Source organism: Gorilla gorilla, chromosome 10, assembly GCF_029281585.2.
Source record: "Gorilla gorilla gorilla isolate KB3781 chromosome 10, NHGRI_mGorGor1-v2.1_pri, whole genome shotgun sequence".
NCBI lineage: Eukaryota > Metazoa > Chordata > Mammalia > Primates > Hominidae > Gorilla > Gorilla gorilla.
The window spans coordinates 67,702,965-67,847,143 of record NC_073234.2 but is presented as its reverse complement, the minus strand read 5'-3'; the positions used below and the strand labels follow the sequence as shown (position 1 = coordinate 67,847,143).

The window sequence follows — 144,179 nt, the reverse complement described above, 5'->3', positions numbered from 1 at the left end:
GCATCCCTGAACTCCTTCTCCCTTTTGCTCTGGGTTCACAGTCATTTTTTTGTGTCTATAAGACCCTCAATATGCTGGGTATAGCAGAAGAGAGACTGCAAGAATCCGAGAGGTTCCGATCATCAACATAAGAAATGGCAAAAAAAGACTTAGAATAGAGATTGGAAGAGTTTAGTCTGACAGGGGAAAGGGAAGTAAGAAGAAAGGAGTTCCATTAAATTTTGCAAATAGAAAGGTTTAAGAGATGTGGGTAGTTACTTTTGAAAGTGAAACTTTGAGGGAGTTTGGAAAGTTTTACTCTCTGACATGCAAATTAATTCTAATACATCTTTAGGTGAACCGCAATAAGTGCCAGCAATATTCTCATTGTTTTATGAAGCTGGAGTTCTACATTTTTTTTGACTGTAAGAAGTAGTACTAGTTTTACTAGATATACCTACTAAGCACGTATCAAATAACAGGCACTCAATTTGGAGAAGTAATGTTGAATAAAGCATATGTAACAGATGATGCTTGTGGAATGAATGAACAATGAATGCATAAATCAGCGATCATACTTGAAAAGTCAGAAAGTTTTTCTCCTCTGAACAGTCTGAGGGCAAGTGGCATACCTCAGCCCTTTATCCCTAAATATTGTAATGTGTATTTTTGTCACAGTAGAAAAATCACATAGTTTTAATTACTCTTTTAATCAATTTGATGGCTGTCTAGAGCGAATGTGGGGAGATTCAGAACGGGGTGGTTGCTATTGTTTTCCTGAGAGTTGTTTATTAATAATGTATTTTCTCCTACAGATATGACCAGAACAATACACTGGGCATATGCCTATGTGCCCCTTCCTTACCTCTCCGGAAATCACAATTTGCAAGAGATCAAGCTCTCACGTTCATCATATTGTTTCAAATGTGCTAGTGGTATGAGCAGACCATGAAACTAGTTCACAAAAATTTTTTCCTCATGTAACATTAATAATAATAGTGGTTCCCTTCAAATCTCAACTCCTTCTAGCAGAAATATGCTCTCATTAAGCTATTCTCCACAAGTTAAATACCTCCTGTATCCAGTTCCTCACAACTGCCACTCACTCCCATTAGAACCCCCTATTGTGTTCTCATGGGCCTGGGAATTCTCTTCTCTACCCTCTTCCCCTCTCTTATACATGGGTCACTAGGGTATTGCCTGAACATTTTTCTCCCTACATTTCTCATGTATTAACTTTAGTCACATTTTTACAGTTTCTATTTTCCTACTTTCCAACATTGTGTTAATTATGCCTTCACTTTCTTTTTTATCTCAGTTCTGATTTTGACTCTTGTTCATTCTCTTTTATTTTTCCTTGCTTATGCTTATGCAGTTTTCAAGAAGGGTGTTTAATATTAAATCTCTGAGGACACCAATGTATTGTTTACTGGCTCTTCTGAGGAGTTTTTCCAAATCTTAGAGGACTCCATTGGTGGTTCAGGAAAACAGGAGGAGGCCTGGAAGGATTGAAGTTTGTGTGAGCTTCCAAAGGTACCTTACGGGAGAATTTGCAAACTCATTACTGGCAGGTCAAATCTAAGCTGCAAGACTGACATTTCTTCTTTTATCTTTAAAAAAAATTGGCCCACACAGTAACTTAAACAATTTTCTATTAGTTTCCAGCATTTAACATAGAGATTTTGGCTTCTCTTTAAAATATGTGTCTGTAATCCTGCAGGGTAGCAATAAGTTGCAGCTGAGAAACTCCTGACCTCTTTAGATGGGGTGTATAATTCGGAGTTCGCCACAGTCTCCATCAGACCCATTTAAATCATTTCTATTCCCTTCCTGACCCCTGTAGTCAGTTGAGTTTTTCACATTTGTATTAAAGTCTTAGGAGCAGCCTGTTTCGAGAGGTAGAGAACAGGGCCCTATCAAGGCGATAATTGCCCTCCAAGGACACAAAGAACCCGGAGTATTTCCACTGCGCTCCTTTGCCTTGTTCCCTACTGTTTGGTGACATTTTGTTGAAAATGACTGACTGACTGAAATATCAAGAATCATGGTGATACCATAATTTTATAAACCTCTGAAAACTCAGCAGACTTAGTGTGGAATTTGCAATCCTTTCAGCCCTCGACATTAAGAGTTGTGAGGGAGGAAGCAGTGCTCTGGCTTAGGCACAGTATTCTCGCATGAGGCCAGGGCCAGACTCAAACATTTGACTTTACAATCTGGATTAAAACTCTTCTTGGACTCTGGTTGCATTTGAGGAATGTCACAACTCCTTGTTAGGTGCCCTCTGCCTCCTCACTTCCCCCATTGTAGCTCCAGGATAATCTCATACTCCTCTATCCCATGCACTTCACTTCACGCAGACCTCCAGGCTGCCTTCAGATTTTCAGCATCTATGTAAAATGCTTGGAAGCAGCCTGTTTGGGGAGGTGGAGAACAGGGTTATGTCAAGGTAATAATTTATCCTAAAAGGACATAGACCTCAGAGCAGGTTCTTCCAGGACATCAGTCTCTTCCCTGCCTCAGATACTGGCATTTGCTGTCTGTCTGCTTTCATTTTTTAGCTCATCTCTTGAATTGTTCTTCTCATCTTTTAGGTCTCAGCTTAAATGTGTGGTCCTCAAAAAGATATGCTCTGCTTATCTTATTCAAAACAGGCCCACTCGTTTACTCTTCATCAAATCACCTTATTTTCATCATAGCAGTTATCATGATCTTTTGTTATATTCTTTGTTTTTCTTCCTCAGACAGGAATATAAACTGACGACAGTGACCTTGTCTGCCCACTTACTCATCTATTTCTACCACCTAAGCAGTGTCTGGCTCATAGCAGTCATTTGACAAAGATAATAGAATAAATAAATGCGGACTGGCTGGGCATGGTGGCTTACACCTATAATCCCATCATTTGGTGATGCTAAGATGGAAGTATTGCTTAAGGTCAGGAGTTTGAGACCAGCCTGGGAAACATAGTGAGATGCCGCTCTCTACAAAAAACAAAATAGTTAACTGAGCATGGTGGCATGTGCCTATAGTCCTAGCTACTTTGGGGAATTGCTTGAATGCAGGAGTTTAAGGGTGCAATGAGGTATGGTCATGCCACTGCAGTCCAGCCTGGGTGACAGAACAAGATCCTGCCTCTTAACAACAAAAACAACAGCAATGATGACAACAAAAAGTGGACCACATGTTGAATCCCTTTTGTGCCTTTGATATTTCTGCTTCCAATAATATAGTTTCTAGAGACAAATGATACTATTGGAGTATATTAATTATTTTCACCGTACATATAAATTAACTTAAGAGTGCCAAAGCATCAAAGAAGACTATAATTTACTCTAATCAAATACTGATATACTTTTCTTAAAATATGAATCAACAGTGCCATCTATTCCAATTTCTAGTAACCTTCTCCCTTGAATCCTTTTGGAGGTGTTAATAAGTTTAAAAACAGGAGAGTACACCCCTCATGCTAAAAAAAGACCCAAAAAACTAGGTATTGATGGAACATATCTCAAAATAATAAGAGCTATTTATGACAAACCCACAGCAAATATCATACTGAATGGGCAAAAGCTGGAAGCATTCTCTTTGAAAACTGGCACAACACAAGGATGCCCTCTGTCACCACTCCTATTCAACATAGTACCGGAAGTTCTGGCCAGGGCAATCAGGCAAGAGAAAGAAATAAAGGGTATTCAAATAGGAAGAGAGGAAGTCAAATTGTCTCTGTTTGCAGATGACATGATTTTATATTTAGAAAACCCCATCATCTCAGTCCAAAAACTCCTTAAGCTGATAAACAACTTCAGCAAAGTCTCAGGATACAAAATCAACCTACAGAAATCACAAGCATTCCTATACATCAATAATAGACAAACAGAGAGCCAAATCATGAGCAAACTCCCATTCACAATTGCTACAAAGAGAATAAAATACCAAGGAATACAACTTACAAGGGATGTGAAGGACCTCTTCAAGAAGAACTACAAACCACTGCTCAAGGAAATAAGGGAGGACACAAACAAATGGAAAAACATTCCATGCTCATGGATAGGGAAGAAGCAATATTGTGAAAATGGCCATACTGCCCAAAGTAATTTATCGATTCAATGCCATCCCCATCAAGCTACCACTGACTTTCTTCACAGAATTGGAAAAAAATACTTTAAATTTCATATGGAACCAAAAGAGAGCCTGTATAGCCAAGACAATCCTAAGCAAAAAGAACAAAGCTGGAGGCATCACACTACCTGACTTCAAACTATACTACAAGGCTACAGTAACAAAAACACTGTGGTACTTGTACTAAAACATCTATATATATATTAATGGAACAGAACAGAGGCCTCAGAAGTAACATCACACATCTACAACCACCTGATCTTTAATAAACCTGACAAAAACAAGCAATGGGGAAAGGATTTCCTATTTAATAAATGGTGTTGGGAAAAACTGGCTAGCTATATGCAGAAAACTGAAACTGGACCCCTTCCTTACACCTTACACAAAAATTAACTCAAGATGGATTAAAGACTCAAATGTAAGACCTAAAACCATAAAAACCCTAGAAGAAAACCTAGGCAATATTCAGGACATTGGCATGGGCAAAGACTTCATGACTAAAACACCAAAAGCAATGGCAACAAAAGCAAAAATTGACAAATGGGATGTAATTAAACTAAAGAGCTTCTGCACAGCAAAACAAACTATCATCAGAGTGAACAGGCAACCTACAAAATGGGAGAAAATTTTTGCAATCTCTCCATCTGATAAAGGTCTAATATCTAGAATCTACAAGGAATTTAAACAAATTTACAAGAAAAACAAACAACCCCATCAAAAAGTAGGTGAAGGATATGAACAGACACTTCTCAAAAGAAGACATTTATGTGCCCAACAAACATATGAACAAAAGCTCATCATTACTGGTGATTAGAGAAATGCAAATCAAAACCACAATGAGATACAATCTCACACCAGTTAGAATGGTGATCATTAAAAAGTCAGGAAACAACAGATGCTGGAGAGGATGTGGAGAAATAGGAATGCTTTTACACTGTTGGTGGGAGTATAAATTAGTTCAACCATTGTTGAAGACTGTGGCGATTCCTCAAGGATCTAGAATTAGAAATACCACTTGATCCAGCAATCCCATTACTGGGTATATACCCAAAGGATTATAAATCATTTTACTATAAAGACACATGCGCATGTATGTTTATTGCAGCACTATTCACAGTAACAAAGACTTGGAACCAGTCCAAATGCCCATCAATGTTAGACTGGATAAAGAAAATGTGGCACATACACACCATGGGATACTACGCAGCCATAAAAAGAATGAGTTCATGTCGTTTTCAGGGACATGGATGAAGCTGGAAACCATCATTCTCAGCAAACTAACACAGGAACAGAAAACCAAACACTGCATGTTCTCACTCGTAAGTGGGAGTTGAAGAATGAGAATATATAGGGGCACAGAAAGGGGAACATCACACACCGGGACCTGTCAGAGGGTTGGGGGCAAGGGGAGGGATAGCATTAGGAGAAATACCTAATGTAGATGACGGGTTGATGGGTGCAGCAAACTACCATGGCAGATGTACACCCATGTATCAAACCTGAACATTCTGCACATGTATCCTAGAACTGAAAGTATAATTAAATAAAATAAAAAAAGAAAGAAGCTGGCTAAAACCCACAGAAACCAAGATGGTGATGAGAGTGACCTTTGGTCGTCGTCACTGCTACAGTCCTACCAATGCCATGACAGTTTACAAATGCCATTGCAATGTCAGGAAGTTACCCTATATGGTCTAAAAAGGGGAGGCATGAATAATCCACCCCTTGTTAGCATATAATCAAGAAATAACCATAAAAATGGGCAACCAACAGCTCTGTCTATGGAGTAGCCATTCTTTATTCCTTTACTTTCTTAATAAACTTGTTTTCACTTAAAATAAATAAATAAATAAATAAATAAATAAATAAATAAATAAATAAATATTGCCATCTTCCAAAGTTTTTGTCCCACTGAAAACACTTGAGAAAAAACTGTAAGAGTTGGGGATATTTTCATTTCAAAAATTTATCATTGGTTTTAAGTTTCTTCAAGGCATGTTTTCCCCTATTGTTTCTGCCTGAATTTGAATATTCCAGAATTCCTTAGAGAATTATATAGTTAGGAAAATCCATCAGTACTCTAAACTTAAAAGCAAAGTTGAAAAAATAATATATGCTGGCCATATATCCATATAAATGTATATATTTCAACTTATCTGTGATTTTTACTTCTTTGCCTTAATAATAGACATTGGTATAATTAAAAAAAACAGGAGAGTAAACTTTTTGGATAAGGTTATGTCAAGGCGATTTAATTTGAAGCATATTTGTTTGAGACATACGAGACTGTGTTCATCACATGAACTGTATGATTATCAAATAGGTTTTAATATCAAACTAAAATTATTTTAATGCAATGTACTCTTTGTGATGATAATAGCCTTATTTCCTTGTTGTCATAGGCATTTTTCACTCTATGATTCTCACTTATTTATTTATTTTAAAAAACTAGCCAATTTGACTTTCAGAGAATGTAGTGGCTCTTGGAATTTACATCTTTATATTTCTCCAAGCATAAAATCTGAAGTCATTCAATACCTGCTGGAGGTGTAGACATAGTCCAAATTTAAGTATAAATCCTAGCATAAGGCAAAAGAAATGTGGGAATCCATGTATATTAGGCCATTCTTGCATTGCTATAAAGAAATACCTGAGACTGAGTAATTTTTAAGAAGAGATTTAATTGGCTTAAGGTTCTGCAGGCTGTACAAGAAGCATAGTGCTGGCGTCTGTTTCTGGGGAGGCCTCAGGAAGCTTACAATCATGATGGAAGGTGAAAGGGGAGCAGGCATCTCACATGGCAGTAGTAGGAGCAAGGGGTGGGGGAGATGCCACACACTTTTAAACAACCAGATCTTCTGTGAACTCAAAGCGAGAACTCACTCATCACCAAAGGGATAGTGACAAGCCATTCATGAGGGATCTGCCCCCATGATTCAAACACCTCCCACTGAGGCACCACCTTTCAGTACTGAAGACCGCATTTCAACATAAGATTTGGAGAGGACACATATTCAAACCATATCGTCATGCCAGTTGCATATCCATTCAGTAGGCCCAGAGATTCCCAACCATAGTGATGAGCTTTGCTGCCCATGAGGCCATAGAGCACATCTGTAGTCAGTCAGGCTCTTACTGGCTGTTAGCCTTTTCTGACCCTCCATTTGTTGCTTTCCCCACCATTCTTCTAGATCTTGTCCTTTACTCTTGTTTATACTAATGTACAACTTATTCTATCCCCCTTTGGACATGCACCATGTATATGAGAAAGATTGGTTCTAAACACATTGGTCCTTTCATTGTGTTTCCTGTGATTTTAGTCACTGCATCATGCTTTGGATTACTTTTACAAATAAGCCCAAATGAAAAATACAGATATTATTGCATTTATATGATTCACTTTGATTTTTGAGTCTCATTTAGAAATAGAGCATTGACATTTTTAGGTGTTCTTATTTTGATGATAGTTCTCTTGGTGAGTTACTCCATAGTTACCTCACCTCTTATTGAGGAATCCTTCTCGTTTCTAATTTTCTTAGGCCCACAGAAATGTCATTAGTATCTTTATTTATACTCACAGCATTGTCCAGTACCAGTTCCACAGGGGATCTTATCTAAAGTCTAGCCAAACGCCAGTGATATCCTATCTCAAACTATCGATTTTCCCTCACTTCATTATGATTACCTTTGATTTCCAGTCTTAGCAAATCTCTATTCTCTGTGATAGTGCTGACTACCAAGCTGAGAGGGTTATTTCTGTGATTAAAATTTCATGGTTTCTTGCATCTGAATTCTTTGCTAAAGAGAACATTGAATATTCTCTGGAGGGGAAAAAAATACAGCATAACAATTTTTTGTTGCGGAAATTTACCATTACAAATTCTAGGGAGTGCCCTTTCATTAGTTCTCTCCAGGAGAAATCAAATAATGGTAATAAGCTGCACAGCAAGGTTTTGACAATTTATGTTTATAATAATGAAATAATACATTTTGCATATACAGAATAATATTTTATCCAGATTTTTATTTCCAGGACCAAATAGAAAATAAAACATTTGAAACAATTAAAACAAGAATATTCTATGAAAAATTGAGTCCTACATTGTGCTGCTATTTCTGGTCCCTCTATGGTTTATTGACCCTGCTAATATAATCATGTTTTTTTAGCATTTAAAAAATGAGCCATTTTTTGTGCAATTAAGAATTTAGAGGGATATTATAAATTGAACTAATAATCCTCAATTTTCTAATCAAAGCAATAATAATTTCTTATAATCCTGATGTGTGGCTAATTCTATGTTATATACTCTAAAGAAATACATGGTCTTTGTTGCTGCAAGTTTCATAACTTTGACAAGAAAGCAAGTAAAAAGAGAAGTCATACACACACACACATATATATATATAAAATAAAGTTCTTATTTTATAGCATAAAAACAGCAAAATTAAAAATATTCTGTATGCTGGAATCCTATAGAGGCATTAATGGAGGGGTGTGAGATTTTGATTGGCCTTAGAGTATAGGAGTTAAGTTAATGGGTGGGTGAAGAAGGAAGAGCAGAGGACACAGTAGAGGAGAGGTTAGTATCCATCAAAAGATATGCCAGCTCCTTTCATCTAGGACTGCAGATCTTTGTCTAACCCTCAAATTTTGTTGGACAAACTCTTTGTGATATGTATAGTGTTCTCTTGAGAGCTGTAGGATTTTAAGTTTCTTGTTTTTCTTAGAAATGGATGGGCTTGCTGAGGTGATTTATACCAAGTGAATTAGACCAAGTTCAGTGATGTTCAATTTTGCCACATGCGTGGACACAGCCATAGCTCTGGAAGTTATTTAGATTTTGTGTCAATAACAGGAGGTTAACTGGTAAGGTCGCTTTGTGATTCAGAATAGAAAGACAAAATGTTCTGAACTGGATAATAAAATACAGCTGGACATGTGACCAAGATTGTTCTCGGGTACTGATATCTGAAACATTTTTTGTAATGTTGGAGAAAAGCAACAACATAATATGGTGAAATATGACACAGATAAGATTTAACATCTGATGTTGCCATTGTCTGCTTATAGCACACATTTGACTTCAAGTAGCTGCAAACAAGAGGAGATTTTTGGAATTGAATAGAGATATTACAGATCCAGTGTCTTCTGGGTAGTCAGAAAACCAATATTTTAGGCTCTTGAATTTTGCTTTTTTTTTAACCAAAATTTCAGGAGCTAAAGACCCTTCGTGGTATTGTAGTGCAGCTAAGAAAGAAAATAAAAAATAGAAACGAAGAGATAAAAAGAGGATAGAGCTAGAGAGAGACAGAGATATAAAGACAGACAGAAACAGGGAGAATAAGACCACGGGAAAGACAGAGACTGGATGATACATATGTATGGGCTGTCAGCTCCCTTCCTGAACCTAAACCTAATACTCAGTTCTATGAACTAAATTGAGTTCCCTCTCCCCTAAATTCATATGTTGAGGCCCTAACCCCCATTGTGATTATAGTTGGAGATAGGGCCTTTAAGGAGGTAATTGAGGTTAAATGAAGTCTCAAGTTGGAGCACAAATCCATTAGAACTGATGTCCTTTGCCTATAAGAAGAGGAAGAGACACCAGGAGTCTATTTCTCTGCACAAGCACAGAGGAAAGGCCACGTGAGGACACAGGGAAGAGGCAGCAGTCTGAAAGCCAAGAGGAAAGGCCCACCCCGAAACCGACACTGCTGCTACCTTGCTCCTTGGACTTGTAGTCTCTAGAACTGCGAGAAAATAAATGTCTATTGTTTCAGCCATCCAGTTTGTGGTAAAGTATTTTGTCATGTCAGCCTAACCAGACTGATATACTCACTATGCCAATAAAGGAACAGTGCAACTACCTCATCCTTGAATAACCAAGCCATTTTCTCTGCCAAAAGGAGAATGAGGAGTACATTTTGGTTTGTGTCTAGGTGAGTTTGAGGGGACATCACACTGGAGTTGGCTCCAACTTTGCTAGCATAAAATAAATGTGTTAGATGATCCAGCAGCTCAGGAAGATCGTCAACTGCATCCCCATCCGAAATGAGTTACGGAGACTTTCCTTAACGTTAATTCTATTATGTGTCTAATATCAAAGACTGCAAGTCAGTTGGTGGTGGTTGGAATATATCAGTAGAGGTCCAAGCAGCAGTACAGGATAGGTAGAAACATTGCCTGTCGGGTGATGTGTAACTGTTTAGATTTGGCTGTGATCTAACGGAAGCCCTCTAATCAGCCTGAAGCTTAACTGCTGGGAATGGGTGATGGGCAGGACGCTTGGAAGAGTGGGAAGGGCAGACTTCCCCTACTGCCAGGTCCTTGGATAAAATGCTCCATCAGCAGGATCCTTTGCTTTATAATCCCTCATTCCTGACCATGTGATTTATTTGTGGCCAGCCTTCTAATCCTGCACTCAACTCCCCTACCACCCAATCTACAGAAACTTGTAGTCTCATAGGAATTGAAGTGCCATGAAGTTCTTCCTCGATTTGACTATGTCCTCTCCATGCCTCAATGAGCACAGCTTTTGAAACGAAAAGGCCAAGAAGAAACTCCTGTTTTCCTCTGTTATATTTCTCCCCTGAGAAAATAATCATGGAAAATCCAGCTGTTTTGACTATGGCAAGCAGAAGAAGAAAGGGATGGAGTTAACTCCAAGGAGGAAGAAAGAAAAAGGGATCATATTGGTAAATATCTAAAAATATTATTCTTTCATACTTGTTATGCCATCTGCTATACACATGCATGTAAATTGTTATAAGCTCCACTTTCTTGCTCCTTAAATAGGAATTTAGAGAACCAGTGTCCAATAGGTGCTACTACAGATATGTCACACAGACTTAAACCATGGAGAAAGAAGTAATGTCATTAGATCAGTGGTTACATATTTTCAGGTGTTAGAGTCCTGTCTCATTTAATGAGAAAGAATGAGGGATGCTAGATGTGTTGCAATATTTAGGGCAGTCTGCACAAGAAAGAATTGTTCAGCATCCTGCATGATTTTCGTATCTTAATAATTAAAAATTTAAAAAATTGTTCAAATAGACAAAAATTCTATTTGTGGTGTACAGCATAGTGTTCAGATATATGCACATATTGTGAAATGGCTAAATCAAGCTAATTAACATGCATTATCTCACATACTTATCTTTTTTGTGGTTAGAACACAAAAATGACTCCAGTAATTTTCAAGTACAAAATATATTGTCATTAACTATAGTTACCATAATGTACAATAGGTCTCTTGAATTTATTCCTCCCGTTTAAGTGAAAATTTGTGTCCTTTCACTAACATCTCCACCATTCCCCAAATCCCAGCCTCTGGTACGCATCATTCTACTCTCTACTTCTATGAGTTTGGCTATTTTGTATTCCACATACAGGTGAGATCATGCGGTCTTTGTCTTTCAGTGCCTGGCTTGTTTCACTCAACATAACGTCCTCTACATTCATCCATGTTGTCACAAATGACAGGATTTACTTTTTTTTTAAGGCTGGATAGTATTCCATTGTGAATATACGGCATTAAAAAAAATCTGTTTAATCATTGATGGCTACTTCAGTGGTTTCCATGTCTTTGCTATTGTGAATAATGCTACAATGAACATGGGAGTGCAGATATATCTTCAACATATCAATTCCAATTCTTTCATATATGTATACCAGAAGTGGGATTGCTGCATCACGTGGTAATTCTATTGTTAGTTTTTTGGGGGAACCTCCATACTGTTTTCCACAATGGTGGCACTAATTTACACTCTCACCGACAGGATACAAGAGTTCCTTTTTCTCCACATTTTTGTCAAAACTTCTCTTTAGTCTTTTTGATAATAGACGTTCTAACACGTGTTAAGTGATATCTCACTGTGGTTTTAATTTGCATTTCCCTGATTAGTGATGTTGAACATTTTTTTCATATATCTGTTGTCCATCTGCAAATCTTTTACAAATGTCTATTTAGGACCTTTGCCCATTTTTAAATTGGGTTTTTTGTTTTCTTGATATTGAATTACTGAATTCCTTATGTATTTTGGATATTAACCCTTTATCAGACGTACTGTTTGCAAATAGTTTCTCTCATTCAGTAGCTTGTGTCTTTACTCTGTTGATTATTTCCTTGGCTACGCAGAAGCTTTTTAGTTTGATGTAATCCAATTTGACTATTTTTGCTTTTGTTGTCTGTGCTTTTGGGGCCGTATACAAAATTATTGCCAAGACTAATGTCATAGAGCTTTCCCTCTATCTCTATATTTTCTTCTAGTAGTTTTACAGTTTCAGGTCTTAAGTCTTTAATTTATTTTGAGTTGACGTTTGTATATGCTGTGAGATAAGGCTCTAAATTGTCCCAAACTTTGGCTAAGGTATAAATGAGGCAGAGGTTTTGGGCAGAAGTTCAGTTAAGTAACAAACATCTGGCTGAAGTTTTTTTTTGTTGCTACCTCCCTTGAGAAGCTCAGAGCATAGCCTTTGTTTGGTACCCTCCACACGCAGGTTAGCAGTTATCTAACAGCCTAACTCATATAACTTTTCATATCCAGAGTGAAAAAAAATCACATTACATAAAGTGATTTTGAAGTGTTTAGTCATTGCTTTCATGATATAGGTACAATTTATGAGAGTACGCACATGATTCATTTAGCCAAAATGGATTGCACAAATTGACTTTTACCAAAAACAACTTACAATAAAAGAATTGGTTAATGGAAGACTGTGTGATACCTAAGCAGAAGAGTCTCCATTTATGGTGGAGGTACATACCACTTTATCCAAAGTTAAGTGAAATCAAGTAGCAGAAAATAAAAATTCATACTTTACACTGGAGAGTTTGTTTTTTAGATCTGCCCACAGGGCACAGGGGTGGTCCTTGGGGATGAAGTGACTCATGCTCCCAACCGTAACTAAAAGCTATTAATCTTTCTTCTTTTCCAGAAAACTGTTAACTTTTTTAGAGAATTAAAGGACAATTCAACTTGTTGGATAATGCAATTTAATACAATAAAAGCTTCCCAGAAGCTTCCCACAGCTGTCACACCAAGAGATCAAGAAAGCATGCTCCCTGCCGTATCGCAAAGAACCAAGCATCCTTTCCAGACTTCAGCAGCCCTGGGGAACTGAGAGCTCACCACCCTCCAGAGTCTACTGGGGTAAAAATCTGCTGCTTGGCATTCCTGCTATTCTCAGACCTATATTCATCCAACCACTCCCGAGTGTTTCTCATAATGCCCTGGGGCTCCTCTCCACTGATCTGGTTTCTTACTCCTCTTACACTTCCCTAAACCCTTTCACTGTGCTATTTGGTATTCCTGATCTATGATCAGGAAATTCTTACATAGTCTCAGCTTCTTCCACATATTTGCCTTAACCAGACCTCCTCCTGCAGCATTCTCAAGCAGAAGTTGCTCATTTACTCACCTCCAGGCCAGATCATGTGAACCATGCAGGCTATTAATGACTTGACCACTTGTCTCAAATGGTGTTCTCCCATCTACCTGACATTCTCACTTCCATGGGTGTGTCTTGTACCTTTTCTCATCCCCAACTGTTCCATTTTAAAATCCCCAATGCATTTCATTGAAAGGCCATAGCTGTCTATATTTCTTGTTGGCTTAAATAGCCTATTGGGATAATTGTTTTATTTTTATGCTGTAGCTCCTCAGCACCAGTCTTAACTCACGCAGCTTTCTCATAACTACTTCAGAATTGTACTCTTTATCCGCAAAGACCTAATCCCTTCTCTTCTTTCCCCCTTATTCTTAGCAAATGATTTGGACTTTGATATTCATCTACTTGACATAGACATTTAGATGTCTCAGTCACTTCAAACACAGTATGTAGAAAAGTACCTTTTGAACTCTTCTCCTCCATCAAAAGTACTCCTCCTATCCCTTGAGCCCAGGAGTTCAAGGCTGGCTGCAGTGAGCTATGATCATGCTACTGCCCTCCAGCCAGGGTGACAGAGTGAGACCTTGTCTCTATAAATAGATAAATAAATAAATACCCCTCTTTCAGTGTTCTCTGTCTCTCTGTCACTCTTGCACACCTCTGATCTAGTCACTCAAAACTTTAAAACTGTAAACTTGAAATGTTCCTGTCTGCAGGCATCTCACTGCCGCTATTGGAAAGGCCATCTTCTTAGTAGTCATATCACTACATGGGCTGGCTCCTACCTATTTCTCTTCAGCCTCATCTTGTGCTACCTGCTCCTCACTCTGTGAATCTTTTTATTCCACTCATAGTCACCAACTTTCATTTCTTCTAATGCACTCAGCGTCTTTGCATGGGCAGTTTTCTCTGTTTACCACTATACCAGCAACTAGCTTACCCTTTTCATTCTTCCTGGCCCCACTAAGATACCCTTTCCTCCAATGAAACCTCCACTGACCAAGCTCTCTACAAGACTAGGTTAAGTCCTCCTGTAATAGAATATAATAAAACGTTGCATATCTCGATTAGAATGATTGATTATTAATATTTATTTCCTACCCTCAAAGTAAGCTTCATAGTACCAGGGTCTGGGACCATTGGATTCACCTATATAGGTTTTCAATAACATCCATGGAAAACACAAACAGATGACTTTGAATCAGTCTGTTCACTGTATTTTACAAAGTGTAAGTGTGATGTCTTTATTGTGACTCACAGTGGTATGGTTTTCTCTCCTCATAGAAGATACGAATAAATGCAACCTCTCTATCATCTCAATTTAAAGCACTTTGCTCTTGGATCACTATCTCCTATCTTTCCAGCTCACTTCCTCTTTCTCTTCTATTCCAAAACTTTGTGCCAGTACCCCTGGAGCTGAGAATGACAGGAGAAAAACATAGAACAATACTGACTGTTCCCACTTTAAAGTCATTCCATAAGCCTAAAAAGAGACCCTTAGTTCTGCCTAGCAGGAGGAGTGCCTTCCCCTTGGATGGTCACCCTCTCATTTTCCTGGAAGATTTTCCTACCCCCTCCTTTCTTATCCTTGGAATCCTTCCCTTGCGACCTTCCTTCACAACTGGCATTCTTCCTTCTCCACTAAGAACACTGAAACATGCAGAAAGGGAGAAATTAGCATGGGAAAAGTAACATCATGCTTGTGTGGTGTTGGGAATAACAGTGAAATAAGGACAGTATAATGATACGAGAAAGGGGACAGAATTTCTGGAGCAATGTCTTTACATGGGTGAGCATAAAAGCACAATGTTATTTTTACCATCTTAATTTCTCTTAAAAATCTATAAAATAATATTCTGATACTATTATTTTCCGAAATGTGATTTTTAAAATGCAGTATGTCATAATTTATTTTGGCAAAGTCATATTGTTGAAAATATATACTGTGTATCTAATAGTATTTGCTATAAATATGTGGGGTTTTCTACTTGTTTATATTAACTAATATTTAATCCTATGTTATCTTTTTATATAATGTACTTTTTTAGTGGTTTCTTGTTGTTTTCCTTCTTTTTGTGTTTTTTTCTTTTTGCTGTCTAGACTACTTTGTTTTTAACCTCTATTAACTTAGTATATTCATTGTTTTCATTGTAGATATATGCTTGTAGGTAAATATAGTGTAACTATTATTTTTTAAAAATATTAGTGCCAATTAGCCACCCATGTATTATAATAAATTCAACCCCCTTTCTTTTCTTCCATCTCTTCACTCATTTCATATCTGCTTTTTTGGTGAGGAAATCTCAAATTTTAGTTCATGTTATCATTTCATACTTTTTATATTATGTTTTCTTTTTCAAGATTTTTCTACTATATTTTGTAGTAAATTAGTATTTATTCAAACAATTTCTATTTCAGTAGTTTTATTTCATAGAGACAGTTTCTTTATATGATGACTTTTCTATTATTAAAATCTTTGTTTTTTTATTCTTTTCTCATTTTGTTGAATTACTTCTTCAATTATCTTGCATTTAGTGTATGGGTATGCTATACTCTGAACACTTGCACATTTAAAAATATATTTTCTTATTCTTATAGTTGAATGCAAATTTAGCCTTGTGTAGAGTTATTTTGTTATAACTATTTTTTACAACACAATAACAACAAAAATAACATTGAAAAATTTCAGAATATATGACATTAAATACATTAGAAATTGATGTAATTAAGGACTGATTGCCAATTTCATGATAGAACTGTTACTAATAATTACAATTATATAATTACAATTAAAATGAAATTATCTAATCACTTACAACAGGTTAAACAAATAGAACACACCTGAAATTAATAGCAGACTATATTTATTCAGGCAACCATGTTTATATTTAAGAAAGATAGGCCAGATGTGGTGGCTCAAGCCTGTGATCTCAGCATTTTGGGAGGCCAACGCTGGGGGATTGCCTGAGCCCAGGAGTTTGAGGCCAGCCTGGGCAATATAGTAGGACCACATCGCTACAGTTCTTTTTTTTTTTTTTTTTTTTAATTAGTAAGGCATGATGGCACCTGCCTGAAGTCCCAGCTACTTGCGAGGTTGAGGCAGAAGTGAGCTGTGATTGTGTCACTGCACTCCAGCCTGAGCAACAGAACAAGACTCCGTCTCAAAAGAAAAAGAGAAAGATAGTGTATTTTATTGTGAATACCCTCCATAAAAGGAAAATTTTTTCAATGTATGAGTTGATAAGCCATTCCTACAAAATTGTGCAAATTTAAAATAGGATTATAAGGATTAGAATGCCGTATGACATTGGTAATTATATCCTTGTTGGCTTATTTAGTAGTTTATGATGGAAATATGGATGTACAAATAAATGACAGCTGTCAGTTCAGGTAAGACAGCTGAATATAAAAATTTATTTAAAAAGAGATTCTTAAATTTTATTGTTTTGAAAAGACAGCTGAAAACAGTATCAATGGTTTCTTAGAATGAGTCTTTAACAAATCAACATTCATTTGAAATAAAATCTGTGCTTATATTTAAGGCATTTACATAGGTTTGCATTTTAGTAGGGATGTAGAAAATACATGTTTTGGATTGAACAATGGTGAGGCTTCGTAAGGAGTAAAATAATTCCAAAATGTTCCAGACTTTACATTTTTTTTTTTTTTTTTGAAACAGAGTTTCACTCCTGTTGCCCAGGCTGGAGTGCATTGGTGCAATCTCGGCTCACTGCAGCCTCTGCCTCCCGGATTCAAGCGATTCTCCTGCCTCAGCCTCTCAAATAGCTGGGATTACAAGCATGCGCCACCACGTCCGGCTAATTTTGCATTTTTAGTAGAGACAGGGTTTCTCCTTTTATATAACACTATGCATCTGAGATATGGCAGGCATTTTGTTTCCCAAAATATTTGTGAAAAAGGCAAATGTGTACCATGTAGGAAATGACATTGTTTGTTGAAAACATATCGAATTGTATATCATTGTATATCGTGGATTACATAAAACAATGTTGCAAAAATGAAGCTTGGCTGACTATTCGAATGGTTTGCTGAAATTGGCTTTCAGATTTGAATTTCATGTTTTCCTTGAAACTTCTATATCACACGTGAAGGGTTTGGAATTTTGCCATAAAAGTTCCAAAGTAAAAGTAATGTCATTCCCTTCTTTCTTTCTAAAAGTAGAAGCATTAAAGAGAAGCAAACACACTTAGGAGAGTAAGGAGAAGTTTTGCAAAATCAAAAAACCAAAACCCAAACAACCCAAAAGGTAAACATAAAATTCTGATATTTCAAAGTTACAAGAATCATAAATAACAAAACAAAAATTTTAAAATTAAATATTTTGTGAGACTACTTATAAACAATGTTATGTAAAATAATAACACTCTTCTCAATCTCTACTCCGCTGCCAGTCTTTATGTGTCAGCTTTTGACCAACAATGTTTCTATCACCACTCTTTCTTTCCTTTCCCCATAGTCTATATCATTATAAAGACTGTAGTGGTAAATGAAAATGAACCAGGTAAATTTAAAAGGAAATATGAATATGGGGTAGATAGGAACAGTCAGGGAATTAACATGGATGCAGTTTGTCTTTATCTTGGGTGAGTGAGATTTTAGAGATCAATGCCTGTTCATTTTTGCATTTATCATTTTAAGTAGTAAAATTACATTTCTCTCTCTCTCCCTTTTTCTTTTTTTTGATGGAGTCTTGCTCTGTCAGCAGGCTGGAGTGCAGTGGCGTGATCTCGGCTCACTGCAACCTCCACCTCCTGGGTTCAAGCGATTCTCCTGCCTCAGCCTCCTGAGTAGCTAGGACTAGAGGTGCATGCCACCACGCCAGCTAATTTTTGTATTTTTAGTAGAGGCAGGGTTTCACCATGTTGGCCAGGATGGTCTTGATCTCTTGACCTTGTGATTCACCTGCCTTGGCCTCTCAAAGTGCTGGGATTACAGGAGTGAACAACCGCGCCCGGCCCATTTTTTCTCTTTTTAACAGAATTAATTAACTACATTTGATTCACTGATCTAGTTTTGTAAACTGAGATGTGATACATAAAATATAACAAGGTAGATGTTAATTATATTAAAAATGGACCTCAGTTTTATAGAATTGTGTTCATCATAATGTTTGGTTTGTAGACAAATTATTTTCATTTGTTAATGTAAAGAAAGTCCTCTTTTTGCTGGGCACGGTGGCTCACGCCCGTAATCCCAGCACTTTGGGAGGCTGAGGCGGGCGGATCACGAGGTCAGGAGATCGAGACCATCCTGGCTAACATGGTGAAACCCCGTCTCTACTAAAAATACAAAAAAAAAAAAAAAAAAAAAAAAAATTAGCCAGGCCTGGTGGTGGTGGGTGCCTGTAGTCCCAGCTACTCGGGAGGCTGAGTCAGGTGAATGGCATGAACCCGGGAGGCGGAGCTTGCAGTGAGCCAAGATCATGCCACTGCACTCCAGCCTGGGTGACAGAGCAAGACTCCGTCTCAAAAAAAAAAAAAAAAAAAAAAAAAAAGAAAGTCCTCTTTTATTTTATGTACGCAGATAAGAGTGTGTATGTATGTATTTGTTAATATAAAGAGCAACCATGAACTCAAACCTTAATAATTAACTATACTGTGGCACACGCCTGTAATCCCAGCTAATTGGGAGACTGAGGCACGAAGAATCGTTTAAACTTGGGAGGCGGAGGTTGCAGTGAGCCCATCGTGGCACTGCACTCCAGCCTGGGTGACAAAGCGAGAATCTGTCTCAAAATAATAATAATAAAAATCTAGACCATTCTAGTTATTTGTATGAATATATTTATTCATCTTCATTCTATCATTCCAGCTACCACCTCCAAATAAACTCTGTCCTTAATTTTATGTCCATCATTTTCTTGTTCTGTTTTTGATAACAGTATTATTCAAATATAATTTTTATAGCAAACAATTTACATATATATATAATTTGTGTTGTATTCACATGGTTATACAACTATCACCACAATCAATTTTAGAACATTTTTATCACCTCAAAAGTTAATGCTATATCCTTTGCAGTCATCCTCAATCTTCTCATCTACTGCAACCCCAGGCAACCACAAATTTACACCCTGTCTCAATGGATTTGCCTATTCTGTATATGGTATTTCATATAAATACAATCCTAAAAATATGTTGACTTTTGTAATCAGTTTCTTTCACTTAGCATAATATTTTCAAGCTTTGCATGTTGTGGCATGTCCCAGTATTTTATTCTAAATAATATATTCCATTGCATGAATATACCATATTTGAGTTATCCATTCACCAGTTGTTGGGCATTTAGATTGTTTCCTTTTTTTTTTGACTATTATCAATAATGAAGGTATGAACATTCATGTACACCAGGAGTCCCCAACCCCCAGGGTACAGACTGGTACCAATTCATGACCTATTAGGAACCAGGGTGCACAGCAAGAGGTGAGTAGCAGGCAAATGAGCATTGCTGCCTGAGCTCCACCTCCTGTCAGATCAGTGGCAGCATTAGAATCTCACAGGAGCTCAAACCTCATTGTTAACTGCACATGTGAGGGATCTAGGTTTCATCCTCCTTATGAGAGTCTAATGCCTGATGATTTGAGGTGAAACGGTTTCATCCTAAAACCATTCCCATCCCAGTCTGTGGAAAAATTGTTTTCCACGAAACCAGTCCCTGGTGCCAAAAAGATTAGGGAATGCTGATGTACACTTTATTTGGTGGACATATGTTTTTATTTCTCTAAGTTATATATTTAGGAGTGGAATTGCTGGTCATATGTAACTTTATGTGTAACATTCCTACCAACAATTTATGAGGTTTCAAATTTCCCCATATAGATGTCAATGCTTGTTATTATCTTTTTAATTATAGGCATTTTAGTGGTTGTGAAGTAGCTACTCATTGTGGTTTTGATTTCCCAGGTGACTAATAATGCTGAACATCTTTTCATGTGCTTATTAGTCTTTTGTATCTTTTTTGGAGAAATGTCTTTTCAGATCTCTTACCCATTTTAAAATTGGATTCTTTGTCTTTTTATTATTGAATTACAGAGGTTATTTGTATATTGAGACACAAGTCTCTAATAAGATATATGACTTACATATAATTTCTCCCATTTGGTGGGATGTCTTTTCACTTTCTTGATGGTGTCCTTTGAAGCACAAATGATTTTAATTTTAATGAAGTCCAATTTATCTATTATTTCTTTGAAATTATTGCCAAATTCAAGGTCATGAAGATTTACGCGTATGTATCCTTCTAAGAGTTTTATCATTTTAGTTTTTACATTTAGGTCTTTGATTCACTTTGAATGAATTATTGTTTATGGTGTGAGGTAGGGGTCGGACTTCATTTATTTGGATGTGAATATCTAATTATCCTAGCATCATTTGTTGAAAAGATTATTGTTTCCCTATTTAATTGTTTGATGCCCATGTTAAAAAATGATTGACCATAAATGTGAAAGTTTTTTCCTGAATTCTCAATTTTCTTCCATTGATTTATATGCCTATTCTTGTTCTATTATCAGTCTTTATTCTCTTGCTCTTTCAAATTAGTTTATGTGCAGTTTTGGTTTGCAGTGACACAATATTCTTTAGAGATTTAAAAAAAATTGTATAAAGGTATAACTACACATATTCTTTAGGGAGAGTGTTTTCAGTCAACATTTTCTAAGATTTATTAAGAGTTTAAATTAAGGCCAGGCATGGTGGCTCATGCCTGTAATCCCAGCACTTTGAAAGGCTGAGGTGGGCAGATAACTTGAGGTCAGGAGTTTGAGACCAGCCTGGTGAACATGGAGAAACCCCATCTCTACTAAAAATACAAAAAATTAGCCAGGTGTGGTGGTGGACACCTATAATCCCAGGTACTCGGGAGGCTGAGGCAGGTGAATTGCTTGAACCCAGAAGGTGGAGGTTGTGGTGAGCCGGAATCGCACCACTGCACTCCAGCCTGGGTGACAGAGTGAGACTCTGTTTAAAAAAAAGAAAAAAGAAAAAAAAAGAGTTTAAATTAAGATTTATCCATGTTGTAGGTAGAAATAATTGATTTCACTATTGTTTAATATTTTGTTGTTGAATATACCACACTTTCTTTATCCATCACTCTTTTTATTGGCATGTGAGTCATTTCTTCTCTCCCCTCCTTGATTTTGTGCAGTTTTCCTATTAAAATTTGGTATGTATCTCCTAATCCACATGGTTGAAGTTTTCTCCGGGTATAGACTTGGGAGTGGAATTGCTCTTTCCCATATATGTGAAAGTTCAATAGATACTTCCAAATTGTTTTCTTAATATCACTCTCCTAATAGAAATGTATTAGAAAGTCTATTGGTTTACCACCTTTTTGGAGTTAGTGTTGTGAGACTTTGTGACATTGTCAATTAATATTATGTATTGTTCTCATTATAACCCTGATTTGCATTTCCTTGATTCTTAATGAGATGGAGTACTTCTTGATGTATTTGCTGCCCATAAGCATTCCCTCCTCTGTTAAAACCTTTCATGTTTTTTGCTTACTTTATACAGGGTTACTTAAGCTCTTCTTATTGATTTGTAAGATTTGTTTACATAACATGCTATGGACTCTATATTAGTTATATGAGTTGTTAATATCTTATCCTCAATTTGTAGCTTGTTTTCATCCTTTTTTTGTTTTTAAATTTTTTTTAATTTTTAATTTTTTTAGAGATGGGGGTCTCAATCTGTTGCCCAGGCTGGAGTGCAGTGGCGTGATCATAGCTCATTGCATCCTTCAACTCCTGGGCTCAAGCAATCCTCTCCTTAGCCTCCTGAGTAGCTGGGACTACAGGCCTAAGCCACCACATCTGGCTGCTTTTTTACTCTAAATGTTTGTTTTGATGATAACAAGTTGTTTATTTAATGTAACAGTATTCATCGCCTTTTTCAATGTAGAACACATTTTGTGTCTTTAGAAACCATTTCCTCTTTCTAACTTATTTATACTTTACAATAGAATTTTGAAAAATTTAACTTGACATTTGAATACCACTCGAAGTTGAATTTAGTATGTAGACTGAAAAGAGGATCATGTTTATATTTTTCCCATTTTTAAAACCTGCAGTTATTAAATAGTTCCATTGTTTTCTCACAGCTTAATATGTCCCCTCTGTTATATATCTAATTTCCATATCTATGTGGCATGTTTTTACTCTGTTTGTCAATTTGCCTAACTTCATACTGTACCACACTGTTTTGATGACTGTAGCTTCAGGATAAGACGATTTTTTTTTCTTAGGTGAAATCTCAACTCCTCTTCTTCATTTTCAGCAGAATGTCTGCTCATAGACCTTGCTTTTCCATATGGATTTAAGAATCAGCTTGTTAGGTTCCATTAAAACAAAAACAAACAAACAGAAAACTTGTTGCAGTTTTGATTAAAGTTGCTTTGAAACTCTGAGTTGTTTTGCAGTCCATTTGGAGGAAATTTAAATCTTTACTTTTGTGTGTTTCTATAACTGTCTTTGGTCAGTTCTAAGAAATCAGAAAGTTTTGGCCAGGTGTGCCTACTCCAAGGTCACAAAGATATTTTGCTTTTTCATCCAGAAGATTTATAGGCTTAAGATATCCATTTAAGTGTGATGTAGATGAAGTTAATTTTTATGTATGATAAGAGGTAGGGGTCAAATTTTATTTTCTTATGGATTTCCAGTTGTTCCACTACCACTCCTTTTTCTTTTTAAGATCATGTAGGGTTTTTGAGTAAAAGTATGGGATGCTCAGAGATGCATTTTCTGGAGATGGAGCTGTATAGTGGAGAGTGAGTGGCCTTTAAGAGAATCTAGAGATTTGTAAACCAATTAGCAAGATTTATAAAATGCAGAAAATAGGTTTCATGGACTGAGCTATGGTAGTGGCAATGGTAGAGATTTTTTTTAATTGAATATGATTAACAGGAGTCTATAGAACTTGAGCCTATTGACTAGGCTCCTTCTCTACTCTTCATTGCTTTTTTTTTTTTTTTTCTGGTCAGGGTCAATTTGGCATTTATTCCCTTCTTAGTTACTTCATCTGCACAAACACCCATCTTATGGCTTTAAAAAATATCCCATCTATGGGTTCTTCCTATTAATGATGGGAATGAAGTCAGTACAAAAACTAGTACCAACTATAGTTTTGCAGAATATTTTACATATTACAAGATGGCACATACATTAAGTGGTAGGTCAGGCAGAAATAACTAATCTCAATTTATAGATGAGTAGATTAAGTGTTAATGAGGTTTATATAACTTTCATCTTAGTGATTTATCTAAAGAGGCAAATTACCTTTAAATCTTATTTTGTTTCATAGTTTGAAGGCAACTAAAAAGCAACAGGTCATAAAATGTGCATGTAGTTTGAGGGCCAAAGACCTAGATTTGAGGCCCAGCTCCATAGTCTACTACAAGACCTTGGGCTTTCATTTGATCTCTGTTAACCATGATTAGCTTATCTGTTAAATGGGTGTGATGAAATCCACATGCCTTGTGATAAGAATTAAGAAACAGTATATGCGAAAGTATTTTAAAATTGTATCAGTATGAGTTGTTATATTTCATGCCTTGTAGAGAATAAAAACCCTGATTTAGGAATGAGTTAGCCATATTTGCAAGGTTGTGCTCTGCCATTAACTACAGGTGTAGCCACTTAATCAATCTGAGCCTCAATTCCTCCATCTTTAAAATGTTCACAATAGGCCGGCGCAGTGGCTCACGCCTGTAATCCCAGCACTTTGGGGGGCCGAGGCGGGCAGATCACGAGGTCAGGAGATGGAGACCATCCTGGCTAACACTGTGAAACCCCGTCTCTACTAAAAATACAAAAAATTAGCCAGGCGTGGTGGCGGGCGCCTGTAGTCCCAGCTACCCGGGAGGCTGAGGCAGGAGAATGGCGTGAACCCGGTAGGCAGAGTTTGCAGTGAGCCGAGATCACACCACTGCACTCCAGCCTAGGCGATAGAGCGAGACTCCGTCTCAAAAAAAAATAGTCACAATAATACATCACAGACATTTTGTACACAGAGATTAGGAATATGAGAGGTAATGAGCACAGTGCTTGGTGCATAGCACGTATTCTGTATGTTTTAGGTGACATGTCCAATAAAAAACAATTTCTCCTTTAATTCTCAACTCTAGCTTTCGATTTTAACTTCTGGTTGAGTTAACTTTGTACCTATTAGTGCTACTTATGCCTTGTTATTTACTAATTAGAGGTTGTTAGAGTTGTGTTCCTGGAAGCACCATTTACATAGACCACAGGCTGTTCTATTCCTCCTGGAGTTTGTGGCCTGTTTGTGCCTTGTGTTCTCGGTGTGATTTTTATCTATTAGCTCCTTCACTTTTTGGGTTGAGTTTCTGTTATTGACTCAGGTCTAGCTTCCCATTTAAAGTAAGTTTTTTACACATGTATGTTCTAAAATTAATAAAAAAACACTTGCTCATAAAAATGCACACAACCTAATCAGACTCACTAAATGCATTCCTAGTGGGAATGAATTCATTTCTGTTCACATAATTTATACTCATAGTTGGAACTTGGATGATTTTTTTCCACTTTGAGAAATTTTTTAATTCTAACTATAGCATGAAAATGGAAACTGCTTGTCAAGTGTCCTATTCGTGGTTTCTGTTTAGATTTTTGGTTTTATTCTCTGTGGACATTACCGGATACAACTTTACTCCTTTCTGTGTCACTGTACAAGTGGATAGAATCAAAACTATTCAAATTTAGCACAACAAGGGATTTTTAAGCAACAGCATAAATAATGGGTTATCCATGAAAAGGATTTTTTTCTGCTTCTTTCAGACACACTGGTGGGTGACAGTCGAAATCATCCTGGAAATTGCCAGGATAAGAACTTGTGCTTTTCAGGGGAAGATAATTTTGTTTAAACTTTGCTTTACATTTCATCACACATATATTTCGATATGTACTTTTTACTTATATATATTGTATAAATGTCCTTTATAGATTATAACCTAATATTTTGACATCTGCTTTGAAGAATGATTAGTTTGAGATATGCGTATATGGAAAATTTATCTGCATTAAAAAACAAAATAAAAACCTCTAAAAATAAATAAGGAAGAAAATCCTAATGGAAGAATGGGAAAAGACTTAATGAAATCCAAATTGCCAATCATTATGTAAAATATGACCAATCCCTCTAGAAAAAAAGGAAATAGAAATTAAAACTTTTTTTCATGTTCAAATTGGCAGATTCAAATAATAATGGCAATTGTGGATGAGGGTACTTGGAAGCTCTCATATATTGTTAGTGGGAATATAAATTTTAAACCAGTGTGAATATGAACACTTCCTGGGGAGAAATTTGGGAATACTACTAAGAAAATTTTTAAAAGTGGCAATCTGGCTACTTTTTTAAAACAGCAACTTAGATTTCATTCAGGCTCGTCATACTGTTTGAATATAGGGATTTCAACAAGGCCAGACAGGTCAGGTCATTGAGTTTTTATCCTGCCTCATTCTGGGACGAGGCATATATATATATATGTATTTTTTGTTTGTTTGTTTCTTTTTTTGAGATGGAGTTTCACTCTTTGCTCTTGTTGCCCAGGCTGGAGTATAGTGGTGCAATCTTGGCTCACTGCAACCTCTGCCTCCTGGGTTCAAGTGATTCTCCTGCCTCAGCCTCCCAAGTAGCTGGGAATACAGGCATCCACCACCATACCTGGCTAATTTTTTGTAGTTTTAGTAGAGATGGGGTTTCACCATGTTGGCCAGGCTGGTCTTGAACTCCTGACCTCAGATGATCCACCTGCCTCAGCCTCCCAAAGTGCTGGGATTACAGGCATGAGCTACCACGCCTGGCCTTACATATATATATAATTTTAAATAAACAATGACTCTAGGTACAGAACATCTGATTTGCAAACAGTTATGATTTTCTTTGAGTCAGTGCCTTGTTTACTGTCTAAAACTAGTAGCTATGCCTGTACTCTTGACGAAAATATTTTGAAAATTGGCGGCAAAGCACAAGAAGACAAATGACCCAGCAAAATATCTGATACACCCCAACTGCTCAATCACCTGCTAAGGTATTTCTAGGGGCTTGGAATTTTTTTTGGGGGTAAAACAAATTTAGCTAATGTGTGTAAATGGCATTTGCCGCTTTTAACACTTGACTCATGATTATTTCATTGCTTCTTGTGGAAATAATCAAAAAATTTAAAGAATAATTTTGTGATAAAAATGGAATATGTTACAGAAGACCTTAATTCAGTGTCTGAATTATTGGATTATTGATAAATATGTCATTCTGCACTACTAATGAGTGCCACAAATAATGTCTATTAAAGAAAACCTTAATAATATAAAGGTCACAAAATTAAATCTGGAAAAGATATTTTCTATAAACACAGACAAAAATAATTTATAATCACTTTATTTCTTTTTCAAAGTACATATGAAACAGAGTAAAATTATATTTCAAATGCTTTCCATTTTCTTTTACAAAAGTAATCATAAACTGTATACTTCATAACAGCTTTGAGGTTTAATTGTTACATAATTCATCTGAACCTGACAAATATAGTCACACATTCTAAAGAAGACATTGTAAAAATACTGCATTGTGTAACATCTTTTAAAGGTGGTTGCAAAAACATTTGTTCTAAGTAATACAATTATATGCTGTCAAGTTTCACAAATGACTGTTTATCATGTACAAAAGCCAGAAACACGAATTTCAAAAGATTTTAAAATTTCTGTTCTATAATATGGAAATCAAAGATATTGATTTGAACAATGGCCAAGTATTAAATCACAAAATTCAGCTGAAAAGTCACCTTATGAACAAAGACTAAAGGTACAAACAAATCAGATATAATGGATCCAAATAATTTGATGTTGTATGTGAAATGATGAATTTTAGTGGTTCCTGGCAGTTTAGAATAATTGGCAACATCTTGGACTATTCGTTAGTGGACTCATCACATTTACAATGTGAGGCAGTTCTTTTCGACTTTGACTTCTTTTTCCTGAAATAAAGGTTTTGCTTAATTGTCCATAATTTCTCCATATTTTGCAGGTGAATCCAATCACTTCTTTCCGTTGGAAAGGTCAATAACAAGTTAATGTGAATGGCACCACTTGGGCTGGACTTTTTGTCTATAAAACAAACTATAAATGCAAATATTTTGTATATTAGAGTTGGTCTACCTGCTTCTTGTTTATACAGTGATAAAATTTATGAAGCTATTCACACTGGAGATTACTATGTTCTTTAAGTGGAAAGCTTCAAGGGTATTTTTAAAGAAAAACAAAAATTATAATGAAACTCACAAAATGATCTATATAAATATAAATAGAACAAATCATGCAATTTTTGTACAGAATAATTTAATGACCAGTTTGTATGTAACCTAGGGATTATAGGTTGTTTTGGGTCCACCAACCTTATTCCATGGAAAAATCATAGCCGAATATAATTCATATATTGATGCTCAGATTAGGACAATTAAAAAAAAACAATTTTGAAAGAGATGATGAAATAAACATCTGAAATGCATTAACCTTCCAACATTGAGATTTATTTCTCTTAACACTTTTGGCTTATATCTATAATATTCATTAATATCTAATAAATTATTTTTGAGGGAACAAAAACATGAAATTGAATAACTGAAATCCACCACACTGTGCAGTAAATAAGGGGATCTGTATACATACAACAGATTACTCTTACAGCAAAATTTCAGGAGAAAATGGCTTATTTTTACCCTATGCCTGACAAGATCAGGCATAACTTTGCTCTTTGGAAAGGGCTCTCATGGTACAGGTGAGTTTAGAAGAAATTATTGTCAGTTTGAGATAAAAATATTTCCATACAAATGTATCTATCAATAGCAAGTCATTTCTAGTGTCTCAGCATAGAATCATCCTAATAATTCCTCCTGGCAGGAATATGTTTAAATCATTTCAGGCATGAAAAAGGCTACCCTTTCTCTTAAACGTTGTCTACTTATTTTTCAATCACCACTTCTAGTATTCAAAATGTTTGCATTCAGTAAACTGTTAAGTCACACTTCCACTTCAGCCTTTAATTTAGTGCCTGATTTTTCTAAGTCTCTGTAGCATGATGTTGTTGTGCCACCGAATCATACCCTGCTTTCTTATGATGAACAGGATGAAAGTGAAAATAACCTTTTACTTTGATGAGAAGACACTTGAACTGAGTATTAATTAACTGCCACTGTTCAAATACACATCTTTTTGGTTAACTGTTAATGGTAGATGACAACTAATTACTAATACATCTTTTATTAAATTACCGTTCACTTTAATTAACAGAATATTGAGTAATAAAACATAAAATTCTTACCTAAAAGGGTGTCACTGAATAATGTATTGGAAACAACATTTAGTTTAATTAGCTGTTTCTCATATAAAATATAAACTCATTCTTTTCTTCGAAATAATGGGTCTTTACAGCAGGTTCAGATGAATCATATCCTGAGCCATGTCACTGAGTTAACGATTAAATGCTCTGTCATAGGTGTTTTGGGAACAATATTAAATCATATACATTTCTCTAAAAGTTAAAACACATGTCTTTTGATTTTGCATCTCAATATCATATTTCCATATGCTTTAACTTCTTTGCTCAACTGTCATTTAATTATTTTACTTTCATTCTTTGAATCATTTCTCATTGACACCAATACATTTTTAGCCTAAAGTTTATAAAAATTTAGATCAAGTAGTGTACCTCAAAACAACTAGAGTAGCTTCAAGAACAAGTGAAGAAAAGTCTGCATTTTCTTTTTATTTAGTAGAGGTCAAATGATGTTCTCAAATCCTTAACAACTCCAGGTGTTTTTTATTATCAGGCAATTAAATTACCTGGTAAGTATTACAACTAAGGTGGCAAAAAAAATCAGACTAAATTCTATAAAAATATACGTTCTTAAATAATTTCAAGTACTCTTTTTGAGGAGGTAAAGAAATTACCACACGTTCAATGTTAAGATTTAGTGTTCCTTTATTTGTAATAGTCTTTGGCTCTTTTGGTAACTGATCCTCAAATAAGTTACATATTTTTTTATGGATAGTAAAAGCCGACCACAGGTTTGGAAGTTTGGCTTTTTCAATTTTCCAGTAATTAATCTTTAAATGAATTCTTTAGGAGATTGATAGCTCTTTATTGAGTTGCAAAATTTTAAAATAATAAACATTAGAGGAGAATAAACACAGTTGGGAATGTCAGTTAAATATCACCACCAAATAGGTTCAAATATATTTGCTTTTATTTATCAAAAACCTGAGTCAGTATTGATCAGTTGTGATCTCCCTGCAGTAACTACAACGTGCACACACTTCCCAAAACTGCATAAGAAAGTGAGTGCTTGGCTCTGCTTTCCTGTCTTTATTCCCCTAGCACTAGTCCTCATGATATTTGTTGCTGAACTGTGAATATATTCAATATGGAAATTTTTACATGTTAAATGAAGTATCAGAAACACAGGGTTGGCCTGACAAAAACAATTGTTGGGAAAAATATTATTAGGAAACCAGTGTGAAAAAAACAATGTTCTGAGTTTTATGAAAAGATATACTCCACAAACATGAGTGTTCTTTTCATATTCAATTCCCTTATCGCCCGATTGCCTGGTTAATCAGTTAAAAACAACAACAAATCCCTCCCCTAAAACTAAAAAGAATATCAATGTTATTATGCTAATGAATCAACCCTTACTCTTTTTTTTCCTAGACTGATATTTGGTAAGTCCCTGAAGAAGTCCCTGAAATTAGATGTTCACTATATACCTGAACTGCAACTTCATAATGTGTCAGTACTGTCATTAAAATGTGATGTCCCACACAAATGAGAGGGGATTTGTAATATCAAACCTTATTTTAAATACTGAAACTGAAAATATTTCATCTTCAGTTACAAGCAGAAAGATGGTAAGTTATGTGTATATGAATGTGTGGGCTGTGTAGAGTGAGGGTGTGTTGTATTAAAAGTGTTAGGATTACATTTTAATAATATGAACTGTCATTTTTAACAATCATGCCTTATTAATCTGAGCATAAACCTACCTCCTGAATTACATGAAAGATGAGTTGTGGTGAATTTCCTCTCGCTGATCTCTTTCTCAGGATTAACACATATCCTTGCATGATGAGTTTATTCTAACTTCAAGGAAACATTTAAAAAATTCTTTTAAAACTTATTTTAATCTACAATTCCCATATTAGAGTCTTCTGATTGGCCAATGGTTCACATTTTTTCATCACAAGCATTGGCTTTTTCTCCTTAGGGAGTAAAGAAAAGCGAGTTTCTAAGAATCAACAAAAAGTCCTTAAAATGTGTTTTTGGGTGAAAATAATTATACTCACTTAGGAAATGTAATTGCTAATTTACTTTAAGCTGCAGTTATATCTACTAATAAAACAATTGTCTCCAAAAATGTCATTCTATTAATAGTATAACTTTTTGTCTTCCTATTTGAAAAGTTTTATTTCCCAATAAAACAAATAATTTCAAAATGCAAGTGTCATCTTTCATTTTACCTATAGCAAATAATTCTTTTAGGCTCGACAAGGTAGCCAAATGTTTCCAAACAGCTTTCTTCTATTATTTTCAATGAGAAAATGTTAGCTAGGAGTACCTGTTTTCCTTAGGGTGGTATAAGCATTTTTGAAAAATCTGAGGCAGAACTGTGTTTGCCTTTAAAATGGTAATGTGCAAAATATTTACCTCTTAATTAACAGTAATGCCATCACTATAAGAGATGTCAACAAAATTTCCAGGCTTTTAAAACTTTTTTTTAATATTTAGAAATAATGGGATTTTACAAAAATAAAAATTTCATAACCGCTGATAAAATTTTCTCATCCAGGTAAATACGTTTTTATTTTCTTGCCTCTTTTTTTAAAAAAACACCAATTTTGAAATAAGCTTGAAATATATACTATCTATACCACACATCTTAAAAGTAAAGTTGGGGTAATTCAGTATAGATACCTTCCAACAGGGCCTGAAAATGGGACAAAATATGTTGACCTGATTTAAAAGAAAGTTCTGTCTTGTAAAAACACTTGCATAGTTTTTACATGTAGTGGCCTGAACCTTGATCCTTATGAAGGCAAATCCCTTTCATGCAAGGACTGGAGGCCTGGGCCTTTAGAATTAATTTGTTTATTATTTTTTAAGCACTGAAGTTGTATTACTAATATTTATAGTATATTTCTATATGTTGCTGAAAATAAATCATCCTTTCTTTAAGAAAATACTGAATTCCAATGATTAGTTTCTGACTGGGTTTTAGAGTCACCATTACTGTGTACAATCTAAACGGTGATGAACACAGACAGTGTTGTTGTTCCTTTGGTGTCTGTTAGTATGGTCTATCAGAAATACAGGATCTATATGATAGCTTCAAGTCACAAAAAATACACGTCACAAAAAAATACATGTCACAGTACTTGAGAACCTTACAAACACTTAAAAAATTAACTTCTGATTCTGTTCACTTAGAAATACTAATGCTACATTTGAGATGAAGATTATTAGAATTTTAAAAATATCAGTTGAACAGTGCAACAGATATTTGAGCTAACGTTACAGTAAAACAGTATAAAATGGTAGCCACAATGGCTCAGCCTCCGTTTTTCAGCCAATAAGTATTACTTCTTAAATTTATATTCAAAATGATTCTTTAAATTTACAGCTTTGTCTGTGTATTTTAAAGAACAAGCTTGAGAGACAAGTTTTGAGTTTAGCGGAGCCAAACCTCACCAAGAAAGTAATTTTCTGAGAATGAAAGAAAAGTATTATCAGATAAGTAACATTAATTTGATTGCGCAAGGATTTAATGTTGTGTAAGTTAAGTTCAAAATCTCCTTTTAAGTTTATACAGAACCACGTGCACAACTAGAAATGAACACAGTATAACAAAATCAAACCCATACATATATGACATGTGCTACTTTATACAATAGCAGCATAAACTATATTTAATTTTAGGTAAGTATGAACTGTTTAAAAAAACATTTCATATGCAAAGAATTACAACATAGTAAAACACTCTTTGTGCTAACAGGCATTTGACACGAAGGATAAAATGCCTTATGCAACTAAGGACTATATGTATTCAAGTAAAATGTATTGATGTTCAAAGTTAAAAAATCAACAATAAAAGCAAATAAAAAAGTGCACATCAAGTTTGTTCATTAGTACGGATATATTTTAAATGAGGAAACCAAACCTTCCACTTTTTTTTTTTTCTGATTCAATGAGCACGTGATCCTAGATTCTTAATATCATGGTCTCATTTTGGAGGCATTATGGTGTGGAAGGTGGTTTGGGAGAAGGGCAGGATCCTTGACTGTCAAAACTGGTCGCCCGGCCAGGTAACTGAAAGACAAAAATTTCATAATGTATGATCTAGTACAGAAATAGAACACAGTGGTTAGTTGTTGCTCCCTTTTAATAGTGAATATTCAACCATAATATGCGAATCTCTGAAGAAAAGAAATACATAACTCCCTTTGCCCTTCAGAACTTACCTTCTCTGCTACTATGAAGGGACATGGATGTCTCATAGAATGTAGGCAGAGCATGGTACACAGATGTACATGGAGCAGCCCTGTGTAGACAACTATTTATGACTGCAGAATAATTTCAAATTTTACAACAGGGTTTTAGCTCTTTTCTATAAAAAATAAATGGTTTACTTTAGTAAACCATTCATCTCGGCTCACTGCAACCTCTGCCTCCTGGGTTTAAGCGATTCTCTTGCCTCAGCCTCCCGAGTAGCTTGGATTACAGGCGCCCGCCACCACGCCCGGCTAATTTTTGTATTTTTAGTAGAGATCGGGTTTCACCATGTTGGCCAGGCTGGTTTACTTTAGTGAGGGGCGATTTCTAGGAAAGAGCAGTAAGAGGTTCGAAACACAAGAGACTGCATTCCACTTGCTTTAAGGCAGGAGGTGATCATGGAGGCGGTTAATGAGATGAGAACTGCGTTTGGCAGATGGGAGCCCCAAGTGACAGAGATACTTTCTCACAATCCTTAAATGCCTGTATGTATTTAAAAAGTTTAATTACAACAAAACAAATGATTATCTAGATAAAAGGAACCTGATTTTCTTTTTCTTTTCTTTTTTTTTTTTTTTGAGATGGAGTCTCACTGTTGTTGCCCAGGCTGGAGTGTAGTGGTGAGATCTCAGCTCACTGCAACCTCCGCCTCCTGGATTTAAGCAATTCTCCTGCCTCAGCCTCCCAAGTAGCTTGGATTACAGGCGCCTGCCCCCAAGCCCGGCTAATTTTTGTATTTTTAGTAGAGACGGGGTTTCACCATGTTGGCCAGGCTGGTCTCGAACTCCTGACCTCAAGTGATCCATCCACCTCAGCCTCCCAAAGTGCTGGGATTACAGGCGTGAGCCACCACACCCGGTGGAGGAACCCGATTTTCTACATGATACTTTAGTCTTTGTTGTACCAATGGACACAACTCTCGAATAACTGTTCCCTTATCATATTTATGCTTTCTGTGACAATAACATATATAATTATATACTTATTTTTCCTATAATGCACAATCCAGCTAGTTCTTAGGTCCCTAGTCCGTATATTCTGTTTGACTAGTGAATGTAGAGCAGGGGTTAAAAGGAGCTATTTTGCTGGAGAATGTACATTTACACAATCTTGTTCTCCGTAACTATCTGGGATCTTTTTCTGATGACTATATTGTAGCTTATCTTCCTGTATATTCAGTTATGACAAAAAAGTGTCTACACATTCTCAAACACAAACATGTGCCTATTACATAATTCCCCTTCATCAGAGAAATGTAAAGCTGCTTACTAAGCACTAATAAATAATTAATATGCCTTGGGTCATAAAGCACCTTTCTCTCATTACTTGAGAGTTCTTGCTCACATTATCTCACTTCTCCCTGCATCATCCCTGTGAAGCCGGTAGAGGCATGCAGTTCTATTTTTGTTAAATATGGAGAAGTGTAGTTGGAGACGGAGTGAACAGGCTGCTCAGAAGTAGACAGCCAGAGAAACAAAATTAGAATCCACCTCTCCATTCAGAGTGAGTTCCTGCCCAACATGGCTTTACTCTCCTTTTTAGATTTTTAGAATTAATGTTCACTTTTCATACTTAAGAAAAGATCAGAACCAGGAAAAGAATACTAATTATACAATAAGCAGTAAAGTGTACTTTAGACAACATCCACTGTTGAAACAAATAATAACTTTCCAAGCCGTGAGCTACTCAGAGAATACACGTCTATACTCATAAAGTTCTAGGGGAAAACACCAAGTGACTGGGTATCTGTGTGTGTGTGTGTGTGTGTGTGTGTGTGTGTGTGTGTGTGTGTGTGTGTTTGTAGATGCATTTGTGTGTGTGTGTCTTTTATGATTTATACTAAATTATGAAGTCAGATAAAGACTTGACACATTCACATATAAACAGATATTGACGATGACAGTTCACCTGTGTGAGCATGCAATGCTCATTTGGTGTTCATCCTATTTCCCTTAACATGTCCTGAGTAACAAAGCCAAGGTCACTTTTTTTGTGACTAAACTGAGATTAGAACCTCGTCCCACTGATATTTAGTCAATTATACTGCACAGCCTCTCCCATTCAATCCAGTCCCTAGTGCCAGAACAAGAAGCACTAAGCACTTAATATTCATCATTTCTTTAGTTTTACTCTGAGCTTACCACTATTTCAGAGTCATAGCAGAAACACAGAGGGTAAAGTAACTTGCCCGAGGTTTCACAACAAGCAGTCACACAGCAGAGCCAGGCCTTGAACTCGACTAAACTGACACCTCAATATTTTAAAAACCTGTGGGCAGTTTTACTTCCTGACCAGAGCTGAGGGAGACATATCTTTCCCCTTACGCAGAAAAGTTATATTAGGTGACAGCACCTTTATTTAGGGATTGTGGAACACTTTAGGTAAGGTGGCTGTTTTTTACGGAAGAGAAGGACAAAAATGCAGTTTCCAGTTAGTAACAAACTTACTAGATTGCTCCAGCACTCACTGATGTAAGTTTTCAGGCTATGCAAAAAAAAAAAAAAAAAAAAAAAAAAAAGAGACTTGCAAATGGCTTACTGTCCAAAAGAATATGAAGCCCAGAAAATGTAGTGTTTTTTAAAATCCAGGAAGGCACACAGAACTTTGAATATTAAATGTTAGAGAATGTGGGACAAAAGCAAGAACAATCTTTTCTGTTTTTTTAACAAGGGCGAATACATAAAATATCAGATAAAGGTTAGCAAATAAATAATATTTAAGCAAAAGAGACAACAAAAAGAGCAGATGTAAGGAACTCACAAGCTTACCTCCAGCAACGGGTGCCAGTGCGTTATTGGTTTTCGATGATAGGCCAGCATTTCATTCCAGTGGTCTCGCCCAAGACCCTCAGCGTCCAGTCCTGTTCTGCACACTCCTATGACCTCATTGTGTCCTACCCTATGATTTGTGGGATATTATATTTTCATTTCCAACATTCAAAGATAAAGGGGTTTTCACAAATCTTAGTAGAATTTTAAAAATATGATTAAAACATTAGATTCTGTAATTTTGCAGATTATGCTACTTCAGACCGAATGAAATCTCTTAAGTAAATCAACATTTACTAAACAGTATCAACATTCAAAAAATGAATGTGTATAAGAGGCACACACAAACCATTTCAGTGCTTTGTAGTTTAAGCACATTTCATCATAATAAAAATGGCATGAATGAGAAATACCAGTAGGTCTTTACCTATATGATGAGTGTCTTTCTTGGAAGCAGTCTTATTTAATACAAGTGATGTAAAACAAATCTTGTTCTTTCCACAAAGCTTAATGTTTTATAACGATGTTTAGATTTCTCACCAAGAAATACAGTACCAATTTTCTTTAATTGACTCTAAATGATACCTCAGTGTGTTACCACTTGTATTACAATTAAATAGGGCAGGATTATGTTCAGTTGCATGGCATGTGATTTATTTTTGCATAACAGAAAACATGCTGGACAACATTTGTATTTTCTATTCAGGTCCTGCTTTCGTAGCAATGAATCAAGATGATAATAATAACAGTTAATATTTTTGAGAGCTTATTATGTGCCAGTGTTCTAGGTAGTTTAAATGTACTGACCCAATTAATTCTCCCACCATGACCATGAATATCATTATTATCATTCTCTCATTTTATGAATAAACTAAATGCCCAGAAGATTAGGAGCTGGCCTGACTTTACACACTTAGTAAGAGGCAGAGACAGGAGCTGAATCAAAGGAGTTGTTGGCTCAAGAGCACTTGTGGTTAAGTTGCTTCTCAAGAATGGAATGTCATTGAAAGGAGTTTCAATTTTGACAGACATCTCCAAAGATACTTTTGAGATGATTTTAGAACAATTTCATTACTTTTTTTCCCATCACTGATGTAGATATGTATATGTAGTATTATTTTCTTTAATATGAAATTTCCCAAACAAGCATGTTTTTAGGTACAAAAATTTTGTCTTCCTGTGTATATCTTGTTAGCATCCATTTCCCTAAAATTGCCTGAGTGACAAATGCTCAGTTGTATCTACCTGCACTTATTGCTGTGAGAAATCAATAGGGGTAATTGGCAAAGCAGAATAGGGCTCCTGATGAAAACATCTGCAACTTTTTTAGTTTGAAATTTCAATGGATTCAAGAGTTTGCTCTCTCTTTCTAAATAGTAGTCAGAAGTTAAAATTTTTTAAAAATTATAAATTCATGTCTAGTAGACAGTGCTTGCAAATGTTATTTTTCAGTGTTTTTCCCCCTAGCTCTAAGCCAGAGGAGAGCACATTAATATCTCTCAGTTATAGGGTCCTGGTGATGATACTATAAAATGGACACTTAGCGTGAGTTTGTGTGTTTTAGAACAAAATAAATATACTAAGGTACTGTTTATGTGCTGATAATTTTGTAGGTTAAAAACACAAGTATTCATTTCCAAAGATTTTATAAATATAAAGGGCAAAATAATGAGAGGAAGTATATAGTAAGGCCCAAATAAGAGACATAAACCATTGATGGGACAAGAGTTCAGAGGAAGAAGAGGATTGGTCAGCAAAGCAAGACTTACAGAGATGCTGAAATAAGCCAGGCTGTGGGGTGTTGGTGGGACATGATACACAAAGCTGGAGGACAGTCCAGGCAACGGGGAGAGTGGGAGGGCAAAGGTAAGAGCTGCAGAGGGAAGGATCTTCAGAGCTGCATACAGGAGGTTGCAATGTTTTCATGAAAGCAGGAGTGACTCAAAGAGTGTGATCTGGAAGAACTATCCATAAAGCAATGCTTTAAGATTGATGTGAAGGCATCAAAGCTGTATCCTTATGACTACTTATTCACTTTCCACTCTTACTCCTCGTTGTTCACAGTTCTATATGATGCTTAAGTTTTACAAATGGGAAAAGTGATTCTCAAAGTGATTATGTAACATGTCCTCTCATGCAGCTAGTTAATGATAGAACTCGGGTAAGCATCATGATATTCATATTCCAGCCTAGTTGGTAAAACAAATTCTGTTGATTATAATCTCTGTTGTTACTATAAAAAGACTCCACAATAGTGCTTTCTTGAATACGTTCTATACTACTTCTGGACCCATTCTTTCACCAGTCCCTGGTGAATTTTAATTTAAAGATGACTTCTTTTGGAAATGAAAATCCAGAACTATAACACAGAAAACAATGAATTTTCAAGGAATCATTATTCCCTCCTCCAATTTAAATTAAAACTGTTGTAGCAGTAAATGACCTGAAAAGCTGAGTTTGGCCTGCGCATGACTAGACATGGCTGCTCTTCAGTGAGAAGAGAGATACACATACCTATCGTAATCCATGACCGCAATGGAGAGGCTGACCTGGTCCACGTTCTCTGGAGGGATGTCAAAAATAATGGCCTCATTGTACACAGGGTTTAGAGTGTTTTTCTTTGTAGTTGTTTTCCTCTTTTTTAATCTTCGACCTTCACACATCAGGGACACTTTGACATAAGGATCTAGGAATAAGAAGATAACTTTATTAAAATAAAAGTAATAGTACAAAGCATAAATAAAACTGCAGTTTATTTTTACTAAATAAGACCTATAGTACTAAGGCCTATATTAAGACCTTTAGTATTACCAATTTTAAATTTGTCTCCAAAAAAAAGAGTAATTGTAGTAAGGTTAGTTTCTTTCAAAATGGTCTAGAGTAAGAAGATCAAAACTTGTGAAAGACTTAGCAACTCTGTACCTAGACAGATAGAGATGATCACAATAAGAAGAAATTAGAAAGCAAAAGCTATACTTGGAATTTTCTTCAATTACTGGAACAGGACCTAAAATTAAAAATAACATTTGCTTGATAAGGAACTTGGATGGAAAAAAATGATACTTACAAGTGATTTATTGCATGCACAACAGTAAATGATAAAAGGGGGGATATTTGGTTTAAAGATGGCCACACAAAAAGAAGCCTCCTGATATGACATTGTCTACATCATGCCAATTACAGGGGAAAAATTTAGTTGGGCTACATTTTTACAGGCCAAAGGGATCAGATAATTGTTGACAAGTTCTGCTACAGCTGACTTGACATCTATCCTATTACCCTTACCATCTTAAATTGTAAAACTGCTATAGTATTATAGAAAATTATATGATGGTTACACAAAATTTCCAACAAGCCTTACTTTTGTACCTTTTATTCAAAGCAGGCACGGTTTTGGGAGGTGATACTGACATTGGGTTGAGTACACTAGATAGTTAAACAATCAGTGTTTGCTATCTTAATTTTTTTTTCGTTCTGACCATCCTCTAACTGTAGCACCAATATTTCTTTTTTCCTATTTCCATAGTAATACATTTTATTTCCATAGAATAAACCAAAATGATGGCAATATTAATTTATTTGAGCATGTGAATGCTTCTTAAACTCTTGAAATATGTATCTGTATATTTCCAAAGTATTCCCATCAAGAAGCAAGGTATTCGTGGCTGGAAATAGGGTATGTAGAGGAAAACAAGATAACAGGGTCATGTTAATGTCTGTTTCCTATTTATTTTTAAATTTTTAAATAATACGAAGTATGTCCTAAGGAGAAGCTCATTTCTGTGATACAGCTTTGTGTTTGAGCCCACAGGCCTACGCCTTCTAATGAACAGTGAGAATGAGAGGCACAGATTACCCTTTGTAACTCCCGTCACGTCTCTGACTACATTTCTCTGCTTGTGACAAGGATAATTTACTGGCTCTTTAGTTGATTCACAACCCTGTTGTGAGGATTAATGAGGAGGTGCTCTCAAAGCATGCGCTCCTCCGATGAAAAGTTTCATATAAATAAAATGTAATCTTGCACTTAATTATAACTTTGATGTTGTTTTCTTGTCTCAAAATTTGATCTCTTTTCATACACAGTAAAAAGGAGTAGAATAAACAATTTGCAGAGTACACTGTTTATCTTAAATTCGTCAACATTTACTGACCCAAGACTTTTTCACCAAAATTAATGTAGCATTTACTTGTTCTACTTTCACATACACACTATGTATCGCAAATTTTAAAAAATGAACATCATGACATAGTTCAAAAATCCATGATAGACAGATATACAATAAGTAGTGTCTCTCCCATTTGTCTTCATCCCTCTCCATCCCTTAGTTTTTGTATATCACTTCAGTATTTTTAATACAAATATTAGCAATATGAATATGTATTCCAAATTTCCCCATTCTTACACAGAAGGGTGCATAATATTCATGTTAATTTTTTACCTCCTTTTTAAAATTCACTTGTACATCCTGGAGCTATTTCCACACCAGAACTTACAGTTCTCTTATTTTTTTTGTGATGCAAATTTAGGTTTTGTTGTTGTTCTGCAAAACCACAAATTATAGATCTTCCCCAAATGTCATCCTTTATTTCCACCACTATTTCTTATTTCTGTTTACTACAACAAATACCTACCAGTCTCCCTACTGTTCCCTTATCATTTTTCTTCCACAGAGCTGTGCCAGTGTTTATGTATTAAATTCTAAGTAATTACCCAGAACTGCAGTGAATTAAATAAAGGGATGAAGAAACATGATGTATCTTTATCTTTTTATCAAAGTTAGCATAAGACGAATTTCCTTCAAGAATTTCTTTCAGAATCTTCAAGAAGCATTACTTTATTTTATTATTTATTTCAGACCCTACAGATGCACAAATTTTTAGTTAGGTGGAAAAAATGCAAATGCAAATGGTAGTCGTGGAACATGGCTATTTCTCTGCAGATCAGGTGAGGGGAATAAATTCAGACTAAACATATCTTCACATGGCCTCACTCATCGCTTAAGCCTAAGAATCTTCCTTTATAAACAACTGACTAGCTGAAAGTAGGGGAGTAGATGGTAAATTATGTATTTTTGAGACAGTACTAAATTGGTAGTGGAAGAAATAGAAACAAGAACCCAAATTCAGATCTATTTGATAACACCTTTTAAAAATTTCATAATGATAACATATATAAAAGAGATGAATTGGAACATTTAAATTTTTAATCTTTTTTTTCTTTTGTAGTACACCCATTATAGACAAATAATTCAGTAGTCATGTATCATTTTTAGATACATGAACTATTTCATTTGAGATTGTGCCCTTGGTCCTATGGCCATTGTGTACATACCTGATGAGCCAGTAATATCCATCGCCTTCAGATTTCTGCACTTAATGACTGTCAATGTCATACGCCCAGCCGTCGGCAAGTAACAAAGGGAAAACATGATTTCACCCAGGTCTATACTTTCCTAGAAAGGCAATCGGCATGTTAGCAATTTCAAACATTGAAGGGTGAAAACCAAAAATAATGAAAGATGTTGAATACAAAATCATTTTAGTAGAATATTGGAATGTCATTTTAAATTGTTTTATTGAGGATAATACAGATAACATTGCAAGAAAGCTATTCTGAATGCAGTAAGCAAAAAGAGTGTATCCCAGTTGCTTATTTGCTATCTCCACTTGTATTTACAACAAGAATCTCAAACAACATAGTCAAAGCCAGACTATGATTCCACCCATGCCCCATTATCTTCCAAAACTGATTCTTCTGTCAGTGTTTCCGCAATCAACAAATGGCATCATAATTCACCCAAAGGCAGAAGCCAAAAACCCAGTAGTGACTATTATTCTTTTATCCTCACCCTATGAGCAACCCATGGGCAAGTCCTGTCTACACTATCTACAAAATATATCCCAAATCAGTGACTTTCTTTTCAGCTCTACTACTGCCATTCAAGCCACCATCACCACTTGCCAGGATTACTTTACTAGCCTCTAAAACAAAATTCTCATTCCAGAAGTTAATCTTCACACAGCAAGGTGATCATTTATGAAATGCAAATCTCTTGCTTAAAACTGTTTAAGGGATCACAACTGTAGTGGAATAAAATCCAAACTCCTTACCCTGGCATGTAAGTGGAATAACTTCAAGTCCTGGTGTGCCTGGGACATTCCTGGTTTGTACCTATTATTATGGTGTAATTATTAAAAACATCCCCGTCCACATTTGTTTTTTGAGACAGAGTCTCGCTCTGTTGCCCAGGCTGGAATGCAGTGGTATGACCTCGGCTCACTGCAGCCTCCACCTCTGTTCAAGCAATTCTCCTGTCTCAGCCACCTGAGTAGCTGGGATTACAGGCATGCAACACCACACCTGGCTAATTTTTGTATTTTTAGTTTCGACTGTTGGCCAGTCTGCTCTCAAACTCTTGACCTCAAGTGATGTGCCCACCTCAGCCTTCCAATCTGTCCACATTTAAATATGTCTTTGTTTGGCTAATACATTAGAACATCACACACATAAGGTTTATGTCATCTGGGCCCTACCTTTCTCTCTAACATTTTTTCATTCCTTTCCCCTCCAAGGTTTGATGCAGACACAAATGTCTTTCTGTGTGTGTGTGTGTTACTCAAACAAATGAAGTTTGTTCCTGCTTTGGGGCTTCTGTGTGTTTTTTTTCCCTTTGACTAGTACTTCTTTCTCTTAAATCTTTATATGGCTGACTTCTTACCATGAAGAACTCAACTCAAACAGCATCTCTGCAGTGGGGTCTTCTCCCATCATTCATTCTGAGACTGTACATCCTTCATATCCTATACTCACCTCACTCCCAGACCCTTCACATATTTTTGTAGTACTTATTGTCTGATATCATCTTTAAATTCTTTTTTGTTTGTTTCCCTGACTCCCAGATATAACACCTAGGAGAGCAGGGTTCTTGGCTGTCTTACTTTCTACAATGTACTGAAGTGCATGATGCATAGCTGATACACACCAGTTCATATTTTTTGAGGAACTGAATACATTATTTAATTAATCTGGATAAAACTTGACCTGTTTTGTTTCATTTTTATAAAGCAGAACTGTCCACACTACCCTGATATAGATTTATATGTGGTCTTTGAGTGCATAGATGGTGGACAAATGAAAATGAATGTGGACAATGGACAATTTAGGATGCTCCTTAAAGAGTTGTTTACAGGATTCAATGAAATCATGCCTGGTAAGAAATTTGTGGCAGGTTTACTTTTGGGGGAAATAACTCGCTGATTATGCACCCAGGTCCACAGAGCTGGGGTCTTAAACTTTTTTCATGATACACTATTAACAACTATTGGGCTTACTCATATAGCTCAGGTTCTGATTCACATGATTCTCATTTCTTTATTCATGGTCTAGAAGTTGTACAGACAAGTAATTCAGAGAAAAAACTAATTAAATTTGTGTTTGACCCCCAGTTTTCTACTTTCTAAAAGTGAGATCCTGGGAAATTCAATTAAGTTTTTAATCTCCAAAATTTCATTTTCAAATTGAGAATAACGCTCACTTCACAAGGGTTGTAAGCATTAAAGGAGATAATGTAAATAAAGCATAAGGCACTTTATACAGGGTTTGGCATGTGATAAGGAATGATGTTTTGTTTACTACTGTATTGCTGGCACATACAGCAGTGTCTTAGATATATCAGGCATTCAGTAAGTACTGGATACATGAAAAGCTTAATAATGGAAGTGATTAGTATTGCAAGACTATTAATAAACAAAAACTATTTTGAAAGAAAGGTATATCCAACTGGATATCCTTTGGGCTAGTGGATTGCTGTAGACCAAAAATAGTGAGCAAGATCCCATAGAAGAGGGTTGAGGAAAAACAGAAAGAGCACAGCCTACTGCTGAAGAAGGAACATCCTTCTCTTCCTTCTAACATTTTTTTTTTTTTTTTTTTTTGAGACAGGGACTCTCACTCTGTCACCCAGGCTGGAGGGCAGTAGTGCAACCATTGCTCATGGCAGGCTCAACCTCTCGGGCTCAGGCAATCCTCCCACCACAGCCTAGCTGGGATTATAGGCATGTACCACCAAGCCTGGTTAATTTTGGTATTTTTTGTAGAGACAGGGTTTCACCATGTTGGCCAGGCTGGTCTTGAACTCCTGGGCTTAAGCATCTACCTGCCTCGGCCTCCCAAAGTGCTGGGGTTACAGGCGGGTCCAATCTCACACACGCAATGTGGAGATGGGGAAATTAATAGCAGTAAGTCTAGTGAAGACAGCAAGTAAAAATAGCTATAAAGACACAAAACTGCTAAAAAAAGAAGCAAATATTCTAAAAAGAATAGCAAATTGGAATCATTTTGTATTAGGGGTATTAAACAATAATAATGCCTCAGTAACTTAAACTCAACATTTTATTACAGACTTGAACAGTAGTTAATATTTAAAGTAATGACCTTGAGTCATCAAGGTAAGGAAATATATCCTATATATTCTGTTCAAGAAAATAGAGACATGTACACTATTTTTCAGGATTATTTTTATCCAAAATGCTTAAAATGTTTAAAGTGGTATTATAATTTCAGCTTAAAATGAGTAAGGCTTTGAGTTTCTGAAAATTGCGTGTAGTCTCATTTTTCTACAATTTTATATAAACATGAGTTTCCCATATCAACCTCTGAAAAATTCTTGTATTTTGGGGCAAATAACCATTTGAAAGCCTGTTATAAAGTCTAGGATGCAGTATTCCATAAAATTTATTTCGGGTAAGAAGATTTTTATTCCATTCTCATACACACTAATTTATTTCACTGAACAATCACAATAATAATCTTCAGAGTTCCTACTTGGAAAAGGAGCATATGAAAAAAGGGTAACACTGAAGCTGGCTCAGAGGTTATAAATTTGATTTCTTCATGCTGGCTCCACCAGAATGGAGCTGGGTAGATAAAGACCACTTTTTGATGATTGGCTATAGTCAACCTCACAGACTGAGTCACAGTTATAAAGTTTTTTCCATGTAGTCTCTTTCCAAAATAAAAATAAAAGTCACTGGAAAGATAAATTGACATGCAAATATTTGCATTGCATATCCTGTTACAGGACTAATAGTAAAATCAAGCTGTAGCAATGGAGTGTAAGAGATGGAGAGAAGGCAGATTAAAGCCTCCATAACTAGAAGGTCTATGAACCAAGAGTAGTATTCCTGGAGGAAAATAATCATTAGGTTGGGCTTAAAGAATTAACCAGATGGGACTTCACAGGGTGATGAGGAATAATGCTGTATGTGAGTACTACGATTATAATCAGAAATAAAAATGGTCAGTACGCATTGAGAAATATGGAGTTTGGAAACATGTTAGAGGAGAGTTAGGCTTGTTGTAGTTGTTTGATGTCTTCTATGGGCAAGGTGTTGGTGACATGAAAGGGTGGGAGCTTGGCAGAGTGGAAATGGCGTAGGTTCCTGGGTCAAAAAAACGAGTTAAAATTACCAAATCTTCCACGTTCTATTCCCAAGCACAAGGCAAAAATACTTGACCTCTCTGAGCTTGAGTTTAATTGCAAATAAAATGGAGACTATAATAAGTAACTCGAAAGGTAGATATCAAACATGTAAAGTGCCTGGTGTAAACAGGCACTCAAAAACAATAATGATGTTAATGAAAATAATATTTGAAAAAAAATTTCTTTATCTTGAGTAGGCTAGATTAGGATGAAAAAAGACATAAGAGAGAGAGGCCACTGAAATAAAGTTGGTGTGGGAAGATGTTGGCTGAGGAAAAGTTTGAATTCAGTGATATATTAGGAAGTAAGAATCATTAACACGTATTGAAAAAAAAACTAAACAAACAATTGGTTGTTGTGGTGATAGCAGTCATCACATCAACTTAGCACCTTAAATGCAGCCTGTCTTCCACATTTCCTTGGTGGTAAGAAAACAGATGATTTTCTTCAGACTGTTAAAAGTGAGATGTAGAACTAGATCAAATGAGCTTCTTCATCAAGTTACTAGTCCTTCATCTCCACCTGCCCACACAATAAGCTACAACAAAATACAGACCCAGAGTGGGTCTATTGGATTCAAACCACTGTAAAATGTATTTCTCCCTGACCTACACTTCTCATTCACCTGGAATTTAACCTTGAACAAGCTGCTTAACCTCACTTGACCTCAGTTTCCTTGGTATAACATGAGGTGCTCAAAGAGATGAGCTAATTTATTTTCCAGCTCTAAAATTTTGTAATTTTAAGCACTGGTAAAAAATGAGAACTAAATAACTCATATAGTTTAGGCATGTTGGAGAATGTCTGGTCAAGCCCTTTCAGGCTTTTGTTTGCTATAGCCCTGGTGGAGCCTCCTTGAAAAGACCACAAACAATCACTGATGTGAACAGATAAATTTATAGGTCAAGAACAAGTAGTTATAATCAAATCACCTCTGACTGTCTCTGCAGTCAGAATGAGATCCATTTTTATGGCTAATAACAATTATGTGGAGGGGTTGTAGCTATATTTAAAAGGGATAATATACAAAGACAATATATGTCAGAGTGCAGTTTGCAGCCTGACACACAGTAGGTGCCAGAAAACATACTACTTTTCTTTTTTGCTCAAAACCATGTTTCTGAGGTCAGTGATTATCATAAGGTGAATGTTCATACAAAAGCTTACTAAATGAGTAAATAAATAATAAGGTATCAGGCCAGGTCATGACTTCCGTTAGTTGCTGGAGAGGCAGCTACTGTGTGAAGGAGTGAAAGCTACCAGCAACTAGAAAACAAGTGACAAAGACACTTTTTACGGGTGTTGTGGTTTGTGTGAATGAAATTTCCTAAAATTGTGCAAGTGCTTGCCCACATAAGATGACCTTGAGAATACAATAAACCAGTCATAATAGTTTTGAGCCATTTAAAGATACATGCAAGGTTTGGGGAGCTACAGTTAGAGGATACTTATCTATTAGTTTTATTGGAGCTTATTTCTCTATAGAGCTCTCTAGTCTTGTGTGATATGGGGTTATGTTTGCTGTAATTCTATAGCACACTAAAATTTCACAATCAAATGTATCCCTAAGGTCTGTAAATTGCTCTTTTTCCTTACATATCTGGTAATTTCCCCCAGCCAGCCAGCACATGCAGTCTGCTGACTCTAGATGGCAAATGGGAGGGAGGAAGAAGCAATTTGATGGAGTACAATTAGGAAATGTAATTAACATTGTAACCCTTTTCCAGTTTCTAGCCCACTTTCCCCTTTTCCTTCAAAGAACCACAATTTTTGCACAACACGCCCTCCCTGCCTTTCCTCTTCCTCCCAGTGATTCTGATTCAATCAGGTTTCATTGTGGTCCATAGAGGTCAGGGAAGAAACAGGAAAAGGAGGCTTCTATCACAAAACCTAGTGAGATTCCTGGATTTTTACATCATATTTTCATTATTCACTCTTTTCTGCCTTCTCTACTTGAAGATAAAGAAAATGCTCACCAGGTGCCTTTTAGCAGGACCTCCTTGTGTTTCTGCACGAAAGAAGGAATGAATTTTATACTAAGCACATAATCTTAAGCATTGTGCTTGGCCATGGCACTAAATCCAGGTGAAGCATAGCTGAGGTCAGGGCAGGAATGGGGCAAAGAACATGGCTGTGTTAGGGACAGGATAATTACAAAACCCCTCTGGGCATTAAGCGATTAACAGCAACCACCCAGAGCTACTATTGCCAGGACACTGTTTAAGAGTGCCCACATTTCTGCTCAATGGGAGATCCATTTTCAGTTCCCTTCCAAATGGGAAATAACTACTAGTTTGGTGCAAAAATAATTGTGGTTTTGCCATTAAAAAAAAAAAAAAAAATGCAAAAACCGCAATTACTTTTGCACCATCCTCATAGATGCCAGAATGGTTTAGCTCTTGTCCTATCCAACACAACCATGGACTTTAGCTATCAGGAGCCACAAAGTGACAGAGCTGAGGCCTTAAAACAATCCTTCCTTGATTTAACTAATCAAGTCTCAAAATTAGCTGTGTAATGAAGACAGTGAAGTAAGAGGGAATAGCCCAACATAGATACTGAGACAAGTGCAACTTGAGACACAAAAAAGGATACAAATTTCATAACAACTCTTCTCTTCCTCATACTGGTTAAGAGATAATCATAAGCTTCTGGATGCAAAAAACCAGAGACTTATTCTCAAACTTCCATCATCATTTACAGATAAGGGCATGAAAACCTGTGTAATAAACTATATACAACTCTCCTTAGACTGTTTGATGCTTTTAAATATCTCTACAAAATTCTTAATTAAAGGAGTCCCTGTAAGTATTGCTGTATATAGACACCTAGACTGGATGAACTTGGCTCCACTATTTTAGAGTCTATCTTAAATTGATTGACATTGTTCCACTTCTTGCTCTCAAAGTTTCTTCTCCACGTAATAGCCACAGATCTTATTGATTCTAAGGGAGTCTATGGCTCACTTCTCAACAAAAGCCATCAATAGCCTCATATGTCACTCAGAATAAAACCCAAAGCTCTTTCCATGGCCTGAAGACTCTAGATGACCTGACTCTTGGCTATCTCTCTGATTTCATCTCCCATCACTCTCATCAGAGAGTTCTTATCTGAGCACTCTATCTAGGGTGGCCCCCACTCCACTACAACTGCCTACTTCCTGCCCTGCCTCATGTTTCATATAGTACGTGCCTTCATTCATGTGCATATTGTATATTTCCTTCATTATTATCTGTCTTCTTTTCTAGAATGTTGGCCTTATAGAAAAGGAACACTTTATGTCCTAAGACGCTGGGAAGAGTGTCTGGTAAACAGGAGAACTAAATAAAAGTTTGCTGGGTTGATGGGTGTAAGATCCTTGCTCCTCCCTATATAAGTAGATTATACATTAGAACATTAGCAGTCTACTTGTTATGATAACAGTGTGTTTGGGCACAATTTTCTGTGTCCAGTTATCTACACTCTTCTGTAGACTGGTATTTGATAGGTGCCAGCTTCCTTTTACTTACCATGGGGTGTGAGATGATAGATATTGAAAAATCTAAAAGCACTGTAAAAGCATGAATAAAATGGGTATCCAGTCAGTAAGGTCTCTGGTTTACTGAATTAAATGTGCAGGACTTAATGCAATATGTCATGGCATAGTCTTGTATAATATTGCCACATTTTGTTCATTTTTTAAGATTTAGGAAAAGAGTTAAGGCATCAGTATCTCTCATTCATTTTTTCAAAATATGAGGGTAATACATTTAAGAAATCTAAATATTAGGGCAAGAACTTTAGGACATGGAAGTAGCTGGGATATTAGCAGTCGAGTGGATAACAAGAAGGTGTTTTCTCTATGTGCAACATGCTAGCATGTCAGGGATAACTGACAGAAACTTTCAATTTTACAAACATTTTACGTTTATTATCTAATTTTACTTTCAAAATATTCCTGTTGGGTTGATATTATTACAAATCTCTTTTTGTGGAAGAAGAAATAATTTCAGAAATGTTAAGCAACTTATTCTAAGTGATACAGCTAAAGGTAACCGTCCCAGGATTCTAATGAAAGGATACTCATTAGCATTTTAATTCCTGTACTTTCCTACTTTACTCTGTGGCTTTACCTAACAGAAATAGTGCTTACACAGGCACGGTGGCTCACGCCTGTAAACCCAGCACTTTGGGAGGCCAAGGCGGGCAGAACATGAGGTCAGGAGATCGAGACCATCCTGGCTAACATGGTGAAACCCCGTCTCTACTAAAAACACAAAAAAATTAGCCGGGCATGGTGGTGGGCGCCTGTAGTCCCAGGTACTCGGGAGGCTGAGGCAGGAGAACGGCGTGAAGCCAGGAGGTGGAGCTTGCAGTGAGCTGAGATCACGCCACTGCACTCCAGCCTGAGCGACAGAGCGAGACTCCGTCTCAAAACAAACAAACAAACAAACAAAACAAAACATAAAAAGAAATAGTGCCTACAATTTTAGTGGCCAGAAAAACAAAATTGTTTTTGTGGTCTTAGATTTCAAAGCCAGCAGATAAGGTACTATATTTCTTTGAAAAAGTTTTTTAGAAATTAGAAAATCAGATACTTGATTTATAGCAAACTGCTTAATGCAGCCTGTTACAGAGGAGGAGAAAAATCATTCTGAACATTTGCATTTAAAAAGCATCTGCATATTCTTGTTACTGTATGAGTGTGTTAATAACTAATAATAGTTATACTGGTTAAATGCAAGGAAGAAATAGAACCACTTTTAACAGTATCTTTGGACCCTCACTAAATTCCTAGAACTTACAATAGGCCCAGCTATGTTGCTGGAGCATTAGGGAGCTAAATAGCTTCTCTTTATCTCCTACAACCTTCAAGCATTAAAATACACCAGGACACAGCTGATAGAATAATAACCCAAATATGGATTTTTTGTTAATTCCATCTAAAAGAGAAAAATTGCCTGGACATTTTCTGAAATAACATTGACTCCAATTGATTTTTAAAACAAGGCAAAGAGAAGCGTTGCTTAGTTCTCTATGCATATCAGTCACAGTTTTACAAGACAGATTTCACAGGATTGTAAGTTTTAAAGGCCTTATGCATATGTTTTTGCCACAAGTATTATGTTACAAATTTCTGTAATTCAAATTATATTAGTTTTGACATTTCCAATTCTGTAAGCCAATAGTTGGACTTCCGTGTTTCACAAGAAAATTCATGTCTTTTCCTTTCTCTTTAGTATATTTCAAATATGGTAAAGCTCTAATATCATTCAGGGTGAACAACTGAACTAGGAATGAAAGATTTAAAACCTAGTTCTGGCTCTTCTACTAATCAGCTTTGTGAATTTTAATTATTTTCTTAACATCCTTGGGCTTCAGTTTTCTAAACTATAAAAAGAAAGGATTAAACTTGGACTCTTTACCAATTCTAAAATAATGATTATATGATCTAGACATGAGACTCTCAAAATCCTGCCCAGAATATGCCCATGAACTTTTAAGGTACTATGAAAAGACTTCTGACCTATTACAAATCTTATGCACTTTCTCTGAGAACAAGATCTCAGGTCATGATTTAAGATATTGATTTTATTTATATACAATTATGTAATTTGGGTATTTGATTATTCAACCTGAAAGCAACAAATTGGAGCAGTAAGGAATGCAGGAAGCATGCAAACTTATAACAGAGATGAGATATTTTAAATATAAGAGAACATCGGACAGAAATGAAAATCTGCTTTCTAAGTTTATATAATTAATGGTCACAAAGATCACTACTGTTAATAAAAGAGTAATTTACATTCAGAATACTCTAATTAAAAAGCAGAAACATCTGTGGCATTTTATAAGCATTTATATTTTAAATTTCTAAGGTAAGAAACTGGGAACATAAAAATATGTTTTGGAACCTGTAAAATTAACACAGAGAGTTATTTTTTCCAGGCTACTCTTAATAAATGACCTATAATCTGTGTCTGAAATCTTAATTTTAAGAGGCAGAAATTCTTACTTTTTCAATTGCAATGAAATGTGGAATTCCACTTTTTTTTTTTTTAAGATGGAGTCTCGCTCTGTCGCCAGGCTGGAGTGCAGTGGCGCGATCTTGGCTCACCGCAAGCTCCACCTCCTGGGTTGAAGCAATTCTCCTGCCTCAGCCTCCCAAATAGCTGGGACTAGCAGAGACGTGGTTTCACCATGTTGGCCAGGATGGTCTCAATCTCTTGACCTCGTGATCCACCCACCTCGGCCTCCCAAAGTGCTGGGATTACAGGCGTGAGCCACCGTGCTGGGCCCAGAATTCCACATTAAGGAGATCTTTTGAAGTTCTTTATGTAATAAAGTGTAGAGTGTTTTAGCAATGATCACGGCTCTTTCTAACTTTCTGTGGTTGAAGCCTTGTCTTATCATCAGCCTTTGAAGGACTAATTTGATTTCTCCTAAGGTAATGAGCACATAGATATACAGACAGATACACAGCATGGTCCAGAAAGGTTATAGGAAATTAACCAGTTTGTAATTAGGAAACATTTTTTTCTTTAGAGTATCAGTGAGGGATCCAGCAGGAAACAGATGGCACACACAAATCAGAGTAATTCCAGAGGGCTTCGTGAAGGGCTATTCACAGAGATGTGAGCTGGGAGGAGGAACCACAAGAGACAGTTACCCTGGAGTGGTAACAGCAGAGGCTGTCATGACCACTAGGACTTAAACAGCAAGTGGGGACAGTTACCTGGATTCAGAAAGAAAGTGGTCAGAAAAAAGGCCTGCTTTGAGAAAAACTGTACCCTCAGATGAAGGGCATAGACAACCTGAGGTTTTCTTGCAGGGGAAGAGAGCAATGGACAGAAATATATTTCCCAAGGTCATTCTTCTGCCCTTTCTGTCTTGCCTCAGGACACAAAGTCTGAACCAAACCGACCAGCCTTTTGAGGCACCAAACAGGGTGGAGAACAGCAGACACTGAACCTAAAGACACACCTAGGAGATATCCAGCATCTTCAGCTTCTGAGGTTTTATAAGATGCAGACTGGTGAGGGAACAGAGGGAACAAAGTGCCTAATGGAAAGGGAAGAGAGCCCTCTTCCCCTAGGAAGAAGCCCAAGGAGCCCCCTTCCTTGGGAGAAGTCTGACTCTCCCAAGGAAGAGAATATGAATCTGAGTTGAAAATAAAAAGATGAGTGAGGCTTCCCAGGCAGAAACAGGGACAATGGACATTTCAGGCAGAGGTATCAGTCAATAAGAAAGCTTGTGGGCCTGGAAACCTATTGCTTTGAGTGAGGTGAAATTGATGCAGAGAAGTCATATAGGAGAGTGGCGGAAATGAACAGGGAAAGTTAGAACTAACTGTCAGTTCATAAAGAATAGGTAGAGTCAGAAATCGGAAGGGATGGGAAGGATAGGCAGTGAAATAGGGTGTTTAGGAGGGTGATACCCAGAGTGGAAGTGGAGGGAAATGAAGATGCCAAAATCCTCAATGAATGTGTGAAAAATAATTGGGATACTGTCTCCAGGTAGGAGATGAGGTCCAGGCCAGACAGCATTATGAGTATACACATCATACATTATAAAAAGAAGCAATAGTATCAGGCCGGGCGCGGTGGCTCACGCCTGTAATCCCAGCACTTTGGGAGGCTGAGGCGGGCAGATCATGAGGTCAGGAGATCGAGACCATCCTGGCTAACACAGTGAAACCCCATCTCTACTAAAAATACAAAAAATTAGCCGAGCGTGGTGGTGGGCGCCTGTAGTCCCAGCTACTCGGGAGGCTGAGGCAGGAGAATGGCATGAACCTGGGAGGCGGAGGTTGCAATGAGCCGAGATCGTGCCACTGCACTCCAGCCTGGGCGACAGACCGAGACTCTGTCTCAAAACAAACAAACAAACAAAAAGCAATAATATCTACTCACTGAATCACAGCACACAGTAACTAAAAAGAATTAAAGGAACTCTGAAAACTTTCTGACTTGAATAGAAAAATGTAACACTTAAAATTATCCCTTATGATACTACTACTATGATATAATTTTTAGCATCAAGGTCTTTATTCCTATTTAATATGATAGCTATCTAAACAATAACCAAAAACCTACCATAAAATATATCCTATGGCATATATGGAACATTTACAAATATCCGACTGTGCTAATCACTTATGTTATTTAGTCCTAACAACAAACTATGGTTAGCCTTCTCATAATTCCCATTTTACGGATACTATAATTAACACTTAGAGAGATTTAGTAACTTGGTCAAGCCATACACAGATAAGTGACACAGCAGGAGTATAAAGAAATGTGGGTTTGTTACAGAGACTTCAGTGCTTCATTAAGCACTTACAGGCTACATTGCCTCCAACTACAGACACAGAGAAAGAGATAGTCTCAAGGATATAGTGGGGAAGCTAGATGGGAGTTATAATCTTTACCAGTACAACCATGTGGGAATTTAAATGGGAAATTATGTAGATGTGATGAATTTAGGCAAAAAATCATCCTTTTGCTTTTCAAACAACCCCAAATATTATGACTAAAATACAGTTGGGAGCTATTCCTTAAGTGGCTGATCGATACTCATTTTCAAATGACACCCTTCCAGTCTATCACTGGAAGCACATATCATACTGTGCTTACCCAGCAATTCTAGATTTATCTAAAAAGCATGGCATCAATGCTAAATTACATTTAAAACTGGTGGCACAAATTTAAGTTTCAGATTTTCATTAACTTTGACTTTTTTGTTTTGTAAAACAGAAGGCTGTAATCAATGTTACAGGAAGCTGCTCTTTAAACTGCTAATAAAAGGCTAATATAATAATTGTTGTGGGCTATTTTATAGCCGCTTACCTACAATCTTTCCCATGAAAGTAAAAGCAGTCAAAACACACTGATCAGACAACAAAACCTTGTTCTCTAAATGTGCATAGATGTGATCTAACCTGAAAATAACATAATAAATTATGATGATTTATTTAATATTATTCATGAGACAAAGCTCCTTTAAGTAGGCTGGCTGAGTCAGGCAGATGTTAAGGCCAAGAAAAATCATACTTTGGGAACTGAACTCTCATGGTCTTATGATAGTATATGAAGGACTCTACTATTTTTAAACTGAAGTTTAATTTTAAATTAACATAGATACTTCCCATCAATTCTCACAAAGTAAAAGACCTTACATACAGGTTCATGGAATTTACTTTCATCATTTGAGTTAATCTATCATCAGTTACTGGTGGCCCATAAGCAGATGTGTAATCTGTGACACACCAAGGCCAGGTTTATTGCAGAGATGAAACAGAAAACTAGGAATGTTCATAGAGGAGCAGATGTGGGTTCATTGTCCCAACCTGCAGGTCGATAGCTACAGTACTGACTGTTACACCCCAGGAGACCTGGTAAGACAGACAGCCCCTGACCAGAAAGGTTTGCTCCCTACTGCCCCACTTTCCATCATACTCTTTTCCTTAAAATAAAACTGGAATTTTGCCACTCTTTAAAATGTTATTAGCTGACACATATTTCATAGTTAATGAACTTTAGAAGATAATTCATTGATAGCTAAATGAGAAAAATATATAGTATTATTCTGATCCTATGATTGATCCAGGATGATTGGGGGTAGAATTAAAAAGACACCTCTAGATTAAAAAGAATTTTAAATATTAAAAAATTTTAGTAATGTGTAATAAAATATGTTATTTCAAACTGAAGCTCAGCAGGTGCATCCAATACTCTGAATTGCTGATACAATGAATACAACAGTTCCTTTGTACTTGTCCTGTCAAGGTGTAGTCTTTCAAACAATACCTGACAGATGCTTAGTTAGAATATAATAGATTCATTTTATAACTGTAACCAGGTCAATGTGATATACACAAGCAACTTCCTTACTTGCAAGAATTTTAAAGTGTGTAGAACACAGTTGGTGCAAAAAAAAATTTTCATTGAATAGGTAAGTAAATAAATACATATGCAAATGAAGGTAGTTCTGTTAAAAAAAAAGGAAATCTTTTCCTTGTCTACCTATATTTTCAATGGCTTCTTGAGTATGCATAGGAAAACTACATTTAAATATTGAAAATACATTAGTCTTGGTCAGGTGTGGTGGCTCACACCTGTAATGCCAACACTTTGGGAGGCCGAGGCAGGCAGATCACTTGAGGTCAGGAGTTCGAGACCAGCCTGGCCAACACGGTGAAACCCCATCTCCACTAAAAATACAAAAATTAGCTGGGCATGGTAGCATATGCTGTAATACCAGCTAATCAGGAGGCTGAGGCAGGAGAATTGCTAGAACCTGGGGAGGTGGAGGCTGCAGTGAGCCGAGACCACACCACTGAACTTCAGCCTGAGGGATAGAGTGAGATTCTGTCTCAAAAAAAAAAAAAAATTAGTCTTTATAGTGATTGACTTTCTAACAAAATTCAACATAATGTTATGCATAATAGCTTAAACATAAAATGTATATAAAGCCACATGCTGCAAATCATTCTTTTTCTATAGTCATTCATCCAGTTTCTACCATATATTCATTCTATCCAGTTGCCAATAGGTAACTCCTACTACTAAATTCCCGTGTGTCTTTACATAGACTTTTTTGTATATATAACTGAATATGAATATGTATTTCTCCTTTACATTTCAGAAATAGCAGCATAGGGTACACACTGTTTTTTAATATGATTATTCCCTATGCTGGAGATGTTTCTATGCTAGTATTAGAGGTGGTTGGCTTGCCAGATTTGTGATACATAGTAGGGTGATTGCTAAAGTGAAAACTAAATTTTTGCACAGAATGAAGATTCACCTTTACTGTTTCTTTTGTCAGTATCAAATTTCAAAACAATTGCTACTTCCTGAAAAATATTAATCCTTCATATATAATTTATTATTAATGAAATCATAAATACAAAATATATGCCTCTTGTTTCAACCTGATAACATTTTTCTTAATAAATTTAAAATGTTCCTGCTTGATTTCATGTATATATGGCTGCCATACCCTAAATATTAAAAAGAATTTGTCTACAAAAAGTAGCTAACATTAACAAAGTACACCTAAGCATATCCTTGTTTACTTGTAATCAATAGGGTACAACATCACATTGTTTTTTCCTCTGGTAGTGGTAGATCTGTATTTATACATCTCTACACTTAATCTCATATGAAAATTTGCCATGTAAAATGACATTCAAAAAGCATTTATTCATTAACCACTAAGCACTCATACTATGTAAGGGATGCAAGAGATATACAAGATGATTTCTGCTTTCCAGAAGCTCAGAGTCTAGTGGCAGACATAAGACAAATACCTGCAGAATGTTTAAATAAGTGCAGCAGACAATGCTTCCATTAGCATATATTAGCTTCTTTCCATTCTCATTGCTACCAGCCTCTATAGGCTTTGTCCATCTCATCTAGTCTGTGGTGTTAGATTCCTACCTGAGCACTACATTTCACAATCTCCCACTCTGATCCACTGTACACGTGGGTTGCCATATGAGATAATGGCTTCAGTGATTTCACTCTTCTAATAAAAAACAAAACAAATAGAAATTCCTATGACATTAAATGTCCTCTTGATAAATGATTAAATATAACATTCTGGTTTGGGTTCCCTTTAGTCTCTTCATTTCATATTCACACTTTACTTTTCTGCCCCCTGAAAACATGCTACAGTCTTGATTTATTTCCTTTTCCTCATGCTGTTTTTTCTTCAAGAATCATCCAACACTTTTCTTCAGAATTCTATCATCATGGAAAGGCAATCTGAAATATTTTCATATGGGATATAGTCTGTACCAAAATTGTGTGTGTAGACAAGACCACATTTGTGGAGGCTATCAGGAAACGATTATATAATAATTTACACTGAGGCATATACTTCATTTCTTTGTTATTTGTCTCGTTTGTTAAAGTCCTTGAGTAAAACTTGTATTTTACCAGTCTTTCTTTCAATTTTAGAACTAAACTTTGTTCACAGGAAGTTCTCAGTAAATATTTATGTAATCAAATTAAAGTTATTTGAATCAAATGCAGTAGAACAGAAAATTTTAGAGAATGAACTGTTCTAGGAAGATTTTTTTGGATAAGATCTTGCACAGGCCTTTGGACCTGTGGAAGAAAATATGACAGAGACTCTAATGAAAATCTGTAGGAATGAGACACTTAAGACCCTTAAAAACAACAATCACAAAAGCCGCTAGTCTGATTTTCATAGAGTCTTATTTTCAACAATTATGAGATACAATTATATAATTAGCATGAAGAAGAAAAAAGAGAGCCATGGCATTTACAACAATATGATAATAAAGCAAGTCTTAATGATTCTGAGAAGAATCATTAAAAATTAAAGATACACCAGCTAGTGCTTTTCAAACTGATAGCAAAATGGTATTTTTTTCCCCAGTAAATTTTGGTCTAAATTACATTGGAGATTTGCAATTATACAAAGGTACTCTACAAAAATCTCATAAATGATTATTTCAAATAAAAACTTTAGTTATAAGAGTTCTTAAAATTATAAAGTTATAAGAATTATAACAATATTTATATTTGTCATCATTGTCTCTTAATCTGATAGTCTTTTTTTTTTTTTTTTTTTTTGAGACAGAATCTCACTCTGTTGCCCAGGCTGGTGTGTAGTGGTGCCATCTTGGTTCATTGTAGCCTCCACCTCCCAGTTCAAGTGATTCTCCTGCCTCAGCCTCCCAAATAGCTGGGACTACAGCTGCTTGCCACCATGCCCAGCTAATTTTTTATTTTTAGTAGAGACAGGGCTTCACTCGCCATGTTAGCCAGGCTGGTCTCAAAATCCTGACCTCAGGTGATCCACCCACCTCGGCCTCCCAGAGTGCTGGGATTACAGGCATGAGCCACTGTGCCCAGCCGATATAGTCTTTTAATCCAGTATTTATTTGTTACATAAACTCTTTTATATCTGTGTCTGCATAGTTTGATTTGCCTCTGTAGGTTTCCACAGGACTTAAACAAGTGAGAGAATATACTACATTTCTTTTTATTTATTTCCTCTTATTCTCCATTTTTCTAGAAGACTCAATAATTTCTGCATGAAATTCTTAAAAATTAATGACTTGTGAATAGAAAAAGAAAGTTTCTTAACGAAATTTCCACCTACATCATTTTTTTTACATTTTCACTAATAAGAAGATGTAACATTGCTTAATGATTTTCAAAGGCTGAACAGAAATTTTAATTAAATACTACCCTAACCATAATATTTGGCCACATAGTCTAGAAATTTAGGTTTCATTATTATGTTCCCAAACAAAAACCCAGAAGCAATATTCTGAACAATGTGTGGTTCAATGTTCTAGTTAAAGGAGAATGCCCTTTTATTAGAATAATCTAAGAATACATTTTATTTTCTGCCTACTTCTTTTTATATTCAGAATTCTGAAATGAGAATGTCTGCAGATGTGGCAGGTGGAATAAAGGTAGCCCCAAAGATAGGCATGTCCTAATTCCTGGAATCTGTGAAGAATGTTACTTAAATGGCAAAAGGGGCTTTGTGGATGTGATTAAAATTATGGATTTTGAGATGGGGAGATTTTCCTAGATTAGCCACTGGGGCCCAATATAAGGCAAAGAATGCCTGTGGCCTCTAGAATCAGGAAAATGAAAGAAAATGGGTCTCCCCAAGAGCCTCCAGAAAAGAATGCAGCCCTGTCAACCACATTCATTTTATTTAAGTTAGTAAGATCCATGTCAGATTTTTATTTTTATATTTATTTTTATTTTTATTTTTTTTTGAGATGGAGTCTTGCTCTGTTGCCCAGGCTGGAGTGCAGTGGCTGCGATCTCGGCTCACTGTGACCTCCGCCTCCCGGGTTCAAGCAATTCTACTGCTTCAGCCTCCCAAGTAGCTGGGATTACAGGCATGTGACACCATGTCTGGCTAATTTTTTGTATTTTTAGTAGAGATGGGGTTTCACCATGCTGGGCAGGCTGGTCTTGAACTCTTGACCTCGTGATCCACCCACCTTGGCCTCCCAAAGTGTTGGGAATTACAGGCGTGAGCCACCACACCTGGCCCCATGTTAGGTTTCTAACCAAACTGTAAAATGTTTGTGTAAGACTAAATTTGTGGTAATTTCTAACCAAACTGTATTTCTAACCAAACTGTAAAAGATTTCTAACCAAACTGTAAAATGTTTGTGTAAGCTAAATTTGTGGTAATTTTTATAGCAGAAATAAAAACTAATATACAAGGCATATGGGAGAGTTGCAAATAAATTTAAGTAATTTATTAATATTTACCAAACAATGAATAAATATTATTAGCAATGAGAAACTAAAGTTTCCACAAGGAACTCCTACTTTTTTCTAAGTAGAACCAGTTTGGAAAACGTATGAATGTTTAAAAAAAAAAATCACAACCAATCTCCTAGTCGATTATACTAATTTTTTAGATTTCATTGGCAGATTATTTACCTCTGAGCCTGAATATATGTACATAACATACTTTACTTTTTTATAGAAATGTGTTTGTTGCAACCCTAGTACTTAGAGCATGCCAAACATATATACGTAAATATTTGTTGAATAAATATAAAGTAATAATAAGACTGAGGAATCAAGAGAAATAATCTAACAATTAATTGCCATCTGCATTTGTAGAATTCTAGAAGGTGTTATTTTTAAAAACAATAAAAATTAGTCTTCATCATGTTTTCCCCGTGGGAATATAGGTAATAAAATGAACACAAATGTGAAATCAAAAGAGCCCCACTGTGCATTTGAAATATGATCCCCTTTCAAAATTCCTTCTTTGTTCCTTAATAGACATTGCAATAGAGATTATGACACAAAAATCCACAACCAAAAATGTTATAATGCTGGAATACAATATTGAACTGGCAGTATAAATTTTTAAATTAATTTATCCACATAATTTACAACGACAATATAATTATCCCACATACGGATTGTAATTAGTAAAACATTCATAACTGGAAAAACACAAAAGGAGCTATTTTGAATTAAAAAATGCTTATATTTTAAATAATCCCTTGTCTCTGTTCAAAACTTCAACATTTTAAACTTGTAAGTTGCGATACAACTCAAACAAAAGACAGTAAATATGTAAAAACAACTTGATGGTAAAAAATTAAATGTCCCCATTTAAAAACTAATAAACTAAAGAAAACAATCTAACTTAAGAGATCACTTCTCTAATTCCACTTCTATAATTCTATACTGGACAAATAATCTTGAAAAAAAAACAGATTTACAAAAAAAGAACATAATTTTTCATATAACAAAATTTATCCCTAACTTGTGTCTAACAGTAAGAAAATGGTTAAATGGATCATGTATTTCAACATCATGCACTAAAACAAATATAGAATGAAAGAAAATTGGCTTGAAAAAATTAAACTTAGTATGGTCTTAATATTTTAAAATATGCATAGCAAAAAGTTGGAAAGCAATATGCCAAAATATTACATATAATTGGTAGCATTGTAGATTATTTTAATTTTATGCTACGTGTTTTTACTCTGTTTTTTAAATTTTCAGTACTAAAGTTGGTATTATTTTATAATCAGAAAAAGTATTTTGTAATGAAAAAGAAGTTTTAATGTAAACAATGATTACTTCTTGATCACTGATCATTTCATATATTGTAATTGTGTGTATTCCCTGAAAGCTTCTGAAGTAATGGGTTGTTTCAGATCAAACCAAGGACTTTTCCAAATAGCATCAAAGTACATTTTAGGTTTGATCTGATGAATTATCTTAAATAATGAAGTCATTATTCTTAAAGAGTGAAATAATTTCTAAAATAATGAAAATAACAAAATTACCTTAAATAATGAAAGTCAATACTAACTGTGAGGAAACTCGGTGCTGCAGATAGGATATTTATATTACAGATGAATATTTTAAAGGAGAAATAGCCTACCAGTTCTGCTAATTTATAAGAGCTATGTTTTTTTATTTACACGATCACTAGGGTTACCAGCATATTCAGCATTAGGTGCCTGAATTATTAGTAATGAAATCCTACCTTTGCAGGATCTTAGACATAAATTCCATAACTCTGCAAGGCTTATTCCGATAATTTGGGTAATAATTAGTCACATATCATTGTAAGTCAAATAAAAAACAATATATTGGTGGAATTACTACTTACTGTGGTAGCACAATGAATATCTTTCCATACTGTGGCTTCCCTGGAGAGATCAGAGACTTCAAACAAATTATCAAGAATCACTTCCCCAATCATGTCATGTCTAGAAAATCTGTCAAAATCATACACACTGAAATGTAGTTTTCGGTTGCTTAGTTGATCATATGCTACAGGAAATTGAAAAGTTTCATCAAATAGAGGATTTAAAGTCTTTCTGTGCACGCGGGTCTGAAATTTCTTTTTCCTATCTGGAAGAAGATACATCTTCACATAAGGGTCAGAAGTTCCTGTGAAGTCTTTAGCAGGGAGATCTAAAGCTTTGATAATTTTAACAACTAGAAGTTCATTTTCATAATCATACTGGAGGGTAAAGTTAAGTTTCCCACAGATTTTGACATCTTCGTTTTGGTTGCCCTCAGAGTCAACTGATTTCTGTTTGTAGAGTTCTGGCTTTATCCTCCCAATGCTGGTTGTTGTTTCTCCTCGTTGTAAAACAGGTTCTGTGCCCATGCTAAAATCAACACTGGAAACCTGCATTTGCCTCGGCAGGTGTCTTCGGAAGGAATTGTGGCTGAACACACACACATATACACAAAATCATTGAGGGAGATCATTTTGATGAGAATGTTATACAGTGACATATAAACTCTTCCCCACCCCCAGAATAGTGAAAAGATATCTATATCTACATAGATAGACACATACATATAATCAAAGAGGTACTTTTGAAAAAATAAAGAAGTACAATATTCAAAGAGAAGTCTCCTAAAATTCCAGAACATCTGAAACACTTAAATGTTCTTTTTGTTTGTTTTGTTTTGTTTTGCTTTTGTTTTTTGAGACAGGGTCTTGTTCTGTCACCCTAGCTGGAGTACAGTAGTGCTATTATAGCTCACTGTAGCTTAAAACTCCTGAGCTCAAGCCATCCTCTGGCCTCCGCCTCCTGAGTAGCTGGGACTACAGGCGTGTGCCACCACACCTGCCCAGTTAATTTTTAAATTTTTTGTAGAGACAGAGTCTTGCTATGTTGCCTAGGCTGGCCTTGAACTTCTGGGCTCACGCAATCCTCTCACCTCAGTCTCCCAAAGTGCTGGGATAACACAAGTGAGCCACAACACGTGGCTGGCCAATGTTAATTTTCATATGCTTTTGGAATTTTGTACTCTCAATCATAAGCACATAATTAAAAACAATTCTAAAGAAACATGATTAGCAAAAAAATTCAATATTCCACAGAAAATTGTGAATGTTATCAATCATCTGGGTCTATCTAGATGTAAGTATTATACAGACAAAATCATTCAGATGGCTGGTTTCTTTTCATCTGGATATTTGAGTCTCATGAATTTCACATTTTAGTGACTATAGTATTAAAATTAAAAACATGTTATAGGTCCACATTTTCTTATAATGAGTTGTTTCTAATTCTTAATCTAACTAAATACATATTTACTTTTAAAAAGAATATATAGTTGTGGCAGCCAAAAATGAGTACATTTTCTTTGTTTCAACATGCTGTGGTCTTCAGAAACTCTAAGGATAAAAACAAATGTAGAATTTTAGAATTTGAGCCCAACAAAACAAGTTTTTAAAAATTCAGACTGAATTTCCTATAGTCACTATTACTACTCATCTAGTCAACATTTCCAGAATATTAAATATATAAGCTTACTAATGTCTTCTACATGTGACTTGCATTAAAGACCTGCTGCTTTTTTATACTTACTCCATGCTTTCTGGCACGAACTGTGCCAAACTACCCATCTCCTCAAAGCTTAGTCCCACGTCTTTTGTTATATTTCTTGTCAGTCTGTCCATCAGACTAATCATCAGTTCTTGGACTATAATTATTGTCTTGAATCTGATGGTTTCTCAGATAAATCCCAGCTACATAAACTTCTAGTCCCGTATCTCTAAATTTCTAAGGAAGATTTCTAAACAGATGTCTTCATTTCTCCCCAAATGCAACCAAACTCATCATTTTCTCCCTTTTGCTTGCAAATCGGTTCTTTATCCCACAATCTCTGACAATAGCACTAACATTTTTTATCAGTCACTCATGCTTCCAAGAATGAAGTATGCTTTGAATCATTCTCCCTTTACCCATAGGATTTACTCAGTTTTCTAAATCCTGTTGCTTTTCCTTTGAAACATCTCATATAGTTGTTCATTCCACTCCTTTTCCATTGCTGTGGAGTCCAGATCCTTATCTCCATATATTTTGCTTTCTCTAGTCACCTTCAGCTGGCTTTTTTTTTTCCTTCCAGCTCTGTCTTATACTTAATACCCAGTCAGTGCACCCTCAGAACACTCATTTCAAAATACTTTATTCACTTCTGTTGTCTATCGCAGCAGGTCTACACACCTGTTACAGTACTAAGTAATATAGATGACATTGCATGATTAATATTTGATTCACTGATGCACACATGAAGCTCGATTTCTTTTTTTTCGAAATGGGTTCTCACTCTGTCACCCAGGCTGGAGTGCAGTGACACAATCTTGGCTTACTGCAACCTCAACCTCCCAGGTTGAGGCGATTCTCCTGCCTCAGGCTCCCAAGTAGCTGAGATTAGAGGCTCCCGCCACCGCACCTGGCTAATTTTTATATTTTTGGTAGAGATGGGGTTTCACCATGTTGGCCAGGCTGGTCTCAAACTCCTGACCTTAAGTGATCTGCCCACCTCCACCTCCCAAAGTGCTGGGATTACAGGCGTGAGAACATTGATTTCTTTTTTTTTTTTTTGAGACGGAGTCTCACTCTGCCGCCCAGGCTGGAGAGCAGTGGCGTGATCTCGGCTCACTGCAAACTCCGCCTCCCAGGTTCATGCCATTCTCCTCCCTCAGCCTTCCGAGTAGCTGGGACTACAGGCGCCCCCTACCACGCCCGGCTAATTTTTTGGTATTTTTAGTAGAGACTGGGGTTTCACCATGTTAGCCAGGATGGTCTCGATCTCCTGATCTCAAAGAAGAGTTTACAAATTAGTGACCATCCAGAAGTGAGATGCCTGGCCACAATACCATTTGAGAAGTAGTGACAGGAGCTGAGGATGTTGAACCTAGAAAGGAGAAGCAGTTGAAGAATAGGGTAAAGATGGATTAAGGCTAGCTGTCTTCTAATGCCCGAAGGACTGTCATGACAGCATTTAGGAATTTATGGAAGGTGCAGGAAGATAAACTTTAGCTTAATATAAAGGAACGTTTAAAATAATCTAGAGCTATCCAACACAGTGAAGTAGTGAACTTCCTCAAGCTGGAAATGTAGAACAAAGGTTAGATGCTGAAGAAAAATATTTCTGCCTCACGTAAGATTTTGGCAAGTCTAGCATCTCACTTGAGGCAGGAAACATTAAGTGTTTTCTAACCTTAAGTTTATTCTGTGATTCTCTGTCATTCTATAGTCCTTCAGTAATTTTACAGGCCTAAATGTTTACAACGCAGTATCAATATTATGTGCATTAATAAAATGGAATTTGTTAAAATCAGAATTATAATCTAAGGTGTTGCCAAGTTCATTCTCTTACATTTAATTTGCTTATTTACTTTAACTGGACTGAACTGTTGAGCAGTAATTCAAAAAACACCATAAGAAGTGCTTAGGGCTGTATTGAAACTAATGCAACCTCTCTCTATGGTCCCCTTTCATACAGATAAGGAAGACAAACTGAAATGAGCTGTGAGAGTATCAGTAACTCTGCTTGTTTCTACTGTACTATTCACAGACTTCTCAGACATTTGTTTAAAGGACCTGTGGTTCAATACATATATTGCAAATTAAAGATTCAGACTAGTAAAGTGGTGGAAGGGTGTCATAGGTGAAAGTAAACTGCAGTGTTTTTGGATCTCGTCCTCCACATTCTGCTCAGCTTCACCCGAAGAATGAGAAGCTTTAGTGCGCTGTCACAGAGAATTATATGGATAAAAGGAGAAAGCCTATGGAAAAATGATATTCTAATATCAGATTAGTGCTAAAGTATGCCAAGAATTAGAATATGAAAAAAAATGTCAAATACAATTTGGAAGAAAATAAAAAATAATAATAAAAGATGGGAAAAAATACAGAAATATACACTAAAACATTTTCACAATAAAAAGTTAGGATGCCTTTGCTCTTCAGATGTTGCCAGTAAAAGCTAACATAGGAGTACTTATGATGTTGCAGGTATGGGTATAAATTCTTTATCAATTCAACTGAGCCTCATGTAACCCAATCAGGTACTTACTATTATGTTCCCAAATGAGGACACTGAGGCACAGAGAAGTGAGTAATGCATTCAAAGTCTTGCTGGTAAGCAGGTGCTAAAATTAAAATTTAACTGAGGCAGTCTGGGTCTAGTGGCCACACCCTTAACCACCACGCTATATATACTGTCATATTAATGGTTATCCTATTTGATTAAATTACTTCAAAAATCAATTATTCTACTAAATAACCATATAAAATATTAAAGTATCATTTTATATGCTTTTATATGTTTTCCACTTAAATATTATATATAACATAATTATGTAATCCACTAAGATCTCAATTTATTTGGTTAAGATAGCTTGATATGTTTTTAGAGGTGCTTTTAACTTATTTGACTTGTTAACAAAAATTGGAAGGGAGCACAAATGTTTAATTTGTAAATGAAATTATGATCAGACCATTGTGTACAAAATTCTTATCGAGTTTATAGTTATGATACATTTTATTGGAAATGACATATTTTGAAAATAACAGTAAAATTTGTAAGGCGATTTGTGGTATATCATATATTAAAAATGACTATTTTAAAATTTGACTATAATTGAAAAACCGCTACTATATAGAGAAACATACTAGAACTACTTTATCTCAGGTGAGAGAATTAGCCCCTAATTGAAACTACACTGGCTTTATGACTCAATATTTTAGTTTCTGTATCTAAGTGAGTATACACGTAAAAAAGTCTTTGCTAACTTAAATCTTGAAGTGATTTGTTTCTTCAGATATATGCCACTCTAATGCATTAGGCATGACATGAAATGTATTTTGACCTCGAATCTACCCCAGATATGAAAGATCAGGAGCTTAAATTAGGGTTAGCAAAGGTCAGAGGGAATTTATGAAAATAAAAATAATATAAAAAGGAATATAAGTAGTACATATTACTGTGAAATATTAAAAGGGTCTAGTATAATCTAGTTTGCATATTCAATATTCTTAAGATATTTAGGATATTTTATTGAATAGAAAATCTAACATTCTTGCTAAAATCACTTTCAGTTATGCAACAAGCTTTTGATTTTTGGGAGCAAAACCCCTAAGAAGTTAATTTTTTTTATAGGTTTATTCCATCATTTCACACTCCCTTGGCTTTTCAATATTATAAAACTTCAATTTTCTATCCTCTGTGACAAAATTAGTAATTTCTTCTTTATGACTCTGATTATATTTTTGCAGCTGTAAAGTCCCTTATAAGAATAAAAAAGTAGTAACATTTTTGTTCTAGTAAGTCAGTGTCCTAATAATAGGGTAAATAGCACATATTCTAAGTCACAGTTTAGCTAGTCAGTTAAGACAAGCTTTAATTATTACAATGTTTAAACTATTGCCATGACAACACAGATCTTCTTTTTCTTCTGGCTTTTTTTTTCTCTTTTAGAATGACAGTGATTAGTGGCTATACAGTCTCACACAAATATCCAACCAATCACAGTGCAAGTCATTTGACTGTAACTAACGCCATTCTTATCCTTCAAACCTAGTATTAGGTTGGTGCAAAAGTAATTGTATTTTTTGCTGTTGAAAGTAATGGTAAAAACCGCAATTACTTTTGCACCAACCTGCAGCTGAGGGTCCTGACTGTTAGAAGGAAAACTAACAAACAGAAAGGACATCCACACCAAAACCCGATCTGTACGTCACCATCATCAAAGACCAAAGGTAGATAAAACCACAAAGATGGGGAAAAAACAGAGCAGAAAAGCTGAAAACTCTAAAAATCAGAGCACCTCTCCCACTCCAAAGAAATGCAGCTCCTCGCCAGCAACGGAACAAAGCTGGATGGAGAAAGATTTGGATGAATTGAGAGAAGAAGGCTTCAGAAAATCAAACTTCTCCTAGCTAAAGGAGGAAGTTCAAACCCATCCAAAAAAACTAAAAACCTTGAAAAAAGATTAGACGAATGGCTAACTAGAATAACCAGTGTAGAGAAGTCCTTAAATGATCTGATGGAGCTGAAAACCACGGCACGAGAACTATGTGATGAATGTACAAGCTTCAGTAGCCGATTTGATCAAGTGGAAGAAAGGGTATCAGTGATTGAAGATCAAATTAATGAAATGAAGCGAGAAGAGAAGTTTAGAGAAAAAAGAGTAAAAAGAAATGAACAAAGCCTTCAAGAAATATGGGACTATGTGAAAAGACCAAATCTACGTCTGATTGGTGTACCTGAATGTGACGGGGAGAATGGAACCAAGTTGGAAAACACTCTGCAGGATATTATCCAGAACTTCCCCAATCTAGCAAGGCAGGCCAAGATTCAAATTCAGGAAATACAGAGAATGCCACAAAGATACTCCTTGAGAAGAGCAACTCCAAGACACATAATTGTCAGATTCACCAAAATGGAAATGAAGGAAAAAATGCTAAGGGCAGCCAGAGAGAAAGGTCGGGTTACCCACAAAGGGAAGCCCATCAGACTAACAGCTGATCTCTCAGCAGAAACTCTACAAGCCAGAAGAGAGTGGGGGCCAATCTTCAACATTCTTAAAGAAAAGAATTTTCAACTCAGAATTTCATATCCAGCCAAACTAAGCTTCATAAGTGAAGGAGAAATAAAATCCTTTACAGACAAGTAAATGCTGAGAGATTTTGTCACCACCAGGCCTGCCCTACAAGAGGTCCTGAAGGAAGCACTAAACATGGAAAGGAACAACCGGTACCAGCCACTGCAAAAACATGCCAAATTGTAAAGACCTTCAAGGCTAGGAAGAAACTGCATTAACTAACGAGCAAAATAACCAGCTAACATCATAATGACAGGATCAAATTAACACATAACAATATTAATCTTAAATGTAAATGGGCTAAATGCTCCAGTTAAAAGACACAGACTGGCTAATTGGATAAAGAGTCAAGACCCATCAGTGTGCTGTATTCAGGAAACCCGTCTCACGTGCAGAGACACACATAGGCTCAAAGTAAAGGGATGGAGGAAGATCTACCAAGCAAATGGAAAACAAAAAAAGGCAGGGGTTGCAATCCTAGTCTCTGATAAAACAGACTTTAAACCAACAAAGATCAAAAGAGACAAAGAAGGCCATTACATAATGGTAAAGGGATCAATTCAACAAGAGCTAACTATCCTAAATATATATGCACCCAATACAGGAGCACCCAGATTCATAAAGTAAGTCCTTAGAAACATACAAAGAGACTTAGACTCCCACACAATAATAATGGGAGACTTTAACACCCCACTGTCAACATTAGACAGATCAAAGAGACAGAAAGTTAACAAGGATATTCAGGAATTGAACTCAGCTCTGCACCAAGCGGACCTAATAGACATCTACAGAACTCTCCACCCCAAATCAACAGAATATACATTCTTCTCAGCACCACATTGCACTTATTCCAGAAATGACCACATAGTTGGAAGTAAAGCACTCCTCAGCAAATGTAAAAGAACAGAAATTATCACAAACTGTCTCTCAGACCACAGTGCAATCAAACTAGAACTCAGGATTAAGAAACTCACTCAAAACCACTCAACTACATGGAATCTGAACAACCTGCTCCTGAATGACTACTGGGTGCATAACGAAATGAAGGCAGAAATAAAGAGGTTCTTTGAAACCAGTGAGAACAAAGCCACAACATACCAGAATCTCTGGGACACATTGAAAGCAGTGTGTAGAGGGAAATTTATAGCATTAAATGCCCACAAGAGAAAGCAGGGAAGATCTAAAATTGACACCCTAACATCACCATCTTATTCTTCAAATCTAGCACTGTCCAAGCACTCTACCAGAGAAAGAAAAACTTGCCCCATCTAACCTGGAACACTGAGGGTAGCTAGATATAGTCAACATTAGTTGATGGCACTGGAATATAATGTATTAATATGGTCACTTTCAAATATTTACTACAAATAGATCCTTTCCTTCCAATAAAATCTGAGGCCAGAAGTTGACTATGTAAAGACGGAGCTGCTCTGGTTGACATGTGGTTAGAGTCCTGGAAACTCACTGGAATACAAGCAAATTCTTCCCACCTATCAGAAGAAAGTGTTTAAAGACTTTTACAAAGAGACGAGATGGAAAAAGTGTTGGACTAGAGTCTGACTACAGTTTGGTTCCAGTTTCCCTATGTAGTGAGGGCAAATTTAGGCACATCACTTAACTTGTTTGAGCTTTATTTTTCTCATTTATAAAATGGTTCTTTTACAGTTTTTGAGAAGATTAAATGATATATTGTATATGACTTTCCCAACTATCACTTTTCATATTAACATTAGTTATTACTTTTATAATTCAGGATACAAGAAGCCAAAGTACATATGCCATAATGGTTTTGACAAGCTCAAATCTAGGCTTCCTGGGGATGCAGAGACAGCTCAAAGTCATTTCTATGTGAGCATGTCATGGACCACCTCCCTGGTCTAAAAAGACCCCCTGACTTCACATCTCAGCATCTAATGGGAAACCTATATCCTCTTGCTTTAATTTGCAATGTCTTTACTATCTATTAAATTAACCTTAGATATTACTTAAGAAATCACAGAAGAAAAGTAAAAATATCTTTAGCAGCTTTCTATTTAATAAATAATTAAATGTTTAAAAGAAATTTATCTCTATTTTAATATTAAAATCTGCATCAGAAACTCTCATCATATATTCAGTTAGATCACCATTTCATAAAGAGGCTTGAATAGCAAGACGAAATCAAGTTTCTGGTAAACAAAGTTTTTATTCTGTTTCCTATTTTCTCCTGTTCAATTTGAAACAAAGACAAGAGTGATTCATTACACAAATATCTGAGCATATACCATGCAAAAAACTATAGGGAGAGTAAACTGTATAAAATGCCACAGTGGATTTTTTAAAATAATCCATTGACCTCTATATCCTTAATCCCTTTTCGGAATGTTTCTCACCTTATTACCTGGTAGAAATCAGGCTCTTCCCCAAGGACATCATTTCGTATGTGTTCCTCTCACATGGTGGCTGTTATATCCCCATGGCCCTTATTCCACCAGCTTGCCAGTGAAGTAACAGTTTCCTCTTGACCCCCATTACCACTTCACACCATTCTCTTTTATTTGTTGTTGTTGAGACAGAGTCTCACTTTGTCATCCCGGCTGGAATGCAGTGGTGTGATCTCAGCTTACAGCAACCTCTGCCTCCCTGGTTCAAGCAATTCCCCTGCCTCAGCCTCCCGAGTAGCTGGGATAACAGGAGTGTGCCACCACGCCCCGCTAATTTTTTTGTATTTTTAGTAGAGACGGGGTTTCATTATGTTGGCCAAACTGGCCTCCAAATCCTGACCTTAGGCAATCCACCTGCCTCAGCCTCCCAAAGTGCTGGGATTACAAGTGTGAGCCACCACGCCCGGCCCACACCATTCTCTTTTAAGCTACCACACCCATCTCTGAAGCTCAAGTCAAGAAATCACACTTCCATTACCACTTACTGTTAGTGATCTATTGATATCGAAAACCCTTTCTATAAAGTCTTCATTATCTTAGTCTTCTGGTTCATGAACATTCTCTTTTACAACGTTTCTGCTCGAATTCTGACAATCTAAGTGTTTCTTCCAACCCTTTGGCCTCTAGGTTCAATGAACTCCTCTCTTCCAATGATGTTCTCTACTTAACCTCAGTCACTATCATGTAAATAGCCAGATTTAGTCATCATCAACAGCAAGCTCTTCACAACCACAATTTCAGGCATGCTTCCCTCTGATCAACACTTCCTACCTTTTCAGGTTCCTTTAAGATAGAAGAAATAATGGTATGCTCTTATGCTGAGGATACTAATAAAATAGAGAGGGAGAAATAATAATGCAAGCATCAGAGAGGAGGATTCTTAGAAGTGACAGGAGGTAAAATGGGATCTAACATGAAAGTGGAGGGATTCGTTATAGATAGGAGCATTGATAGTTAACGTACTATCCATCAGGAAGGCAAATATATGGGATAGATCCTGTTGAGAGGGTTGATGATGTGGTGGGAGCCTGTGGAAGGTTTCTGCCATTTGCTTCAATTTTCTCAGTAAAATGGGAAGTAAGGCCATTAATTAAAACTGAGAAGAGGAAGAAGGTGATAGAAGTTTGAAAAAAAGTGAGAAGGTATAAAATGGTGTGGTTTGAATGTCCCCTCCAAAACTCACATTGAAACTTAATCCCTGATGTGGCAGTATTGAGAGGCAGAGCCTGTACTGTAAGACATGACTAGGGCATAAGGGCTCTGCCTCATGAATGGATTAAATCCATTCATGAATCAATGGATTAATGAGTTAATAGATTTGTGGATGATCACGGGAGTGGAGCTGCTGGCTTTACAAGAAGAGGAAGAGAGAGCTGAGCTAGCATATTAGCATACTCTGCCCCTTTGCCTTGAGATGTTCTGCACCACCTTGGGACTCTGCAGAGTCCTCACCGGCAAGAAGACCCTTGCCAGATGTGGCCCCTCAACCAGGGACTTCAAAGCTTTTCTAACTGTAAGAAATAAATTCATTTTCTTTATAAATTATCCAGCTTCTGGTATTCTGCTATGAGCAACAGAAAATGTATCAACACAATAGTCTTGTGACTCTCAAAAGATTGAGAGGGAAAACAGATTGCTGTGCAGCATTAGCTAGCTAAATGAGGAATGTGGTCATGAATTTCAAGTGGATCCATGAGAGTTGTTTATATTTTTTCCAGTCATACTCATTTGCACATGTGCAAGTGTAGAGATGACAGAGCAATGAATTCAGCTAGGGCTGTGGTTTTGCCCAGCAAATACAAAAATAGAAAGCAACAAGAGAATTGAGGGTGTACACAAGAGAGTGGCTCTGACTGACCATGGAATTGAAACTGAGTAAAGAAGGAAAAAAATAATATCAAAGATATAGGAATTATGACATAGTGACAGAATCAATGGATTGGAGGTTTTGGTGAGTTGGAAGCGTTGTCTGAGTTGGGATGTAAAGTTAAAAGAACTTTCTATTCACCCTACTTTCTCTGTGCTGCTCTGTTTCTCTAACATATTTGCAGCAAAACTCTTTGAAAGAGTTGAGGACAGTATATTCACTGTTCAAATTCTATTTAAACTTACTCTAATCAGCTTTTCATATACTGTACCACAATCACTCTTGAAAATGTGAACAATGTCTCCCCAACATTGCTAAATTCAAACAGGTCCATTCACAATCCTCATCCCACCCGGCCTTAGCACACTCCTCTGACAGCTACTCCCTCCTGGGAGCTTACTTACTCTCCTCACTTGGCTTCCAGGTTCTGCCCTCCCAGCTTCCCTCCTACTTTACTAGCCTCTACTTCTCAGTCCACTTGGCTGTTCCTAACCTCTCAACGCTCAGAAATTTATCCTTTTTCTTCTTTTTCCCATCTATTCTCAACTATTTGATGATATCATCTCCTGGCTTAGGACATAATCTACATGCTGAGGACCCCAAATTTATATATGTATCACAGATTCACTTCAGAGTTCCAGAGTCATTACCTAGTTGCCCACTGAACTTGTCCACTTAGATTTCTAACAGAATCCTTAAATACCACAGGTCCAGATCTCCTCTTCTTGCCTCTTTAACTCACTCCATTCACAGTCTCATCTGTCTCAACTTGATTTTCCCAGACGCTCAGTCCAAAATCTTCAAGTCATTTTTTACTCTTCTTATTTCACTCACATGCCCCAGCTCATCTATCACGATGGTCTGTTTCTTACACCCTCAAAATATATCCAGTCAGTTCTCATGAACATTATTAACTACCACTTCCCTGGTCTGAAACACCATCACCTCTGGCCTGGATTAGAGCTTCCTTAGTGGACTTTCTGCTTCTATCCATGTGCCTTCCTCAATGTCTATTTTCAATACAGCAGGCAGAATCATCTTTTAAAAACAGGTCATGCTACTCTTTTGACTTAAAACCCTCTAGTGGCTTCCCATATTACTCAGAGTAAAAGTCAAAAATAATGTAGCCCCCTCTACCTCTGCTTTTTCTCCTGGATTTCTCTTGGTGGGAACATGTAGCACGGGTTCTAGCTTCAGGGCCTTTGCAGCGCCTGCCTCCTCTACATGAAAAGCCCTCCCAGACTCCTCAAGGCCCACCTGTCTACCACTTTTGAGTCTTTGCACAATTTACCTTCTCAGCAAGATCTGTCCTGGCTACAATGTTTAAAATTGCAACACTGCCTCCCATTCAGACTTTCCAATCCCTTTATTTTGTGCTATTATTTTCTGTAGGACTTATTACCTTGTAATACATCATATAACTTATAAGAATGTGTGTGTGTGGGGGGACTTTTGACAGTTTTGTGCCAAATGTGTGTCAAATTTCAAGAAAAATGTCTATGACATAAGTGTTCAATAAATATTGTTGAATAAAGAAAATATTTTCTCTGAAAAATTTAGCCATGTGACTAAATAGCAATTGAATAATAATAATAAAAGCTAGAGAAACAACTGGTTTTCTTCTCAATTATTTAAAGAGATGGCTAAAATCCATTCAGTAATTTACCTTTATTCTGTTCAAAGAATTTACAGGCAATTGGTTCTTTAATAAATTTAATGAAATAAATGTTCAGTTATTCTGAACTTAAAACCTTCAGATTAGGAGAATAACATACTGCCTACTGTGCTAAGGAGGCAATTCAGTTATTCTCAAAATACTTACCTTGACTTCTCTCCATGTTTAAAAAAATATATAAGATATAAACATCATAAAAAGATGATAAGCAATTGCTTTTGATCTAGCATATATTTAAATGAATGTATATGAAGTAATTAGCTTGGAAAATACTTCTTCATAGCTTTTGATCTACAGATAACGTTCTGAGAACATATTATATTACAAGAAAAGAAGTAAATATAGACTGAAGCCTTAAACATTAAAAAATTCTCAATAATAACTGGTCAAAATAATAAATACAAGAACTTATTTTTTAGTATTACTTGATTCCTAGAAGGTCATGTGACCATAATTCTAGCTCTGGATTTCTATGCTCAGTGTGCAATTTTATACCTTCCCTTACTTTGTAATATGTTTCTGACTCTCATGAGCTTACCTCCTGGTGAGCTCAGCTAGGTTTTGGAGAAAAATAGTGATAGCTCCACAACCAGGTTCATGTACCACTCTTGATGACACTTCATCTGTGTCTCCACATCTCCTCGACCTTACTGCAAATAGTGTATTGAAATTACCTGTTTTCAGATTTGTCTTTCAGTCTCCAAGACTTTCTTCTAAATTGTGGTCTTTATTATGGCAGAGAGTATTATTCATCTTTTAATTATTTCATCATAAACATTTGCTGGGAACTAAGAAAATGTCTGTTGGAGTTTGTATGAAAATAATTTACCCTAAGATTCCTGTGACTAATAAAATCAAACTTCCCAAGCATTTATTCATATTATGTAGAAGACTAGGAGGCTGAGGTGAGAGGATTGCTTGAGGCCAGGAATTCAAGACCAGCTTAGGCAACATTTTGAGACCTCATCTCCAGAAAAAAAATAAAAAATAATAAGCTGGGCCTGGTGGTGCGTGCCTGTAGTCCTGGCAACTTGGGAGGCTGAGGCAGGAGGACTGCTTGAACCTAGGAGCTCAAGGCTGCAGAGAGGTATGATCACGCCACTGCACTCCTGCCTGGGCAACAGAGTGAGACTCTGTATCAAAACAACAACAACAACAACAGCAAAAAAAAGAACCAAATCAGTGTTTGTGTATAAGACAATATTTATAACTACCAGAAAACAAACTTCAAATTTCAATCATTTTGTAAGGATGTGACTCTGGCCTTAGTTCAAAGAGTCATCTCTTTTCAGAAAAGAAGCAAGTGTGTACACCTAATACATTTCTTTCATGAAGGAAATTATTTAACCACCTCAAGTTCCTGCAAAGCATGTTTTATGAACTTCTATTTCAGGGAGACAGATCTCAGGTCTTTCCATTGATCTGGGCAAGTGTTGCTCCTTGATACCCTAGCTAGCCATATATCTTTTAAACTCCCCCTTTTTGTAATATCCCATTTTTCATTCCTTACAGTGTTTTAGCATAGATAATTTCAATTTTTGCTATCTTTTCAGAGAAATTTAAATTTTTAAAAACATTCTTACAGTAAAGTTAACTATGGAGTCTCATTTTATCTATTTTTACATAATTCTTAATTTTTCTTATAATAATGCACATTAAGCATTCTTTTGGATACTATGCATGATGATTTTAAGCACTACGCTTCTAATCAACTATAGCTAATTGTAAATATTGTAAATTCATCAGCACATATAAGTCAGTGATTTCTTCCCATGTACATTTTCCTGCTTTTGTTTCATGTTCAATTTGTTATGCGATTACAGTTCCTAATTATTTTCAATAGGTACTTAGAGTCCTAAAGGTGATAAATCTATATAATTCCTCATCCTCAACAAATTATTTTGCCAGTTACTATTCACCTTGTCTTTACGCCATTAATAAATTCAAAGAAAATTGGTTCTCATACTCATCTGTGAGAATACTATCATTAACCTCTTTCTAATAGGAACACAGTGTTATCTTACCACTCATCATCTCGTGTGGCTTTTAAAGATGATGTATTTAAAAAGGCAAAATGAAGTGGAGGATGATCAATCAATCAAAAGCATTCAATTGACACTTATGTGCCTACACAGTGGTGGAATAGGAGGGCATAAAAGTGGGTTGCACACGCTTAGATGCTGAAAATTTAGCATCTAGTTTGGAAACAGCTGGAGCTCAATATTAAGATACAAAATAATTGCTAGATTGTAATTACAGCTTTAAATAATAAAGGATAATAGTTAAAAATTGGGCAGAGAAAGTGGACTCTCAGATGCATTTTCCTTAAAGATCTTGTAGTACATAAAAACGAGGTTGTTATTCCACACAAGGAAAGCAGCATGAACAAAAGCACAGAGGCAAAGAGAGTCAGATCTTTAGGAGGATGGTAAAAAGACCAAGCGCCCTTCTAGTGAGCAACCATGGAAGATCAGTAAGATAAACAAGATGAGGTCATTGAATTCATTTATTGATTCTTTCAATTCAGTAAGTTCACTTTGAGTTCCTACAGTGCTTTGTTAAGGCATCAAAACTTAAAGTATTAAAAAAAGTTAAAAAAAAAGCAATATAGAAGTGAATACGGCTGATTTTCTGCCTAAGAAAGCAGCATAGAACTCTATATGTGGGGGTATATGGAACCAAAATGCTAATGGTAGCTTGGTATAATCATAGTATAACAGCTTTAATGACTTTTAAAAGATTTGGACTAGACATGGAATTACTGAAGTGCCACTTAATGATTTTTTACAAGGGATCTTAGATTTTCCTTTACACATTTTCATGTTTCTTTTTGTTGTTGTTTTCTATTTCCTGATTTTTATTACACTTGAACATAATAAAAATTACAAAGTAGATGTCTTCTCCTACAGTCTGTCTTGTAAAGTGTTGCCAAGTGAATTATCCTAAAACACAACACTTACCCACAGAACTCCTCTGCTACAAATATTTTTTTTTGACAAGAGAGACTCTGAACATGTTGGCCATGATTTCAAGGTTTCACTATACTTCAATTTCAGCTGATTTTATCTTCCATTATTCCTTCACTTTACTCTATTTTTTGATCACAGTACCTTATCTGCTGTTTTCTTAGCAAAATATCCTACTCTATGATTTTTCAAATAAAATATTTCCATCTAGAATGCACATCCTCTCCCAATTGCCACTTATCTGAATTTCCAGTTTCCTTCAACTCAGCTTAATGGCTCTTCTCCATGCCTTAGCTGGAAATAATGTCTCAATGTTCTGAATTCCACATTCTCCATCACATAGCTGGCACTTGTAATTCCTTATATTGGTATTACATGTATTGTCTCCACATTATATTATAAATTTACAGAAGCTGTCACAGATCCTTAGAGTTTTTGGAGTGGAAAGAGTGAAGGATACGTTGACTATACCCAGGATTAAATATATGTTGAATAAGGTTATTGGATGAATAAACAATCAAGATGACTCTTGAAGAATATTAGTAATGAAGAAATACACAAATGCCAGCTGGGTTGTTTGGTTGCCTGGCACGCTGATAGGGCAAAATGTCCACATACTTGAAAAAGGAGATGATAACTTGAAAAATGTGGGAGTTTCCAGCAATGCTGCTAACTTCTAGGCCCATCAGGATGCTATTTAAATACAGAGACAAGTAAAACTTGAAAGACTATGATGTCTGAGCCAAATTATAAAGGAGTCCCAACAGACTAGAGCTGGGGCATACTAATAAGGTGAGGAAACAAAGTATTAAAGTTAAATTCAGTGTGTGTGTGTGTGTGTGTGTGTGCATCTGTGTGTGTTATGTGTGTGTGTGTGCGTGCCTGTGCATGTAGGTTTGATTTTGCTACATTTCAGTGAAAAGTTGGCATTTGAGCAGAATAATTTGATTTATAATAATGTACCCTTGATCTCTGTGTTCATGTGGACTACATAATGAACTCAGCAATTTCCTCTTCCTCTCTCTATAAAGGTAATTTCTAGTATGATGAAGTAATTAATGTAGATAAGAGTTTTGAGAACTAGAAATAATCATGTTTTCTGCAAGGAATTCATCCCAAGGCTAAACAAGTTCAAATAATGACTCTAGTCATTCATGATATTCATATACAATTCCAGATTTTTAATTGAGTATGATGAACAGGAAGATGCTGTTATTCTCCAGCCTTCAAACTACCTGTCCTAAGCATACTTTGTAACCAACATATTTAATTGCAGGAAAACTACATCCCTTTGGCGTTTATGCTTAATATGTGTTCATCCATCTGGATAAATTTGAATTCTTACTCTTCCCAGCTGCATGACTTCAGGCAAATTTTTAAATCTCTCTGGGTTTCAGTTAGCTCACATGTCATGGGGATAATTAATAATACTTACTTCATGCAGGTTGGTGAAGGATTATCAGGAAGGGTGCCTTGGCATAGTGACAAAATTGCAAGTGCTCAAAATTCTTTTCTTCTTCTTTTTTCCCCAACCACTCATATAAACAATGAAAGTCAGAGGCAGGTGAAATGATTGATATCAAAGTTCTAGCAAAACTCTGAACGTGTGTTGCAGTTTTTCCTCTTACAAAATATCAGATATATACAATCTAATTTTTATGATTTTAAGGTTGAAATTTTTATGTTTTTCTGATTTGTTCAATTTCACATAATTACTGAGAAATTCATAGCTAGCAAAAAGAAGTCTTCGCTCACGTGTTTTCATTCTCCTCTAGCTAGGGATAATCAAATAAGTGGTCTCTTTATACTCAACAGATAATATTTTGGAGATAGTATTTTGTTTTTCTGAGGTTCCAAAAAAACACTGATTACCTGAATTTGTCTTCATTGAGTATCCACATATAATCTGTACATATCAACTAAAGAGTTGAATGATTCTGAATGCTAAGCTAATATACATTCACAGTGGTTAGTATTTTTAAAATGTTTCGCAGATTAATTGAAGATTTTTACCTTGAAATTTCTGAGTGTCTTAAGTCTTCATGGCTATAAGATATCATATGTGGCCAAAGTTTTCCGGGATGGTAGTGATAATCAACTAAATACATGAGGTAATTTTAAAGCAGTTTTCCCCTATAGGTATAGCGAGACCAATGTCTTGGAAAAAAGGAAGTTCCTCCCAAAGACATTTTTTCCCCTATTTGTAAAACATGTAAAAAAAAGTGGTTTATTGGACAATTATTTTATAGTTCAATAAATATATATAATTCAATAAATATATATATAGTTCAATAAATATAAAAACATGGATATTTATTGAGTTACATTACATAAAGATCATAAATAAGAAAATTTAAAATGAGCCTAAATGTCATTGCTCAGGAAAACTTGTCAGAATAAAAACAAAATATGAGGCATTCCTTAGTTATAAAATTTAAGTAGCCTAGAAAAGTGTAACATAAAAAAGACACTTCCATCCATCTTCCTTATCTCAAAGTTCCTTATCTCAAAGGTAATAATTATTCTTACTTATCCCTCTGGAATACATTTAAGTAAGAAGTGGATTTATTTGTAGATATAATTCTTCCATTTACACAAAATACATATTGAATAGCCTTTCAATTCTAGTAGCCAATATGACCCAGTTTTTCAATTTGATAGATTTCTAAACCCTTAAAAGTATTACCATGTTGGAAAACATGGATGCCGTCTTCGGTTTAGAGAGATAAAAAGGTAAGATTAGGAAGTCAATCAGTTTGCAGGAAATAGCAGTTACCTCTCAATAAGAGACCATTGATTTTACCCTGCCCTAGAATAAAACTAGTTGCTACTTTTGGCAACCTGAGAAAAACTGCTGACGTGCAATTTGTTTTAAGAACTGATGCCTCTACTTAGCAGAAAAAAATGCCTCTTTACAGGAATCATTTTTTCCTTTACAGTTAATACAATTAGAATATACTGTGGTTAATTATTTTCAACAAAGTTTTGCTGACTTTCCCAGACTGAGTTAAAATGTATTTCCTTAAGGAAGTCCTCTTCTTCCTCCCTTTAACGTACACTCCTCCATATGCCCATGATATTTGGCTTCTTGTGGAACTTATACTTTGCCCAGTGTAAGAATCTGGTCTACATGAGCTCAAACACACAATGAAGTTTCATGTTTTTGGTATATGTGTTAAACAGTTGCAGACTAAATATGAATCTGTTAGTTGTGATTGTGAAATTCTAGATGATTTCTGATTGTGTAGAGCCTCCACGATATACATTTCAAATGGCTTTCTTAATATTTATTGGTCGAATCAAATTAAGTTGGAAGACTACAGGTAGCAGCTATCAACTAATGATATTTCAGTGGAAAGAGTTTAATAATAATCTGTAGTTACACGATTTTACTGAGACATCACGTTCTGCTAAGCCCCTTTCATGATCCTGCTCCCTATTTGGCTTCTTTGTCCTTAGTTTCTCTCTCTCTGCCCCTATGTACTCTGTCCTACCCTTTCTCTCTTTATTTAATTATCAATTTCCTATGTCTTTCCCATTTCTCCTGTTTCTCTTTTCTCCCAACTAAAGTTTTTCCCTCTTATGAAATTTCACACACACACACACACACACACACACACACGCACACACACCAGTTTTATATATTTAATCTTTCCTTACCGGGATGATGACGTAGGCTCAGTAATTTGTCTTTGCACACGTGCATGTTTAATTAAATGTTCTTTTAAAGCAGTTTGGACTTCTGCTGGGATGTCAGGGGAAGTGTGGCTGATTTTTATTGCAGGCTCAATAGCTTTTACGGCTGGCTTTTCATTTTCCTTAATTTCTTTTTTCTCTTCAGTCTCAAAAACTTCAGTAGGAGCACTTGAAATGCTCTGTGGAAGGGTAGTGATGTTGGAAGTCACAGGTTTGCTTTTCCAGCATGGCCAACACAGCTTCCAGAAGACAAAAAGTGAGACAACCAACAAGGCCAGTCCACAAAAGCTGACAACGACTGCTAACAGGCTGACCGAAATATCTGGAAAAATTACAATGTAAAAATGATTAATTAATATTGTACATAAAAAAGCAGAAATGGAAAGAAAATTTTACATCATAATTGTTATTATTTCCTGATTCAGAATTTCAAAAACTCAATTTTAAGTTATCTTTGTAGGAAGAAAAGGTTAATAATCATTCCTGGAAATTCTCAAAGGAGGTACTTGAAAAGTTCTACCCCGGTAAAAATTCTAATTATATACAGGAAAATTATGATGTATGCATATTATTTCCAAGTACACTATGATGGGTTCAAGATTTTGCAAACAAAGATTGAAAAACTGCAACCTGCCATGAAGCCATGAGGCAAGAAATTCTAAAACTGCACACAATAGGAAACTCTTGTTTGCTTCATCTTTGTTCTAAAGATGCAAGCTTCTCATTCTCTAGGCAGAGAATCATTAAATATTTCTGTAAACTGTTTTCAACAGTATAAATGAGAATAACACATTACTAATAGAGAATGAGACACTATTAGTTACATTTTTCAACCTCCATAGATTCTTTCTGATAATTTTGTATTATTTTTGTTTCTAATTTCTCTTAATTTCTGGAGTCCTAAATTAATTAATGAATTGTGCTATGGCCTGAATTTTTGTATCACCCCCAAAATTCATATGCTGACATCCTAATCCCCAAGGCCATGGTATTAGGAGGTGGGACTTCTAGGGAGGGCATTAGGTCATGAGGGAAGTCTTCATGAGTAGGATTAGTGTTCTTATAAAGTAGGCCAAGGGTGCTCTTTTGCCCTTCTACCATGTGAGGGCATAGCAAGAAGGTGTCATCTATGAACCAGGAAATGGGCCCATGGGACTAGCACAGGCATTCTCCATGGGGACTTGACCCTGTACATTTTACAATATAGAGAAGCAGAAAATTTTTGTTTCCTGAAGATGTCAAGTTTTTTCCTCAAAGAAGGGAGAAATTGATATATCATTTCTTAAGGATGGGGGTGGGTCAAGATTCCATCATAATTACAATGTTGTAGCTCTTTGCATCCAGAGACATAAGGCATGGGAGAAAGGGAATTCTGCTTAATAGAAAGCAATGCAAGAAGTTAGATTAAGTAGAATTTTATCCTGAAAAATAAAACGAAAATTATGCAAACAAGCTTACTGTATTTTATTTATGTTTTGCATTGCTTGCCATAGCAATTATGACTAATCATTAATAGTATTAAAAATGAAATCAAGCGCTTAATGCGTAGCTCTTCATGACATATTTTTCTCCCAATAACAAGCCTTGTTTAACAAAAGAAAAATAACCTATCAAAAGATTAAGTGAGGATCTAGGAGAATTTATAAAGTCATCAAAAAATTTTAAATGACTTTTTCATGTTTGTGATTCATTTAACTATGACATGAAGCACACTATGAGTTTGGATTTAATTCAAAGAAAAATGAGTAATCCCAGAAACATTTTAAATCAAGGTGTTGAAATGAAAATATGCATTTCAGAACTAACATTTTGACTAAGGAGAAGATAGAAGTGAAGGCAAGACTGGAAGAGGAAACACTAGTTAATAGATTACAAGAGCTATCCATGTGAGAGACTAGTGGTTCTGAATCAGGGTTGCTGAAATGGGAAAGAAAAGATTCCAGAGAACATCAAAGCTCTAGTGAAGGAGTGTGAAGATTACAAAGGACAAGAATGTGACTCAGTTTTGCTCGTACTGAGTTTGAAGTACTTACGGTCATGCAAGTAGAAATTTTGAGTAGGCTATTGGTCATGCATAAATCCAACCTAAATAAATTGCAACTAATTTAACTTCCTTAAGTAGTGGGATCTGAATCCACAGAAGATAAATGTTCCTCAACAGAATCCTGAGTACACCAATATTTAAAGAGAGTTTCAAGGCACAAGAAACCTGCACAGAAGAATGGAGAAAAGGAGAAAGAAAGATATGCAAAAAAATCAGGTCAGTGGGTATTCACAGAAGCTAGGAGAATATTTTAAGAAACGATAGTGTAAATCATTAAAATAAGTTCAATTAAAACAAGAGTTGAGAAGTGACCATTAACTTTAACAAATATATCTTTAGTGAATTCTATGAGACCAGTGAAGCAGATGTTGTGTTAACCAGATTACTGTGGATTAAGAAATGACTGGCGGCCAGGCGCGGTGGCTCACGCCTGTAATCCCAGCACTTTGGGAGGCTGAGATGGGCGGATCATGAGGTCAGAAGATCGAGACCATCCTGGCTAAAGCGATGAAACTCCGTCTCTACTAAAAATACAAAAAATTAGCCAGGCGTGGTGGCGGGTGCCTGTAGTCCCAGCTACTCGGCAGGCTGAGGCAGGAGAATGGCGTGAGCCCGGGAGGTGGAGCTTGCAGTGAGCCGAAGTTGTGCCACTGCACTCCAGCCTGGGTGACAGAGTGAGACTCTGTCTCAAAAAAAATAAAAATAAAAATAAAAAAAAATGACTGGCAGTGTGGAAATGGACTCTGTGAGAGTAGATAATTCCTTCAAGAAATTATACCTAGGGAAGGAGGAAAGAGAGGGAGCAATAACTACAGCAGCACGTGGAGTTGATGAAGGTGTTTTCATTAGGATTTGCAATACTTCAGCATGCTTCAGAATGGTGAGAAGGAATCAGTGGACAAGAATGGATAGGCAATTAAGCAGAATAATTAACAGTGAAGTCCCATAAAAGGTGACAATGGATGAGATCTGAAGCAAAGATCAAAGAATTGGATTGCTTCTTTCTTTGTAAGAAAAAGAGAATAGTTCTGGATGCCAGTAAGGTTATAGGTCTCAAGGCACGAAGTCAAGTGAATTCTTGTTTATAACTATATTTTTCTCTCCAAAGGAGGAGTTAGGGTTAACTGTCAATTATGTTGGAATATTTGGGAATAGTTTGGGATATTTGAAGAGCATGAGAAAAGTCTGAAAAAGGAACTATAGAGAAGAGGAGAAACTTGAATAGGAAAACATTAGATGCCTGGTCAGAATATACATTTCTTTCAAAATTGGAGACCAATAAAGTGATACTAGTCTGCCTGGTTTTAAAATATTCTAAATATTCAGCAGCTTTGGTGTAGGGGCAAAGAGACAAATAAATGCATCCATGCATAAGGTTTTTGGTTTGTTTATTTTTCCAGAAGAATGTGATAGACCCCAAAGGAGAGAGTGTATTGGGCAGATAAAATGATGCATCATAAGTATGACGTCATACTTACTGAAAGAAAATTCAGAGATAAATAGAAAAGTTAATAGACTGGAGTTTCTAAATGAGAAAGATGAACTCATAGGAGATTTTGGTTGGGGATTGAAATATTTGGATTTACAATGCTATGGTAGTATTGTTCACCATAATGACAAGGGTTTGAATATGATCATAAAAGAAAAGAGGTAAGTTGAACTAGAGAAGATCACTGGAGGAAGGTGGCCAATCACTGGGAGGCCGGGGAGATGAATCTGAATGTCCTGGCTTTTCTACACAGGCTTTCAAGTTACCCATTCCAACGGGCAAACTTGATGACTAGGCTCTCTAGCTCTAATTTTCACTGTCTCCGGATAATTAAAAAGAATCCATTACATAGCATTCATCCTATTATATCTGGAAAGATTAAGAGCTAATGAAATAAACAGAAATTAGATTAGGCTTTGAGATAATTAGGTTTAAAATTGCTCGAACTCTGGTTTGATTACATACACATGCATAAACATTATTCTGCCACTGTCTATATGTCTGTCGGTCTGTCTGACTATATATCTCTAACTAATTTTAGTCAGAAACATTTTACTCTTTTATCATGTTTTAATATCCCAAAATAAAGTGACATAGTTCAGAAAAACTGAGAAAAAGATCACTGTCATCAGAAAATACAGGGAACTTCTAAAATGCGAATTCCTCAGAAACTTTTAGCATAGCGGAACTTTGCTAAAGTCTGTATAACCAGGCCATAACATTTGCATGATCTTGTCCACTGAAACTTATAAATACTGCTAGGTCCAATTACCTACTACTCATGCAGCTAATATAATCATGCAGAAAAGCACAAGCCAAGTGTCCTGCTCTCAATTCCAATTTCTGCATGATCATGCAATTACTACTGCTTGAATTGATATTCTCCTCTGTGTCTATCTGTATCTTTTTAAAAATTTTAAAATTCTAGTTCATTTTTAATTTTTCAAAACGTACAAAATGTACAAAAGTTTGATTTCCAATAATTAATCAGAAATTAATATAATTTAGTTCATCGATATTCCAAGCCCTTTGTTTCTTTCCTGCTTCCTGTTATTGCCTGACCACAGTCCATATTTGCTTATGGCACCATTTCATAGAGAAAGAGGGGGAATAAAACTCACATCAGCAACTCTTAGTCAAAGATGAAATTTTGGGATTATCTTTGAATTTATTTATACTATTCATCTGATATTACCATTATAATAATTAGGGCATGCTTCTGATTTCTATAACAAGGGACCAAATTAATAGTGACTGAAACAAGATAGTTTATTTCTCTCTCATGTGAAGTGAGACTGTCCCAGCATAAACAGGCCATGGCAGATTTATCAACTCTAAGGTGCCTGGAATTCTGGTTTGTTTTACATTTTTGCTCTACTATTCAAAGGTCTTTGCTTCTCTTTGAAGTCCAAGATGGCAAGCTACTACGTCCATATTTCAGGCAGCTGGATGGAAGAAGAAGATGGAAAAAGGGAAGGTGAGGGTATGTCATTTCATTTTAAAAGTACAAATTTGAAGTTGTGCACATCATTGCTAACTTCCCAAGGGTCAGGACTTAGTCATGTGGCTACACCAAACTGGAAAGAGACTGAAAAATGCTCTTTTAAAATTTTTTATGCTGCCATATTCTTAAGAAAAATAAGAGATCCTATTGCTGTGAAGTAGAAGCGGGAGATGAATACTGGGAAGCAACTAGTAGTCACTTTCTCATCTATAAATGTAATACATAATATCATCAATCAACAACAATCCTTGCACATTGCCTCTTATAATGTCCATTTTAAATTTATTGACCTTTGCCTTTCTCTTGAATTTCAATAAATGATAACAATTACATTAATACTATATTTAATCCATTATAAAATATATACTTTAAAACATTTTGCATTTTTGAAATCAGAATGTTATCTTAGTATTGATGGCTTGTTACAATAGCTAATAGCCAAGCAGTAATTGTGTCATAATTTTTGTTACTTGTGTATGCGCTAAAGCAAAAGCATCAGCATCAAAATTCATAGAATAAGTCCAAGTGGCTTATAAGAGAATATTGGAGAAAATAGTGAAGCACATCCTTCAACCTTATAAGTCAAATTTTTGGAAATGGGTGGTGAAGGTGGTGAGTCAGATGTATTTAGAAACACTGCCAAGATCCCACATATTTGCACAGTTAGCTTTAGAGCACAGTACCCTTGGCCTGTATATCTTTTATGAATTATGTTAAGAAAAAATGCAACAGTAACACTTTTTATGGCATAGAATATAATAATGTGTGGAAAAACAAGGACATCATTAATTCTGAATCAAAAAGCCATTCAGAAGAATCAGACTCAGAATTTTAGTTTTAAAATTACTTTAACCTATTTCTTTTATGTTTTCCTTCCTATATTTGTGTCAGAGTGATACAAGATTTCTTTAAAAGTCTAAGTTTTAAAAGAAGTATTTCTATACATATAAAATAAAAATTCCATGTGATTAAAAAGCATTGTGCCATAGTTTATTTGGCAACATTCTCTTTCCTTTCTTGGTGCCACATAAAATAATGGTGCATCTTACACTCAAAGGCATCTTCGATTTGATAAAACGTGGTACCAAATATGGTATTCGAATATCTAAATTTATTAAAAAGCTTTACATATGCTCATAATTGAGTAAATTATTTATAATTGGTGACTGTATATTACTCATATATTTACATTAACTTGAACATCACACACAGCATCACATACATTTAATTAATGGCTCTAGTACATTTAATGCTTGGCACAGTGGCTTTCACATAGTAAGCGCTCAATAAATATTGCTTGAATAAAAGCATAATGCTAAAACCACTTCTCAGGTACATTAACAGCTTATATTGTAACAGATTAGAAATTATAGGTTTCTGAATATTGTTTTGTCCATTAGTCCTTTAAATCCATGACTACTAAAACATCACTAAGGGAATAATATTAATAAATACTGAAGAGAAAACAATAGTCCTTGTTTAATTAAGACAATATTGTGGTATGGACAAATTGACATTTACAAGGTTTTAAAAGTTGACTGTCATGTTATCTAGTCAACAATGGAATAATAAATTAGACAGTAGACCATAACATACATCAAGGTTCATCTAAGGAAAAAAAAAGTCATTAATATCGATTCCTTTCTATTTCCCTTAGGATGATTCCCCCCTTCTGGCTCCAAGGCCATTACAGCACAATTCCATAAAGAAACAAAGGTGTAAAGAGTTTTATTAATTTCTGGTAATAAACCCATAGGAGCTTCTACTTTTTTTCCCCAATAGTCTATGTGAGGCATGTTGATGACAGCTCTTATAGCTTCAGTGACTACTTAGGATGTATTTAACATTATGAAGAAAAAGAAAATTACCCTATAAAATAATAAAAAAGTCATCTCTTTAGTCAGGAATTCTGTTTGTAAACTTGGTCAGTGTTAGATATTCCACCAACAGAGGAAATTGGCATTGTGCCAGTTAGACAAAATACCTATAATAATAACACTCCTTATCTGAAGGTTCAGTTTGATAGATTCATACTAATGATGCCCTGAGATTTTTGAGTGGGTGACTCTCAGCTCTGTTTCAGTCACATTTTGTCTCTAATGCCTCATAGTACTGAATTTTAATAGTATACACTGTTAATTACTTAACTTGACCAAAATATGGTAGGAAAATACAGCACAAAAGATTTTAATGAATTATTTTTTCTAATTACAAATTAACAAAAACAATGTAACTGGTAATTTAATACCTGTTTTCACTACAGACTTATTTATAAACATATGAAAGGAACTATAGGATTATATGCGTTCAAAGTCGTGCATTTCAAACACACTAAAAATCTTTTATGTGATTTTACAGTTGACACAAATCAATTATATTTGGCCAAGAATATGTAAACACCTACTCGTGTACACTGAAGTACACATGTGTGCATAGTCAAGTAAGAAAAATGAAAAACACTGCTTGTTATATTTGGATGATAGAAAATCTAATAGAAAGGTTTGAGATATGGGTCATAATTGCACACTAATAAATTTTATTGGCCAGTAATTATAGCCAATAATGTAATAATATTAACAGCTTATCTTCACAGACATTTTTTCCAATGCCCTTCAGCGCCAAGGATGCCCCCAGAATCTCCTCTTCCTATTCCTACTCTTTGTTAAACCTAGGCTAAAATCTAAGAAGCCCTGGTTTCTTAGCCTATCTCCATCACTAACTAGTGGTGATTTGAAGGGAGGTTAAATTTCTTTGCCTTCGTTTTCACATCTGCAAAGTGATGATTCCTACTTTCAACTGGAATGATTAATAGCAATTTGAATCATGAGATAGTTACTTTTCCCCTGCCACTTTCTACTTAGCACACTAACATGCTTTCCTTTTACTGCCATACATGAATATATTGAACAGAGATTCTAGAACTTGTAGACTCAGTGCTTTATGCAACACTTACAAATTTAGCCATGGAATTATAGATCCAGCTGAACACACTCTGAAAAAAGTCAGTGGATACCTATATCAAGTTCAGTTGCTTTTTCATGAGTATATTGCTGACTGAATTCTAGCTTTTTAATGTTGTAAGTGCTCTAATTTCTGCTACTATCATAAACTAGATATTTTGTATGTCTATATAGGATATTGTATTAGATACTGGTGACACAAAAATACAGATGTATACAATTTAGTTGCAGAAGAGATTTGGAGGTTATTAAGACTCATTATCTTACAAATAATAAAGTTGAAGCTTCTTGATAATAAATCCCTTGATTCATTCATTCATTTAAAAAATATTAATTGGGCCAGGTGCGGTAGCTCACGCCTGTAATCTCAGCACTTTGGGATGCAGAAGTGGGCGGATCACCTGAGGTCGGGAGTTGGAGACCAGCCTGGCCAACATGGAGAAAACCCCCATCTCTACTAAAAATACAAAATTAGCTGGGCGTGGTGGCACATGCCTGTAATCCCAGCTACTTGGGAGGCTGAGGCAGGAGAATCGCTTGAACTTGGGAGGCAGAAGTTGTGATGAGCTGAGATCCCACCATTGCACTCCAACCTGGGCAACAACAGTGAACCTCCATCTCAAAAAAATAAAATAAAAATAATAAATAAATAAAGTAGCTAGTATGAACCACAGATTTTTCAAGGCACTGAAGATAAAACAATAAACAAGCCCCTGCCCTCAAAGAGCTGACATGCTATTGACTTAATGTGTACAACGTTAGTGGAATAAAATGTAGATTGGGAAGAATATAATCATATGTTCAAAATAGAAATGATTTTCATTGGCATTGGAAATTACATTAAACATTTATGGTAATGATTGTCTTCTGCCGGAATTTTGTATTTAAAAAAGCTTGTAAATGAATGCAGATGCATCTCAAACAATTACCAATTTTTTCAAAAAGCCAGTATTACAGTAATGACTGTTTTTTAAAAAATGTGATTTGAACTTGGTATACAAAATCACTCATAAGAATTAGATGTCAGAGACTCACAGTTCACAGAAAAAGGAAACACAGCTTTTAATTTGTCGCAAAGGAAAAAGAAAAGGTTAAAACAAAAAGAAATTCCTGCCAATACTGCTAACACACTGGGATTTAAGAAGAATAAATGTTTGCTGAGATCTTCTTGGCTTTGAAGATAGGTCTCCATTTGCATTTGAAGTAAATCAGACCAAGCACAAGGTGTATTGATGATCATGTGACAATGAGACTAGACATAGTAGAAGCTGGCCACTCTTCAGTGGAGTGACAATGTGGAGGAAGGAAAAATATCCTCTTATATATTCTTCTTCAAACAGGCCTATCATTCTGAATTCACTGTGGCTCCATTATTCTTTTATAGACCTACAAGTCTCAAGGAAAAAATTCTACTGATAATATGTTTGTAAACACATCACTAGGATGTGTAAAACTCTGTTATGGTGATTAAAAAATGATAACTCAATTAATTGGGTAGTCATTTGCTTTGTCCCTCTACTATGAAGTCCCTCTACTAATTTTAAATCTTTATCATAGACCCACTATGCCTTGATCTTAGAGGGAAATTATGATGTAATTCTTATAATTTTACTTAACTATCCCTTTTCTTGTCAGTTAAGTACTTTAATAAAATTATTTCCCATATACCTACTTTTATCCCTACCTCTAAGAAACTGAAGAACATATGTATGAATTTAGAAGAATTTGTCTAAATTTTTATTTTAGAATTTTTAGTCCCAAATTAAAATTGTGTAAACATGCAAAATTAGAACATTGATGAATTAAATGCTTATGAAAATATTTAAATTAAGGTTAGAGCTATACAATTGTGATGTGAGCTCAAGTGACTGTGAGCTTAAGTGGGACTGATTAGCTGTGATTTATGAGGTCTGCCTTTTAAGCAACACAGGTTCCTTGAAATTGATGAGCATTTGAGCAGCAATTAAGGAGTAATCAGAAATTAAGCTAAATCCAGTTTAAAAACGATTATATATATTCAGTCACAGTATGCCTGAAAAATAACTTTTGGGCCCAATATGTTGCTTTGTATTTTCCCTAAGCATTCTAATATTAAATCATATTGTGCATTGAGATTAATTTAGTGGGTGACATATCTATTTCGGGAGAGGGAGAGAATCCATGGTAAAAAGGCTCAAAATATCTGATATTCTAAAAAGTGCACATGGTGAACTTTCCAGAATATTAGTAATGCTGGCACATATAATGACTCTGATAAACTACGCCAAAAGAGTAATGAACTTGTGTTGGCAACTTTAGTGTAAGTCTTCACCAATTTTATTAAAGTATGAGATTGGTCATGTTTTGATCATATTGTGATTGTGAGATCCTCAATGGCAACAATACTGCTGCTGCTTCTGCTACTGCTGATATGGTAAAAATAATGGTGATACTTGCACTTCACTGGCATTTGCAAAACCCGTAAGATAATATCTTACATATATACATGATTTGTAGCTCCCTTCATGTAGAATGATTTTAACTGGAATTACCTGAATTTCTCTCCCACTATCTCTATGTGAAGGAATTAAAAATATACACAATTTTGGAGCTTGTAATTATCGCTGTAATGTTAGAACAACCAATACCATCTGGGCAGTGCTGATTAACTTTCAAAGTAAATAAGCACTGTGCCATTCAACATTGTTGATGTCTTCCTACCAAAAATGGCCTTCTCATTAAACGATGAGTAGAAGGATCACTGGAAGTGCTTTATTTAGGAACCTATAATAACAAGCATGAGAGCACAAGTTATAAGAAAATCTACTTTAAAGAACAGTGTGACGCTGGGTGGCTAAGAAATATAATTAAATATTTGGCAAACAATCTTTAAATCCACTTCATAGATATCTATTAACTTTGAGTGTCTATTTGCAGATTAAAGTATTTTACTTCTAACTGTTGCTTGGATTCGCAAATGAAAAACGTATAGCAATCTTGTCTTTATACGTCATACACAACTTAGTAGAATATCTTTCCTAGTAATAGCCAATAAAAATGTGTGTTCCTATATTATAAATCGAATACCCCACTTGTATATATTATGTGGTCTATTTTTCCTCTTAAGGGGAGGAAAATATTCTTGCAATTGTTCTAGGTTAATTTTTCTCACTTTTTATTCCCAAGGGGAAAAGTTCAAAAGGAATTCAGACTACAATTACTTCTTGCAGTGATTAGGAAAAACTGAGAACTATTTCTATAATTCATATACTATAGTTTATCTGAAGCTAATACAGTTGTGCATTTTGGACAGATTTCAGAGCTGGGATTTGGTTTCTAACTTCCACATATTTTCCTCATTACCAGCCAGTCTGAGACCCGGGAAACCACTATTTGGTGTGTGATCACAAAAGGGCAGGAAAGAGGAAAATCAGTAGTTTTATTTACAGCATCAACTGTTCAATTACCAAAGCACAATCTTCAAACTTAAATACTCTCATTTCGTCCAGTGTAGCCCCTTCTCTGAGTGTTACCTTTAGCAAGTGGGTCACTAAAGACGTTTCAGAAAAGCTTATCTAATATCACCACAGAGGACTCTGAGGTCACACTATTCTGGTCTTTACCTCATACTTAGCAACGATACGCACAACACAGAATACAACATGCTCACACAGTGCCTTCCACTGAGTTTCATACACTCCTAGGAATTTAACACCTACTGAACGAATGGAAATGATTCTCAGTTGTGTTTATACACTGAGAAAATTTTAAAGTTTTCCTATCCAGGGTCCAAGCAGCGGCATCTCTTCAAGCTCTGCCAAGTGCAGACAGAGCCCCCTTGGCTCACGTTGCCGTGGATCAGAGAATACCAAACCCTGCAGCTACCCATGTGAACGATGGAATGTAAAAGCTAAACTAAACCCATTCCCACTCCCCGCTTGGCTTTGACGCAGGGGTGGTGGTGGAGAGGATTCACTAAGTGTGCCCCGCTTTGCTCCCTCCCAGCACGCAGGGCTCCATGTTGTCCTGAGCTTGGCTGTCCAGCTCTGTTGCCCTGACTACCTTCAACTCTTAAAATCCCGCCAGGAGATCAAAATGACAGGAAAAGCAAAGGGAAAGAACCTAGAGAGGGAATGGCAACCTTCCAGTCGAAAATCCCCAAAGCAGTGTTTTTTGACTCCTAGTGCAACAAGTGACCCTCTCAAGCGGCTCTTGAAACCACGCAGCCCGCAACTCGGGGATCCACCTCGCGTGCGCCCGAGCAGCACAGCAGGCTGGACACACCAACCTTTTCCCCAACCGTGACCCAAACAGTGGCTTGGATTCGATCCTTTCCACCCCCAGGAAAATCCACTTGAGACTTTTTTCCATCTCCAGATTTCCGACGGTCGATATCCTCCTGCATCCAGCCCATTTCCTAGTTTCCTGAAGGGTAGGGAGGACATCTGTGAGTTGGATGTCTGAGAGCGTGCGTGTGCTAGGGATTTTAAACGTTTCCCCTCTCTTCCACTTCTTCGATATGTGCTCTGAGCTTTAGGTGTCGCCTCACAAATGGGATCAATAATCCCTGTTTTACCAACTTTGTCATGAAACCCTAGAAAATCATATATATTAAAAGGGCTTTAGAAATTGTCAGGTGCCCGACAGGTTGCAGCCGCGAGTTACCTCGGAGGCCAAGGCAGCCACCTCTGCAAGGGAGTTCTGCGTCCAAGCATGGCTTGTCCGTCCCGCCTGGCCCCCATCAACAAGGCCGGGACCAGCAGCCGGTGGAACGAGCGAGAGCAGCCCTAGTTCCACAGGTGAGCCGCCCCCACAAGCAGCCAAGCCGCGAGCCGTCCCGGCGCCGTCACCGCCCGCACTCACCTCTCCACTCCGGGAGGGAGATGGGAGGCGTGGGAGAACGCGGAGAGGCGCGGCGAGGCTGGGAGCGGGAGACGGCGCCGGGAGGCGGGAAGCGGACCAGAGAATGGGAGAAGCCCGGCAGGTGGACAGGAGGAAACAAACCCCAAACGCCCCACCCTCGAAGTCGTCAGGAGCTGAGCTAAGGAAGGAGCGAGGTAGGAAAGCGCGGCGCCCCAAATATGCCCCGGGAGCGGCGCGGGAGGCGCAGAACCCCGGAGCTTGCAGCCTAGCGCGCGGGGTCCCAGCGGAGCGCGAGGACGCGAGCGGAGCCCTCCCGGTTACCTGTGCTGCTTCCGCCCTGGCTGCCCCTGTCCCGAGGGAAGATGCCCGAGCACTTCTCCCACTCCACCTGGCCGGCGAAGCACAGCTCGGTGACGATGTGCAGAGCCTTCTGGCACAGACTGTTCACTCCGTCCTCCTTGTGGAAACTCATCGTTTGGCTTTTCTTTCGTTTTCTCTTTTTTTCCCAGTTAGCCGTCTTTTCCTCTTCCCGTACCTCTAACCCCTCTGGCGCCCTAAGCCATAGTCCGCCCGCGGTGACTTTGGCTGGAGATTGCGCCGCTGAGAGCCGGCAACTCTTAGGAGCCCCACGTTGGCCCCATGGCGGGAGCGGAGGGCGCAGGGGAAGCAGAGGCGCGCGAGGAGGCTGCGGCTGCGGCGAGGTTTGCGCCAACTCTCCCGCCGCGCGAGCGAGCCGAGGCGCGCTGGAACTAGAGACCCGGCATGGAGTGCTGAGGGGAGGGGGGAGCCGTAAAAAAGCCAAAGCAAGCCCTCGACTCGCAAGCACGCCCCCCTCCTCTCCCCAGCGCACTGGTGTTTCTGGCGGGTGCCTGGCGGCGACGCGTCCAATCGCAGCCCGGCGCGGGCGCTAGGTGACAGGCGGCGGAGCGCGCAGACCCGGCTCCCCGCGTCCTCTGAAGAAGGGACTCGCGAGGGAGGGAGGGAGGAAGGGCTTGCGGCCCGGCGCCCCTGCCGAGGCCGGGGATGCTCATCGTTGCCCAGAGTTGGCCCAAGGAGCTCTCTCCGTTTTCCCAATACTTTTCCCTGCATCAGTGCAGCCATCCCCGCCGCCTTTGTCTCTCCAACTTTTCCACGGATGTATTCTACTTTCTGTGCTATCTGCTTCTGCCCTTCTGGAAAAGTCATCCCAATCGAAGAAAAACTGAAAAAGTTAATTAGAAAAAAGAATGCGTGAATAAGCAAACCCTCTTAGGTAGATCACAAAATAAAATGTTATTTGTACTAATAATCAGATAAGATTCTGTCGATTAATCCATAATTGGCGATTGAGAACGCACAACTTGACTCCCTCCATCTCCTTTCTTAGCGACTTAAAACAAGACATGGGTGTTAAAGGGAGCAGGATTAAGTTCAAATCTGTCACACATCTCAGCCTAACCTTGAAGTTGTTTTCAGGTCTTGGCGATCCTCCCACTTCAGCCTCCCTAGTAGCTGGGACTACAGGGACTCCAGGCGCTATATTTTTTTTAAAACTTATTGTAAAGACAAGGATCTCACTATGGTGCCCTGGCTGGTCTCGAACTCCTGGGCTCAATCAATCCTACCGCCTTAGCTTCCCAAAATGCTGGCACTAACCACCACGGCCGGCCTGCTTTCGGGTCGTTGCCTGAGTCTGTAAAATGGGAGATTTGGACTCGGATATCTTAAGCTCACCTGTTTTTAATAATTCTTTAATGCAAATGGGTGCAAATCACTAGAACTAAAGCGACAAAATAAAATTAATAAACATGGGCTTCAGGATATAATATGTTTATATGGTTTTTAAACTGTTTTCGGGCAGAGTTTGATCCCATATCATAACCTGAGGATTGATTTAACCCTCTTGTGATGAGGGATTCTTTATTTTTGAAGTGGGATACATTGAACTTGTTAGCGTGTCTATGCTAGTAGAATAAGTAGTCTTTTTTAAAAACAGCTAATCAGTTCATGGTAAATTATTTGCTTTGCACGGGACTATGGTAAACCTACTATAAATATTAGGCATAGCACTCCAGTAGGGAAGCATTCATTAGTTGAATCATTTTGACCTGATCCATAGGATGATTGGTTTAACTAGGACTATTTTTACCACGAATTAAGACAAACTAAAATCTGCAGGCTTCATTTGGTTTTTGTCTTTATGCACACTGACTTGGGTGGTTTTTAAGTCAAATTGTCTAAAGAAATAATTTCACTGTCAATCAAAAAATATTAAACATCTACTGTATGCACAAAACTAAATAACACACTTTAATAAGGCCCTTTCCAATTGCCTTTTGCCCCCCATTCTGCTACAGTCTACACAGACAGACCGGTAGAAAACAACCTGCAATGCAATGCTGTACTTTCATATTTACCATATGAACTAATTGCTGTGTAGGAGGACCAAATGAGTAATTATCTTTATACTACTTACAGATTCTAATTGCTTAAGTGGAGTAATGCAGAAGGTCTCCCTAATGACCCTCTTGTGTTTGATTTCAGTGTTAAACATTAAGTAAACAAATTCTGAAAATAACTTTCCTGGTATTTGTTTATGCTGTTCCTGGCCTGTTGCTACTCTTACTGCTGTGTTTTCACAACAAGCAGAGTTAATTTCACTTGGATATTCGTTTTTCTGAATTCATTTCTCTGAAAAAAATTTTCTTTCATCTAAAATGAATATCACAGGTTTTGATTTTTTTCTTTGTTCTTTGGACCATCTCACAGCTCATTAGCAGGTGAATCAAAACAGTTTTGTTTGTCACTAACTAAAAGCTCAGGTAAGAATTTTGGGCAAAGTAAAAACTGCATTGAAGGTCATCTTTTTCAATGCTGAAGGATAAGATGACCGGAATTTCAATTTTCAGTCTTTAAATTTTTTTTCCAACTATTTCAGCTACCAAGAACCTAAAAAGTAAATCAAGCAATACAGATTTGCATTTACTTCCCCACTCACACTCTGAAGGAATTGGTGAAATAGTAAAAGGAGAGGAGTGCAGGTTAGACTGATATTTACTGAGCATTGTTGGCTGTGCTAAGTACTATAGTAGCCATTGTTAGTCAAAAAAATACTGGCTGTAATGATCTCTGTCACAGCTTTCTGCTGGATGACCTCTACGTTATGTAGAGGAGGGATTGGTTTGGAAATAAGGAGCCCAGGAAAAACCCGTGTGAACTAAGCATACCTGTTAAGTGACAATTTTAAACATTCAAAACTCTGATTTCCCTACTTGCTCAATCCTCTTTCAATTCCTTCTTGCCCTTTCTCCTTCATATCGTGGGGGAGGGAGAGTTAGCTTGTTAGGCAGAGATCTCTCTACGGTAAGGGGGACTTGGGAATCACTCTAACACTATAATTTTAAATATTATTTGACCTCCAAGACAGGAACTAAGAGAGTAGGTAAATGAAGAAATCTCAGAGCAGCTGAATGAAGATCACAGAAAATTATTAAATTTGAACTTACTTCAAGTGTTACTACTTTCCTTTTCTGTATTCTATTGGCAGCTCAGATTCATAACAGACCAGTTGTAACTTTCTGTATACACTTGAGGCTGGTCCTGTATTCCTCAATTCAGAAAATGGAATTGCCACTCACTCCCAACTGGTGATCATGATGACCAAACTTCTGGCTTGCACAGAAGAAATGAGAAGTCCAGTTCTGACTCCAGATCCTTTTCTTTTCTTTTCTTTTTTCTTTTCTTTTTTTTTTTTTTTTGAGACGGAGTTTCACTCTTGTTGCCTAGGCTGGAGTACAACGGTGTGATCTCGGCTCACTGCAACCTCTGCTTCCCCGGTTCAAGCCATTCTTCTGCCTCAGCCTCCAGAGTAGTTGGGATTACAGGCGCCCGCCACCATGCCCATCTAATTTTTTTTGTATTTTCAGTAGAGGTGGGGTTTCACCATGTTGGCCAGGCTGGTCCTAAACTCCTGACCTCAGGTGATCAGGCCACCTCGGCCTCCCAAAGTGCTAGGATTACAGGCATGAGCCACTGTCCCCGACCCTCCAGATCCTTTTAATACAACCCAATTCATCACTCTGGAAGATTTGGTGTCTCCTCTTTTTCCATTATGTTCAATTTGTTCATTTTTCCTGATGGATACCCAGTGAGCATTTCAATCTGAGACTCAATGTTGAGTTCTTCAATTCCAAGAATTCTATTGATTTATTCCTTCAAGTAATGTTCTAACTTCCATTTTTTTTCTGTGCAGTCCCTTACTAGAACTCCTTTTTTGTTGGATTTTTGACTGCTAGGACTGAATCGCCAATTTTCACTTCTCTTCTATTTTCCAATTTTGTCACCTTACTCCATGTGCTCTAATTTTGGGGAGATTTCCTTTGACCTTGTTCTCTGAGCTTTCTATTAAACTACTATGATTTCATCTTTTATAGTTCTAAGATCTGTATACTTTTTGGCTTAGTGATTCTTTTTTCTTATTTCATGAATGAAAATCTTTTCTTATTTGTCTGACCATATTAATTATGTATATTTAACACCCTTTCACCCTCGTTTTAGTCTTGTCATCTTTTTCTCTGAATAACTCTTTTTTTGTTGTTGTTGTTCTGTTCTTTATGTTGGAGGATTTTTTTCTCAGGTGTCTGCTGATCCCTGGATCTCCATTTAAAAACACTGTAATATGGATTTGCAGGACCAAGTGCATCAGTAAGACATAGAAACAATGAGCATCACTGAAGGGCAATTCAGAACTGAGCTGTACTTTTAATTGGAACACCCCAAATATCCGTATCAACAGCTTTATTCTCTGGAGTGATTCAATTCTTTTCAGAGAGGGACTATCTAGTCTCTCACCAGGGATGTAAGGTAGTAATTAAAATCTGCCTGCTTTTACTTAATCCTCCTTCTTCAGTCTGTCGCCCGACTCTGTCCTCTTTTGGGTCTGGTGTCCAGCATCTAGAGCCTTTCAAGGTTAATATTTCTGGGCAAAACAAAACATAAAACAAACCTCTTTTATTTGCAATTTGGGGAAGGGTAATAATTGAGGATGTGTGGGTGGAGACTTGAGCTTCAAGACATCTTAAGAATTACATTGACCCCCAACCCCTGCCTTTTTAGCCTCTTGTCTTACCCCCACCTTCTGCAGAATGAATATGAGGTGTTTCCATCTCTGTTTTTTTTCTGGGCCTCTCTGGGGTGAATCACTAGCTTCTCATTGCTGTCTGCCTCTAGAGGTTTAAGCTCTCTCTGCTTAGCAAGTCAGTGACTGCTTCTTCACCAGCTTCCATCTTCTAAACCTATTAACATCTTTTGTCTTTTCTGTCTTTTTAGTCTTTTTGTTCTTTTGGGTTTATAGCCTTTTATAGCTTTACTCTCATTGCAGTGTCATTTCAGGAGCAGGAACACAAGCACACAAATTCTTAATTTATCGTGTTTAGCTGTTTAAAAAGGCAATTCTCATTGTGCCACTATTTAAAACTTTCCAGTGGCTTCCAACTGTGCTTTAGATTTATTGAATACCTTCAGTGTGGTCTGTAAAGCCTTACCTGACCTGACTTCTGTCTATCTTCTTTATTGTTTTCTGAGTTGACTGTGTACTTTCTTTTCATCCTCAATTTCTCCTTTGCAGCACAAATCATAATTAAAGTCAAATAATTTGTTGTAAGCTCTGGAAGGAAGGAAACATTTATTGCTTTATCACTGCTCTTTTTCTAGTGCTTCACACTGTGCCAGCAGTAATAGCTATTCAATAAACCTTTGTTAATGAGTAGATTGTTACTTCTTAACCCTATCTCTTTCTCTGTAGTTATCATCAGTAATAAGAGCCATTAGTTACTTATTTCAGAAATATATAGTATATTAGTCTGCTCTCACACTGCTAATAAAGGCATACCTGAGACTGGGTAATTTACAAAGGAAAGAGGTTTAATTGACTCACAGTTCCACATGGTTGGGGAGGCCTCCCAGTCATGGCGGAAGGCGAATGAAGAGCAAAGTCATGTCTTAAGTGGTGGCAGGCAAGAGAGGTTGTTCAGGGGAACTGCCATTTATAAAACTATCAGATCTCATGAGACTTACTTGCTACCATGAGAACAGTATGGGGGAAACCACCCCCATGATTCAATTATCTTCACCTGGCCCTACCCTTGACACGTGGGGATTATTACAACTCAAGGTGAGATTTGGGTGAGAACAGAGCCAAACCATATCACCAGGGTATGTAATAGAAACTAGTAAACCATTCTATTCCCAGGAAGGAAGAAGGACCACAAGGAAGAGCAAGTGGCAGTAGTGCAATATATCCTTTCAGAAGGAAAAAGATGGCCATTTATATCTCAGGAACAGTCACCCATCCTTGATACCTGTTTTGTGTCATGTCTGTGTTATATGTTTTACATCTATGCTTAATAATCATAATCATAATCATTATTATTTGATATATAAGCTATATAAAACTAAGTAGTTTTCAAGCTAATTGTTATAGTATTAATATCTTATATATGAGCTCATTTAGAATAGTGACAGACACAGTTCTAAGCTTTTTACATACATTTGCTATTTAATTTTCACAATAAACTTGTGTAATAGATATTTTTATTCATATTGTACAGTTAAAAAAACCACTTCAGAGAGTTTAAGTAGCCTCTCTTAGGGTATATAGCCATTGATAATAGAGTCTGGTTTCCAACTAAGACCTTAAGTTGCAGAATTTAGGTTCTTAGCTATTGTTGTATGCTGCTGCTTCTCATCTATCCTCATAAGGTGTCTACAGAGCAGGCAGAAAGGTATTAAAGGATCATTCAGCCAGGAAGGTGAATTGATGAAAGCGTGAAATGATAAAAGTAGGGCCTTTATCTATTTCTCCATTCACATTAGCAACCAATCCATGACCCTACTAGTTATACCATTTAAGAACCTAGCATGAACCTTGTCATATTCTTTTCCTCTCCCATATAAGTAAATAAGCATATGGATAGACACATGTATAGATGTTACACTGTTGTTGTCTATTTTCCAAAATGGTGCAGTTCTTACCCAACTGTAACTAATGAAAATCCCTTCAGTTTGACTGATGTAGTTTTAATGAAATATTCTTTCTTGCTTTTTTGAGGTATAATTGACAAATAAAAAAAGTACACATTCAAGGTGTGTAATGTGATGATTTGATATAGCTATACATGGTAGATAATTACCACAATCAATTTAAATAATATATCCATCATTACTCATAGTTACCATTTTGTGTGAGTAGGGTAAGTTAGTGAAGACACTACAGATCTCCAGGAATACCTGGGAGATATTGTGGGTTTGGTTCCAGATCACCTCAGTAAAGTAAATATCATAATAAAGCGACAAAATATCATCAAAAAGTCACAGCATATTTTTGGTTTCCCAGTGCTTATACAATTTATCTTTCCACATACTGTAGTCTATTAAGTGTGCAATAAATAGTACAATGTCTAAAAAGCAATATACATGCCTTAATTAAAAAATACTTCATTGCTAAAAAATGCTAATGATCATCTGAGCCTTCAGCGAGTTGTAGTCTTTTTTGCTGGTGGAGGGTCTTGCGTCAATGTTGATGGCTGCTGACTGATCAAGGGTGGTTGCTGAAGGTTGGGGTGGCTGTGGCAATTTCTTACAATAAGACAGCAATAAAGTTTGCTGCACCAGTCAACTCTTCCTTTCACAAAAGATTTTTCTGTGCTTTTTGATATCATTTTACCCACAGAAGAATTTTGTCCAAAATTGGGACCAATCCTCTTAAATCCTGTTGCTGCTTTGTCAACTAAATTTATGGAATATTCCAAATACTTTGTTGTCATTTTAACAGTGTTTCCTGCATGTTCATCAGGAATAGATTCCATCTCAAGAAACCACTTTCTTTGCTCATTTATAAGAAGCAACTCTTCCTGCATTCAGGTTTTATCATGAGATTGCAGTGATTCACATCTTCAGGCTCACCTCTAATTTTAGTTCTCTTGTTATTTGCACCACATCTGCAGTTACTTCCTCCACAGAAGTCTTGAACCCCTCAAAGTCATCCATGAGGGTTGGAATCAATTTCTTCCAAACTCCTGTTCATATTTATGTTTTGGCTGCCTGCATGAATCATGAATCTTCCTAATGGCATCTGGAAGGGTCAATCTTTTCCAAAAGGCTTTACATTTACTTTGCCCAGAACCATCAGAGGAATCACTATCGACGGCAGCTATGCCCTTATCAACAGTGTTTCTTAAATGCTCATGTCCTTTGCAGCAACAAATATGCAGCCAGAGGCCATTATCCTAAGTGAGTTCATGCAGGGACAGAAGACCAAATACTGCATGTTCTCACTTGTAAGTGGGAACTAAACATTGGGTACTCATGGACATAAAGATGGCAACAATAGGCACTGGAGACTACTGGGGGTGGGGGAAGGAGGACAGAAAGGGTTGAAAAATGAACTGTTGGGTACTATGCTGAGTACCCGGGTGATGGGATCATTTGGACCCCAAACCTTAGCATCATGCAATATACCCAGGTTACAAACCTGCATATGTACCCCCTGCATCTAAAATAAAAGTTTAAAAAAAAAAAAGAACCGTGAGAGCCATGTACAGGAAATGTATCAAAATGGAATAAGAACAAAAGCTTAATGAATCATCATTTATAAAAACCCCCACAACAACAACAAAAAGTATTTCTGAAATAAAAGACTTGAAAATCAAAATTACTCCTTGGTACATGGACAGCAGTCATGAAAACAACATTAATCGCTTTGTATATCTCCATCAGAGCCCTTGGATTTCTAGGTGCATTGTCAATGAACAGTAATATTTTGAAAGGAATCTTTTTTCTGTGCATTAAGTCTCAACAGTGGGCTTAAAATATTCAGGAAATCATGCTATAAACAGATGTGCTGTCATCCAGCCTTTCTTGTTCCATTTAGGGAGCCCAGGCAGAGTAGATCTAGTATCATTCTTAAGGGTCCTAAGAGTTTTGAAATGGTAAATGAGCGTTGGCTTTCACTTAAAGCCACCAGCTGCACTAGCCCCTAATAAGAGAGTCAGCCTGTCCTCTGAAGCCAGGCACTGACTTCTCCTGTCTCCTATGAAAGTCCTAGATGGCATCTTCTTCTAATAGAAGGCTGTTTCATCTATATTGAAAATCTGTTGTTTAGTGTAGCCACCTTCATCCCTGATCTTAGCTAGATCTTCTAGATAACTTGCTGCAGCTTCTTGCTTCACCTTGCACTTTTATGTTGTGGAGATGGCTTTTCCCTTAAACCTAATGAACCAGTCTCTGTCAGCTTACAACGTTTCTTCTGCAGCTCCCTCACCTCTCTCAGCCTTCATGGACCTGGAGTGAGTTAGGGCATTGCCCTGGATTAGAGGTTTGATCTTCTATCCAGACCAGTAAAACTTTCTTCATATCAGCAACAGGCTGTTTTCACTTTCTTATCATTTGTATGTTCACTGGAGTAGCGCTTTTAATTTCTTTCAATAACTTTTTATTTGTATTCATAACTTGGTTAACTGATGCAACAGGCCTAGCTTTCAGACTCTCTTGGCTGTAGACATGCCTTCTTCACTAAGCATAATCATTTCTAGCATTTTATTTAAAGTGAGAGATGCGGCCAGGTGCGGTGGCTCAAGCCTGTAATCTCAGCACTTTGGGAGGCCGAGGTGGGCGGATCCCTTGAGCTCAGGAGTTCATGAGAAGTCTGGACAACGTGGTGAAACCCCATCTCCACCAAAAATACAAACATTAGCCGGGAATGGTGATGCACTCCTGTAATTCCAGCTACTTGGGTGGCTGAGGCAGGAGAATCTCTTGAACCCAGGAGGCGGAAACTGCAGTGAACTGAGATTGCGCCACTGCACTCCAGCCTGGGTGATAGAGTGAGACCCTGTCTCAAAAAATAAATATATTTTAAAAATAATAATAATGAAAAATAAAATAAAGTGAGAGATGTGTGGCTCTTCCTTTCACTTAAACACTTGAAGGCCATTTTCACGTTAGTAGTTGGCCTAATTTTAGTATTGTATCTCAGGGAATAAAGAGGCCCAATGAGAGGGAGAGAGATAGGAGAACGGCCGGTTGGTGGAGCAGTCAGAACACACAAAATATTTATCAGTTATGTTGCTGTCTTCTATGGGTGTGGTTTATTTTACTTCAAAACAATTAATATAGTAATATCAAAGATCACTGTGTTAGGCCATTCATTGTTGCATAGCTATAAAGAAATACCTAAGACTAGATAATTTATAAGAATAGAGATTTAATTGGCTCACAGTTCTGCAGGCTGTAGAGGAAGTATAATGCCAACATGTGCTTCTGGGGATGGCTTAGGGAAATTTTATGCTGGAAGCTGAAGTGGGAACTTGCATGTCACATGGTGAAAACAGGAGCAAGAGAGAGGGGATTGGGGATAGAGGTGCCACACCCTTAAACAACCAGATCTCATATGAACTTAGAGAGAGAGCTCACTTATCACTAAGAGGATGGCCCAAGCCATTTATGGGGGATCTGTCCTCATGATCCAAACCCCTTTCATCAGGCCCCAACTCCAATACTGGGGATTACATTTCAGCATGAAATTTGGTCAGGACAAATATCCAAACTGTATCAATCACTGATCACATATCATCATAAAACACATAGTTATGTTTTAAGTTTCATAATTTTCAAATATTTTGTGTGTTCTGACTGCTCCACCAACCGGCTGTTCTCCTATCTCTCTCCCTCTCATTGGGCCTCTTTATTCCCTGAGATACAATACTAATTTTAATAATAATGAAAATGTTTGAATATTGCAAAAATTATGAAAATGTGACAGACATGAAGTAAGCACATGCTGTTGGAGAAATGGTGCCAATACACTTGCTCAAGGCAGGGTTGCCACAGACCTTCAGCTTGTAAGCAGCACAATATCTGTGAAGTGCAATAAAATGAAGCACGATAAAATGAGCTATGCCTGTCTTCTCAGCATATTTCAAGTAAACAATATGGTATTGTTAATGATAGTCACCATGCTGTACATTAAATCTCCAGTATGTACAGCATGATGAATAATTATTTTTAATGACTAGAAACATTTCAAGATGATGATATACCATAATTTATTCAACTATTTCCCTACTGATGCAGATTTTTAAACTTTAGCTATTTATTACAATGGGCCATGTTGCAGTGAATTTACTTGTAATATTTACTTAAATACTGATAATTTTATTTACATTATCTATATTTCCAAGGAAGAGAATCCTGCTATATGAAATTACATTTAAATTCACATTTCTACCAGAAACATATAAGATTATCCTTTTTTGCACACCCTGCTTACAAAAATAGATGTTAGTACTTTTAAATTCCTGCCATTATTTTGAGTGTATTATTTTCAAAGACTGCCTTGTGTTTATATGTAAACACTTATGCAAATTTTTATTTATATAATGTATATGCCTATCAGTGAAATTAAAATTAAAATGTAAAATATATTTATTTGTAATTAAAAAAAGGAATGTGAGATTAACCATTGCTTCTTTTCTAAACTTGTGATCTCAAACCTTAGCATGTGTAAGAATCATTTGGAACGGTTGTTAAAACATAACTTGCTAGGCCCCACTCCTGGAGTTTCTAATTCATTTGATTTGAGGTGGGGACTGATAATTTGCACTTCTAAAAATTTCCCATGTGATACAGATAATGCTGGTCCCGGGACCACACTTTGAGAACCACCCTTCTATATGGGCTCTTTAGACCAAAAAGTATTCTTAAGAATTTACGTAGTATACTTACTTACTTCTGGTGTAATATCTGGTCAATTCAAAATAAGCAATCTAAAATAACAAAAGATTGAGGGCATTAATTGAAATTAGGTAAAATAAAAACCACATAGTTATGTTTTAAGTTTCATAATTTGCCAGCTGTGTAATGGATAACTTACTCAAACTCTTTGAACTTAGCTTTTCTTTTTTTACTGTTAGAATAATATCATGTTTTACTTTCATCAAAGGATTGCCCTGATGCTCAAAAGAGGCAGTGAATGGGAAAGTACTCAAAAATATTATGCAAATATAAATTATAATCATCACTCTGTGGATTAGGATTATTTGATCTGTAAAGCAGTTATAGCTCAGCCTTTTTACTCTGTGTCAAAGATTTTTCTCAAATTGGTATCTCATTCATAAGTAAAATAATTGGGCCCCCTGAAAGTTTTAAGAAGTAGCAAAATACCTTTCTCAAGAGGCAACAAGTGATGAATTACCTCACATAGCACATCATTAACCTCCCTAAAATTCCTATTTACACCACATTCTTCCTCAATTCTCACTCACAGAGGAAGTTCCAATCATTCTAAATCATATTAGAATATTCTATTATCTCTACAGCAGTGGCCTCTCTCTGAAATTATCTTGCTGGCTTATTTATGTGTTTACCATTTATCTTTTCCATATGAGATTACAAACTCCCTGACAGCCAGATCTGACTTTTTCGCCACTGCATCCCAGAACTGAGAATAATTATGGGCACAGAGCAGGAATGAAATGGCAGTTTAGTTTCTTAGTGATCATGTGAAGCCCTATAATAGCTCTTAAGTAGGATTTATCTGGGACTGACACGTTTGAATTAAGAGCTTAGAATGTAATATGTCAATTTCTAAACACCAAAATCACATAAACATTACTGGTTATTTTGAGAAGTTCAATAAAGAGGATATATTGATTAAAATGATTTGTAAATCACTAGGATTACAATTCATTCGTTAAACAAAGTTATATAGTTAATACATGATGATATAAATAGTATGTAAGTTCTCAGGAAATTTTTATTCTCAGCTTCTCTCTTGGCAGAAAGCTGGCCTAGAAAATTTCAATTTAATTTGTTGAGTAAGTTTTCTGCAGAAGAATTTGTAATATTTTTTATTGTAAACATTAAAGAGTAAGTGCTAGAATATGGAATATGACTATAAAGTAAAATATATTGCTTTTCTGCATAGTTACTTTTATGGACTCACCAACAATTTAAAAATGCTGCATTTAGGCAGATTTTTTTTGGAGTGATTCTTTTGGTATTAACTTCAAAGCCAATTCACATGCTACAAAACACAAACAAAAACAAACAAAAAGCAGCCAGATTGGAAAGGAAGAAGTAAAACTATCTCTATTTGCAGAGAACATCATCTTATATACAAAAAATCCTAAGGAATCCATATTAAAACTACAACAACTAATAAATGAATTTAACAAAGTTGCAGGATTTGAGATCAATATAAAAATATTGTTGCTGTACAATAGTAGTAAGCAATCCAAAATGAAATTAAGAAAGCAATTTCATTTATAAGAGCATTAAAATAAAAATACTTAAGAATAAAGTTAACAAAAGAAATGTAAGATTTGAGCCTTGAAAACTACAAATATTGCTGAAATAAATTTTAAAAGATCTTAATAAATGAAAGATGTGTTCATGAATCAAAGACTTACTATTGTTAAGAAGGCAAAATCCCAAAGTTGATTTTGATACACAGATTTAATGCCATCTATATGAAAATCCTAGCTGCTTTTTTTCAAAAATTAATGAAATGATCTTAAAATTTAGATGGAACTGTAAAGCACACAGAATAACTCAAACAATCTATAAAAAAAGAAGAAATTTGAAGGACTCACACTTCCAATCAAATTTACTATAAAGCTCTAAAGTAATGCAGACAGTGAGGTGTTAGGATAAGGATAGATATACAGATCAATGAAATGATAGTCCTGAAAAAAAAAACCCTTATATTTATGGGCAATTGACTTTTCAATAAGGTTACAAACACAATTCAGTGGAGGAAAAATCGTTTCTTCAACAAATGGTGCTGAGACAACTGGTATACACATGCAAAAGGATGAAAGTGTACCTCTTCCTCACACCATATATAAAAATTAATTCAAAAGAGATCACAGACCTAAATGTAAGAACTGAAATTATAAACCTTTTTGAGAAAAACAGGAACAAATTTTCATGACTTTCAGTTAGACAATAATTTCTTAGGTACGACACCGAAAGCACAATAGACAAAATTTTAAAAAATAGGTAATTTGAACTTAATGAAAATTAAACCTTTTTTACTTCAAAAATGCATCAAGAGTGCAAAAAGCTAACCAACAGACTTGGAGACAATATTGCAAAACACTTATATAATGAGGGACTTTTATCTAGAAAATATAAAGAATGCTTACAAGTCAACAACAAAAAGACAGATAACTCAATTTAAAAAAAAATGGGTATTTTCTTGTAAATTTGTTTGAGTTCATTGTAGATTCTGGATATTAGCCCTTTGTCAGATGAGTAGGTTGCGAAAATTTTCTCCCATTTTGTAGGTTGCCTGTTCACTCTGATGGTAGTTTCTTTTGCTGTGCAGAAGCTCTTTAGTTTAATTGGATCCCATTTGTCAATTTTGGCTTCTGTTGCCATTGCTTTTGGTGTTTTAGACATGAAGTCCTTGCCCATGCCTATGTCCTGAATGGTAATGCCTAGGTCTTCTTCTAGGGTTTTTATGGTTTTAGGTCTAACATTTAAGTCTTTAATCCATCTTGAATTGATTTTTGTATAAGGTGTAAGGAAGGGATCCAGTTTCAGCTTTCTACATATGGCTAGCCAGTATTCCCAGCACCATTTATTAAATAGGGAATCCTTTCCCCATTGCTTGTTTTTGTCAGGTTTGTCAAAGATCAGATAGTTGTAGATATGTGGCATTATTTCTGAGGGCTCTGTTCTGTTCCATTGATCTATATCTCTGCTTTGGTACCAGTACCATGCTGTTTTGGTTACTGTAGCCTTGTAGTATAGTTTGAAGTTAGGTAGTGTGATGCCTCCAGCTTTGTTCTTTTGGCTTAGGATTGACTTGGTGATGCGGGCTCTTTTTTGGTTCCATATGAACTTTAAAGTAGTTTTTTCCAATTCTGTGAAGAAGGGCATTGGTAGCTTGATGGGGATGGCATTGAATCTGTAAATTACCTTGGGCAGTATGGCCATTTTCACGATATTGATTCTTCCTACCCATGAGCATGGAATGTTCTTCCATTTGTTTGTATCCTCTTTTATTTCCTTGAGCAGTGGTTTGTAGTTCTCCTTGAAGAGGTCCTTCATGTCCCTTGTAAGTTGGATTCCTAGGTATTTTATTCTCTTTGAAGCAATTGTGAATGGGAGTTCACTCATGATTTGGCTCTCTGTCTCAAAGAGTGGGCGAAGGACATGAACAGACACTTCTCAAAAGAAGACATTTATGCAGCCAGAAAACACATGAAAAAATGCTCACCATCACTGGCCATCAGAGAAATGCAAATCAAAACCACAATGAGATACCATCTCACACCAGTTAGAATGGCAATCATTAAAAAGTCAGGAAACAACAGGTGCTGGAGAGGATGTGGAGAAATAGGAACACTTTTACACTGTTGGTGGGACTGTAAACTAGTTCAACCATTGTGGAAGTCAGTGTGGCGATTCCTCAGGGATCTAGAACTAGAAATACCATTTGACCCAGCCATCCCATTACTGGGTATATACCCAAAGGACTATAAATCATGCTGCTATAAAGACACATGCACACGTATGTTTATTGCTGCATTATTCACAATAGCAAAGACTTGGAACCAACCCAAATGTCCAACAATGATAGACTGGATTAAGAAAATGGGGCACGTATACACCATGGAATACTATGCAGCCATAAAAAATGATGAGTTCATGTCCTTTGTAGGGACATGGATGAAATTGGAAACCATCATTCTCCGTAAACTATCGCAAGAACAAAAAACCAAACACTGCATATTCTCACTCATAGATGGGAATTGAACAATGAGATCACATGGACACAGGAAGGGGAACATCATGCTCTGGGGACTGTTGTGGGGTGGGGGGAGGGGGGAGGGATAGCATTGGGAGACATACCTAATGCTAGATGACGAGTTAGTGAGTGCAGCACACCAGCATGGCACATGTAAACATATGTAACTAACCTGCACAATGTGCACATGTACCCTAAAACTTAAAGTATAATAATAAAAAAAAAGGGTAAACACTTGAATAGATATTTCCCCAAAGAAGATATACAAATGGTCACTAAGAACATTAAGATAGTCACCATCATTAGCCGTTAGAGAAATGCAAATTAAAACTATAGTAACATATTACTTCTTATCAACTAAGATAGCTATTATTAAAAGACAGATATAACACATGTCAGTGATAGAGTGTAGAACACTTACGCATCTCTGGTAGAAATAAAAACGGTACAATGACATTGGAAAACCAGGTAGAACTTCCTATGAGTTATCTACTAATTCACTTCTTAGTATTTAGCCAGGAGAATTGGAAACATATTTTCACACACAAAAAATTGTACATTAATATTCATAGCAATATTATTCCTATTTTGCAAAAAGTGGTAATATCCATCAGCTGATTAATGGATAAACAAAATATGATATATTCTGTACTATAGAATACTATTTGGCAATACAAAATAATAAATTACCGATACAAGCTACAACATAGATGAATCCAGAAAATATTGTGTTAAGTGAAAGAAGCCAGTCACAAAAGACCACATACTGTGAGGCACCATTTATACAAAGTCTCCAGGGTACCTAAATTCTTAGAGATGAAAAGTAGATTAGTGGCTTTCAGGATCTGGGGAAGGGGGCAGGAAGAACTGGGGAATGGGCAGTGGCTACTAAGGGAAAGTTTTTTTTTTTTTGGTGATGAAATGTTTCAAAGTTAGTAGTGATGTTTACACAACTCTGTGGATACACTAAAAACCACTGAATTATACACTTTCAAAGATTGAAATTAAATATGAATATCTCAATAAGCTATTATCTTTAAAAAAACAACAAACGCTTATTTATCACTACACTGCATTTAATTTTGAATGCCTTATATATTTAAAATTAATTCTAAAAATTAATTCTAAAATAAAAATGTTTAGACCATTTTTAATGTAAAAATTGAAACCACAACACAGGATAAGAATATAGTGAAAAACATCATAAAAAATGAACTGAGGTCATTCATGTGGAAACTGAGGCCATGCTGAGCCAGGGCCTGGCCTGGGAACCCAGCGGCAGCCCCTCAGCTTCACCCACCACCTACCGACCATGGACCCCTGCAAAGTGAACGAGCTTCCGGCCTTCGTGAAAATATGTAAGCAGGATCCGAGCGTTCTGCGCAAGAGAAAATGTGCTTCCTGAGGGAGTGGGTGGAAAGCATGCAGGGTAAAGTGCCATCTGCTACTCAGAAAGCTCAATCAGAAGAAAATATCAAGGAAGAAAAAACAGATAGTGAGAAGGCTGAGGAGATTTAAAGACAGACAAACCATCAAGTGAGGAAAGTGATGTAGGAACTGATAATGAAGGTGTGATTGAACCAGACACTGATGCCCCTCAAGAAATGGGAAATGAAAATGCAGAGATAGCAGAGGAGATGATGGATCAGGTAAATGATAAGAAAGTGGATGCCACTGAAGCCCTAAGTGATGACGAACTGCAGAAAGCCATCGACCCATTCACAGATTCCATCAAGCTGAATCCTCCCTTGGCCATTCTGTATACCAAGAGGGCCAGTGTCTTTGTCAAATTACAGAAGCCAAATCCTGCCATTTGAGACTGTGACAGAGCCATTGAAATAAATCCTGATTCAGTTCAGCCTTACAAGTCATGAGGGAAACCACACAGGCTTCTTAGGCCATTGGAATGAAGCAACCCATGATCTTGCTTGGCCTTGCCTTTAAATTGGATTATAATGAAGATGCTAGAGCAATGCTGAAAGAAGTTCAACCTAGGATGCGGAAAATTGCAGAACATCAGAAAAAGTGTGAGAGAAAACATGAAGAGCGAGAGATCAAAGAAAGAACAGAAAGAGTTAAGAAGGCTCCAGAAGAGCATGAGAAAGCCCAAATAGAGGAAGAACCCAGAGGACAGTCAGGAGTTCAGTATGGCTCTTTTCCTGGTGGCTTTCCTGGGGGAATGCCTGATAATTTTCATGGAGGAATGCTGGGAATGGGAGGGGCCATACCTGGAGTGGCAGGAATGCCTGGACTTAATGAAATTCTTAGTGATCCAGAGGTTCTTGCAGCCAAGCAGGATCCAAAAGTTATAGTGGCCTTCCAGCATGTAGTCCAGAACCCAGCAAACATGTCAAAATACCAGAGCAACCCAAAGGTTATGAATCTTATCAGTAAATTATCAGCCAAATTTGGAGGTCAAGCATAATAATGCCCTGCTGATAAATAAAGCCCTTGCTGAAGGAAAAGCAACCTAGATCACCTGGGATTCTTGGGATGGGTGTCACAATAATACGAACCAGTGTACTTCTGACCTTTTCATCAAGAGAACTGGGTCGCTTTGAAGATAATCACTACCCCTCAACCCCAAATGCAGCTGAAGCATTTTACAGTGGTTTGCCATTAGGGTATTCATTGAGATAATGTTTTCCTACTAGGAATTACAAACTTTAAACATTTTTTAAACTTTAAAAATATTTAAAACAAACAAAAAAAAGAACTTAGAAAAATGTGTGTGGCATATATGCCAAAAAGGTAACAATAATATCTCAATAATAAAAGATTTCATAAATTAATTAAAACCAAAGTCAAATTTTAATAATGAAGTAGGCAACAGGAATTTTTGAAAAATTTAGCCATGACAAATTAACACATAAAATAACCTCATTAATAGTCAAGTAACTGCAGAATTTAACAATATAATCAGCTTTAAAAAACAATTATAAGAGCCAGTGTAGGCAAGATAACTGGCTAGTTGTGTACACTGTTGGTAAGAAAATAAGTAGATGTTATATTTCTCTAAATTACTTAATAGTATTACATTTTTGCATGCTTTACTTAGAAGTATACTTCTAACAGTTTATCCTAAAGGAAATATCATGAGTGGATTAACTGATTTAGCAAGAAAAATATTTATCAGAACATTGTTTATAATACTAAAAACGTTAGAACAATTTACATTTCCAAAATGGGGGATTTATTAGATCATGTGTGGCATATTGGCAAAATTGAACACCATTCAGTTATTCAATAAAGAGCTGTTGGTGAGAGGAATCTGAGATGATGGAAATAGGAAACACCAGGAGTCTGTCTCCCCACCTAGACAACAATTGCATTAGCAAAATGGGTCTGATGTAAATATTTTGGAACTCTGGAGTCTATTGAAGGCTTGTAACTTCCAGGGATGGTTTGGATGGCAAATTGCAGTTAATTTAGGTTGATTTTAGCTCTTACCACCATAGAATCTGTCTCCCACCCCCAACCCCATGGCAGGCAGCTTGCATGTGTTCCTGGAACAACCTGCCCACAGTTTGCAGGAGCCATGGTGGGCAAAAAGTATCCTGTCTTCCAAATATCAGGTTCTATGTTCTCATTACCAATTGCTATTTCTGATCATAGAGGTGCAGGTAGAAACTGGTGGGGGGGGCGGGATACGCAGGCATTGTTGTTGCCTCTCCCCCAGTTGTTGCAAGCCCTCCCTCTACGACTGAAACGACTTCCAGGTGATTTTAAGGGCCAGTGATTCCTGCCACACCTATTTTTCTCCTTTTCCCCTCTTGGAAGCCAGACATTAAAGACTAGGACCTTAAAAAGCAATTGCATACATGGGGAAAATTAGGAAGTTACCATGCATGTGTAAGGAAAGGTTTGGCTCAGAAAAGACTTGAGAAGACCTGAAGTTTACACCACAGGCTGATATTTGGCAGAGAGACAGCCTACAACAACAGCAACAAAAGCTATAATAAAACTGCAAGCCCTGGGAAAGGGAGAGGATTTGATTTCCAGAGTTAACCATATTATTAGATTCAAATGTCTAGTTTTCAACAAAAATATCAAAAGACATACGAAGAAATTGGCAAGTATGACCCATTCAAAAGAAAAAAATAAATCAACAGAAACAGACCTGATGGTAGATCTACTAAATAAAGATCCTAAAACAACCGCTTTAAAGATGCTGAAGGAACTAAAGGAAGATTTGGAGAAAGTCAAGAAAATGATGTGTGGAAAAAAATGGAAATACCAATAAAGAGATGGAAAATGTAAAAGGAAACCAAAGAGAATTTCTGGACCCGAAATTATAATAATTGAAATGAAAAAAAATCACTACAGGGATTCAGAGAGATTTGAACAGAAAGAAGAAAGAATCAATAAAGTTGAAGATAGGACAATGGAAACTATTGAGTCTGAGGACCAGAAAGAAAAAAGATTGAAGAAAAGTGAAAAGAGCCTATAGGACATGTGGGACAGCATCAATTAACATATTCATTGAGAGAGTCCCAGAAGGAGAAGAGACAGAAAGAGAAAGAGATAATTTTTGAAAGAATAATAGCTGAAATATTCCCAAATGTGATGAAAGACATTAAAATAATTATTTAAGAAGCTCAATGAATTCCAAGTAAAATGAACTAAAAAAAGACTCACACTGAGGTACATTATAGTAAAATTTTTTAGAGACAAAAACTAAGAGACTCTTGAAAGCAGCAAGAGGGAAGGAACTTGTCACAACAAATCCTCAACAGGACTATCAGCTGATTTCTCAGAAAATTTGGAGGCCAAAAGTCAATATAGTCAAAGTGTTAAAAGAAAAACAATACTGTCAACCAAGGATTCTATATCTAAAACTTTCTTTCAAAAGTGAGGGAGAAATTAAAATGGTCTCATAAAACAAAAGCGAAGGGAATTATTTACCAATAGGCTTTCCCTGCAAAAAATACTCAAGGGAGTCCTGCAAGATAAAATGAAAGGACACTGGTCAATAACTCAAAGCTGTATGAAGAAATAAAAATCTCAATAAAAATAAGAATGTGAGCAATTATAAAAACTAGTAGTCATATAACAATGGTTTGTAACTGTACTTTTAGTTTTCTACAGAATTTGAAACTTTAAAAAAGTGGTCTAAAGGTTAGTATTATTGAAGCTTTCCTTTATAACTCCAAATTTTGTTTGCTATGTGATTTAAGAGACTGATAATTATTAGTATATGTTTTGGAACACATAATGTATACAAATGTCATTCCGTGAATGACATGAAAAAGGATGGAGGCAGAACTGTTAAAAGAGTAGGGTTTTTATATGTTACTTAAGTTAACCTGGTATAAATGCCAATTAAAGTATTATAACTTTAGGGTATTAAACATAATCCTCATAACCACAAAGAAAATATCTATAGAATATATACAAAAGGAAATGAGAAATGAATTTTAACATTCCACTACAAAAATTAAACTAAATGTAGAAGACAGTAATACAGGAAATGAAATACCAAAAAGTTATAAGCCATATAGAAAACAAATAGTAAAATGACAAGTTCATCCTTATAAGTAATTACTTTAAATGAAAATGGATTAAACTTGCCAATCAAATGACAGGCATTGGATGAGTGGATTGAAAAAACATGGTCGAAGTATATGCTGTCCACAAGAGACTCATTTTAGATCAAAGATACAAATAGATTGAAAGTGGACAAAAGGAAAAAGATATTTCATGCAAATAGTAATCAAAAGAAAGCAGGGGTAGTTATAGCAGACAAAATAGACTTTAAGTCAAAATAAACTTTAACCTTCTTAAAGACAAGAAAGAAACTTTATATTCAATAAAAGGTTTAATACAGGTAGGAAGATACAACAATTACAAACATTTAGACACCTAATGGGGCTAAGAAATAAAGAGAGAAGACTCAAACTACTAAAATCAGAACGGAAAGTGGGCATGTAACTACTGATTCTACAGAAGTAAAAAGGATTATGAGAGTGCAATGACAAATTATATGCCAACAATTGGATAATTTCAACGAAGTGGGCAAATTCCTAGAAACATGAAACAACACTAAATCATGAAGAAATAGAAAACATGAATAGATCTATTACTAATAATGAGATTGAATCAGTAATTGAAAAATCTTCCAACAAAGAAAAACCTTAGACCTGATGCATTCACTGGTGAATTCTGCCAAACATTTAAAGAAAAATGAGCACTAATCTGTTCAAACCTTTTTAAAAAAAAATGAAGAGGAGGAATTGAAGAGGAGGGAACATTTCCTGTCTTATTCTATAAGGTCAGCATGAACCTGATACCAAAGCCAGACAAAGACACTACAGGAAAAGAAAATTACAGGACAATGTCCCTGTAAATAATGATGCAGAAATCTCCAGCAAAATATTAGCAAATGGAACTCAGCAATATATCAAAATGATTATACACTATGATCAAATGCAACTTATTTCTGAATGCAATAATGTTTAATATATAAAAATTGCTCAATGTAATATATCACATTAACAGAATGAGAGAAAAACCTGTATAATTATCTCAACTGATGCAGAAAAATTATCCCACAAAATTTAACATTCTTTTATAATTGAAACATTCAACAAACTAAGAATAGAAGGAAAGTACCTCAATATAATACAAGCCATATATAAAAAGCCTACAGTGAACATTACACTCTACTGTGAAAGATTGAAAGCTTTTCCTCTAAGATCAGAAACAAGGCAAGGAAGACTGCTTTTACCACTTCTATTCAATATAGGACTGGAAGTCCTATTTAGGGCAATTATGCCAGAAAAAGAAATAAAAGGCACCTAAGTTAGAAAGATAGGAGTAAAATTATCTCTGTTCACAGATGATATGCTTTTATGTGTAGAAAACTCTAGATTCCACAAAAAAACCTGTTAGAATCAATAAATGAATTCAGCAAAATAGCAGTATGCAAAGTCGACACATTAAAATCAGTTGAATTTTTATACACTAACAGTAAACAATCTGAAAAGAAAATTATAAAAATAATTCCATTACAATGACTTCAAAGAAAAAGAAAGTACTTAGGTATTAACTGGGCAGCTGAAAAATTTGTACAATGAAAATGATAAAACATTGCAGAAATTAAAGAATACATAAATATGTGGAAAAATGTCCCACATTCTGAGATTGGAAGACTTAATACTGTTAATATGTCAACACTACCCAAAGCAAGCTACATATTCAATGCAATTCCTATCAAAATCTCAATGATTTCTTTTTGTAGAAAGAGAAAGCCCATTTAAAAATTCACGTGGAGTCTCCAGGGACCCTGAATAGCCCAAAATATCTTGAATAAAAGGGAACAAAGCTGAAGCACTTACACTTCTCATAAGGACAGATATGTAGACCAATGAAATAGAATAAAGAACCCAGAAAAATAGGTGGGTGCGGTGGCTCACGCCTGTAAACTCAGCACTTTGGGAAGCTGAGGCAGGCGGATCACCTGAGGTCAGGAGTTCGAGACCAGCCTGGCCAACATGGTGAAACCCCGTCTCTACTAAAAATACAAAAATTATCCAGGTGTGGTGGTGGGCGCCTGTAATCCCAGCTACTCAGGAGGCTGAGGCAGGAGAATCACTTGAACCTGGGAGGCAAAGGTTGCAGTGAGCTGGGATCATGCCACTGCACTCCAGCCTGGATGACAGGGTGAGATTGTGTCAAAACAAACAAACAACAACAAAAAAAAACCAGAAAAAAAAATCTTCCCACATATGGTCAAATGATTTTGGTGTGGTGCCCACACCATTCAATGGGGGAAAAATAGTTTTGGTGCTAGAAAAATCAGATATCGAAGTGCGAAGAAATGAAGTTAGACTCTTACCTAGCACCGTCATTCAAAAATTAACTCAAAATGAACCAAAGACCTAAATAAATGTAAGACCTAAAACTATAAAACCCTTAGAAGACAATATAATGCAAAAGTTTCATAACATTAAACTTGGCAAAAATTTATTGGCTATGACATCAATGTCACAGACAATAAAAGAAAAAGAGAGAAGTTGAACATTATTAAAATTTAAACAATTTTATGTGTTAAAAGAACAGAGTAAAAAGGCAACACACAGAATGGGAGAAAACATTTGCAATTTGTTCTCTGCAATTGAACACTGATATGATTGGATTATTTTAATTTTTATCCTTTAGCTTATATACCTATATCACCCAAATTTTATATGACAACCATGTGTTACTATTATAATATGAAAGAACTACTTAGATAATAATAATTTCAAATAAATCTAAAGTTTAGAAAGGGATTTTTTAAAAGATTGCAATAATTTTTGGAACAGGTAGTCTTAGTCTGTTAGGGCTATTCATACCATAAAATGGATTAACTTATAAACAACATAAATTATTTCTCACAGTTCTGGAGGCTGAGAAGCTCGAGATAAAAGTGCCAGGAGATCAGTGGTGAGTACCCACTTCTTAGTTCAAAGAGAGCAGTTTTCATCTTGTGTCTTCACATAGGAGAAGGGCCAGATATGCTCCCTTAGCCTTCTTTTATCAGACCAAATTACCTCCCACATCCTAATACTATCATCTTTGAGGTTAGGATTTCAAAATATGAATTTTGGAGGGACACACACATTCAGACAATAGCAAAAGTATTATAGTTTAATAATTATGAGCTTGGGTCTGGAGTTAGTATAGGTTCAAACCCCAACCCTGCCACGTCTTCCAACATTTTAAGCAATAACTATGCCAAAAGTTCAGTATCTTCTATTAATTTAGAATCATGACACTTTATGGTATATGGATTAATGATGTAATATATGTAAAGCTCAGATCCCAATGCTTAATATTTTGCAGAAATTCAATAAATGGTGGTAACCTCCCTTTAAACTTTCATAGAGTTCATATTTCTCTATTTTGATCCTAAGAACATTTGTGCATGTCTTTCTTAAATGCTTTGCTTTGAACTTCATTATACTAAATCAAAAATAAATATAGAAAAATGTAATCTCATTTAAATTAGATGCAAGGAACATTATAAAAATATTAAATGAAAATTGTTTCTCCATGTCAGCTTGTATTTCATTATCATTCAAATTATTTAACAAAACAAATTTTTAAGGTTTAAGTGATTTTAGATTTTTTTCAGCTGGTTGATTGTTTCAAATGGAAACAATTGCCAGTCTGGTGTTCAAAATACAGTAACATATCAATGTCTGACAATTAAATTAAAGAGTCTGTGCTTCCTTGTATTCACATGCATAAATAGCACTTAGTAAACTTAATAGTAAATGAGGGAGTAATATAATTTTCCTATGAATTTAAAGCAAGAACATGCTTCTGAACTGTTTTCAAGTATCCAGAGTACATACGGTAAATATTACTTTTAAATGAACACCTTAATATTGTGTACTTACACTTTCTGTGATACACACAGATAATTGAAAACTGTCAATGAACTCAGAGCACTTTGTCCAGTAAATCTAGTGGTTTCAGCTGATTTAGTTGTAGTCACTTTATTCTTTTGCTATGTTAAGTTGCCTAGAAAGAGGAATGTGGGATTGCTGGCAAGATGGCTGAATAGGAAGAGCTCTGGTCTGCAACTCCCAGTGACATCGACGCAGGAGGTGGGTGATTTCTACATTTCCAACTGGGGTACCCAGTTCATCTCATTGGGACTGGTTGAGCCGAAGCAGGGTGGGGTGTCACCTCACCAGAGAAGCGCAAGGGATTGGGGAACTCCCTCTCCTAGCCAAGGGAAGCCATTAGGGACCGTGCTGTGCATTCTGGCCCAGATACTGCGTTTTTCCCATTGTCTTTGCATCCCACAGACCAGGAGATTCCCTCCAGTGCCTACACCACCAGGGCCCTGGATTTCCAGCACAAAATTGGGCAGCCCTTTGGGCAGACACCTTTGGGCAGACACCGAGCTAGCTGCAGTTCTTTTTTCATACCCCAGTGGCGCCCAGTGAGACAGAGCCATTCCCTGGAAAGGGGGCTGAAGCCAGGGAGCCAAGTGGACTCGCTTGCTGGGTCCCACTCCCACGAAGCCCAGCAAGCTAAGATCTACTGGCTTGAAATTCTCGCTGCCAGCACTGCAGTCTGAGCTCCATTGGGGATATTCAAGCTTGGTGGGGGGAGGGGCATCCACCATTGCTGAGGCTTGGGTAGGTGGTTTTACCCTCACAGTGTAAACAAAACCACTGGAAGTTTGAACTGGTCCCAGCCCACCTCAGCTCAGCAAGGCTGCTGCGGCCAGACTGAATCTCTAGATTCTCTCCTCTTTGGGCAGGGCAGCTCTGAAAAAAAGGCAGCAGCCCCAGTCAGGAACTTATAGATGAAACCCCCACCTCCCTGGGATAAAGCACCTGGGGGAAGGGGCACTTGTGAGGACAGCTTCAGCAGACTTAAACGTCCCTGCCTGGCAGTTATGAAGAGAGCAGCAGATCTCCCCGCACAGTGTTTGAGCTCTGATAAGGGACAGACTGCCTCCTTAAGTGAGTCCGTCAATGACCCCCATGTATACTGACTGGTAGACACCTCCCAGTAGGGGCCAACAGACACCTCATACAGGAGAGCTCTGGCTGGCATCTGGCAGGTGCTCCTCTGCAAGAAATCTTCCAGAGAAAGGAACAGGCAGCAATCTTTGCTGTTCTGCAGCCTCTGCGGGTGATACCCAGGAAAACAGGGTCTGGAGTGAGCTTCTAGCAAACTCCAGCAGACCTGCAGCAGAGGGGCCTGTTAGAAGGAAAACTAACAAACAGAAAGGAATAGTATCAACATTAACAAAAAGGAGTGCCACTCAGAGACCCCATCCAAAGGTCACTGACTTCAAAGACCAAAGGTAGATAAATCCAGGAAGATGTGGAGAAACCAGAACAAAAAGGCTGAAAATTCCAAAAACCAGAATGCCTCTTCTCCTCCAAAGGATCACAATTCCTTGCCAGCAAGGGAGCAAAACTGGACAGAGACTGAGTTTGACAAATTGACAGAAGTAGGCCTCAGAGGGTGGGTAATAACAAATTTCTCCAAGATAAAGGAGCATGTTCTAACCCAATGCAAGGAAGCTAAGAACCTTGAAAAAAGGTTAGACGAATTGCTAACTAGGATAACCAGTTTAGAGAAGAACATAAATGACCTGATGGGGCTGAAAAATACAGTATGAGAACTTCATGAAGCATACACAAGTGTCAATAGCCAAATCGATCAAGCAGAAGAAAGGATATCAGAGATTAAAGACCAACTCAATGAAATAAACTGAGAAGACAAGATCAGAGAAGAAAAAGTGAAAAGAATCAAACAAAGCCTCCAAGAAATATGGGATTATGTGAAAAGACCAAATCTATGTTTGATTGCTGTACCTGAAAGTGACAGGGAGAATGGAACCAAGTTGGAAAACACTCTTCAGGATATTATCCAGGAGAACTTCCTCAACCTAGCAAGGCAGGCCAACATTCAAATTCAGGAAATGCAGAGAACACCACAAAGATACTCCTCAAGAAGAACAACCCAAAGACACATAATCGTCAGATTCACCAAGGTTGAAATGAAGGAAAAAATGCTAAGTGCAGCCAGAGAGAAAAGTCAGGTTACTCACAAAGGAAAGCCCATCAGATTAATAGTGGATCTCTCAGCAGAAACCTTACAAGCCAGAAGAGAGTGGGGAACAAAATTCAACATTCTTAAAGAAGAATTTTCAACCCAGAATTTCATATTCAGCCAAACTAAGCTCCATAAGTGAAGGAAAAATAAAATCCTTTACGGACAAGGAAATGCTGAAGGATTTTGTCACCACCAGGCCTGCCTTACAAGAGGTCCTGAAGGAAGCACTAAACATGGAAAGGAACAACCGGAACCAGCCACTGCAAAAACACACCAAATTGTAAAGACCATCGTCTCTCTGAAGAAACTGCATCAACTAATGGGCAAAATAACCAGCTAGCATCATAATGGCAGGAACAAGTTCACACATAACAATATTAACCTTAAGTGTAAATGAGCTAAATGCCCCAATTAAAAGACACAGAGTGGCAAATTGGATAGAGTCAAGACCCATCAGTGTGCTGTATTCAGGAGACCCATCTCATGTGCAAAGACACATATAGGCTCAAAATAAAGGGATGGAGGAATATTTACCAAGCAAATGGAAAGCAAAAAAAAAAAAAAAAAAAAGCAGGGGTTGCAATCCAAGTCTCTGACGAAACAGACTTTAAACCAACAAAGATCAAAATAGACAAAGGAGGGCATTACTTAATGGTAAAAGGATCAATGCAACAAGAAGAGCTAACTGTCCTAAATATATATGCACCCAATACAGGAGCACTCAGATCCATAAAGCAAGTTCTTAGAGACCTGCAAAGAGACTTAGACACCAACACAATAATAGTGGGAGACTTTAACACCCCACTGTCGATAAGAGACAGATCAAGGAGACAGAAAATCCATAAGGATATACAGGATTGAACTCAGCTCTGGACCAAGAAGACGTAATAGATATCTAGAGAACTCTCCACCCCAAATCAACAGATTATACATTCTTCTCAGCACCACATCACATGTATTCCAAAATTGACCACATAATTGGAAGTAAAACACTCCTCAGCAAATGCAAAACAATGGAAATCATAACAAACAGTCTCTCAGACCACAGTGCAATTAAATTAGAACTCAGGAATAAGAAACTCACTCAAAACCGCACAACTACAGGGAAACTGAACAACCTGCTCTGGAATGACTACTGGGTAAACAACAAAATTAAGACAGAAATAAAGATGTTCTTTGAAGCCAATGAGAACAAAGACACAATGTACTAGAATCTCTGGGACACATTTAAAGCAGTGTGTAGAGGGAAATTTGTAGCATTAAATGCCCACAAGAGAAAGCAGGAAAGATCTAAAATTGACACCCTAACATCACAATTAAAAGAACTAGAGAAGCAAGAGCAAACAATTTCAAAAGCTAGCAGAAGACAAGAAATAACTAAGATCAGAGCAGAACTGAAGGAGATAGAGACATGAAAAAAACCTTCAAAAAATCAATGAATCCAGGAGCTGGTTTTTGGAAAAGATCAACAAAATAGATAGACTGCTAGCCAGAATAAAAAAAGAAGAAAAGGGAGAAGAATCAAACAGACGCAATAAAAATGATGAAGGGGATATCACCACCGATCTTAAAGAAATAGAAACTACCATCAGAGAATACTATAAACACCTCTATGCAAATGAACTAAAAAATCTAGATGAAATGGATAAATTCCTGGACACATGCACCCTCCCAAGACTAAACCAGGAAGAAGTGAAATTCCTAAATAGGCCAATAACAAGTTCTGAAATTGAGGCAGTAATTAATAGCCTACCAACCAAAAAGAGTCCAGGACCAGAAGGATACACAGCCAAATTCTACCAGAGGTACAAAGAGGAGCTGGTGCCATTCTATCTGAAACTATTCCAAACAATAGAAAAAGAGGGAATCCTCCCTAACTCATTTTATGAGGCCAGCATCATCCTGATACCGAAACCTGGCAGAGACACAAGAAAGAAGGCAAATTTCAGGCCATTATCCCTGATGAACATCGATGCGAAAATCCTCAATAAAATACTGGCAAACCAAATCCAGCAGCACATCTAAAGGCTTATCCACCACGATCAAGTTGGCTTCATCCCTGGGATGCAAGGCTGGCTCAACATATGCAAATCAATAAACGTAATCCATCACATAAACAAAACCAATGACAAAAACCACATGATTATCTCAATAGAGGCAGAAAAGGCCTTCGAGAAGATTCAACAGCCCTTCATGCTAAAAACTCTCAATAAACTAGGTATAGATGGAATGTACCTCAAAATAATAAGAGCTATTTATGTCAAACCCACAGCCAATATCATATTGAATGGGCAAAAGCTGGAAGCATTTCCTTTGAAACCTGGCAAAAGACAAGGATGCCCTGTCTCAACACTCTCATTCAACATAGTATTGGAAGTTCTGGCCAGGGCAATCAGGCAAGAGAAAGAAATAAATGGTATTCAATTTGGAAAAGAGGAAGTCAAATTGTCTCTGTTTGCAGATGACATGATTGTATATTTAGAAAACCCCATTGTCTCAGCCCAAAATCTCCTTAAGCTGATAAGCAACTTCAGCAAAGTCTCAGGATACAAAATCAGTGTGCAAAAATCACAAGCATTCCTATACGCCAATAATAGAGAGCCAAATCATGAGTGAACTCCCATTCACAATTGCTACAAAGAGAATAAAATACCTAGGAATACAACTTACAAGGGATGTGAAGGACCTCTTTGAGAACTACAAACCCCACTGCTCAAGGAAATAAGGGAGGACACAAACAAATGGAAAAACATTCCATGCTCATGGATAGGAAAAAACAATATCATGAAAATGGCCATATTGCCCAAAGTAATTTATAGATTCAATGCTATCCCCATTAAGCTACCATTGACTTTCTTCACAGAATTGGAAAAAAACTACTTTAAATTTCATATGGAACCAAAAAAGAGCCCATATAGCCAAGACAATCCAAAGCAAAAATAACAAAGCTGGAGGCATCATGCTACCTGCCTTCAAACTATACGACAAGGCTACAGTAACCAAAACAGCATGGTACTGGTATCAAAACAGATATATAGAGTAATGGAACAGAACACAGGCCTCAAAAATAATGCCACACATCTACAACCATCTGATCTTTGACAAACCTGACAAAAACAAGCAATGGGGAAAGCATTCCCTGTTTAATAAATGGTGCTGGGAAATCTGGCTAGCCATATGCAGAAAGCTGAAACTAGACCCCTTCCTTACACCTTATACAAAAATTAACTCAAGATGGATTAAAGACTTAAATGTAAGACCTAAAACCATAAAAAACCTAGAGGAAAAGCTAGGCAATACCATTCAGGATATAGGCATGGGCAAAGACTTCATGACTAAAACACCAAAAGCAACAGTAACAAAAGCCAAAATTGACAAATGGTATCTAATTAAACTAAAGAGCTTCTGCACAGCAAAGGAAACTATCAGCAGAGTGAACAGGCAACCTACAGAATGGGAGAAAAATTTTGCAATCTATCGATCTGACAAAGGGCTAATATCCAGAATCTATGAAGAACTTAAACAAATTTACAAGAAAAAAAAGAACCCCATCAAAAAGTGGGTGAAGGATATGAACAGGCACTTCTCAAAAGAAAACATTTATGCAGCCAACAAGTATATGAAAAAAAACTCGTCATCACTGGTCATTAGAGAAATGCAAATCAAAACCACAGCGAGATACCATCTCACACCAGTTAGAATGGTGATCATTAAAATGTCAGGAAATAACAGATGCTGGAGAGGATGTGGAGAAATAGGAATGCTTTTATACTGTTGGTGGGAGTGTAAATTAGTTCAACTGTTGTTGAAGACAGTGTGGTGATTCCCCAAGGATCTGGAACCAGAAAGTCCATTTGACTCAGCAATCCCATTACTGGGTATATACCAAAGGATTATAAATAATTCTACTATAAAGACACATGCACACATATGTTTATTGCAGCACTACTCACAATAGCAAAGACTTGGAACCAACCCGAATGCCCATCAATGATAGACTGGATAAAGAAAATTTGGCACATATACACCATGCAATACTACGCAGCTGTAAAAAAAAGATAGGTTCATGCCCTTTGCAGGGACATGGATGAAACTGGAAACCATCATTCTCAGCAAACTAACACAAGAAGAGAAAACCAAACACCGCATGTTGTCACTCATAAGTGGGGGTTGAAAGATGAGAACACATGGACACCGTGGGCAGGGGGCACATCACACACCAGGGCCTGTTGGGGTGTAGGGGGCTAGGAGAGGGATAGCATTAGGAGAAATACCTAATGTAGATGACAGGTTGATGGGTGCAGCAAACCACCATGGCATGTGCATACCTATGTAACAAACCTGCACGTTCTGCACATATACCACAGAACTCAAAGTATAATAAAAAATTTAAAAAAAAGAAAGAGGAATGCAGTACGTGGCCACTGCTTAGAGAGAAAGAAAACCACCACTTTTGTATAAGCTAAAACTTATCACCTTGGTTTTGTTGACATAAATATCAACCAAGCTGATCTGTTTTAAATGTGAATAAATCATGATATATCTGCTTGTTACTTTGTGTAATCCCTGTATATTTGAAAAAATTATGTTCATAAGGATTATTCTTTGAGATGAATACTTCTGAGCTGTAGGTAACTATCCTGAGATTCCTTTCTGCTTTAGATAATGAGAATGAGATCAGGGATGCCTCCTTACAACTTCTTATTTTAAATAAGTGGTTGACATTCATTTGTTATATTGAGAATTTGTTAATACGTACAAGAATCATGTTTGCTGTTCATTAATTAAATCAATATATATTTATTGAGACCAAGTAGACAGTGTTCTAAATGCTGGAGATATAACATTGAACCAAATAGACAAAGAATGTAAATAGTACAGTTATTTTGGAATGCAGTTTGGAAGTTCCTCAAATGTTTACCACAGTGTTATCATATTACCAGAAATTCCCCTCCTAGGTATCAACTCAAAAGAACGGAAAATGTGTTCACACAAAAGCCTGTACACCCTAATAATCACAGCATCATTATTCCTAGTGGCCAAAAAGTAGTGACATCTATTGATTGATGAATGGATAAACAAATATCGTATATCCTTACCCTAGAATATTATTCAGCAATAAAAATGAGTACATATGTTTACAATATGAATGAACTTTGTAAATGTTATGTTAAGTGAAAGGTGCCAGTGACAAAAGACCACACACTGTATGATTTTATTCATGTGAAATATCCAGAATATGTAAATCTGTAGAGACAGAAAGTAGATGAGTGGCTTTCAGAGTCTTGCGGGAGAGCAAACCAAGGAGATGAGGAGCAACCACTAATGGATTTGGGGCTTCCTTTATGGGGTGATGAAAGTTTTTAAAAATTATGTAATGGTGATGTTTGCACAATGTGTGATTATACTTAAAATCCACCAACTTTATCTTTAAAAGGTTGAATGTTATGGTATGTGAATTACATCTTAATAAAGCTGATATATGAAAAAATCAAAAAAATTAATTGAATATCCTTTTCATGCTAAGTAAGGTCTCAGGAACTGGGGATACGGTAACTGTCAAAAAGTAGCAATCTTTGCTTTCACAGAGCTAACCATTTTTCAGTAAGTGTTTATTGAAACTGAAAGACTGCTCTATGTTTGAGCAAAAGCTTATCCAAGATGAAATTATTACTGGTTATTATAATTGGAGGACCATTATATAGAAGTGGGAGGATCTTGCTTGTGTAATGTTATATAAAGAGTTTAAAATAAACAGGATAGGTTGGAGCATGACAAAAGAAGAACACTTCATTTTGGATGAAGCCTAAAATAATCTGGGAGCTTTTTGAAGTATGCTTTTCCATATTTTTACATCAGAATTTCATGGAAGATGGCTGTGACCTATGGAAAGTTTTGGGAATTAATTTAGCAATTAATGTCACTTTGTGCCTGTTCTCATATTGGAATATCAATGTACCTGCTGATGACATTTTCCAAAGTTTTTGTTTTGGGATAAAATGACCTACAGTGATTTTCATAAAATATAACTTGTTTGTGGAAACAGACGTAAACATTAATGCTAAATTAGATGGAACATCTAAATGATTTAAAAAGAGTAAGTTAACTTATTATAGCTATAATAAGTTATAGCAATAAATTAAATATCACATAACAAAGAAGACATAGACCTTATGAAGATGTTGAGGTTGATTTATGGTTCGCCCGTAAGTTGTTATTTTCACTTCTAAATGTAGGGGTCTGCATTGGTTAGTTTTCTGTGTCAACTTGGCCGGCACGTAGTACCCAGTTATTAAATTACACACAAATCTAATATTGCTGTGAAGGTATTTTTGTATATGTGGTTAGGAAATTATCATCAGTAATTTGGAGCTAACTCATCCAATCAGTCGAAAGGCCAGCAGGGCAAAACAACTTTCTCTGAGGAATAATAAATTCTACCTATGGGATGAAACTTCAGCTTCTGCCCCAGAATTTCCAGCTTGCCAGCCTTCCCTACAGATTTCAAACTAGCTACTCCCTAGAATTCCATTAGCCAATTCCTTGAAATAAACATATTTATCATATCTATCTTTCTGCCCAGATCTATTCTAATTCCAGGAGACCCAAAATGTTATTGTGTTCTACCAGTCACAGTAGTGGCTTATGGAGGTCAAGTTAGGGGCTTATGGAGTCAGAGTAGGAGATTATAGGGGTCAGGTTATCAATGGAATTTTAGCTCAAGCCTGTGTCTGTGTTGAGCAGGTCCACAGACCAATCCTGTGGTTGTTTCTCCAGTTCCACAATGTGTAATTGGGATAGATGTACTCAGCAACTGGTAGAAATAATATGGGGATATTATTTCCCTGACCTCTGGGGTGAGGGTTATTGTGGTAAGAAAGGCCAAATGGAAACCTCTAGAACTGCTTCTACCTAATAGTAAAGAAAAGACAATATTGCAATCCTGGAGGAATTGCAGAAATTTGTGTTACCATCAAGGACTTGAAAGATGCAGAGTTGGTGATTCCTACCATAACCCCATTTACCTATTTGGCTTGTGCAGAAAAAAAATTGATCTTGTGTGTGTGTGTGTGTGTGTGTGTGTTTTGTGTATAAATATATGTATATGTGTATGTGTATGTTTATAATGTACATATGTTTATCATTGACGTATAGAATTAAAAATAGAGACACACAGAGGTTATGCAACTTGCCTAAAGTTACCCAACTGGGAATTGTGGGGCTGGAATAAAAAGGTAGTTTATTGAGACTCTAAAACCTGTGAAGTTTACACTGCATGAACAGGAGTTTTGTCCTCTAAGAGTGATAGGTATCTGCAGCCGTTCCTTGGAAGTCTGCTCTTTTTCGGTGAGAAAGTCTAGGAGTCATTGTCAGTCTATTCAGGGAGTGACTGTTGCTTCATCATTACACTGATGCCCTTCCAAATGTTCTAGAATTAAGGTTACCCTTCTGTCCCAAGTGGCTACTCTTAAGCTGTTAATAGAGTCAAAACTAGACTTTAATTCATATTTATATTCTTATTTGTTATCAGGAGGAAGAAAGGTCCTTGTGCTTATAATGAAATTATACTGAGAAACCCAAGCAGGCTGTAACAAAGGAAATACTGCTTCCATGTCAGAAATAATAGGAAATGAATCTGATGCACATCAAGTTTTGACTTTTTAGGCAAAGACTCTGAGGTTGGGGCAAACTTGGTAATTTACAATAAGTAGTTACTGAATGTTAGGGCTTGACAAGATGCATTTATACATTACCTAGTTTTCTACTTTTTATTTAATGATTAAATAAAAATTTAGCCCACAAAATAAATATATTAAAATTCATGCATTTATTACTATTTTGGAGTCCCCCAGAAGAACAGAGATTAGAATTTTGCCTAATGAAATGGGTTCAGATATATGAAAATAAGGATATCTATCTATCTGTCTGTCTGTCTGTCTGTCTGTCTGTCTATCTATGTATCTATCTATCTAATTTACATGGAACATCCTAACAGCTGAGTCAGCAGTATACATTCCTGGTCATGCATCAGAGTTGCCTGCAGGGCTTTGTAAAATACCCATATCTGAATCATACCAAAGACCATGATTAAGAATCTCCCAAGGGAGTGCCCCAAAACTTGGATTTTCACAAAGTGATAAAGGTGGCATCAATTCATGGCTGGGACTGAAAACTATAAAAGTTGGAAAAAAAGACTTTAAGATTGCATCAGTTAGTTGGGTCAATTGATTTTCTAGCCTGCTCACTCTTTAGGAGCCCAATCCCTCATCCTACACATACATTCCTAATCATTTTTTATTGGATTCACCTTTGTCTACACTTTTATTTTTGGACTTGCTGTTTCACTTCATTCTCCTTCGCTGATGGGAACATTTTCTTTAATTCTGGCTTCTTGCTATTTGTAAGGATTTTGTAAAGCTCTGGCATATATTTGTTCTGATTTGGTTAATCTATTTTTTAAAACAAATATTTTTATTTATATATGAGCATATAAATTTAATGGGTCAGACCAGATTATTTTCTTGAGTTAATTTGTTAGATTCCTGGTTGGAAAGGAACAAACAGCATTTCTGAGAACAAATACAAATAGCTTATGTTCCATCAGCTAAGTCCTGGAAGAACATAAAAAATCAGTTGTGCAGAGCCACTAAATTGAAGAAGAGCACCCATTCTGAATGTTTTTATTTTAAACATGTATATAATTATTTTTGAATTGTATTTTTATTATGTGTAAATAATGACATTTAGACATGAACAACATGTTTTCCATGCTTCTTTTTTTTTGCAATGGGAATGTTAGTAAATAGGAATGTCATTAAGACATAATCATGTTTATAGTTTTAGTCAGAGTTGGCTAGCACTAGAAAACAAAATAGAATATAATTTAAAAAAATAACTGTAAATAAAGTTCTCTTTTTGAGCTTATTTATCATTTGAATTGAAATAAGATGTAGAGGAAAAAGAATTTTATGGTAAACTAGTCTGTGTTGCGTGACACTACTGTTCTTCAGGTGGGTTTCTCATGTCCTCTGGAGGAGTGGTATGATTTTTTAGGAAAGCCTTTAAATGTTAGGCTATAATCACTTATAACCTAAAATTTTAAGATGGCCAATCTTGGTCTAGCCAGAAAAAAACTTGTATTCATGACGATATTAAACAAAATGGTAAATTTCTTTAAATTTTTTGCAATGAATATTTATATGATACTATATTCTTAATTTCAATAAAATATACTAGAAAACATCAGATCCATTTGAAAAAGACCTGCTTGAGGATATTACTACTTTTAAATTCTACTGGATACATTTTCGGAAAACATTGTTAAAAGGGTAAGCATGGAAAATAGCTTGATAACATTATTGAGATCCAATAGTTTACCAAAGTTTGTTGATCACCTAGATCCTAAAGGTAATATGTTTCTAAGTAAGTTATGAATGGAATTAAAATAACTATTTTCATTTGTAGCTCATGGAGTCTGTCTTTTAGTTTGTTAAACTTTTTTTTTTTGTATGAAACAGTTAAAAAACACAATTCAGTAGGGACAACCTAAAAGATAGCAGAGTAGGGAGCCTCTCTACTGAAACAAACATTAAGATGAAAAATAGCTAACTGAAACAACTTTTCAGAACGCTGGAATCTAACAAAAACTAATCTAATAGGAAACTTGTAGGAACCAGAGAAGTGCTTAATGAAAGAAAACACTGCTAAATTTCAGCATTTAAGGAAATCTCTGTGAAGTCACTGGCTGAATGCTGTGGTAACGGAACAGAGATTTCAGTGACTACACGCAGCAAGGAATAAGTTTTTGAAAAAATAGCTTTAAGAAGTCACTAAACAATCGGATAACAGCAGCCCTCAACAGGCGACAACAATAAAGTTTGGGGAGGGAGAATATGATTTCCAGATTTTCCATGTTATAATTTTCAAAGTTTTGATTTTTCAGCAAAAAACTAAAAGGCATACAGAGAAACAAGAAAGTATGCCCCTCACAGGAAAAAAATGTTGATTGACAGAAGCTATCACTGAGAAAACCCAGACATTGGACTTACTAAACAAAAACTTTAAATCAACTGTATGCTCAAAGAGCTAAAAGAAACTATGGACAATGACTAAAGGAAACCAGAAGAATTATGTCTCATCAAATATGGAATATTAATAAAGACATAGAAGTTATTAAAAAGGAAACAAATAGAAATTCTGGAGCTAAACAGTAAAGCAGCTAAAGTGAAAGATTCACTAGAGGAGATAAGCAGCATATTTGAGCAGACAGAAGAAAGAATCAATAAACTCCAAGAAAGGACAATTGAACTTATCCACTCTGAGGAGCAGAAAGGAAAAATAATGAATTAAAATTAATAAAGCCTAAGGAATCTTTTGGGCACTCTCAAGTATAACATAACATTCTGGGATTCTCAGAAGTTGAAGAAAGAGAGAAAGAAGAAGAAAGAATATATAAAGAAATTATGGTTGAAAACTATAAATTTGATGAAAGTCTGAATTTACAAATCCAAGAATCTTAATGAACTCTAAGTAGAATCAACTCAAATATGGTCATATTGAGACACATTATAATCAATCTTGGAAGCAGCGAAGTGAAGTGACTCATCACCTACAAGTGATTCTCATTTAAGATGAATATTTGTTTTCCTATTTGAAATTATAGAGGCCAGAAGACAGTGGGGCCACATATTTAAGGTGTTGAAAGAAAAAAGACTCTGAATCAATCATTTTATATTTGACAAAACTCTTCTTCAAAAATGAAAGAGAAATTAATACATTCATGGATAGACAAAAGCTGAGAGAGTTTATTGCTATAGGCCCACCTACAAGAAATATTAAAGGATACCAGATAATAAATCAGAAGCATACACAGAGATAAATAACTAGTAACGATAACTACATACATAAATGTAAAACAGTGTTGTTTTGGTTTGTAACAATTCTTTTATCATATATGATTTGAAACATAAATGTATAAAACAATGATTATGAATATTTAATACAGACACACAAGGCATACAAATGTAACTTTTGACTATAAAAGCATAAAGGGGGTGATGGAGCTAGAAAGGAATAGAGTTTTTTTAATGCTACTGAAGCTAGGTTGGTATCAATTTAAACTAGCTATAAGTTTTTGATTTTAATTGTAATAGAGAAATTACTAAGAAAATTACTGAGACTATATAGAAAAGAAAATGATGAGGAATTAAAATGATTCACTGGAAATAATCAAACACAAAAAGAAAGCAGTCTTGGAGAGTTTGAGAAACCTTAGAAAACACAAAGCATAATGGCAGAAGTAAGTCCTTAGTTTTCACTTATCATGAATCACTTTGAATGTAAATGGATTAAGCTTGCCAATTCAAGGCAGATTTTAGCAGAATAGATTTTAAAAAACATAACCTAGCTATATGCTGTCTACAAGATATTCATGTTAAATCCTTACCCAGTCTCAGATATTTTGTAATAGCAGCACAAATGAACTAAGACAAATTGGGACTGAGAAATGGGGTGTTGCTATAACAAATATCTATAAATGTGGGAGCAGCTTTTGAACTCAGTAATGGGTCGAGGCTGGAAGAATTTGGAGGTCCGCACTACAAAAAGCCTAGATTTTTGCCCAATATGGAGTGTTAAGGGCAATTCTAGTGAGGGCTCAGAAGAAGAGATCTGTACAGAGAGCCTGAATCTTCTTAGAGATTATTTAAGTGGTCATAATCAGAATGCTTGTAGAAATATGAACAGTTAAAGGCCATTCTGATGAAGTCATAGACAAAAATGAGGAGTACTTTATTGGAAACTGGAGGAAAGGCAATCGTTATTACCCACAATGTGGTAAAGAACTTGGCTGAATCATGTTCATGTTCTAGTACTTTGTAGAAAGCAGCTCTTAAGAGCAATTAACTGGGATTTCTGGTGGATGAAGTCTCTAAGCAAAGGTTCAGGTGCTGCATTGCTCTTCTTAACTGTTTATAGTCAAATGTGGGAAGAGAGAAACACATTAAAAATGGAATTTATGATTAAAAGGGAACCAGAACTTAAAGATTTGGAAAATTCTCAGCCTGGCCAGGTTGAAAACACATGTTTGAGAGAGAAAAGCAAGGGTGTAGCCAAGTGACCATTTGATAAGGAAATTAGTATTGATGGAAGAAAGCCAGATATTATCCATCAAGACAATGGAGCAATAACCCTGCAAGGCATTTCAGAGATTATTGGTGTCTCTCTGCACTTCCCATCAGAGGCCCAGGGTGCCAAAGCCTAGGAGACAGAACTGTGTCCAAAAAGGGGTCCTGGGTGCCCACAGGGGTGAGATTGCCATAGAGAGTCCCCACTAAGGCAGTACTCAGTAGAGCCATGGGCTTGGGGCTACCACAGAGAACCTCTAGTGGGGTGATATCTAGTGGATCCATAGGCATGGGGCCACTCCCAAGATCCCAGAACTGTGGAGCCACCAGCATGCAACTTCAACTCATGAGAGCTGTGTCATGGGCTGTACTCAGCAAAGCCAAAAAGATGGGGTCACCAAGAGCCTTGCTGATCCAACTCCAACTCTAGTATGTCCAGAAGGTGGAACATGAAATCAAAGAAGATTGTTCTCAAGCCTTAAGATTTGCCCTATTGGATTTTGGACTTGGAACCTGTATCACTTTCTTTTTTCTTTTTTTTATTATTATTATACTTTAAGTTTTAGGTTACATGTGCACAATGTGCAGGTTTGTTACATATGTATACATGTGCCATGTTGGTGTACTGCACCCATTAACTCGTCATTTAGCATTAGGTGTACCTCCTAATGCTATCCCTCCCCCCTCCCCCCACCCCACAACAGTCCCAGGAGTGTGATGTTACCCTTCCTGTGTCCATGTGGAACCTGTATCACTTTCTTCTTTCCTATTTCTCTACTTTGTCATGGGAATGCTTATTCTATGTCTATCCCACCATTGTATTTTGAAAGCATATAATTTGCTTGATTTTATAATCACATTGCTAGAGGGGAATTTGCGTCAGCATGAAACACACCTTTGAGTCCCACCCATATTGGATTTAGATGATATTTAGATAAGACTCTGGACTTTAGACTTTCGAGTTCATGTGGGAACAAGTTAAGAATATTGGGGCTATTGGAATGGAATGAATGTATTTACATCTGAAAATAATTTTTGGAGCCAGAGACAGAATGCTATGGTATGTACCCCCCTAAATTTGTATGTTGACACTTAATCACCAATATGATAATATTGAGAGGTGAGATCTTCAAGAGGTGATTAAGTCGTAAGGGCAGAGCCCTCATGGGTGGTATTTATAAAGGGGCCTGAGGAGGCAAGTTCATTTCTCTCATCTCCACTCCTATGTGAGGACATGGCACACGTTCTCTCTGGAAGAAGCAGAATTCAAGGTATCATCTTAGAAGCAGAGATGGAGCCCTCACCAGACACGGAATGTGCTGGCACATTGATCTTGGACTTCCAAGCCTCCAGAACTATGAGAAATAAGTTTCTACTATTTATAAATCACCCAGTCTAAGATACTTTGTTGTTGTAGCACAATTAGACTGAAACCCAAAGACACAAATAGGTTGAAAATTTAAAAAGATGCAAATTTCAATCAAAGAGAGCTGGGGCAGGTATAATAATATCAGAAACATACCATTTGAGTAAAAAATTGTTAAAAGAGATAAAGAATGATATTATATATTTAATTCAGCAAGAAGTTATAATAATTATAGGCATCTACTGATCAAACAACAGAGCCCTAATATGTATATAGCAAACATTGATAGAATTGAAAAGTGAGAGAGACAGTTCTACAGTGATAGTTGGAGATTTTAATACCCTACTTTCAATAATAGATAGAACATCTAGACTGAAGATTAATAAAGAAGTGGAGGACTTGAAGAACACTGCAAAACAACTAGATCTAACAAACATATGTAAAACATTCTACTCAATAACAGGAAAATATACATTATTCTGAACTGCACATAACGTTCTCTACAATAGATTATAAAATAAGTCACATATCATGTCTTAATAAATTTAACAAGGTTGAAATTATATGAAGTATCTTTACTGACCACTTGGAATGAAGCTGGAAATTAACGGCAGAAGAAAAACTGGAAAATTCACAAATACATGGAAATCAAATAACATACTCTTAAACAACTAATGGGTCAGAGAAATAGTCATGAACGAAATGAGAAATTATTCGGTGATGAATGAAAACAAAGTCATAACATACCAAAACTTACATAATGCAGTGAAAGCAATGCTTAATAGAAAATGTATAGATTTAAATGAATAAATTATAAAATTATAAAGATCACAAACCAATATTCTATATTTTGTACATAAGGACTTAGAAAAAGAAGAGAAGACTAGACCCCAAATTAATGGAATGAAGCAAAATTAGAATGGAGATACACAAACAGATAATAGAAAAACAACAGAGAGAATCGATGATATCAAAACTTAGTTTTGGGAAAATATCAACAAAATTGACAAAACCTTAGCTAGACTGACTAAGGAAAAAAGCAACAACAGAGAATGTGCAAGTAACTACCATCAGAAATGAAAATATGGATATTACTGTTGACCTTTACAGATATTAAAAGGATTATAAGGCAATACTGAAAAGAATTGCACAGAAACAAATTATATATTATAGACATGAATTAGAACAAATTCCTAGAAACACACGAATTATCAAAATGGACTGAAAAAGCATTTAAAAATCTAAGCAGACGCCTAGAAAGTAAAGAGATTGAATTAGTAATCCAAATTCTGCCTACAAAAATATCTTGGGTCTGATGCCTTTACTGGTGAATTCTACTAAACACTTAAAGAATAATTAACATCAATTCTTCTCAAACTCTTCCAAAAAATATAAGCAGAAAGGATAATTTCTAGTGCATTCTATCGGACAGCATTACCTTATTATCAAAGCCAAAATAAGACACCACAATAAAAGAAGACAATAGAACAATATCTCTTATTAATAAATATGCAAAAATCATCAACAGTATACTAGCAAATCAAATCCAACAGCATATGAAAAGGATTATACATCATGACCAAGAGAGATTATCCTAGGAATGTAAGGATGGTTCAACATAAGAAAGTCAATATAATAAATCACATTACTAGAATGAAGGGGAAAAATTCCATGATCAAATCAATTGACCAAAATAAAGCATTTGACAAAATTCAACCCTCTTTCATGATTAAAATACTCAGCAAACTTAAATAGATGGGAACTTCCTCAATATGAAAAGGACATTTATTAAAAACCCATAACCAATATCATACTAAATGGTGCAGGAATGGGAGCTTTCTCCCTAAGACTGAAAATAAGACAAGTATACCTATTCAAAGTTGATATTCAACTTTGTACTGGAAGTTAAGTCAGGGCAACTAGTAAGAAAAAGAAATACAAATTAGAAAAGAAGAGGTAAAATAAATGACATAATCTATATATAGAAACCCCCCCCTAAAACTAATAGAGCTAATGAATGAATTCACCAAAATTACAGGGTACAAAATCAACACATAGAAATTAGTTGTGTTTTTATAGAAAAGCAAAAAACAATCTGAAAAAGAAAGTAATAAATTTATTCCTTTTACAATATTATCCCAAAGAATAAAATAACCACAGGTGAATTTAACCAATGAGGTGAAAGAAGTTAAAGAAGACCCAAACAAATTGAAAGACATCTTGTTTGTGTGGATTTGAAGACTTAATATTGTCAAGATGGTAATACTATTTAAAGTGATCTACAGATTCAATATAATTTCTATCAAAATTCAAACATCCATTCTTTTTGCAGAAAATGGAAACATCAATTTATGAATTCACGTGGAATTGCAAGGATCTTTGAATAGTGAAACCATAATGAAAAAGAAAAATAAAATTCAAGGATTCACACTTTCTGATTTCAAAACTTACTACAAAGCTAAAGTTAATCAAAACTGTGGTACTATTATAAATACAGACATTTAGACAGTAGAATTAAGAGCCCAGAAGTCAACTCATACATCTATATCCATTTGATTTTTGAGAAGGGTGCCAAGTGCATTCAATAGGAGAAATAATAGTCACTTCAACAAATGATGCTGACACAGCTGAATAGCCACATGCAAAAGGGAAAAAAATTGATATTTACTTCATACTATATACAAAAAGCGACTCCAGATGATCAATGACCTAAATAGAAGGGTTAAACTGTACAAGTATTATAAGAATATGTAGGAGTAAATCTTCATGACAGGGAATTTGGCAGTGGATTCTTCAATATGAGCCCAAAGTATGAGCAACAAATGAAAAAGATAAATTGGACTACGTAAGAATTTTAAAACTTTTGTCCATCTAATGACATTACCAGGAAAACAAAAACACAGCCTACACAATGGGAGAAAATATTTGTAAATCACATATCTGAAAAAGATGTATTATCTGGGATATTTAAAGAACACATACCTTAACAACAAAATGGCACACAACCCAATTTAAAATTAGGCAAAGAATACATATAAATATTATGTATCTTTACAATTTTTAATAAATAAAAGGTAAATCTAAAAAAAGGCAAAGGATTTGAAGACAGATTTCTGTAGGGCAGATATGAAATCATCAACAAGCATATTATGAGATGCTCAATGTGCAAAACGACAATGAGATACTGCTTCACATCCACTAGAATGGCTATAATTTAAACAATGGAAAATAACAAAAAGAACATGGAGAAATTAGAGTCCTTGTATATTGCTGGAGGGAATGTAAAATGGTGCATTCACTGTGGAAAACAGTTTTGTGGTTTGTCAAAAAGCTAACATAGAATTAGCCTAAGATTCAGCACGTCTACTTCTGGGTATATATCCTAAAGAATTAAAAACATGTACTCATACAAATACTTGTACAGGAATATTCATGGAAGCATTATTCATAAAAGCTAAAAGGTACAAAGAACCTTAATGTCCTTCAGTGGATCAATGGATAAACAAACGTGGTGTATAAAATAGAATGTTACTCAGCATTACTGATACATGCTGAAATATGGATAAACTTTGAAAACATTATGCTACGTGAAAGAAGCCAGAAACAAAAGGTCACATATTGTATGGTTCCATTTATATGAAATAATCGGCACATGAAAAGACATAAAGTTAGAAAACAGATTGGTGATTGCCAGGGACCTGTGGGGCAGGGAGGGGAAATAGAGAGTGACTGCTTAGTGAGTACAGGTTTATCTTTTGGGGTGATGAGAATGTCTTGGAACTAGATAGAGGAAGATGGTGGTTGTACAACATTGTGAAATGTTAAATGTCCTGAATCATACACTTTAAAATGGTTAATTTTGGCCAGGCGTGGTGGCTCATGCCTGTAATTCCAGAACTTTGGGGGGCCCAGGCAGAGATCGCTTGAGCTCAGGAGTGTGAGGCTAGCCTGGGCAGCGTGGCGAAACCCAATCTCTACAAAAAATACAAAAAAATTAACCAGATATGGCAGTGCACGCCTGTAGTTCCAGCTATTCAGAAGGCTGAGGTGGGAGGATCACTTGAGCCTGGGAGGTTGAGGCTGCAGTGAGCCGAGATCCTGCCACTGCACTCCAGCCTGGGTGACAGAGTGAGACCCTACCTCAAAAAAGAAAAAGGTTAATTGCATATTACATGAATCCTACCTCAATGAGAAAATCTATAAAGAAGCCATAATATTCTGGTAACATTTAAAAACAGATGGGGTGAAACGGAAAGTTGTATTATTCACTGACCAGTTAGGACACAGAAACCACACAGTAATTTTAACAGGGGAGGTTGAATGTAAAGCGTTAATTGTAATGGATTACCTACTAATGGAAAAAGAAAATTTTGAAGAATACAGGAAGAGCAGAAATAGGGAGGAGCCCCTGCCTTTATAGCTGAGGCAAAGTGACCCAGGAAGGGGCACAGATGGAAGAACCTACTTGTCAGGACTGAGATCCAGACCTTGTTGGGGAGGATGGCAGTGGTCTGAAGGATGGTGGAAGTGTTTGCTGAGTTCCCACATTGTGGAACTTACTGGTAATACTCGGCAAGGGTCATGCATTGGGAAGCTCCCTTCCACCACCACCCAAGGTGGTGTGTTTGAAAGGTGCCTTCTGGGGGAAGCTGCTCATAGAGAAGTGCTGCTGACTGCTGAACACTGCAGAAGTTTACATTAATTAACAAACTGCAGAAGTTATACTGCACTAACAAACTTAAGATTATGCCACTGACAAGACATTTTTGCAAGGTTTTCCTCCATTATTGTATAGCAGGATTAAAAGGGGGGTTTTCAGCTGAGAGACAAATAAATTGATAATTGGCACAAAATTATTCAATAAAGTGAGTTTAGATAAAACAGTTTACACAAGGATCTCTAGCTGCTATAGTAGCTTCCTGTATTAATTCGTGTGATTACTGAATTGTCACCTTGGTTTGTGAATTACCTTCAATCATCTGGAAGTTGAAAAAATACATTCCTTAGAAGAAAAAAAGTTATTAACAGTCGTTTTTTAAAAATAGGCATATCAAACTATAATGCTCGATTGAAGGTACTAGATTAAAATGTTACAATTAAATTAAAAATATTTGTATCAGTGACATGTTTATTGATAATTAAGAATATAACCTGCCATTCAGACTTTCATTATTTTCAAGTAGAGCTTATAGAAGGTGCCTGTATAAGTAGTAAGATGACAGCTAGTTGTACTGGAAAGTACACTAAAATAATTATCTCTAAAATGCTAAAAATAGAAACATCCAGATTTTGATCCAGTTGACTACGCATAGCGTTAACTATTACAGCAAATAAATGTTAGGGCACATTTGTAGCATTCCTATTAAAAATGATTACTTTTTCTAACATTTTTAGAGCAAAGTATACTGTATCAGAAATACATTGTTGCAATAGAACATTGTTTAAAGGTTAATATTTTATGGGTTAAAAGTTCCTGTCTCAACTTTGACATTTGTTTTTGAAAAATGGGCTTCGGTTCAACATTTATATAGCAGCAGGAGACCGTTATCTTGTGACAACACTTCATCGCATTGACATTATCTGTTAATTATCTTTGCCACCACTAATTTTGAGCCTGGTGTGCTGTATATGCTGGCTCTTACTGTTGTATGCTTGCTCTTTCTTTTCTCACTGATGAGTCTGGGAAAAATACAAACCTTAATTAAAAGTGAAACTCAGACAAAGGTTATACTTTGCACAAGATTTCTGGAGACACTATGATCATCCAGAGTAGTTCAAAATAGTCTTCAATATTCAAAATTGCCTCTAATATGCACTGTGTAGGTTGTACTCTATAATTCCACTCTCCCCAATACATTTTTCCCTTTCAAATGACCTCTGAGTGAAATTCCATATAGCCTGTACCTAAATGTCTCCTATTTCATGATTATTCTCTACAGATATTTAATAAGCATTTATTCTTTAGGAGTATAATCAATCATAGGTCATTTTGGGGCATGATAGACCACATCAAAAATAGAAAAATGGATAAGAAAAAGCCTGTTCTAAGAAAATTACAGCCTTGTGGAAGAGAGACATCTTTTCCAAAGTATATAAATAAATGTGTATTGTACTTAGAATTGTCATCTTGCTTCTGGCAGCCTCTGCTTTAATTCCCCTATCCCGTCTTCCTGTCTCTTTAGCCCAATTTGTTAGTTCAGATCTTCTTGTTCTCCTTAGGGGAGGATACACTACATCCTTTCACCTGTCATGCTCTCTAAAAGGGAATATATTGTACCATGTTTCTAAATTCTCCCTTCTTATCCACTCATCTCTGCCATACGTAGTTATCCTTGGTGTTCTAATTCTCAACTAAGGGGAAGGGAATGTGATTCTGAGCCCAAGCCTTACACTTGCCAGTGTATCCCTCCCTTTATCTTCCTGTGACTGTGTCCTTGCAATTCTGTCTCTTCTCAGTTCACATGTCCTTTCCTGAAAGAGGCATTACTCAAATGCCCTGTCTTAAGTAGCTTATTTTCCCAACTCCCTAGTTTCAATGACTCTCAATTCCACTATTCTAACTTACATTCTTCATAACATTTATGACTCTCTGAAGTGGTAGTGTATTTTCAAATACTTACTGATTAATGTCTGTGTTCTTCCATCACAATGTCAACACCACAAAGATGAAAACTTCTCTTACTTGACTGCTGTATTCCCACTACCTAGAATTTTGCCTAGCACATGATAAAAACTCAAATCATATTTGCCAAATGCATGAGTGAATGAGCCTCATCCTAACTCCCTGAGGGGAATGTTTCGTATTTGGACACATAACATCTTCCATGGGTGACTGTATTCCTTCATGGATAATCCTTCCCGTTGACTGAAGATCCCCAGAATTGGAAGTCTTTCTGATTAGCACTGACCAGGGGCATTACTTGCAGGGTAAACAATGCTATCTTAGTCACATGCTGTTCCCAGATTTTGTGGCTGTACATACAGACTTTGCACATTAACTCTTTTGGGTCCTTTGGAGTACTACTGCCCAGTTATTGTTTCTGAAGAAAGCCTTTAATAGTTCTGCTTTGGAAAAAAAAATACAATGAAAGCTGCTGGAGATTGGCAGAAGATAAAGAAAAATTGACACATGTACTTGCAGAGTAATCTGAAAGAAAGGTGAATGCATGGCAGAATGGATTTAATTTCTTCAGTTTATAAGAGTAGCATTTCATACACTAAAATTTCCTTTTTGCATTACTTCCTAACTTACATTAATGATCACTTTCTTGTTCTTTCATTCAACACACATGGGCAATGTAGAGTTATAGAACATTTTATTTTTAAGAAACACAGCTCTTTCCGGGCACGGTGGCTCACGCCTATAATCCCAGCACTTTGGGAGGCCAGGGCAGGCGGATCACAAGGTCAAGAGATTGAGACCATCCTGGCCAACATGGCGAAAACCAATCTCTACTAAAAATACAAAAATTAGCTGGGCATGGTGGAGTGCACCTGTAGTCCCAGCTACTCGGGAGGCTGAGGCAGGAGAATCACTTGAACCTGGGAGGCGGAGGTTGCAGTGAGCCGAGATTGTGCCAATGCACTCCAGCTTGGTGATAGAGTGAGACTCCATCTCCAAAAAAGAAAAAAAAAAAAAAAGAAGAAACACAGCTCTTTTTTCATTGTATGATACTCATTAGCAGTTCTACAAACAGTATTCTAACTTTATTTCCTATTTTCTTACTTTCATACATACTTCTTTAGATGAAAGCTAATTGGTTAGTGTGCCTAAGTAACTGTGACTCTTGAAACTTGTCTTTTTCAAGCCTTTGCTGAGACATTGTCTACATATCTAAAGCCTCCCAAACTGCTTATTTAAAATTTCAAAAATCGTATATTGTATATTTTCTAAGACTATGTTGGATATGGTATGGTAAAGTAACCATGGCTACAGGAAGAAATGAGAATGAGGTTTGGAAGGAAGAAATTTATTACACATACAAGTCCCAGTGAGGGGGTCACTGCGTGCCTGCAGGGCCACCAGAGAAGTGTCAGATTTTGGTTGAGGTGGTGGAAGACAGTGAGGGGAAAGCTGACCAGAGCCTGTATTAAAACTAAGATATAAAGGAAAATGCCTAATTACCAGTATACAAAAACATTTAGTAAAGGAGGAAAACTGTAAATACAGTAATAAAGCACAAATAAATAATTGGTATAAAAGGAGATTCATTTTAGTAGACAAGTAGATCAATAAAATCCTGGCAATGAGCCCATTAGTTACTGATGCTATTAAATTGCCCTTTTACCAGTCTCATTACTTGGAAACAGTTTTAAAGAGGAAATTCTAAGTTTCGTGTGTGTGTAATAGTACCTTTAAAAACAGGTACAATCGAAGGCTTATTGTGTTTTTCTTATGACTCACATGTATTTAGTATAAACATACAACACCATAGTGTTTTAAAAAGCACTTAGGCTTTCTTAATTAAAGGAATATTCACAGAAAAGTATATTTCTCAGAAGTTTATATTACTAAAAAGCAACTCAGAAGACTGATTGATATTACTGGTTTTTAAAGATGAAAAATTTGAGGTAAAGGAAAAAGTCAAATAACCTGCTTGAGTGTGCATAGTGATTGAGATTATACATACACAATTTACAGCTTAGTGCCTGATTCATAGGAAATAATCAACAGATTATAGATAGGCATTATTTAAAAAATAACCAAGGTATAAAGATGTACTGACTATTTGACCACAAATATGAAATATTCTCTGGATAGTTAATTGAAGGGCAACTGAAATTCCTTGCTTTTTTGAGATATTTTTAATGGTGCATTTTAATATGTGTATGACTGTGCTTGTCTATTTCTGTCATTTTCTACATAAAATATTTTATAGTTCAATACTAAAGTGGAAGATACAGGAGAATCTGATATTTAAGGATATAATATTTCCAATGGGAAAATATTTTTCCTTACTTTTAAATGAAATGCAGGCATAGTCTCTCCTAATCAGGCTTTATTTAGGCTTGAATAGGTAAGTAAAGTGGGAATAAGTTAATGTCATTTGAAATTATCTGCTTTTACTTAAGGAATATTTGAGTCATTATATCATGATAAAATGCATTTTAAAGTAAAAACATTGTTAAGGAAAGGTCATAATATCATGTCAACAGGTTCAGGTCTTCATAGACATAATTTGTTTCTGAGCATTAAGTTCATAATAGCATAACCTCTGAATATATGCAAAAACAAGACATAACTATAAACATTTGTGGACAAAGTAATCAATATCATGTGATATTTCAACATACCCTTCTAAATAATTGACAGATCAAGCAAAATTAATAAGAATATAAGAGAATTAATAAGCTTAATAAAATGGATAAATATAGTAAAAATTAGGGAACCCATAACCTTCTTAAGCGTTCATGGAATATTTATCATATTTACCAAAATTGACAATTAATATGTCATAAATTAAGTCTCAAAATTTTCAGATAACTGATAAACATTAACCATAGAAACAATATGCTCTGATTATGTAATTCAGTTAATTATAAATGAGTAAGTTAAATATAGCATTCTAAATATGCTGTGGAGCAAGGAAGAATTTATAATGCACATAAAGTTTTCGGCAATATATTTAATATACTGCATTACAACATGTGG

General features: G+C 36.3%; 1 protein-coding gene and 1 pseudogene across 1 annotated transcript; one reads left to right on the top strand and one right to left on the bottom strand.

The window, feature by feature from the left end:
* Positions 1-26,895: 26,895 nt before the first annotated feature.
* Positions 26,896-94,627, bottom strand: SYT10 (synaptotagmin 10). The gene is made up of 7 exons (XM_004052952.5): positions 93,994-94,627; positions 80,798-81,155; positions 61,457-62,024; positions 41,170-41,290; positions 38,349-38,520; positions 35,835-35,964; positions 26,896-32,883 (listed from the first exon to the last, which is right to left on the bottom strand). Exons 1-7 carry the CDS (start codon positions 94,142-94,144, stop codon positions 32,812-32,814), a joined length of 1,572 nt encoding a protein of 523 aa, XP_004053000.2. The 5' UTR covers positions 94,145-94,627; the 3' UTR covers positions 26,896-32,811.
* A 16,150-nt stretch (positions 94,628-110,777) lies between these two features.
* Positions 110,778-111,890, top strand: LOC101151985 (hsc70-interacting protein-like; annotated as a pseudogene).
* Positions 111,891-144,179: the final 32,289 nt, after the last annotated feature.

Coding starts and splice junctions, on each gene's coding strand:
- SYT10 (XM_004052952.5), bottom strand. CDS start 94,144: ATGAGTTTCCACAAGGAGGACGGAGTGAACAGTCTGTGCCAGAAGGCT. Junction 35,965..38,348: donor GCGGTCATGGATTACGATAG/GTATGTGTATCT, acceptor CACAAATCATAG/GGTAGGACACAATGAGGTCA. Junction 32,884..35,834: donor ACTGGCACCCGTTGCTGGAG/GTAAGCTTGTGA, acceptor TTTGTCTTTCAG/TTACCTGGCCGGGCGACCAG.